Consider the following 144,179-nt stretch of genomic DNA (forward strand, 5'->3'; position numbering starts at 1 on the left):
TGCGGTCACATTTACAAATTCAGGAATTCATTCAACACACTGCATTTCATACAGATATTTATTCTGCAAGAAAAAACTACATTGAAGACTCAAACTCGCGACCGAGGAACTGCCGGGATCAAGGCGCAAACTCGCGACCTTGCGGATATGAGCCGAGCACTCTACCACTGAGCCAGCCATTAAAATATACGCTAAAAAATGTCCATTCCGAAGGCCGACAAATTCCGAATTACGAAAAGTGTCTGGTCCCAAGGCTGTCGGATAAAAGGTTGTGCACCTGTACTAGTTAAGGACTATAACATTGGATTTGGGATATCACAAACTGAAAAGGCCTGTGAATGAAGAAAACCACATGACCAGCAATAAACACTGAGGATCCACTGTACAAAATTTGAGGGCCCATTGGTCATGGTTTCTGAAGCAACTTTATTACCATCCTCCAAGCCAAATGGGACATTGGGAATTGTGCTGGACCACTAACCTTATTATGTCCTCTGTGTTCTCTTGTGACCTAAATGATTTAATTTGGCTTCGTTAAAAATGTTACCAACTGTTTACATGATGAAACATTGGGTGAACCAGCAGTTCATGTCATCACAAATGTCAGGTATCTGGGAACACTTGGTAGGATGGGAAGCACCAATAGCAGGAAATCAACATTTTGGTCAAAGCCCTTTTGGCAGGATCCTTAAACTGAAATCTTATCTCTTTCCACAGATGCTGCCTGGCTGGATGTTTCCAGCACACTCTTGTTTTGTTTCCAATTTCCAGCAGCTGCAGTTTAAAATCTTGGATACAGTTTTGGTGTCTGGGATCACAACAAATAGGCAATGACAGGCTATGGGTGAAGTGTATACCAAAGCAAATAAATGTACCATAACTCCGTTTGGTTTCCAGAAAGCCGCAATGAGCTTCTACTCCATGTTTGAGTCCTAAGACTAGAATGACAGCAAGGATGAGATTCCTACATTGAAAATGTTTGCTTTGCAGTTATACTATTAAGTCAATTAATTAAATGAAAACAAAGCAATATGATGAAAATCAAAAACTGCGTGCTGGAAATCTGGGAAAATAACAAAATGCTGAAAACACACTTAAAGCAGTATCTGGAAAGAAGCAGTTAATTTTTCAGGTCAAAGTTTCTGGTTAGTTCTCAGTATTGAACCATGCAATATGTAAAGGCAACTCAGTCAGATGACGTAGTATGCATCTAGGAGCTCTTAAATGTAGCAGTTCAAGAAGTCCTGCAAAACAGCTTTGAAGGAGATACAGGCAAATGTTGGAAGAACAAATTGTAGTGAACAGAGTGAAAGATTGCTACACTGAATGGAGATGGGTCGGGGACTTAACCAAGTAGTGAAAGCCATTGATGCAAGTAGATATCCCTTTATCTGAAGCGGTCGAGAACAGAAAGTCACTCTTCATCCATCAAAGCATGAAATGATTCGAAGCTGCAGGCTCTGACTATGCCATTGGATGCCAGAGAAGGAAATAGGTGCTGGCATTGAATATGAGATAGCTCTCGAGAGAGAAACTTGGGAATGTTGCTGGTCTGAGTGACAGATTCATATGTTGATTAGCTTATGCTTGTATACAGGCCAGGCTTCTCAGTGCTCCAGAGCCAGAACCAAAGATCTGTCTATTTAGTGCCATCAGACAAGTTTTGGAAGCATTAATCAGACCGAATTAGCAACTGAATTGAGAAAGGAAATCATGTCTGTCTTTTTAAGGAATTAGTACAGGTGTCAGAGGTTATGGGGAAAAGGCAAGAGAATGGGGTTAGAAGGGAGAGATAGATCAGCCATGATTGAATGGCAGAGTAGACTTGATGGACTGAATGTCCTCATTCTACTTCTCTTCCTTATGATCTTAAGAGGACTGCTGAGGGAATTGTGGTTGGTGTGTTAGATATAGAGTCAATAAAATGCCACTTAATAGACATCATGAAGTTGAATTAAAAAGAGTGCTAACAACGTGAATGAAAGTTGGCATATAACAGAAAATAGAGTAATAGCATTTTTGACCCAGAAAGAAATGCATAGTTGAATTCTCTACAGGTCAGCACAAAGGCCATTGTTTTTCTCAGCATACGTTAATAATTCACATCTTGAGTAAACTAGGCATAGTTTATATACTTCTATATACTTCTGAACATTCTAGATAACAGAAAACATGGCAATGTACCGAGCTGCAGGCTGGTTTAGGAACTTACTGGAGGGCATTCTAAAAGACACAATCCATCTGTATTTGGAAATTAAAGGACTGATTAAGGTAGTCAATGCAACTTCGTATATGGACAAAATTTGTGTCTCACCAATTTGTGTGTTTTTGAAGAGGCATTGATGTATGTATGAGAGAAATAAATCACAGGGGTATGTCAATATTTGTAGGGGAAATGGGACATGGGATTGCATTCGTGGAAGATGGTAGGAATTCAATGGATTGAATGACCGCTTTGCATGCCATTATAAGTGTAAGATAATAAAAGGAATGAAATTGCAAGGTGATGGCAAGAGGACAGTTAAATGGGAGTGTTTAAGAATGAACTGCAGATGCTGGAAAATCGAAGGTACACAAAAATGCTGGAGAAACTCAGCGGGTGCAGCAGCATCTATGGAGCAAAGGACATAGGCAACGTTTCAGGCCGAAACCCTTCTTCAGGGGAGTACCTGGATTACTTTTTACATCGAGCAAGTACAGAATCAATGAGCCAAATGACATCCTCCTACACTGTTACCATTCCATAATTCTGCAAAAGGTTCAATATATTGTACCAACAAATGGTAGACACAAAATGCTGGAGTAACTCAGCGGGACAGGCAGCATCACTGGAGAGAAGGAATCAGTCTGAAGAAGGGTCTTGACTCGAAATGTCACCCATTCCTTTTCTCCAGAGATGCTGCTTGTCCTGCTGAGTTACTCCAGCATTTTGTGTCAACCTTTGATTTAAACCAGCATCTGCAGTTCCTTCCTACACATCTTGTGCTGGCAAATGTTGTTAGTTGTGACCTGACTGCCTTCAATAAAGGAGATTTGTTAATAGTTGGACCGCAGGACCTGTTTCCACACTGTATCACTCTATGACTCTATGTTAATAGTCCTGCTGTCATGCGCCTTGGTAAAGGGAATCCCAAAGAGCCAAAGATAACAGAGTTAGTAAAGCAAAAGCAACCTAGCATCAAATTAAGCACCGCTATCAGAAACAACAGTGTTGTTCCTAGCACCGTTCAGTCATTGTAATTAATATCAGGAGACTATAGTCTAAATTGGGAAAATTGTCTCGCACTCCGGTCAAGCATAGTAGTATCTTATAGGTAATGTCTCAGATTCCTCCACCACAATCCCTGGGTACATAATGTCTCAGTGATATGACAGGTTCACACAGGCATTAGTACAGTATTTACGATATGCAGATACACCCCAGCAAGTCCTCAATGTTGACCTCATGAATTTTAGTGGCACTGGTTCGAACCTACTTTCCTCTCACTGCTGAATCAGTGAGTACATCTTACTGGGAGGGGAAAGATTTAAGATGAGAAGGAAAATATTATAGAAGTTACTCCTCAGATTCCTAATAAACCTTTTCCCCTTCAACTTAAACCTATGTCCTCTGGTCCTCGATTCACTTACTCTGGGCAAGAGACTCTGTACATCTACCCAATCTATTCCTCTCATCATTTTACATCTCTCTATAAGATCACCCCTCCATCCCCCTGCGCTCCAAGGAATAGAGTCCAAGCCTAATCAACCTCTCCCTATAGCTCACACCCTCTATTCCTGTGCCCAGAGTAGGGGATCATATTCCAATGTTATCACAAAGCAAACACTCCTTCACACAAAGAGTATGGTGTGTGGACGAGTGTCTTGCCATGTCGTCAGGTACTACCTGCTTTTGTAGAGATAATGGCCAAACACAGGCAGTTGCACTGTTCGATGGGAAGTGGCTGGGTGGCACACTTTGGCATGGGCCGGTTTTCACACTGGTTCTATTTTCCCCTCCACCCTATTAAAAATGTGGGGGGGGGCGGGGGGGCTGCAAGGTTATCTTCGTAAATCTTCTCTGTACCCTTTCCAGCTTGACAACATCTTTCCTATAACATGGTGCCCAGAACTGAACATATTGCTCTAAATGCAGCCTCACCGATGTTTTATACAACTGCAACATGAACTCCCAACTTCTATACTCAATACTGTGACTGATGAAGGCCAATGTGCCAAAAGCCTTTTTGGCCACCTGATCTACCTGCGACTTGACCTTCAAGGAACCATGCACCTGCACTCCTACATCCCTCTGCTCTAAAACACTCCCGAGAGGCCTACCATTTACTGTGTAGGTTCTGCCTATTTTAGACTTCCCAAAATGCAACACCTCACATTTCTCTGTATTAAATTCCATCAACCATTCCTCACCTGGCCAATCGATCAAGATCCTGCCGCAATTTTTCACAACCATCTTCACTCTCTGCAATACCACCTACTTTTGTATCATTTGCAAACTTGCTAATCTTGCCGTGTTTGTTTTCATCCACATCATTGGGGGGGGGGGGGCTGCATTTAGAGTATTGTGTTCAGTTTTGGGCACCATGTCATTGGAAAGATGTTGTCAAGTTGGAAAGGGTGCTGTGAAGATTTACGAGGATGTTGCCAGGACTCGAGGGCCTGAGCTATAGGGAGATGTTGAGCAGCCTAAGACTCTATTGCTTGGAGGGCCGGAGGATGAAGGTTGATTTTATAGAGGTGTATAAAATTATGAGAAAAAGATCAGATAGATGCACATGTTTAAGAAAGAACTGCAGATGCTGGAAAAATCAAAGGTAGACAAAAAAAGCTGGAGAAACTCAGCAGGTGAGGCAGCATCTATGGAGCGAAGGAATAGGTGACTTTCGGGTCGAGACCCTTCTTGATGTGGACTGATGTGGATAGATGCATTGTCTCTTGCCCAGAGTAGGGGAATCAATAACCAGATGACATAGGTTTAAGGTGAGGGGGCAAAAGCTAATAGGAACACGAGAGGTAACGAGGTGTGGAACGAGCTGCCGCAAGAGAGTTGAGGCAGGTATTATCGCAATGTTTAAGAAACATGTAGTCAGGTACTACATGTATAGGACAGGTTTAAAGGGATATGGGCCAAACACAGGCAGGTGGGACTAGTGTAGATGGGAAGTTGGCTGGTGTGGGCAAGTTTGGCCAAAGGGCCATTTTCCACACTGTAAGATTCTATCACCCTATTAAGGTGTGAGGGGAAAGATTAGGGTGAGAGAGGAAAGATTTAAAAGGGTTTGAGGGGCAAATTATTTACACAAAACATGGAAAAACTGTAAGAAAGAGGTAGCTGAGGGTACAATAATGACTTTTAAGAAATTACAGGTACATTAACAGGAAAGTTTGGAGGGGTATGGGCCAGGCACAGGCACGTGAGTCTAGCTAGGATCGGCAATCTGTTAACATGGACAGGTTGGGCCTAAGGTCATGTTTCTATTCCATATAGCTATTGCATTCAATGACTAACAGATGGAAGATGCAGGGACTAGCAGGGCAACAACTATTTCAACCCAAAAGGTCAAACTGTTCATTTCCCTTCACAGATGCTGACTGTGTTCCTCAAGCAGTTTGTTTTTTGTTGTAGTGATAAAGGGCTTGGCTTCGCAACTACCTTATCTTTAGCCAAGTTATTCTGGTGCAAACACAATGCTGTCACCTACACCACAAAGTGGATAATTGGTCAAGAATGTTCTATTCACAAAGCATTACAAATCCAATCTAACAAACTACGAGCCCATCAGTCAATTCTGCATCATCAACAATGAGATGGAAGATGTTGATACCAATGCTTTTAAGTGTGCCTATTCACATCATCAACCTTCAGGCTATGTTCTGGGAAGATCATATGACTCAAGACTTCAACAAAGCCTTTGTCTTTACCTGGACAAATTCCAGGATAAAGGATAGAATGATTACTATTGATATTCAAACAATTTTACAGAGTCAGACATCAACAAGCTTTGTATGGGAAGGAACTGCAGATGCTGGTTTACACTGAGGATGGATACAGGTGCAGATAGAAGATATGTATAGGTGAGGCAGAGGTTCACGTACCTCCACCAACCTCATCTACTGTATCCACTGTTCCAGGTATGGACTCTTCTATATTGGCGAGACCAAGTGTAGACTCGATGAACATTTCACTGAACACCTCCGCTCGGTCGGCCTAGGCCAACGTGATCTCCCGGGTACTCCCACTCCCATTCCCCCTTTAACTCCCCCTCCTATTTCCCCTTTAACACCCCCTCCCATTCCCACACTGACCTTGCTGTCCTCCACTGTCAGAGTGAGACCCAACGCAAATTGGAGGAACATCACCTCATATTTCGCATCAGCAGCTTACAATCCAGCGGTATGAATATTGATTTCTCTAACTTCAAGTAACCGTTGCTTTCCCTCTCTCTGCATCACTGCCCCACCCTAGTTCTCCGACTAGTTTCACTATCCTGATTAATTTTACCGATTGTATGCCTCCTTGTCACCTTCCCCACAGCTAACAATGAATCATTCAACATTTCCTTATCTGTCGTTTTCACACCTTACTGCTCCATATCTCTGGACTCCCTCTCCCCTGACTCTCAGTGTGAAGAAGGACCACGAAACATCACCCATTCCTTCTCTCCAGAGATGCTGCCTGTCCTGCAGATTTACTCCAGCATTTTCAGTCTATCAACAAGCTTTGGTGTATGTGAATCAAGGGGAAAGTGATTATAGTTATCAGAGGTCAATTGTCCCAGAGATCAGTTATCACTGCAGGAGTTCCTTAGAACAGGGTCCTAGGACCAATCATTTTCAGCTGTTCTCTGATCTCCCCTGGCATAATGTTAAGAAATTGAGATATCTATTTGATTATTATTTTCAAATGCAGTGAGATACAGTGAAAAACTTTGTTTTGCAACCTTTTGAGATAAATCACACCATGCATGTAGATTAATCCATGCCATTTATAATCTCCACTACACATATATGCAAGCCACCCATTACATGCTATTACGGTACTACACGGTACTGCATTAACAAGGTCAGCCAGCTCTCAGAAGCCACGCCGAGCTGGATATGAATGGCTGGCAGTTTAAATGTTCTGGATTACTTATGAAATAAAGACTAATCTTTCACTATGTGTGTTGTTGTGGATCATTTACAAACAATACACAAAGACATCAGGTACTGCAAAAAGAGAGAGGAAACAATGCAGAACATGGAGTTACAACTACAGTTAAAGTGCAGATATAAAAAAAAGTGCAAGAGCTGTAACAAAGTGGACTGGGATTTCAGGAATACATCTTGAAAACAAAACGTCTTCAATAATTTTATAATGGGGGAAGAAGCTGTTCTTAAACGTGGTGAGATATGCTTTGAAGCTTTAATATCTTCTGTCTGACAGAAGAGGGGCAAAGATACAAACATCACAGAGCTTGGAAATATACTGCTGTGTCATCTTCGGCCCTCTGACTAATTGCTAGAACTCTGTGCACAATAGCCTGTAGGAGTGCCATGTCCAGAGAAACTGCAGTGGTTCAAAAAAGCATCTCACTACCACCATTACCAATGACAATTATGGGAGGGTGATAAATGCTGGCCTTGCCAGCAACATGCACATCCTATAAATGAATTTTAGAAATAAATGAGGAAAGTATTTACTGTGCTTCCTCATTGCTATGGCACTGATTATATGGAGTCATTTGTTGTTAGTTTCCTCTTCACCTAAGGGGCTCAGGACACTTATCAGCTCATTTCTATTTATGTGTTGCCAGGCAGTGGGATGTTGATTAATGAAAGATGCAATATTTTTTATCTTATGCAATATTTTTCTTTAACCTTGCTCCTGGCATTAAAGAGCTACACGAAAGAGTTTCAATTAGGTTCCACATTCAGAAAATCAGTCAATAGAAAGATATGTTCTATCTCTTTTCCTTTCACAGAAGCATCTAGACAGCAGTTGACAAGATAGTGAAATAAGAGGAATCCCTGGTATAGACCAGTGCTCTACTACCCTGCAAATTCCAGAAAAAGCCTCAAACAAAATGAGCACTAATTCATGAAAACTGAAAGACTGGGGAAGTTGTAAATAAGAAGATGCAACCTGTTTGTCGCATAATTTAAGAATAATTAGTTTGAATCTTGCAGAAATTAGACCACCAAAAACATGTCAATTACTTAGTGGGGCATTATTACAGTGTTATTTTATCATTACAATCCTTCTCCTTGTGTTTTACCATCATCCCCTCAACATAATGGCGACGCAACAAGAAGAACAACCATTTTAGCAGGTCCACTACAGGCATTTACAGTAACTATCATATCCCGTTCCACGACAATACAGAACATAAACCAGCTAATAAAATATGTTCTAAAATGTGGTTTAAAGTGGGAAGCATGACTTCCAATTTTCACACAGCAAGATTCCATTAATAGTGTTATGAAAATGACCACAATATTTGTAATTGCAGTGTTGAGTGATATATATTGTCCAGATCAGAAGGAATAACTCCCTGCTCTTTCCTGACATAATACTACAGGACAGTTTATGTCCACTAGGGAGAACAGGTGGGAGCTTAGTCTAATAGCTCAAGTAAAGAAGGCAGAGTGTGGCTCTACCTAATGATTGCTCAGGTGTCAGGCTAGATTCATTTGCTCAAATTTCTTAAGTTGCTGGAGGAAATCTCCAAAAGACGACTGTTAACATCTGTATGGTTAACATCTCCCCTTATCAGAGACACACCATTTCTCTTATTGAATCAAACGAGACAGGTCGTTAGAGGTATAACCCTTTAATGTTTTCATGTATTGGGGTAGTAGTTTCTAGGCTGCATTGAAAATGGTGCAGTGTTAAGTATGGAAAGTTGGAATGAAATCTTAATCAAATCCGTACATAGTACCTTGTAGTGAGTGTGGTTTGTCTCAAAATCTTGCTTCCCTACAATTACAAATAGGCTGCTGGCAATGTTAAGGTAGATTCTGGGATGCAGTCACACTTGACTCTAGATGGCTAGATGCCAAAGCAGGGCAGGAGATAGGAAGCGGTTGCACTACTATGATGGGACTCCGCTACTAAGAGTGGTGTTACTGCACGACTATAATGGGAGGAGTATTCCTGCACTTCTGGTTCCATGCTTATAGAAGCACAGTGAAACACAGCACAGAAACAGGCCATAGACACAAAATGCTGGAGTAACTCAGCAGGGCAGGCAGTATTTCTGGAAAGATGGAATGGGTGACGTTTCAGGTCGAGACCCTTCTTCAGATTGGGGTTATCCAGACATCACAGAAACAGGCCTTGGTCCACAAGTCCACATCCATTTTTATATCAATCCTATCTCAGTCACTTTATTTTCCAACATTCCCATCAACTGAGAGCATTTCAATCAACCCTGATCCACCCCCACGCCCACCACCAAAATCCATCCATTCATCCACTCACTGGAGGCACTTACAACCACCAACCCACAATTCTTCACATTGCTTACAATAGAGCAAAACTTCAAGTTGGTCGCTGTTTTTGTGATATCCTTTAAGGATAGCTGGTTGTGTTACTCTAAAACTAGAAAATCTAATGGGAATTTACCTGGAGTATAAGCATCACCACCATTTTGATGAAGAATATTTCTTTTATATGCACCTTATAGGAGCAAACGTTATTTTAGAACAATGGCAAAAACGTCTCCAGAGCAACTAAAAACTTTGGATATGTATTAGGCAATGTTTAGGTGTAAGAAATTTGCCCCTCTAACTTTGTGTCTCTGTTTAGCAGGGTCAAATTTCAACATTGTACGAACTAAGCCACTGTGTGTATCTGTTCAATGACATCAAATTTCAACATCATTGTATGTACTAACCTACTGATGTGAACAGAAGTACAGAAAATCACAGATTATTCCTAGAACCATTTTCCGACTGCTATGTGTGCTTCGGCATCTAGATACAATCCTGAGCTGCAGCTAGTAGAACCCAGTCCAGACTGTTGTTGAAATAAAACTAGCCTATCATTGCTTGTCTAAAGGAATGGCTTATATAGAACATAGAAATTAGGTGCAGGAGTAGGCCATTCGGCCCTTCGAGCCTGCACCGCCATTCAATATGATCATGGCTGATCATCCAACTCAGTATCCCGTACCTGCCTTCTCTCCATACCCCCTGATTCCCTTAGCCACAAGGGCCACATCTAACTCCCTCTTAAATATAGCCAATGAACTGGCCTCAACTACCCTCTGTGGCAGACAGTTCCAGAGATTCACCACTCTCTGTGTGAAAAAGGTTCTTCTCATCTCAGTTTTAAAGGATTTCCCCCTTATCCTTAAGCTTTGTCCTGGACTTCCCTAACATCGGGAACATAGGGTATAAATACATTGAACTACTTAGCCACTCAAGTCACCGAGAAAATTTAGAGACAAATTTAGAGAAGGGTCCTGACCCGAAACGTCATTAAAGTATCAATCAATCAATTCTCCAGAGAATCTGCCTGGCCCGCTGAGTTACTCCAGTTCTTTGTGTCTTTTTCATCTGGAACATGCACTTGTTTTTTGCTCATGGATATTTCAAGTTAATGCTTTCTTTTTCCAAAATTCTTCCAATTAGAGATGAGTTGCATCAGCCTCTAGCAATTTATGTGGGAGAAACTACATGATGACGAGTGGTTGGCTTGGTAACCCGGCTGATGTAGGAGCTGAGATGGCCTTTTGCCATGTGACTTGCATCTTTTTATAGACCAGTAATTGGGTTCAATGAGTTGGGATTTAATCTCCTCAAAAAAGCGTGTTGTGTTATTCATGGAGTACCAACACCATCGTGAACATAAATAACAGTGGAAGTAGGAATGTCAGTTGATATTTCAATTCTACATATGATCAAACAGCTCACAGGTAATTACCAATTAGATTCACTGCAACTGGCCTCTTAGGCACATTCGGAAGAGCAGTGTAGGAGATTGATGTTTTGTTTGAATAAACTTACTAGCATCATTCAAAAGAGAAAGCACCTTGTGGTAAAGTTGCTGTTCATACCACCCACTACTCACCTATTTCCCCTTTAAAGGGAGACTCTTCCATCTATCACAAACACCTATAAACTCTGACATGAACTCTGGCAGACATTTTTGGATGAGTGAGGAATTCAACCATTGCAACAGGATGTAAGATGTTGGTGTGAATTCCCAACCTTTGGTGGTATATTTCCCAACCGTTCTGGATGGAAAGCTGCAGCCAGTAGGATATCAGGTGGTGGTCAACAGCAAGCTGGGTGTGTACTAAAATGTCCAACAAGCTCTCACTGGAGGGAAGAAAGCGCTAGGAGTTAGATGGTAATGGGTTACAGTGAACCCTTTCCTTGTGAAAAAGAAAAAACTAAAGAAGGCATATGGTATGCTTGCCTTTATTGCTAGGGGCATTGGATACAAGAGCAAGGAAGTTATGATACAGAGCTATTGGACTTTGCTTAGGCCACATTTGGAGTATTGCATGCAGTTTTGGCCACCTCATTACAGGAAAGATGTGGAGGGTTTAGAGGAGGTTTACCAAAATGCTGTCTTGATTAGCGGGGTTCAGCTACAGAAAGACTTGGATTGTTTTGTCCTGAATGCCAGAGGTTGAGGCGAGACTTGATAGAAGTGTGTAAAATTATGAAAGGCATAGATAAGGTAGACAGTCAGAACCTTTTTCCCAGGATGGAATTGTCCAACACTAGATGTAATAGCTATAGGGTGAGAGGGGGGAAATATAATGATGTGCGGGGGACATTTTCTTACACAGAGGGTGGTGAGAGCCTGGAATGCATTGACTGGGGCGATGTTGATACGATAATGGCGTTTAAGATGCTTTTAGATAGGCACATGGAAGTGCAATAAATATAGCGATATGAATCACTTGCAGGTGGATGAGATCAGTTCAGCTTGGCATCATGTTCATCACAAACATGGTAGACAGAAGGGCTAGTTCCAGTTCTGTACTGTTCTATGCTATATGTAAAACAAAACAAAAATTGTGGCAGGACTTAGACAGTTGCAATATAATCTCACCATTAAACATTTGGTTTGGAACGTAGCAAAATAGGGAGTATTTACACTGGCTTTGCACTCCAAAATGGATTTCCCCTGAATTTGCTCATACCTTTCAGCTTTCAGTCATCTGTCTGATGAGAGCAGCCTAGCACAAATGTAACAGTGGCCAGCAGTCTCACAGCAACAGATATTGCCAGGACTATAAAACCCCAGATGCCTGGACGCGAGTCAGTCACTGGAAGATCATGAGGGAGAGTCCACAACTGTGATTCTAAGCTATGAATCAACTGAAATGTGAGTGCGATGTATTTGGAATAAATGATTTGTTAGCCCTTAGTGACAATGCAATGAGTTGTTTGGCCTGCCCTGCCTGTGCTTGAAACTACAATGCAAAATTGGAAATTAAGTGACAATGCAATGAGTTGTTTGGCCTGCCCTTGAAATGGATTGACTTGACTTGACTTGACTTGAAATGGATTGACAACTTGAAATGGATTTACTTGATTTGAAATGGCTTGACTTGATCCACAACACCCATGCTAGCTCTCCAGAAAGCCCCCACCCCACCCCACTGGCCACCAATATTGGAATTGGTGGAGAGGTGGAATTGGTGGAGAGTTGGGGGACCTGTCCTCCCGTGTGAACCTGGGAACCTGGGTCCCACTTAATCTAGTAGTCAGTTATAAATCCACTGGACATATATTGTTTCTTTGCCATCTCCCTTTTCACCCAGTCCCAGAACTTCTCTTTTATTCTTTCCTCCACTCTGCATTTTCCCCTGAATCTGCAGAAGTTTAAAATCTGTTACGGTTAACTTTCTCCGATTCCGATGAAAAGTCACCAGTTAGCAGCATATGTTGAGATTTCACTGGAAAGACATCGGAGAAATGGCAGTAATTTCCCACCTAAATGCCAGCAACTCTGGGACTGTCGTGATTGCTCATTTCAACAAGAATACCGATACTCGCCTTTTACCTGCTGGCTGTGCTCTTATAGTCAATAGACAATAGGCAATAGGTGCAGGAGAAGGCCATTCGGTCCTTCAAGCCAGCACCTCCATTCACTGTGATCATGGCTGATCATCCACAATCAGTACCCCGTTCCTGCCTTCTCCCCATATTCCTTGACCCCTGTTCTGGTTCCCCCAACATTGGGAACATGTTTCCTGCCACTAGCATGTCAAATTCCTTAATAATCTTATATGTTTCAATAAGATCCCCTCTCATCCTTCTAAATCCCCGTGTATATAAGCCCAGTCGCTCCATTCTTTCAACATATGACAGTCCTGTCAACCCGTGAATTAACCTTGTAAACCTACTCCCTCAATAGCAAGAATGTCCTTACTCAAATTTGGAGACCAAAACTGCACACAATATTCCAGGTCTGACCTCACCAGGGCCCTGTAGAACTGCAGAAGGATCTCTTTACTCCTATGAGTATGTGAAGGCCAACATGCCATTAGCTTTCTTCACTGCCAGTTGTGCCTGCATGCTTACTTTCAGTGACTGATGTACAAGGACACCCAGATCTCATTGTACTTCCCCTTTTCATAACTTGACACTATTCAGATATTAATCTGCCTTCCTGTTCTGGCAATCAAAGTGGATAACCTGACATTTATCCTCATTAAACTGCATCTGCCATGTATCTGCCCACTCACCCAACCTGTCCAAGTCACCTTGCATCCTCATAGCATCCTCCTCACAGTTCACATTGCCACCCAGCTTTGTGTCATCTGCAAATTTGCTAATGTTACTTTTAATCCCTTCATCTAAATCATTAATGTATATTGTAAACAGCTGTGGTCCAGCACCGAGCCTTGTGGTACCTCACTAGTCACTGCATTCTAAGAGGGACCAGTTGTCTTCTTCTTGTGTATGGCGCGCACAGCCTAAAGTTGTAGGACAACTTGTTCTAATTGATCTTATTTTATTGTGCACACCGGGTTGATTGCATTTGTCGAAACAGGGCGGACCATGTGAAGGTTGCAATCTTCCACCCCAAGGGACCTGTTAATCCATACTATTTGTTTCTTATTTGCCAACCAATTTTCTATCCATGTCAGTACCCTACCCCCAATACCATGTGCTCTCATTTTGCCCACTAAACTCCTATGTGGGACCTTATCAAAGGCTTCCTGGAAGACCAGAAACACTACATCCACTGGCTCTCCCTTGTACATTTTCCTAGTTACATCCTCTTGAGACGGGATTTCTCACAAGCATGAGACATCAATACGATGGAAAATCCACCAGAACACTGGTTACAGGTAGCTAATTAAAAGGTCCTTAATTGCTTGCAAGTATCATTAAATGGTTGAATTCATGTTTGTGTTTCTAGATTTTAATCTTTTTGTTTTGCATTGTAAAACTATTTATTTGTTCTTAGGATATTAATAACTAAACCTTTTTAAGAGCTATTGAATGTTAGATGCAAAAAGATATCATCATTTATGAGTCCAGAGGTAAATCCACCAGCTGGCTGCAAAAGTGTTATTATCTTTTATGGGCATGGCCTGGTTTACATGTCTCTCTCCAAACCTCTCACATGATTCTGCTCTGCTGCCAAAGCTCATATTCCTGCTTCCTGCTCTGACAACAAATTCCACCCACAATGCTGTCTGACTTGCTGAGTATTTCCAACATTTTCTGCTTTTACTTCAGGTCTTTAGCAACCACGTCATTTTGCTTCCAGGCAGAGAATGAAGACAATTGGAAAAATAACCTAAAGTAACACAAGGGAATTAAATACATTTACACAACAGGTTGCTAAGGCTGAGAATTTCAAGATGAAATGATGATAGAAACAAATTCAATGAACATTTTGAAAAGGGACTTGAAAAATAAAAGTATTCTGGACTCTGGGGAGTGGGGGAGAATAACAAATTTGATAGTCCAAACATGCTGAGTCATCATGACTTCTATCCTGTTGCACTGTATGCTTCTAGGATTCACCATTTGTAAAGCAATTAAGTTGTACATTCTCAGGAAACCACCTCCCCAGATCATTGTTAAGATAAACCCATTATACAACCACATGAAAAGCAATTTAGCTCATTTCTTGGGTACCCAAGGTAATTACTTTATACCTTTCTCAAGCACTGATCGACAGGAGGAAGTTTGATGTTAAAGAAAGCTTCTGACTAAAAGGAGATTACAACAACCGTGAACAGCACTCAGGGCAAAAGCAATGCATAAAATGTAGAATTATTCAAATGTATTCTAAATTTATATTTAATCTGCCTGGCAAAGTGAGCAAACAATGAGTTGTTCTGGATTAAGATTAAAGTAATTGCTGAGCAGGTGAAAGAGATGGTAATTGTTAGATTTAATATAGTTATAAAAGAGACCAAAGGTAGACCAGGAATCTTTGTTCTTGCTTAAGACTTGTAGAAGTAGGTATGTTGCAAAGCCTACCTGAAGCGTCGCTGAAAATCTGTCCCAGCGATTTTGGCGCCGTTTAGAGGGGGGCGGGTTTAAAACGCAATTTATCACTAGGCTGTTCAAATCAAGGTTTTTCAGCCTAGTTAATTATAACGAAAAATCGCTGGAAGATTCCCTCGCATACAGGGGACAACAGAAGGTAGGCTGGTTATTTTTACATTAAAAAGGGCTTCTTAAGATCCCTTTATAGACAGTTTAAAGTTGCGAGTAGCTAATTTTGGGCCCCATTATATCCTGCAGTATTTTTCTGGGCATTTGAGGGCACAAATCCACCGCAATGTGAACGTTCTAAACCAGCGCGTTCACAGGATCCTACTAGAAAGCTGATTTAAATGGACTTTAATTTACAGCAATTGAACACTAAATTCCTTCCATTTGGCCTATAAATTAATGTAAATGAGACTTAAAAATCATGTTTTATTGTGAATTATTTGTGAATATTATTTGGACACTTAGGCTATTTAAAAATGTTAACCATTATTAAGAAATGGATAGATGTTTAGATCTAGTAATTGAAGTTTGAAATTAGCTACAATTGGGTAACTAACTAATTATATGCTTTAATTTCAGGTCATCCAAGTAAGATTATTTTATATTTGTTTCAGGATGCTTCAATCTATGATAACTGAAAATTTCATTCAGTTCTCTTAATTTTTAAGAAAGTTATGGGCTTTTGACTGTCCACGATCACAGCTTTTTTTGTTATGTCCATAGAAAATCAATAGGGAACAAGATGCTAATTTCCGAGTGTGAAAATGCCCATAACGTTTTAAATACTTGAGATATGAAAGTGAATTAGGTGTCAAATTAAACTTATTTTTATGCTTTATCTGATGGGATAAATTGCAGACTTGATTTTTAAAATCTCAAATTTTTGTAACATTGCTAGTAGAAGCACACAAACATTAACAGATTGACACAAAATGCTGGAGTAACTCAGCAGGACAGGCAGCATCTCTGGAGAGAAGGATCGGGTGACGTTTCGGGTAGAGACCCTTCTTCAGACTGTTGTCAGGGGAGCGGGCAAGACAGAGATAGAATGTAGTCGGAGACAGTAAGACTGGTGGGAGAACTGGGAAAGGGGAGGGCATGGAGAGAGATGGAAAACAAGGGCTGTTTGAAGTTAGAGAAGTCAATATTCATGCTGCTGTGGTGTAAGCTGCCCAAGCGAAATATGAGGTGCTGTTCCTCCAATTTGAGCTGGGCCTCTGACAATCGTGGAGGCCCAGAACAGAAAGGTCAGATTGGGAATGGGAGGGGGAGTTAAAGTGCTTAGGAACAGGGAGATCAGGTAGATTAAGGCAGACTGAGCAGAGGTGTTCAGTGAGCCTGTGCTTGGTCTCGTTGATGTATAGAAGTTGACACCTGGAACAGCGGATACAGTAGATGAGGTTAGAGGAGGTGCAAGTGAACCTCTGCCTCACCGGAAAAGACTGTCGGGTTCCTTGGATAGAGTCGAGTGGGGAGGTAAAGGGACAGGCGTTGCATCTCCTGTGGTTGCAGGGGAAAGTACCTGGGTACGGGGTGGTTTGTGTGGGAAGGGACGAGTTGACCAGGGTGTTACGGAGGGAACAGTCTCTGAGGAAAGCAGAAAGAGGTGTAGATGGGAAGATGTGGCCAATAGTGGGATCCTGTTGGAGATGGCAAATGTGTTGGAGGCATATAATCCTCTTTCCCCAGTGGTAAAGAGGACTTTTGGAGCTGGTGTGATCGAAGGCTTATCTCAGAAAATCATATGGGAGTTTGCTTCTTTCTCCACTAGAAAAATGTCATTTCATGGGATGTCTTGATGTGGTTCAGGCTTTCTGACAGTTCTTCAACGAGGTCAATGCTGAGTGATTCTCTTTCACAGACAAAATGCTCCACAAGGAGCCTCATTGCACCTTTGTTTTGCTGTTGGGTGCGAGAGTTTTGATTAAGGTCAAGAGAGGGAGAAAAAATTTCACCCATTCCTTCTCTCCAGAGATACTGCCAGAAACTAATGTTATTCCAGCATTTTGTGTCAAGGCTTATTTTGTGATAAGGCTTATCAACAATAGCCTTGAAAAGGCTAATTAAAGGTAAATTAGTCAGATCAGTGGAAGGCATTCAAAATGGATATAATGAGGCTCTGGACCACAGAATGAAGCTGGACATATGGGCATCAAGAAATGTGCAAGGAAGTAAACACAAACATAGAAAAGTTGTCTCAGATACCGACTGCTCAGTATTGAAGAAAACACTGAGAATACACAGAGTGATGCAGCTTTCAGAGCTGTTTACTCACAGCGGCAGAGACCCGGATTTGATCCAGGCCTAAAGTGCTGCCTGTGTAGAATTAGTATGTTCTCCCTGTCTGGTTTGTAGGTTAATGGGCTTCTGTAAATGGTCCCCAGTTATCATGGAATGGATGAGAAAATGAGATAACATAGATCGAGGGTGTTCCATGGTCGACATGGTCTTGGTGGCCCAAAGAGTACTGTTTCCATGCTCTAAATCAGACAAAACTAAAGTAACAAAATTAGAAAGACAGAATGCATGAAAAACATTGGCAAGTAAAGCTAATGAAAATTACATGATGTTTAATAAGAAAACAACAAAGGAAAGAGCCGAGCCTGTTAGAGTTCAAATATGCCACCTCTAGTGCAGGTAGAAGTCATGGATATGGTTCTAAGCTAATATTTTAGTTTTGCCTTCATATAAAATGGAAATAATATGGACACCATAGTTAAGGAGGAGAAGAGTGAAGAGTGAGATATGAAAATAGAAAGGAAGGAAACATTAAGGCAATTTTAAAGTAATTAAATCAAAAGGCCCAAATAACACTTATCCCAGGCTGCTAAGAAACGCAAGACAAGTAAAGGTGAAGTTTGTGATTTCCCAATCCAAAGAGCCACAAGAAACTGCAGATGCTGGAATCTTGAGAAAAATACAAAGTGCTGGAGGAACTCAGCAGGCCAGGTAGCTTCTGTGGAGGACATCCCAGATGCTTGTTGAGTTCCTCCAGAACTGTGAGGTTTTTTTTCCAATCCACTCTGGCTATGATTGCAATGTTTGAGAACCGGATGTCTGGTCGCAGGCCACTGTATAAAGACAAAGAAAGGAATTAAACAATTACCAGGTAGTCAGCAGTGGTTAACAGTGGTGGTTGGAAAATAACAGGAAAGAACTTTGAAAAACAATCAAATTCATCAATCAGAAAAAAAAACAGCTAAAGGAAGAAGAGTCTGCACGAATTTGATCAATGAACTTTGCATTCTTTGAGCAAATAACAGGGAGGACTGCAGAGAGTGGTACATTGATGAGGTGTACACAAATTTTAACAAACTATTTGACAACAACCGACTGACAAGATGATCAGAAAACTGAAATGCTAAAGGTTTTCAGGGGAAGTGACAACTCAGATTAAAAATTGAAAATGGCAGGAAGCAAAGGGGGCTGATTGCTGAATATTTTAGTCGTTGGAAGGCATTTTATTTTCAAGTGCTACCCGTGTATCACTTGTATGGAATATTCGTGGAAATGCAGCAAAATGGAGGAATATGGATCATATGTAGGCAGGGTTTATTTTGGCATCATGTTCGGCGCATACATTGAGGACCGAAGGGTCTGTTCCGATGCTGTACTCTTCTATGTAAGTGTTCTGTGTAGGGATACATAATAAATACATAAGTGAACAGCAGCAAAGCTTTGCAATGCTTCATCACGTATCTGAGGATTGCATAACAAACCAATAGTTGGTGAAAAAGAAATGCAGAATACTTTCCTTTATTGGCCAATGCAGAGAGCATAAGGGAGGGAGTGAGGGAGATGTTATAGTACTGCTGATGGTACAAAACATCGGTGAGATCAACCATAGACTAGACAACCATTTTGTAGACCGCCCGTGCTCCATCTACCATGGCCATCTTGAGATTTCAGTTACATGTCATTTCAACTCCCCTCCTCATTCCCGCTCCAACCTGTCTGTCTGCAGCCTTGTTCACTGCCACCGTAAGGCAAACCCAAACAAGAACAACACCTCAATACTTCACTTAGGGGTAAGCTTAAACCCAAAGATAGGCTCTGTCTCCTTTTGTTCACCTTAACCATTCCCTGACTTCTCTTGCTTTATTACCCAGATTTGTTACCCTGCCCTACTTGATTCCATCTGCTCATCACCCACACTCCTATCCACCGAGGTTTCTTTTCCCTTGCGCTAGCCTTCCAATCTCCTCCTCCATCTGCCCATCACAACTCCATTTACCTATTCCATTTATTGCCTTCCAGTCCTGTCTCTGCCCCCATCAGTCTCCATTTACCCAATTGTTTACCTTATCAATTTATATCTATCACTCGCCAAACACAGCCTCAAAACTCCGCCCTCTCCCTCCCCCAATTCTTGTTCCATTTGCCCATCACTCCCCTCCACCCCATCTCACCTGGTTCCATCTATTATCTGCCATCCCCATTCTCTCCCCTCCTCCTCGTCATTTTATTCTCGTTATCTCCAGTCTACCTCACATAAAGGGTCTCGACTCAAAACATAAGCCATCTCTTTGCCTTGACAAATGTGGTTTGACCTGCTCAGTTCCTCCAGCTGTTTCTGTCTGTCACCGTAACTTGTTAAAACTTCAGCTATTGCTACCCAATTCCCCATTACACTAATCATTGTTTTAGAGGAGTATCATTGATGTTTCCAAGGGAATGCTGTTTTGAGTCCTGGGTTTAAAACTGTTCTTGTGACAGTACCTTCTTAATGCAAAAAGGGATCAAATATATGCAATGTTTATTGAGCTAATGTTTAACTTGCTCCATCCATCTCTGTCACGAATGCGTCAAACATTGACAGAAGCAGCCAAGTGCTCGCAACCGTTTTTGGGCTTTGAAACGAGACACCTGATTTTATTTGGTGCATGTTCCAACCTGCAGCTGATGTTTCATTGTAGACTCCTCTTGGATGGAAAATGAATGCTGTTACTTCCACATCTGGAGATACTTCCTCTCTCTTTCTAAAAATGTTTCTATTATTTCCTTTTCACACTGAATAGGTCTATTGGACATCATTGGTCTATGTATATAAATGTGAACCTTCGGACTGGTACATAATGTTTGGTTCCAGGTGCTGCAGACATAGGGTTGCCAACTGTCCAGTATTAGCCGGACATCCCGTATATTGGGCTAAATTGGTTAGTCCCATACGGGACCGTGCTTGTCCTATATTTGACTGCTACTACTCGGGTCGAGGGGACTGTTGGATCGAAGTGCCGCGTCTGGCCCCGCCTCACCCGTCCCAACGATGTTGCAACCCATGGAGTGCAGCTGCAGCGCCTCCCCATTGGCCCCCTTCTGTTGGCAGTCCGGCCAGCTGTCCGACCTTCGGACCTTCGCTTACTGCCGACACCACCACCCCCTCTCCTCATGGCCGATCTTCGGTTCATGAGTTGGATGGGGTGCCGGACATTGCGAGCGACGTCGCTCGCAAAGTCCAGCGCCCGGTCCAAAACTCCTCAGGTGGCCTGCCGCTGGGCTTTGTGTGCAGTCCAGCACCCGGGCCTACTCATCATTCACCCAGCCATGGTTGAGTCGGTCAACAAATTGCCTTATTTTGACCTTTTGGTCCTTAGTGAGAGAAAGTTGGCAACTCTTTGCAGACACCAACCTACATTTTCACCATTGCCATTCCCAGCTTAGATAAAGATAGGCCACACCATTAATGAAGCATCTATGTAGCAGTGTAACAGGGTACCAGTTTTTGTTGTGCATGGCTATTCCAAATTTAATCAATTTTTATCGATGCTTCAGAACCTTTGATCCAGGTTTGGATTGAAACCCAATCAGGGTATTCAATCGACATGGCCCAGACCATCCTGATTTGGAAGTAGGGTCGGGCAGCATCTCTGAAGAAAAGGAACGAGTGCTGTTTTGGGTCAGAACCCTTCTTCAAATGTTTCCAACCCAAAACATTACTTGTTCCTTTTCTCCACAGATGCTGCTTGATCCGTTGAGTTGCTCCAGTACTTTGTGTCTATCTTCAGCATAAATCAGCATCTGCAGTTCTTTCCAACATATTTTAACTTGAAAACAAAGAGGTCCACCGTGAAATGTCTGCTTATGTATCTTGGGGAGGAGGTAGAAGATGTGTTTGGGTGAGGGACGATGAGACTGGAGGCTTTGGAGAGAACGTCTGCGGAACTGCAGTGAACTCAACTTTCAGCCAACTCTTGACCTATTTATTTTTTAAGTAGTCACTTTAAATTTATTCTCTCTCCTTGTCCAGCTCTATCCTGATACCTTTGATGCCCTGCACCATTTGACTACCTAAATTCTCCTGGCCACATCAGACTGATCTTCACCATAGATTTACTGCACTTCCATGCCACAGCAGGATGGTCGTGGAGATCATCAGCAATAAAGCATTTCTTCTCATCCAATGTACCAGTCAATATGTAGGAAGGAACTGCAGTTGCTGATTTAATCTGAAGAGCGAAGAACTGAACTGAAGTCAATAGTCACAATAGTCACAATGCAGTCAGTGCACACTGGACAAACTAAACACAGATTGGATAAGCACTGTTCAGTTCGCAAGAATAACCTCGACCTTTTGTTGGCCTATAATTTTCATTTTCCATCGCACTACCAAATTAACCTTGGCCTCCTAGACTGTTCCAATGAAACAAAAAGCAAGCTCAAGATATGGCACCTAATCTTCCGTCTCAACAAGTCGTATCTCTTGGAACTCAATACTGAATTCAACCATTTCAGGTAACCTGCTATTTGTTTTTCCTTTCGTTTTTCTCGAAGGATGTTGCTGGATATTCCAGTTTGTTCTTTTGATCTTCTCTCTCACTAACAGCTTGTATTTAAAGTAACGGTTACCTTGGCAACTTTGGCATGCATCCAATCACAACATTACCTTTGTTCTCGGTTCCTGCCCCTTCTGGTAACTTAAAATACTTGTTTTCTCTTTTCCAATTCTGAAGAAAGGTCATTGCCCTGAAGCCATTGCACATCTTTCCATAGAATCAAGCATTTTCTAATGATGTTGAGGAAATCTGTCATCAGGGAAACCTGAGCTCTCCAGCAGTCACACCAAACACGCTGATGATAATTGCTACCAACTACTGGCTGATGGCCTCACAAACACTCAGTTCAAGGCGGGACATAATAAAGTCATAGTCATACTGAGTGGAAACAGGCCTTTGGGCCCAACTGGAAGGTTGAGGCGGGACCTCATTGAAACATACAGAATAATGAAAGGCATAGATAGAATGGATGTGGAAATGATGTTTCCACTGGTGGGAGAGTCTAGGACCAGAGGTCATAGCCTCAGAATGAAAGGACGTTATTTTAGAAAGGAGGTGAGGAGGAACTTCTTTAGTCAGAGGATAGTTAATGCGTGGAATTTAGAGCCACAGAGGGGTGGGGAGGCTGTCAGTGGATATCTTTTAAGGCAGAGATAGACAAATTCCTGATTAGAACGGGTGTCAAGGGTTATCGGGAGAAGGCAGAAAAATGGTATTAGGAGGCAGAAATCAGCCATGATTGAATGGCGGAGTAGACTCGATAAACCGAGTGGCCTAATTCTACTCCTATAACTTGTGAACTTACCCACACTGACCAACACATCCCATTTACATTAATCTCATCTGCCTGCATATGGGCCATACCCCTCTAAACCTGTCCTATCCATGTACCTGTCTAATTGTTTCTTAAACGTTGCAATAGTCCATCCCTCAACTACCTCATATGGCAGCTCGTTCCATACACCCATCAGCCTTTGTGTGGAAAAAGAGACCGCTCAGATTCCTATTAAATCTTTCCCCTTTCACCAGTGGTTCTTGATTTGCCAGCTCTGGGCAAAATACTCTGTGCATCTACCTGATCAATTCCTCTCATGATTTTATACACCTCTATAAGATCACACATCCTCCTGTGCTCCATTCAAATGGTTGAATTAAAAGCAGAGAATAAAGAACCAAAGGAGAGTTGATGGGCAGGAGCATATATGTGATAGTAAGTTTCTCTCATTTAATCTCCTCGGTAAGTTGAGGGTGATGGGACATGGTATTACTGTGCCAAAATAGTCTTATTCTGTGTCATAATAAGTAAATAAAATCTCCCATATCTAATTGCCAATTCCATGAGCTTCCAGTGCTAAAATCTGTTATCTCTTAGAACATAGAACACTGAAGCATAGGAATAGGCCCTTCAGCTCACAATATTCATGTAGAACACAAATAACATTAATCTCCTAGGCCTGAAAGTGATTCATATCCCTCAAATCCCTACATATCTATGTGCCTATCTAGAAACCTCTTAAATGAATGATCATATCTCCCTCCACCATAATTCCTGGCAGTGCATTCCAGGCATCCACCACCCTTGGTGTATAAAAACTTGCCCCACATGTAGAGTTATGGAGATGTACCGCATGTCCATGCCAACCAACGTTTGGCCCATATCAATCTAAACCTTTTCTGACCATGTACCTGTCCAAATGTATTTTAAATGTTATAACACCTTCCTCAATTAACTACTCTGGCAGCTCGTTCCATATACCTACCACCCTCATCATGTGTGAAATAGTTACCCCTTGAGTTCCTATCAAATTTTTCTCCTCCCACCTTAAACCTATATCATGGGGTTCTTGATTCCCCTACTCTGGGTACAATACTCTGTGCATGCACCCCATTTATTCTCCCCATGATTTTATACACTTTTATAAAATTATCCCTCAGTCTCATGCACTCTAAGGAATAAAGTCCTATCCTGTCCAACCTTCACCTTGAGCTCAGACCCTTAAGTCATGGCAACATCCTTGTAAATCTTCTCTGCACTCTTTCCTGCTTAACAACATCCTTCCTGTAGTACAGTTTTCAAAACTGAATACAATATGCCAATTCTCTATAATAAGAAACAAATGTTCTATCCAATGGAGCAAATTCTCTATCCAGAATGTTGCGACTTTCTTAAAGCTATGTTCTCCAGTCCTTGATGTTTCCACCCTCGGAAATAGGTTTTGGCTGTCTGCCCTATCAATGCCTCTCATAATTGTATATACTTCTGCCAGGTCCCTCCTCGGCCTCGGATGTTGCGAAGGAAACAATTCAAGTATGTGTAACCTTATAGGAAATATCCTCTAAACCAGACAGCTTTCTGATAAACTTTTTCAGCACCCTCTCCACATCCTTCCTGTAATGGAGTGACCAGAAATTCGTACAACACTCCAAATATGCCCTAACCAAATTTCTAAAAAGCTGCACATGACTTCATTTTATACTTAATGCCCTCTTTATATTGAGCAGGCACTTAAAAGTCAAGAGTTTTCACATGCACTGACAATAGAACAATGAAATTCTTACTTGCAGCAGCATAACAGGTTTGTAACACAATACACTGAGATAATACTGTATATAATAAACAAAAATGTCTGTAAATTACTAATGCCTATGTTAGTGCAACAAAAGGCCTGAACTCCTTAGTGTAACCGAAGACAGTCTATTGGTTAGTGTTGTGTAGTGTTCAAGAACCTAATGGTTGTTCGGAAGCAGCTATTCTTGCACCTGGTGGTCTCAGTTCTCAGGCATTCTTCCCGATGTAGGAGTGAAATGGGAGCCCGACCAAGGTGGTGTAGCTCTTTGATGGTGCAAGCTGTCTTCTTGAGGCAGGTCCTCCTACAGATCCCGACTACGGTGGAAGTTCAGTACCCGTGATGGACCAGGCCAAATCTACCACGTATCAAAACCCAATCTGGGACATCTTGTGGTCATGAAAGGAGAAGTAGAAGGGTCCCAACATGAAACGTCACCTATCCGTGTTCTCCAGAGTTGCTGCCTGGCCCACTGAGTTACTCCAGCACTTGGTGTCCTTTCTTTTTATAAATATTCTCCCTTGCCCTAAGCAGTTGAAAGCCTACAGACCAGGAAGCTGTTTGGGACTTTGATAGAGAAAAAAAAAGTTTGCTTCCAGGATTGAATTTGTATTAAAAAAAAACAGAATGCATCTGTTTCACTAATAAATAGCTCTTTCCCCATGCCCTGCATTTTTTTTCACTTTGATATATATCCAGTTCTCTTTTGGAACAAAGTAAATATTCTTCCTGGGTCCAACAATGAGTACATTGGGTGTGCAGATACACACCCTGCTCCCACACCCACCATCTGGCCATCTAAAGCTTCCCACCAGGTTTGAGTGAATGGGAGGCTGACAGGGTCCATGTAGATGTGTCTCTACACTTAGTGTCTTCACAGAGTTATACTGTGCAGGAGCAGACAGTTTGCTAACCACCTCGGAATCTGTCTGCTAGACCTCCATCAAGGCTAAAATCACCCATGCACGATGACCTACATCGTCCTTATTTATTGTTAGGTTTTCTGCAGGATAGCAGTCTGGCTGAATGAAACCGGTTTCCACACTACACTCTGACAATAAGCATTTGTGTGGCTTGTGATTATTTGTTTACATTAGATACTTCTTTGAGTTCCACTTCAATGACCAGTTCCCTCTTAACTTGGACAATATGTAACAAGACGTCACGGTTGAATACAGAACATTTATCAATGCACTTAAAAATACTGGTACAGGTCCTATGCTGCCAAATGGTTACAGCATTCCTACATACAGAAGACTGGGCCTTCTGCCTGAGCACAGAATGGTAAATGAATCACCTGACTCAACTTTAAAACAAGCAAATAGTGGGAAGTACAGACTGTAGGTTTACAGTAAATAAAAGTTTTGACATTCTCTGAGGCATCAGAAACTGCAAAGACATTTCACCGTACAAGTTTCAATAGTAAACTGGTGGCAGTATCATTTTGGTCCATAGCTCACTCGAGCCAATTAACTATTTTTGAAGTATTGTCTCTGATATATTAAAGAGAACATGGTGGCCACGTTATGCACAGCAAGTTCCAACAGATAATAATCTGGTTAGTCACGGATTAGCTAGAATAGAGTTAGGTAGCGGTAAAAATTGGACACTGGAGGGAATTCCCCTGCCGTCCTTCAAAATAATACTCAGTAATGTTTTACATCCACCATAGAGTGTAGATAGGAACTCCTACAAAGGATGGCACCTCCAACACTGCAGAACTCCCTCGAAAGACAAGAAAGAGTTACATTTATATAATGTCCTTCACAACCTCAGACGCTTTTATAAATAAAGTGTAATTTCAGTAGCTAGGATAGGCTAAAGCAGAGCAGGGAGCATGAAAAGACTGTTGGATTAAATTGCATTTATTTTGATGCTGGAGGCCTGACAAGTAAGGCAGATGAACTAGGGGTGTGGCTAGATGCGTGTGACTGGGGCATTATAGCCATTACAGAAAACCAGCTAAGGGAAGGACTGGACTGGCAGCTCAATGATCCAGGCAAGATAGAAGATCTATACACTGTAAATGGCTCAGTAGTAATCATGTATTGTCTTTCTGCTGAACTAAACAATAAAGTTGGTGGAAAAGAGGAGGGAGAATTGCTTCGCTGATTAAGGAAAACATCGTGGCAGGAGTCCGACAATACATTACTAATTATCATTCAGTGAGGCCATATGGGTGGAGTTGAAAAATAAATGGGGTGATCACCTTGTTCTACGTGTAGGAAGGAACTGCAGACGCAGGTTTAAACCGAAGATAGACAAGGGAATGGGAAATGAGAGATATAGACAGTGATGTAGAGAGATATAGAACAGATGAATAAACGATATGCAAAAAAGTAACTATGATAAAGGAAACAGTACATTGTTAGCTGTTGCTAGGTGAGAACGAGAACCTGGTGTGACTTGGGTGGGAGAGGGATGGTGAGAGAGGGAACGCAAGGGTTACTTGAAGTTAGAGAAATCAATATTCATACCACTGGGCAGTAAGCTACCCAAGTTAAATATGAGATGCTGTTCCTCCAATTTGCGATTAGCCACACTCTGACAATGGAGGAGGCCAAGGACAGAAAGGTCAGTGTTGGAATGGGAAGGGGAATTAAAGTGTTTAACAACCGGGAGATCAAGTAGGTCCTGGCGGACTATGAAGGTGTTCAGCAAAATGATCACCCAGTCTACATTCTGTCTGCACACTGTGTATGGCTCAATTGTAATCATGTATTGTCTTTCCGCTGACTGGTTAGCGCACGGCAAAAGCTTTTCTCTGTACCTCGGTACACATGACAATAAACTAAACTAAACTCAGCTACTATAAGTTCCCAAATAGTCAGCAGGAAATAGAGGAATAAATATGCTGGAAGATTGGAGCCATCTGCAAGACGAATTGGGTTGTCACAGTAAGAGATATCAACTTTCCTAATAAAAATTGGGACTGCCATAATGCCAACGGCTTAGATGAGTTCAGGAAATGTGTCCAGGAAACTTTTGTTAGGTAATATGTAGAGGGCCCAACAAAGGAGAGAGCAAAGCTTGGCTTACTTTTAGGGAATTGGCCAGGGCAAGTGTCTGATGTATCAGTGGATGAGCCTTCTGTCACTCACAACCACTGGTTCCAAGTCAAGTCAAGTCAAGTCAAGTCAAGTCAAGTTTATTGTCACATACGCATACGAGATGTGCAGTGAAATGAAAGTGGCAATGCTCGCGGACTTTTGTGCAAAAGACAAACAACCAAACAAACTATAAACACAATCATAACACACATATTCTTTTACATAATAAATAATGGAAGGAAAAACGTTCAGTAGAGTTAGTCCCTGGTGAGATAGGCGTTTACAGTCCGAATGGCCTCTGGGAAGAAACTCCTTCTCAACCTCTCCGTTCTCACCGTATGGCAACGGAGGCATTTGCCTGACTGTAGCAGCTGGAACAGTCCATTGCAGGGGTGGAAGAGGTCTCTCATAATATTGTTGGCTCTGGAGTTAAAAATTAAAATAAAAAATAAATATGGATAAGAACAGGGCTAGTCAACAACTTAAAATTCTAAATTGCAGTCCAGCCAACTTTGACGGTATTAGTTGATTGTAGTAGAAGAGAGATACAAAATGCTGGAGTAACTCAGTGGGTCAGGCAGCCTCTCTGGAGAAAAGGAATAGGTGACATTTTGGGTCGAGACCTTTTTTCAGTAGGTTGTTTGCAGGTAGAGGTATATCCTGAAAGTGAGATGCTTTTAAAATGTAATAAAGAGTTCAGGAGAAGCATGTTTCTGTTAAAGCGATGGGCAAGGCAAGCAGGAAGGAGAAAGACTGGATGAATAAAAAAATGGAGGCTCTGGTCAGGAAAAAGAAAGAGGTAAGGCAGTTGAGATCAAGTGTATCCCTTAAGGGGTGTAGGGGAATGAGAAGAAGGAAATTGGGTGGGCAAAATGGGGCAGGGGATAGAGAATACAAAGAGATTTTAAGCATGTTAAGTGGAATGGAGTAACTAAGGAAAATCATTCAGAAACCAATGTGTAGCAATGTTACAACATTTTGAGATTTTAAAAATCAAGTCTGCAATTTATCCCATCAGTTAAAGCATAAAAATAAGTTTAATTTGACACCTAATTCACTTTCATATCTTAAGTATTAAAATTGTTATGGCAATTTTTATACTCTGAAATTAGCATCGTGTTCCCTATTGCTTTTTCATTGATTTAACTCAAAAGCTGTGATCGAGGACAGTCAAAAGCCTATAACTTTTTAAAAAATTAAGAGAACTGAATGAAATTTTTAGTTATTGTAGATTGAAGCATTCTGAAACAAATAACAATCTTATTTGGATGACCTGAAATTAAAGCATATAATTAGTTAGTTACCTGATTGAAGCTAATTACAAAATTCAATTACTAGATCTAAACATCTATCCACTTCTTAAGAAAAGGTTAACATTTTTAAATAGCCTAAGTGTCTAAATAACATTCACACAAGAATTCACAATATAACATGCTTTTTAAATCTCATTGTCATGAATTTATAGGCCAAATGGAAGGAATTTAATGTTTAATTCCCGTAAATTAATGGGCATTTCAATCATCTTGCGAGTGGGTTTTTGTGGAACACGATCGATTAAAATGTTGCGGTTGCAGTGAATTTGAACCCCATATCAGCAGGAAAAACACTGCCGGTTCGTATGGGGCCAAAATTACATTTTCGCCAATGAAATTTGGATTAAAGTTATCCTAAGAAGCAAGTTTATATGTATAATAAGCGACTTACCTTATGTTTTGTCCCCTACGTGATATCCGTCCCGTTGTCGGCGTTGACGGCGTTAGAAGTAGCTATTTATTTTACTCCAGGGATTAAATTGTCCCGCGATTTACAAAAAAAACTTCAGAGAATGGAAGTCGGAACGATTTTTCTGCCGCAGCTGAACAGCCTGAGAAAGTTCGACTCCGGCAGGCAGGAGAATACAGCATTTTAATCCCCCCCCCCAAAGGCGCCAAAATCGTGCACAAGGCCAGTGGCAGAACTGCAGCGCCGCTGAAGGTAGAATGTGGTAATCTATGTGGAGCCACAGGATATGAACTCAATTCATATTTTTCCTCTGTATTTATCGTGAAGAAAGGCATGAAGATGAGAGAACTCCTATAAAAATAATGGAGTCTTGAGGACAGTCTGCATCACAGTCGAGGAAGTGTTGGACGTCCTAAGACATATTAAGATAAATCTCCTGTGCTTGACCAAACATATCCAAAGAAGCTGTGGAGTGAGAAGATATTGCAGGAATCCTGACTGGGATACTGTATGTGAATACAGAGACAAAATAAACTGCAGATGCTGTTAAGGGCAAGGGAGAATATTTATAAAGAGAAAGAACACAAAGTACCGAAGTAACTCAGTGGGTCAGGCAGCATCCCTGGAGGACATCGATAGGTGACATTTCAGATCAGGATCTTTCTACAGACTCTGAGGAAACCTATGTGGCTGCAGTAGTGAATCTCAAGAGTCAAGAGTGTTTAATTGTCATATCTTTCGAGAATGGAACAATTAAATTCTTACTTGCAGTAGCATAACAGGACTGTAAACACAATACATAGATAATATATAATAAACAAAAATTCCATAATGCCAATATCAGTGCAAGAAATAACCTAAAGTCTGAAGTGCAACCAAAGAAAGTCAATAGTTCACAGTTGTGGTTTGTGCTGTGTAGTATTCACGGGCCTAATGGCCTAAAGCGTATACTGGCCCTATCCCCGAACTCTATCTATGTTACATTGATGACTGCATTGAAGCTACCTCCTGCACCCATGCAGAATTCATGGACTTCATCCACTTCACCACCAATTTTCATCCTGCACTCAAATTTACTTGGACCATCTCAGGCACCTCCCTCCCCTTTCTTGATCTCACAGTCCCCATTGATGGGCTTTCTTTATGATTGCATCAGAGAACTTGACTCTCTCCCCTACCAATCCGTAAAAGAAGCCAGGCACATGGATCCTCGGATTTTCGTTTTTGAATTCTACAATCAGATCCTTTGTCTTGCTGATGTTGACAGCAAGATTGAATGCAGCCAGACCAACAGTTAAATTTCAATCTTCCTTGATTCATCATTGCCCATTATTTGTCCAACAATGGAGGTATTGTCAGCAAATTTAAAGATAGTGTGGAACTGTGTCTGGCTGAACAGTCATGAGTATAGAGTGAGTAGAGGAGGTGACTGAGCACACAGTCATGAGGTGCTCCTGTGCTGATGGTTATCGAAGAGGGAAAGTTGATGCCAATTCGTATATTTATTATGGTTTGCTGATAAGGAAGCCGAGGATCCGGTTGCATAGCAATGGGCAGAAACCCAGTTCCCTGAGTTTAATCATATTTGGAGGGGATGACGAGATGTAGTTGATGAACGATAACCTGACATGTGTGTTCTAATTGTCCAAGTGGTTCAGTGCAGAATGGAGAGCCAGCAAGATTGCATCCCTCTTGATCTATTGTGGCAGTAGGCAAATTGCAGTGGGTCCAGGTCCTTGCTTGGGTAGGAGTTGATATGTGTCATAACCAACCTCTCAAATAACTTAATCACCATGGACATTAGTGCCACAACTCTCTGCATGAAAAAGTGTTTCCTCGTCTCCGTTCTAAATGGCTTGCCCCTTATTCTTAAACTGTAGTTGTAGATGTCCATGAAGTCTCTAGTCAGATAGCCTGAGCAAGGTTTAAGAACACGGCCAAGTATGCCATCAGGGCAGGACATTTTCCGAGTGTTCATCCTCCTGAAGGATCTTCTGACATTGGGTGAGTGGGAAGATGCATGGCAGATGCAGTTTAATGTGGATAAATGTGAGGTTATGCACTTTGGTAGCAAAAACAGGAAGGCAGATTATTATCTAAATGGTGTCAAGTTGGGAAAAGAGGAAGCACAATGGGATCAGGGGGTCCTTGTTCATCAGCCAATGAAAGTAAGCATGCAGGTACAGCGGGCAGTGAAGAAAGCGAATGGCATGTTGGCCTTCATAACAAGAGGAGTAGAGTATAGGAGCTAAGTTGTCCTTCTGCAGTTGTACAGGGCCTAGTGAGACCATTGTGTGCAGTTTTCGTCTCCAAATTTAAGGAAGGACATTCTTGCTATTAAGGGAGTGCAGCATAGGTTCACAAGGTTAATTCCCGGGATGGAGGGACTGTCATATGCCGAGAGAATGGAGCAGCTAGGTTTGTACACTCTGGAATTTAGAAGGATGAGAAGAGTTCTTATTGAAACATGTAAGATTATTAAGGGTTTGGACACACTAGAGGCAGGAAACATGTTCCCGATGTTGTGGGGAGTCTAGAACCAGGGGCTACAGTTTAAGAATAAGGGGCAAGCCATTTAGAACGGAGACGAGGAAACACTTTTTCACGCAGAGAGTTGTGAGTCTGTTGAATTCTCTGCCTCAGAGGGCAGTGGAGGCCGGTTTTCTAGATACTTTCAAGAGAGAGCTACATTGGGCTCTTGAAGCTAGCGGAGTCAGGGGACATGGGGAGAAGGCAGGAACGGGGTACTGATTGTGGATGATCAGCCATGATCACTCTGAATGGCGGTGCTGGCTCGAAGGGCCGAATAGCCTACTCCAGCACCTATTGTCTAGAGTCTATTGTCTAACACTCCAGCAAAGAGCACCTTGTGGTATTTTAGAAGTTTAAAGATGCAATACAAATGCAATTGGTCATTGTTGATTCACCATTCAGACCATGGAAACACAGTGTTTGTTTGACAGCATTTTGTATTTACATTGTTAAACTGGCTTTTATAACTTGGCAGCAGCTTTGTTGAGCAAAGGGGTTGCAACAAGAAGGCAAATGCAAATTCATGTAAAAGTAAATATTGTTACCTTCCAGACTGTAGGCCTTTTGAAAAATTCTACAATCAATTCTTGTAAAATTAAATTCAAAATGAAAAATTGCATGCATCTCTGAGCCGATGCTTTGACTGTCAAGTCTGGCTTGCTCACATCATCAGAGTCTGTACCTGTACCCAAAAAGCCAAGGAAGACTGGTTTTAATGACTGTCGCATTGATCTCTGTAATCATGAAGACCCTTGAAAGACTTGTGCTGGCCTACCTGAAAAATATCACAAACCCCTGATGGACCCGCTGCAGTTTGCATACCAGGCCAATAGATCAGTGGATGATTCAGTCAACCTAGGCCTGCATTTCATCCTCCAGCACCTAGACCGCCAGGAAAACTATGCAAGGATTTTGTTTGTGGATTTTAGCTCTGCAATCAACATTATTGTGCCAGAACTACGACACTCCAAACTTTCCCAGTTGACTGTGCCTGAACCCCTCTGTAGTGGATCACCAACTTCCTGACAGACAGGAAGTAGCATGTGAGGCTGGGAAAGCACATCTCGGACCAGCTGACTCAGCATAGGAGCACCGCAAGGCTGCGTAATCTCCCCTCTCCTTTACACTCTATACACCAACAACTGTACCTCCACAGACTCCTGTGTCAAGCTTCTCAAGTTTGCGGATGACACAACCCTGATTTCATTGCAACAACCTGGAGCTCAATGCTCTTGTTAACAGTGGAATTGATTGTAGACTTGAGGCGAGTTCCCCCTCCCCCACTCACCATCAACAACACCACAGTCACATCTGTGGAATCTGGAAATGGCTCCTTGGAACCAATCATCGCCAGGGACCTTTAATGGAAGGCCACCATCAACTCCATGGTCAAAAAGGCCCTACAGAGGATGTACTTCCTGTGGCAGCTGAGAAAACACAATCTGCCACAGACAATGATAGTCCAGTTTTATACTGCCATCATAGAGTCTGTCCTCACCTTCTCCATCATGGTCTGGTTTGGCTCAGCCACCAAGCATAACATTCGGAGGCTGCAGGACATCGTTCGATCAGCCGAGAAAGTTGTTGGCTGCAACCTTCCCCCCATCGACGAACTGTACACTGCAAGGGCCAGGAAGTGAGTGGGTTAGATAATCTCTGACCCTGGCCACAAATTCTTTGAAGCACTTCCCTCTGGAACGCGACTCCGGACTGTCAAAGCCGCCACAGCCGGTCATAAAAACAGCTTTTTTTTCCCAGGAGCAGCAGCTCTACTCAACAACCAAAAGTCTGTAGCCTCCTTTTGCTCTGGTATTTTATTTAATTCTTCGCATGTTTAAATTATAATGTTTTATTCTTAATTATTTACAGTATACCATGTTGTTACTTGCGTGCAAAGCACCAAGGCAAATTCCTTGTATGTATACATCTTTGGCTAATAAAATGTATTCAATTCAATTCGTCTACAAAATACTCCAGTCGAGATTCTCTCCTATATTAAAATTATTTCAGCATTAAAGCAAGCAAAGGTACATCTCTCCTGCTCGTTGGCCACCAATTATAATAGCCTTGTCCGCTTCCAGTTGATGGAGACACTATAGTCAGTCAAATAAAATGGGATTTTATTAAAGGGAAAAGCATGGAATCAGGCCCTTCACCCAACCGACTCCACGCTGATCATCAATCACCCTTTCACTCTAGTTTTCGGTTCTCTCACTATCACATCCTCCCCCTACACATTGGGGAAATTTAAAAGAGACTAATTCACTGACAAACACACATATCTTTGGGATGTGGGAGGAAATGCTGCCGGAGTGTGACAGATTATTGATTAGTATTGGTGCCAGGGGTTATGGGGAGAAGGGCAGAAAATATCGGATGCTAGGGAAAGATAGATCAGCCATAACTGAATGGCAGGGTAGACTGGCCTATCCTATAACTTATACACTTATGAACCAATGAAATGGAAACACCAGGAAAAAACCTATGTGATCTCAAGGAGAAAGTGCAAACTCCACGCAGACAGCATTCAAGGTCAGAATCAAACTTAGATCTCTGTCTCTGCGAGGCAGCAGCTCTATCAGCTGTGCCCTTATGCCTAAAAAAGGTCTAAATTCTGCATCAGATTATACATTAGATTCAACTTTATTGTCATTGCACATTTACAGTACAATAAAATGGTTTAACCTTGCAATCATAACATAATAAAATAACAAAACACACACTCAACACAGTTTAACATCCACCATAGTGAGTCCACCAGGCACCTCCTCACTGTGATGGAAGGCAAAAGTCCCAAAGTCCTTGTCTCTTCCCTCCTTGCTCTCCCTCTGCTCTGAGGCGATCCATGCCTCCGATGTTGTGACCCCGCCGGGTGATGGTAAGCAAGTCCCGCGGCTGAATCCGAGCTCCGCAAACGGGCCGGTTCAAACTCCGTGGCCCGGGGCTGTCGAAGCTTATAACCATATAACCATATAACAATTACAGCACGGAAACAGGCCATCTCGGCCCTACAAGTCCGTGCCGAACAAAAATGTTTTTCCCCTTAGTCCCACCTTCCTGCACTCATACCATAACCCTCCATTCCCTTCTCATCCATTTGCCTATCCAATTTATTTTTAAATGATACCAATGAACCTGCCTCCACCACTTCCACTGGAAGCTCATTCCACACCGCTACCACTCTTTGAGTAAAGAAGTTCCCCCTCATATTACCCCTAAACTTCTGTCCCGTAATTCTGAAGTCATGTCCTCTTGTTTGAATCTTCCCTATTCTCAAAGGGAAAAGCTTGTCCACATCAACTCTGTCTATCCCTCTCATCATTTTAAAGACCTCTATCAGGTCCCCCCTTAACCTTCTGCGCTCCAGAGAATAAAGACCTAACTTATTCAACCTATCTCTGTAACTTAGTTGTTGAAACCCAGGCAACATTCTAGTAAATCTCCTCTGTACTCTCTCTATTTTGTTGACATCCTTCCTATAATTGGGCAACCAAAATTGTACACCATACTCCAGATTTGGTCTCACCAATGCCTTGTACAATTTTAACATTACATCCCAGCTTCTATACTCAATGCTCTGATTTATAAAGGCTAGCATACCAAAAGCTTTCTTCACCACCCTATCTATATGAGATTCCACCTTCAAGGAACTATGCACGGTTATACCCAGATCCCTCTGTTCAACTGTATTCTTCAATTCCCTACCATTTACCATGTACGTCCTATTTTGATTTGTCCTGCCAAGGTGTAGCCCCTCACATTTATCAGCATTAAACTCCATCTGCCATCTTTCAGCCCATTTTTCCAAATGGCCTAAATCACTCTGTAGACATTGGAAATCCTCTTCATTATCCACAACACCCTCTATCTTGGTATCATCTGCATACTTACTAATCCAATTTACCACACCTTCATCCAGATCATTGATGTACATGACAAACAACAAAGGACCCAACACAGATCCCTGAGGCACCCCACTAGTCACCTGCCTCCAACCTGACAAACAACCATCCACCATTACCCTCTGGCTTCTCCCATTCAGCCACTGTTGAATCTATCTTGCTACTCCTGCATTTATACCCAACAGTTGAACCTTCTTAACCAACCTTCCATGAGGAACCTTGTCAAAGGCCTTACTAAAGTCCATATAGACAACATCCACTGCTTTACCCTCGTCAATTTCCCTAGTAACCTCTTCAAAAAATTCAAGAAGATTAGTCAAACATGACCTTCCAGGCACAAATCCATGTTGACTGTTCCTAATCAGACCCTGTTTATCTAGATGCTTATATATATTATCTCTAAGTATATTTTCCATTAATTTGCCCACCACTGAAGTCAAATTAACAGGTCTATAATTGCTAGGTTTACTCTTGCCGCCCTCCAGTCCAGCGGACGAAGCTGCTGTCGCGGGAGCCCCAGAAAAACAGGTCACCAACCTGTGACCTGCGAGCTCCCGATGCTATGGTCCACTGGGCCCGCGGCCGAGCCTCTGAAGTTGGGTCGCCGCCGCCGGAACGCTGCCACAGCCACGAAGTCGAGTCGCCGCCGCTTCCGTATACTACCCTTCTCAATGCATAATATTCCAAAGTGCTTTATGGCCTTTGAAATACTTGTGAAATGTTGTTATGTTACAATAGACAAAGCAGTGAAATTACTGGAGAAAATAGGCGAGAACCAAAAGGATTTGTCTGTGTACTCAGAAAATCCGAATTTAAAAAAAATCTTATTATGCCTGTCTGAAATTAATGGATTAAACCTGGTGGAGGATTGAAAAAAACAATATCTGAAGCAGTAGACATAGAAAAAAATAAAAGAAAATAGTCATTGACACAAAGTGCTGGAATACAAAGGAACTGCAGATGCTGGTTTATACCGAAGACAGACACAAAGTGCTGGAGTAACTCAGCAGGTCAGGCAGCATGTCTGCAGAAAAAGAATGGGTGCAATTTCGGGTCAGAACTTCTTCAGACCCGACTAGAAACATCGTCCATCCTTTTTCTCCTGAGATGCTGCCACACAAGAAAACCAGCATTTCAGGCAGCATCTGCGAAGAAAGAAAGAAACAGAATTAACATTTTGGTTCAGAGACTTTTCATGAGAGCTTTTTCTCTCCCCACAGTTGGTTCCCACCAGTTAAGCATTTCTAGTGTTTTATAATTATTTGGTGATGAACTACCCATCTCGCAAACAACAGGTTCTTATCTTTTGAGCCATTGTTTTCTATACAAATACAATTACGGGTTGTATATCTCAGCTGTTCATTGAGAATCTGCAAGGCTAGAGAATTTTCCTCTTAAGATTTTAAAGAAAATGGCTGTGGAAACAAATAGTCTACCCATAAGCTTTCAAAGATATTTCCTTTTGTTTATTATTCCTTTTTATTGTTACAGATTTTTAAATTGCATATGTAACTCCATTATTTTGATAAATGAGAGAAACCAGGAAATAGTCTAATATCCAGTTATGGGGACGTTACAGCAAAGTATAATTGAAATGATTAACAGAGGAACCCGAGTTTATGATGGAGACTTAACAACATTTAGAAAGATTAGATTATGCTTGATGTGCTCATGAACTTTTTGCGGAAGTACAAAAGTAGTAATTAAGTATGTGTAGCCATGGCAGATGTTTGGGGCAAAGACGCAAGATAATTCACACTGTTCCTTCCATATCTAACACAGAAATGAAATCCTTTGAAATGTCATAATCCAAAGTTCACTTTGGTCTCGAACCACTTTTTTTTTTAAACAGACGTAACAATGCCAATGCCTGAAGCATTGTTCTCATATTACCATTTAGATTCGGCAGCTCAACTAATTCCTTTGAAACAGTGAAACAGAAAATAAAGGAGTTAAGTTTTTAGGTTATTGTTTGGATATATTGTCTTTGGTTTCCTCTCCATATCCAGTTGCGGAAGGGGGCGCTGCACTGCTAGCAGCCTCTGCCTGCAGCCTGTCCATTTTTCCCATCTGTTTTATTTTAGTGTGTCTAAACAGTTTGTTTTGGGGATTCTTTAGTTTTCCTATGTGGGGGAGGGTGGTAGGGTAAGGGGGGAACCGTTTCCCAGTCGCTTCCTGAGGAGGATGCGACTATTTCTCCGAGTTGCGTCCTCGCCCCCCTCCTCGCAGCCTACAAACTGGATCGGAGTGGCCTTTCCTACCGGAGGCTGGGGACTGGACCCAAGCTTCGGCAGCGGCGACGCGGCGCTGGATTCATCGCGGAGCGTTGGGCCTGCTGCTCCAACATCGCGGAGCTGTGGTTCTCAGAGCTCCCAACGCAGGCGGCGCTGACTCCAACATCACGGAGTTCCTGGGGCCCTTTGCCGAGGGCTGCCAGAGTGAATTTCCATCTGGCGCGGCCTGAGGACGTCGGGAGCCGTGGACTCTGGTGCAAAGCGGCCAATTCGGAGGTCCAAGCCGCCGAGGATGCCCTCCAGTCCCGACGTCGGAGTTCAAACATCGCGGCGAGTGGGCTGCGGACTGCTCCAGACTGCTCCGGAGGCCTTGACCACGGGTGAACATCAGAGGAAGATGACTGACTGGTGCCTTCCCTCACAGTGGAAAACGTATTGATTCTGCTGTGTGGGGATGTTTTATGTTGGACTCTATTGTGTGTTGTGTTCTTTATTTTATTGTATGGCTGTATGCAAAAACAAATATCAGACCTCGATCTGACAATAAAGTGCCATTGTTTCGTATAAATATAGACAATAGGTGCAAGAGTAGGCTATTCAGCCCTGCGAGCCAGAAACACCATTCACTGTGATCATGGCTGATCATCCACAATCAGTATCCCGTTCCTGCCTTCTCCACATATCCCTTCACTATCTTTAAGAGCTTTATCTAACTCTCTCTTGAATGTATCCCCAGGATTGCTCATGTATAGAGCATTGGTATTATGGCATTAATATCACCATTAAGTGGATTTGTACTTGAGGTTTGTATGATGTAACATTAGAATATGTCTACACAAGTACATCACCGCCCTGAAATCATCGTTACTTTTTTGCATATCTTTCATTCATTGTTCTTTATCTCTCCACATTTCCCTTATGCCTAACCAGTCTGAAGAACGATCTTGACCCAAAATGTTACCCATTCCTTCTCTCCAGAGATGCTGCCTGTCCCGCTGAGTTACTCCAGCTTTTTGTGATCACCCTGAAAATGCTGGCTCTGTTTGAAAATCAATAGATTGTTGTGGAGATTTAACATTTCAGGTCTGGAACCCTTTACCAGAATTGTTCTATTGTGTATAGACACAAAATGCTGGAGCAATTCATCGGGACAGGCTGCAGCTCTGGAGAGAAGGAATGGGTGATGGTTCGGGTCAAGACCATTCAGACTGATGACAGGGAGAGGGAAGTACACAGAGGTCGGGTCGAGACCCCCCCCCCAAACATCACCCATTCCTTCGCTCCAGAGATGCTATGCTGCCTGTCCCGCTGAGTTTCTCCAGTATTTTGTGTCTACCTTTGATTTAAACCAGCATCTGCAGTTATTTCTTACACATTAAAGGATTAGTTGTAGGTTTATTCTGGCCAAAACAATTTTGCATAAACTTCTTCCTCAATCCAAAGGACACATGCAATCACATTTAAAAATACTGGTTTAACCAGGTTTGAGGTTGCCACTGTTGGTTTAGGTTACCAGAGAGATATGAATGATTCATCCGGACATTTTGTTTTTCTGCATCATGTGCTCTATTTATTTATGTACACAACAGACACATAGAAATTAGGAACAGGATTATCAGCCATTGTGGCCAAAATGAAAGGAAGAGGAAAGTCCCAGAAATTGTGCTCAGCACTCATCCTATGAAGGCCAACATGAAGGCATGTTGGCCTTCATAGCAAGAGGATTTGAGTATAGGAGCAGGGAGGTTCTACTGCAGTTGTATAGGGTCTTGGTGAGACCACACCTGGAGTATTGCGTGCAGTTTTGGTCTCCAAATCTGAGGAAGGACATTATTGCCATAGAGGGAGTGCAGAGAAGGTTCACCAGACCGATTCCTGGGATGTCAGGACTGTCTTATGAAGAAAGACTGGATAGACTTGGTTTATACTCTCTAGAGTTTAGGAGATTGAGAGGGGATCTTATAGAAACTTACAAAATTCTTAAGGGGTTGGACAGGCTAGATGCAGGAAGATTGTTTCCGATGTTGGGGAAGTCCAGGACAAGGGGTCACAGCTTAAGGATAAGGGGGAAATCCTTTAAAACCGAGATGAGGAGAACTTTTTTCACACAGAGAGTGGTGAATCTCTGGAACTCTCTGCCACAGAGGGTAGTTGAGGCCAGTTCATTGGCTATATTTAAGAGGGAGTTAGATGTGGCCCTTGTGGCCAAGGGGATCAGAGGGTATGGAGAAAAGGCAGGTACGGGATACTGAGTTGGATGATCAGCCATGATCATATTAAATGGCGGTGCAGGCTCGAAGGGCCGAATGGCCTACTCCTGCACCTAATTTCTATGTTTCTATGTTTCTATCCTGTTGCACTGGGCCATTTGTGCCAATCGGAAGGAAAAAAAAATTCCTGCATCCAGCCTGTCCAATCCTTTAAGAATTGTATATGTTTCTACAAGTTCCCCTCTCATCTTTCCAAATTCTAGTGAATACAAGCCCAGTCGACCCATTCTTTCATCATATGTCAGGACCGCCATTCCGGGAATTAACCTAGTGAACCTAGGCTGCACTCCCTCAACAGCAATAATGTTCTTCCTCAAATTAAGAAAACAAAATTGCACACAATACTCCAGGTGCAGTCTCACCAGGGCCCAATACAGCTACAGTAGGGCCTCCTTGCACCTAAACTCAAATCCTCTTGCAATAAAACATGTCATTAGCTTTTTCACTGCCTGCTGTGCCTGCATTCTTCAAGCTGAAGAAGGGTCTCGACCCGAAACGTCACCCATTCCTTCTCTCCAGAGATGATGCCTGTCCCGCTGAGTTACTCCAGCGTTTTGTGTCTATCTCCGGTTTAAACCAGCATCTGCAGTTCCTTCCTACACATTCCATTGCTAAAAACATGGCTAAAAACACTTTGAATACCTTAGACCTTACTCTGCTGTTCAATAAGCTCCTGGTCGCACCTCAGTGTCAACTCTACTTTTCTGCACATCTTCAACGCCTGGGTGATTCTTCAGTAAGTGTCTACTTTGACGTTTCTGGGAACCCGATTATAAAACTTAAATTTTTGAAACTTTGAATGTTGTTTCACAGATGAACATCTCTACTATGGAAAAAATGTGTTTGGCACAATCATTTAGAGAATTTAATTTATTTTTTCCTCTTCTTTTTCCAGGTGGCCGATTGTATTCAGTCATATCCGTCACATTTTTATGATGAACAGCACTGTAAAATAACTGATTTAAGAATATAAAATCAAATTTTTGTCGCAGTCTTTCAAATTATAGAGTATCTTCCTCAAATAAACCACAAAAAAAAACGTTCTCAGTCTAACGCATTAATTTTAAACCTTCGTAACAGTTTACTGCTGAAAAAAAGTGGTGATTTTCAGCAAGAATGGTAACCGTCACGTAACTTTTCATCAACTTCCTCTAAAGCAATATTAACCAAATGAATAGGCAGAAGCATACTGTTCATTTATCAATTACAATTCATAATTATGGTAATTACTCTTGCGACGGATATGACTTAGCCTGATGGAGATGATCAAGTTTGGGAGTGTCACGTGACAGGGATGACTAAAGGGTGATGTCTACTTTGGTGTCCAGCTACTTTGATGCTGTATATAAGGAAAATCTGTAATTCTATCCCATTTTTTCTTTTTCTATAATGTTAATAAACATAATCTTCATAAATAAAGATTAAACCCTAAATGAATAAAGAGTTTTTTTCATTCCTGATGTTCGATGCCCCATCCCCCCCTGAAAAACCGCATGTCCCGATGGTTACTAGTGAAATTTCAAGTCGGCATATTTATTTAATGGGGGATCTATCTGAAATGAAAATACTTTTAGACGGTAGGTATTAATAATTAAAATATTTATCACCTTTAAAAAAATCCTCTATTCTTGATAGGGCTAGGGCTGGGGCTAGGGCTAGAGTTAGGGAAGAAAACATAGGCTGGAGGAGCTGGAGATGGAGCTAGATGGAGATCAGGGGTTAAGTTGCGGATGTGGCCGTGATGGATACGGTGGCCCAAGCTTTTAGCCCAGCATGGCCTCGCCAGGTCATGCCTGCCCATATCGTTTGGACGAATACATCTCAAAGTACAAATCAAAAATATATTTTTTTCTTAGGGTTCAGCACCGTTTGGAGATGGCGCTGATTAAAGATAATTACCCGTTATGCAGCAAAAAGCAGAGTTTTCACCCGCTTCTCATCCCGCGAATCAGGAGACATTCACATGGTAGGTAGCTTTCGAATTCCGTGGCCATTTGTGGGCAGAAGTTCACGTCAGATTCTATTTATACCCATGTGGGAAGGCTCAACGCAGATGAGTGGCGGAAAATGACTCCAATTGTCGGGACAATACATTTATGAAACGGTAAGATTCTTAAGGGGTTGGACAGGCTAGATGCAGGAAGACTGTTCCCAATGTTAGGGAAGTCCAGGACAAGGGGTCACAGTTTCAGGATAAAGGGGAAATCGTTTTGGACCGAGATGTGAAAAAAAATTTTCACACAGAGAGTGGTGAATCTCTGGAACTCTCTGCCACAGAAGGTAGTTGAGGCCAGTTCATTGGCTATATTTAAGAGTGAGTTAGATGTGGCCCTTGTGGCTAAAGGGATCAGGGGGTATGGAGAGAAGGCAGGTACAGGATACCGAGTTGGATGATCAGCCATGATCATATTGAATGGCCTACTCCTGCACCTATTTTCTATGTTTCTATGTAATACAGGAATTTTTTTAAGGGTGATAAATTTTAATTATTAATACCTACTGTTTAAAAGTATTTTTATTTCAGAAAGATTCCCCATTAAAAAAAATGCTGACTTGAAATTTCACAAGTAACCATCGGGACATGCAATTTTCGCGGGGGGGGGGGGGGGGGGGGGGGGGATCGAACATCTGGAAAACAAATTAATGAATGACACTTTATTCGTTTAGGGTTTAATCATTATTTATGAGGATTATGTTTATTAACAATATAGAAAAATAAGAAATGCGATGGAATTACAGATTTTCCTTATATACAATATCAAAGTAGACAGTTAATGAAGAGCCACCCGTCTACTAAACTATCACTCAGCCCTGAACAAGCATTCTAATCCTCTGGGATAAAAAAACTCCATAAAGTCTCAGCGGTGTGCATGGAGCTTTTTTTCCCTCAGCCCAGTCCAAAATAACCTCACATTTAACATAAGCTCTCAACTCGACATAAGCAATTAAATATACTCTTGACTCTTGACTCTTTCCAGCAAGGGGAAACAACTCAAACATGTTCACAATATTCAATGCACAGTTTGTTTTCCCAATCCAGAGCTAAAAAGAAACAAAAAATGGGGAGAGAATTTATTGGCAAAATTACATACACTGACAAGTAGTTTGAAATGTTAATTTTAAGTTGTACACTAAATTGTTAAAGAAATCAACAATACAATTAAAACCAACATTTTACATATTAATTGGCACGTAATTTAATTGCAGCTATATTTATTTCCCTGAATCCTCGTCACTTTAATGCTTCTTATACTATTGAAGAAATATGGGATTTAAAAAAAAGGGTTAATTGTTTAGGAATGAGTGGGGAAATGGGCCGATAAGGTTTGGCATTTATTTATTTGTTACGGCTTCTTTCTGAATCACATCTCCCTACCGCTTCCCTACCTCCTCCAGGTGATTTATGGCCAAGAATGTCATCCAAGTAGATTGTACATTTTGTTTTTCTATACTAAGATAGAAACATAGAAAATAGGTGCAGGAGAAAGCCAGTCGGCCCTTCAAGCCAGCACCGCCATCCATTGTGATCATGGCTGATCGTCCCCAATCAATAACCCTTGCCTGCCTTCTCCCCATATCCCTTGACTCCACTAGCCCCTAGAGCTTTATCGAACTCTCTCTTAAATCCATCCAGTACTTGGCCTCCACTGCCCTCTTTGGCAGGGAATTCCACAAATTCACAAGTCTCTGGGTGAAAATGTTTTTTTCTCACCTCAGTCTTAAATGGCCTCCCATTTATTCTAATACTGTGGCCCCTGGTTCTGGACTCGCCCAACATTGGGAAAATTTTGCCTGCTTCTACCTTGTCCAGTCCTTTTATAATTTTATATGTTTCTATAAGATACCCCCTCATCCTTCTAAACTACAGTGAATACAAGCCTAGTCTTTTCAATCTTTCCTCATATGACAGTCCCGCCAGTCCAGGGATCAATCACGTGAACCTACACTGCACTGCCTCAATCACAAGGATGTCCTTCCTCAAATTAGGAGACCAAAACTGTACACAATACTCCTGATGTGGTCTCACCAGAGCCCTATACAACTACAGAAGATCTTAGGGTCTTCCTGTGTTGCTGCAGGTCACACTCTGTAGCAGAACAGGACTTTCCTCATCCCGTTCATAATGACAAGACCCCTGTATGAAGCTCAGAGCACACATTTGGCAAATGCCAGTGGGGAAAGGTATGAAAACACTGGAATAAAGAAAGATAGTGGCAGAAGTCCACATTTTGGGAAATTTACACAGATTTCCCACCACATCTCTCGAGCAAGACTTCATTAATGATAGGAATGTCAGAATTTTCAGTCAACATTCAGAGATAGACTGAAAATGCAGCAGTAATTCAGCAGTCAGGCAGCATCCCTGGTGAACATATATAGGCAACGTTTCGGGTTGAAACCGTTCTACAGAGAATAGGTCTATGTATTGCATCACTGAGGTTCGGAGCAAGGTAATTTCAACAAATTGCATTGATAAGCAATGCTCAAAGGGAACAAAAGTTAATGAATTGTGTTATCATAAAAATACTTAGTCATATCTTAATCCAAGTCTGTGTTCCAAAAAATTGCCCAATAGCCATAAGGAAGAAAAGTAGTTTTTTCGTGGAGAGTTGCTTATGTCAATTTTAACCCCTCGCAGCCAAGGGGTGAAATCCAACTAACAATCACCGACTTAATCATTCCGTGCGGCTTAACATGGTAATTGTATTAACTAGCTGAGGTACTAATGATTGATTTAACAGCTTTTTGTTACACATATCCAGAGTTTATAACCAGTTTTACGTTCTATGTGGGTTGAACAGTGGTTAAGTTTTACATCACAAAGACAAAGAATTATCACCTGTCTAATCGCTTAATGGAGCCATGTAATGGCGTAAAGGCGCCTTTTGTCAAAGCAGGGTGCAGTTTGTGACGGAAACCTTTGCAGAATGTTTTAATCAAATACATTGTATAGGAAGCAATGGGGATGGGACTGCAAACAATCTCCATTGTGTTTCTGGAAATATAAAGAAAATGTGAGTATTTTTGTAATACATTTGTAAATCCGAACACAATGGAGCAACGAGGGTCACTGATGTAAATGTAGTCGGATGCAAGTACAGAGTCCCAAGGAAAAAAGTGAGCAGATTGTAAATATTTGGCGGGAGTAGCAATATTTGCCATAGCATCAACATCACATATTTTGTGTAATAACACAATTAAAAGAAACATTCTTCTCATCTTCATTTTCATTGAACTGTAACTTACTGAGTCCTTGTGTACTGGGAAGATTTCAATGAGATGTTATTTTGTGCCTTTGACCCAACTTAAAAGACTGGTAAACGCACCAACAATACAGTGAAATCAAATCATAGCTAGTAAAATCAAACCCCCACAGATTCGAGTCAAAAGTTATACCATCAAATGATATATTGGCTACAATTTATATATCTGAAATATAATATTTCCTTGTGATATGAATATGGAAATTTATATGGACAAAATGATATCACCCGACCTCTCATACCTATGCCTATTGTACAATTTACTGGATATTTAAAATAACTGTATCGTGAGCCAAGTGGGTCTCCATGCAATTTGTAACCGATTGCCTCAAGAATTGATATCCCTTATGAATTCATTTTTCTCCTTCATCAATCCCATGGGATTGAGGTTGGCTTCCTTCTGTTCTAGGTTTTGTGGGTTCCTAGGTTATCTAGTGAAGCTGATGTGGGGAAATGCATTGGTCTTACTAGCCTCCATAGACGAGATGGGGCAAGGCGGACAGGACAGGTAGGTGGGTGCTTTCGGAAATGGTGTGCAACCTCCACTGCTATTGCAGAGCATCAGGGCCAGGCCAAGCTGGCTATCCGTGAGTCACGGCGCCAGGCGGAAGAGGGCTCCCCCCCCTCCCCCCCCAAAACATCACCTATCCAAGATCTCCTGAGATGCTGCTTGACCAGCTGAATTACTTCAGCACTTTGCATCCATTTGTGTATTAACCAGCATTGCAGTTCTTGGTTCCTACTCTTTTTTTTGGGAAGAGGGAACTTGTTTTGGGGGACATGATGTTGGGCATGTGAATAATATACTCTGCCCAATGTGGCTAACTGAGTACACCCAGGAACTAGATACTGGGGATGTTGGCCAGGGGCAAGACACTGATGTTGGTTTGCTTATCCTTCCAGTGAAGTAGGAGAATTTTGTAGAAATCCAGCAGAATGAACCTTATGAACCTTTTGCTCATCCAACATGGAACCAACACATGATGGTCATCCATCAATGCATGTCCCAATCCTTGAAGCTTTGGACGACGTTGACTTGTAGCGTGATTCTTAAAATAAAACTCCCTAATCTGTTTTCCAAAAATTGAGACAAACTGTTCTTCCCGTTTTCAATCCCAAGGTGATAAGGGGTAAAATCCCTTAAGGAAAGTATAAGGAAGACCATCACCTATCTCCAATGGGTTCCCCTCTCATCAAAATGCTTATCTTCATCACAACAAACATAGTTTCATCAGAGAGATAAGCCCAAGATGTCATGGCAAGACATCTAACCAAACCACCATCATCACCCAAGCAAGGGAGCACAAAGATGCCTGTATCGGTCAAGTCATGGCAGGCACCAATATCCAAAGGGCAAACTAATGCCAAGAGATAATATTTTATAAATTATTCTCAGAACACTATATAAAATGTTCCAGTAGTATAAAATAGTAAGATTAAACGAGAACTTACCAGTTTGAAGTTTGATCTGTATTTTATGAGGTGTTACGATGAGGGATTACGTGAAGAACCCGTCCAGCACGCATGCGCGACATACTTCAAAGCAGCGGTGTAGAATCACAGACAGACACAGTAATTGAAATAAATATTTTGGGTAACACCGAACAGAGAGCTTAGTTACCAGTTTGATCTCTATTATTGAGGGTGGGAGCGGAGGTCACGTAATCCATCATCGTAACTCCTCATAAAATACAGATCAAACTTCAAACTGGTAAGTTCTCTTTTAATCTTACAATTTTACTTCGGAGTCACGTGAGTGACTACGTGAAGATTTTAAAGCTCTGTGATTTCAAACCGTGTAACAGTTCATACTTTACTCGCTGCCGAAGTCATTCGAGGGAGGAAGTATGTTATCGTAATCAACCATGAATCTGTTTGTAAAACAAAAATGGTGTTATCAACAATAACAAGACAAAAATGCTCCCCCGGGCTTAAATTATATATTTTTGCAGATTCTAATGTTATTTCTGCAACCGATACAGGTTCTGCCAGCGGCTTGTTACAAAGTTTGGAACGTATACTGCCTAGACCACCCTGCTGTAGCCAGGATGTGGTCCATAGGCACGTCCATCCTCTTAGTCACTGACATGGAAGCTGCCCTGGTGGAATAAGATTTATACACGTTAGTATTTACTCCAGCAACTCCCAGTACCTGCTTGAGCCACTAGATAGTTTAGCTCGTCACCCAACCATGAGGTTTCTTGTGGCTGACCCATAAGGCTTTTTCCTCTCCCTCGGGTATTTCTTATTGTGTCAATGTAGTTCATTAAGTGGGTCATGACACATAACCGTGGTTCAGGTGGGTATGCCCGGAATTCCATGACTGGACCTGATGTTCCTGGTCTGCTCTGTTTGGCCAGCCCCTGAATGGAAAATGTGACACTATCTGGTGTTATCACCATGTTGTCCAATCGCAGTAGATGGAAGAACTGGGTCTTTGTGTTGAGGTAAGGCCGTCAGCATATCCATCTTCAGGGTAGGCTGTTCCAGGGTGAGGGACCTGGCTGGTGATCATCCCCTAAGGTATGTCAGGATCTCACTGACTTCCCAATTTGGGTGTACCTAGTTCTGGGGAATGGGAATTGAATATACCTCTCCTGAATTTGATCACCAATGGGTGGTACCCTTGCCCTGTTGTCGTGGTGTCTGAGTTGAGTAGGCTGACAGAGTACTTCTGGCTATATTGATGGCGCAGTAGCTGAGTCCTTCATTGTGGCGAAAGCCTGCCAGGAACTCCAGTACCAGTTTTGTTGTAGTTGAATGTGTAGTTCCCGAGTTTGAGCAGTTTCTTCCCAGGTATGTTCCCTAGTGGATATGCGACGGAATGCTGTCATCATGTTGATAGTGCTGTCTGATCCAGGCCCAGCAGTGGTCTTCCCAATTCTGTAATCCATGCCCTTTCTTCCTGCAACCTAGTAGTTTATCGTGGCATGGATGGTTTATGCCCGAATTGGGTGGGTTGATAAGCCTAGGCTATTGGGAATCATAGGGTTTTGATGACCATGTCAAGGACCATTGGGAACCATGACTGTGGGTTTAGTCCACTGTATTTTGTGTAGTACCCGACTGATGAGACCGTAGTACCTATTGATGAGGTAGAAAGAAGGGGAGAACATAGAGATTAGATTCCCCCCCACACCTCAATACGCGGAAATGTATCCAAGCCACTGCCTTGAGTTGGTTTCATGCGACATACATTGGTACGTGGCGATTCAATTGGAATATAAGGTAATCGATTTCTGGTGTCCATATTGCTTCGTAATCTCAGCAAATACTTTTGGTTTAAATGTTCGTTTACAGTATTTAGCTCACCTGATAGGTAAGTTACTGATGGGTCAAACATGTTTGACGACATACGGTTACCAATTGTTAAATAAATTGTCACATAATATCGATTTTATTCCGCCCAAGTGGTTTGGTATATGCCACCATTGTGCTGTTGTTAATTTATAAATGAACATGCAAAATGGTGCACTACTGAGCAATATGCTTGCCCAATAGTAAGTAAGTTTTATTTATATAGCACGTTTTAAGTCAACTCGCATTGGCACCAAAGTGCTTTACAAAAATAGATAATGCGTGTACATACCATAGAAAAAGTTTAAGAAATAAAGAAAATGGACAACATAGAGTTCTACACAAACGACACCCCCCATCTCCCCATCCCCCCCCCCCCCCCCCCCCCCCCCCCCCCCCCCCCCCCCCATCCCCCATCATAGCAGAATCAAATTTCCACTGTGGGGAAGGCACCAGAATGTTAAGTCCTCTTCCTCTGAAAACCCCCGAGGTCGGCCCATTTGTGGCCTTGCAGCCAGTCCCGATGAATATACTCAATATTTCTAACTAGGTTTAATGCCCAGTGTCTATAGTGATGACAACTCCAGATTAGTCCATTTGCCACCATATTCTAGGTATGGGATATAGTTTGAACACTAGTATCTCAGCTCATTGGAAAGGTACAATGTTCAGTAGCTGGTAATGCTGCTACTATCCCAATTACTTTTGCCACGTAGTTGATAGGTGGTTAAATGTTACCATAACCGATAGCATTAATGAATACCAGATAGACAATGTTGTGGATGGGGTCAACGTAGATATCTGGAGAATATGACAGAGCCCAGGCTAAAATAAGTTAGTAGCTAATGCAGCTGATATAGCTATTCCAAGGATAGTCTGTCGTTAATATATAGACATGCCATGACGAAATGTTCCTTAAGTGTCAGGGCTGGTTTGAAATTCTGGAATAGCTTCGGCTCATATAAGCCAATTCAATAATAAGTCAACTCAAATCAAGTCAAGTCAAGTTTATTTGTCACATACACATGCGAGATGTGCAGTGAATGAAAAGTGGCAATGCTCGCCATGGTTGCCCCATCCAGGTAAATTGTGGTATATCCGAAATCTTATATAAAAGGGTACTGAATAGTATGCATCTTTAAAGTCGATGTCTACCATAAAGTATCCTTGGAATCCATGGTAGTAGTTACAAATTCCATAAGTGGGTATACCTGGTGAAATACTCAAGTGGTTAATCAATGATGGTGCGACATTCACCATCTTGGGGTTTTTTGGTACCAAAGGCTCATATGAGATTTCTTATGACCCCTGGTATATCTTTCCCAGTAGCTAGACCCTCATGTTTCTTAGTGGGAGGGTAGACCCCTTGGGGTGCAAGCTGAACTGGTGGCAAGAATTAATTCTATTCCCCTTGAATATTTTTTGGTATATAACTACCAGAGGGATAGCTTCCCAACTAGGTGTGATTCCCCCCCCCGTTAGTACAAAGCTTTCACCTTTATGTGGAACCATACTTATCTTCACTGTTGTTTGGCGGTGTGTTCATTTCTTCGGTTTCTGGTTCCTTGTCTGTAGGGATGGTGTGTTGGGGGGGTGGCGCATTTTCCATGGGGCCCGCTCTGGGCCCTGGCCTAAAAGGCTAACGGGATTGGCATGCAGACCCCGAGCATTCACCAGTACCATGACGTAGACGCCCCTGGTGGACGCGTAGAGGTACTACTGTCTGGTTTGGTGTGGTGCTCATTCCAGACCCTGCCCTCTTGAGCCGAATATTTTGGACTCTTCGTCCAATTTATTAGGCTTGGTTTGGTAACTTGCCAGATAGCAGGATCTGTGGTTGTGAGGTCGGCGTCTCACGGTCCTGTGAATTTTATAGGTTGAGGGCAGGTTTGTGACTTCCCTTGAGAAGTTGCGGAGCATACTGTGCACAGTAGGGTCAGGTGTTTTGCCATACTACCCTGCCCTTCTGGAATGAGCATGCGAACATGATAGCCGACGTCAGGGTATCAAATGCAATTTTAAGATATTTGGGTTTTAAAATGCCCTGCTCAATGTATCCCCCAATAATGGTGGGCACTTTGAGTAAATGCAATTTAGGGGAGGCGTGATGAATCCAATGCCTCATGGCTACCTGTCTTGGAGAGGTTTCTTGGAAAAACAGGTAGTGGGCTGGCCGTCAGTGAGACTGAAAGGCCATCTCGCTCATGGTGAAGCTACGTAGCGGCCACACCCAGCAGCTCTTCCTGATCCTGTACCTCAAGCATACTCCCGATGTTGTTCAGCCAGTGACCCCTCTTCTTGACCAGCCCAGCTGGTCGGCATCAATCCCTCGACAAGAGAGATGACCAGTGCTGTAGCACTGGAGCGGGAGTGTTATGCTCCCTTGGCGAGCTTGCCCCTGCTCCTGGGGCAATTCTCGCTGGAGTTTTATACTCCATGACCTTACTCAAGGCTTGGAGAGCAGACACTTGCTCGTTCCATCTTCTGTGTCTGTCTCCAGCCCGAGATTTGCTTGCTGACTTGCTCTGGAGGCTGCCGTGCGGTTTGGGCCGCTATCTGCGGTTCTCGGGCAGTGTGTCTCCTTGTCGGGAGTACGCAGGGATACAGGCCGGTTTTGAATTTGTCTCCAGTCCGCTGCTGTTGGTCAGACAGCTGTTAGCGGACTAGGCACATCGGCGCAATACCCTGCTGTGGACTGCAGCGTGTGCGGTCCCGGTGCCGCCTTTCCCCCCTCCACTGACGGAACGCTCCTTCCCTGGAGTCGAACGGGGGCCGCTTCCCTCTGCTGCTTTGCTCCCCCTGGAGCAACAAACGAGAGCAAAGTCGCGATTTTAAACTGAAGGTAAGTACTTACCTAACGGCCTTCAGGCTTGTAGCGGGAGCGCCTGTACTCCCGCTCGTCGCTGTTGCACTGCGTGAACGCAATGTCGCGCATGCATGCTGGACGAGTTCTTCACGTGACTCCGAAGTAAAATCAGCTGATAAAAGATAATCTTTTTGTCTTTAGAAATGCTGCTCAGCTCTTCATTCAATTTCAAAATGTTCCACTGACAGCATCATTAATAGAACTATCAAGGGCTTGTAAAGTTTTACACAGTCTAAAGTTCTACCTTTCGTCAATCATTTCAGCTATTCTTTCATGCAAAATTCTTTCATGTGACCATAATCATACGTTCCATTATACTTATAAAATTGCAGCACAGTTCGCATTGTGGCAAGGTGAACAATAAACTTGCATCATTGAACATTACGCACCACAAAACCTTACTAACCACTGGCTCAGTAGCTTATCACTTAGTCACTTTGGCAACAGTGTAAAGACACATGATCCACGATTAAGTTGCAAATGTATTTCCAGTAAAAATTTAAAAGCCTAACAGGAAGTAAATTCAAATATTGGCCAAGTTAAAACTACACTGTCATTTCCAACATTAAACTGTTGTGGGACAATGAAACTAAACACCACACAAATCATGTTGAATTCCACGGAAATGTGCACCTTTGCAGTTTAACAAATATTATGGGATCCATGTCGTTGAAAATAATGCCTCAGCCACCTCCATCAGAACTGATCCATACATGGTCTTGTGAAGACCAGAACTGATACATCATGCGTTTGGACAAAGGTTAGTGAGCACTGTTTGGATCACCTCTCTGTTGCACATCTCAATCTCAACTCAGCAGTCTGAGGAAGAGTTCAGACCTGAAATGTAACACATCCTTTTTCTCCAGAGTAGCTGCCTAACCCATTGAGTTACTCCAGCACTTTGTATCTATCTTCACCATAATAACTAAATCAGATTCAGTATAATCATCTCAATACATTGGTAGGAATCGTTGCACAGGAAGGTGTTCAGCTGTGACTGAGCTGTCACTGTCTCCTCCAAACCCAATCCCTAGATCCTCTGGTATTCTTTATTTTGGAATATACCTTTTTAAATAACATGGAAGTCTTTATCACAGTAACCATTTGTGGTAATAACATGCCATAAAAACAAATAAACCACAATGCAGAACCATTCTCCTCTCGTGGGTTTTTGAATTTTCAAGTCTGAATTCAGATCTGTTAGTAAAAACTAAACTTCCATACTTATCTCAAAGTCCCTGCATTTCACTTGCCCCTCCCCCCCCCATTGGTTTCTCTCCCCCCACTCACCATATTGCTGCTTTTAGTTTTGTTGAAATTGTTATTCGTTATGACCACAGCATTCACCTTCCAACTTACTCTCTAACCCACCTCTGACCCAACATTTCCAGAAAACATTCTTCCTCCCACATATTCCCTCTCATTTACCATTTCAGTCAGTCAAATTGCAGTGACCACTCCCTTCCTTCACAACGGATCAATTCACCAAATTGCATATTTATCCAAATATCAAAAATAACTTGAGGGGAACGAATAAACAATCCCGTATATATCAAATTCTTTACTTCATTGCACTTTAATACAATTTGACCTATAAATCAAAACCAAACCAAAGGGTTAATTTTGAGAATGGCATTGCTCATTGGCATTCATATTGAAATGCAACTCTGCCCTGCTGTATAATGAATCTTTAATTAATGAATCTGGAATGCAATGTGAATACCAGACAAGATTGTGAACAGGCCACTAAACCAATCCAGGAAACAATAGTCAATATCCCTTTAAATATTTTCAGATATGATTACATACATTCAACCCACAAGTTGTCCCCTCAAAATCTTTTATCAAATATTAAATGTATTGCTTGGATTTGCTTAGCTCTTGGTTTCCTGATAAATAGTAAGTGAATGCAGTAAACAGACTGCACCTCTCTTTACTCTGTATGCATCAAATCTTAAACTAACATGATTAGTATAACCAATATCAGATTGCACAAGAAACTAGTAGTACGCCACCTGGCTCCTCAAACCTGCCCTGCCGTTCAATCTATCATTGAACCTTTTCAAGTCGGAATGCCGCATTAAGTTAGCTGTAATCTAATAAGGCTGCATCCAAGAAACTTAAATTAGATATACTTCAAAATGTACATTATTTCGTTAAAATAGCCCTCATGACTTACAAATGTTTTAATTGTGGCCGCCAGTCGGGGAGGATTATTTTCTTTGAATCTTCTTTTACTCTTTGGTATTTTAAATAGGTTCATTTTAAGATTAAAATAAAAATAATAAAAGATGAACAAAAACATTAATAAAAATAAAATGATTTGTTCTACAAAATTTGGATTCATTCAAGAGGCCGCAGTTAATGGCCTAGAAGGCTGCATGCACAGGTTCCCCACCCCTGCTCTAGCCTCTCAGTAATTCAGCTAGGTGAATCTCCACAGGCTGCCTGCAACATTCTTAAATTATTTTTTTAGGTTGAAGAGTGCACTGCATTCCAGGTGTGACCTCACCAACGCAATATGCAACGGTGACGTAACTTCCCTATTGTTAAAACTCCCACCCATTTGCAATAAAATACCAAAATGTGTTTGCCTTAACTACTGGTGAAACCTGCATGGTAGCCTTTTGTGATTCATGCATTAGAACATCTTAATCCTTTTGTACTTCATTCAATTGCATTCTCTCTCCACGTAGATAATAATCTGCTATTTGATTCTTAACAGTGCATAACCTCACATTTCCCTGATGCCATTTTATGTTAATGTCAATATAACCTAGTTGATGAATGATACAATTGAATCTGAATATTTAAAAAAACGTACAGTATATTTTCTAGTTGGTATATATGTGCATTATTTTATGTCAGATGCTTGGAATTTATTTGCTCCCTCTGAAATAACCACATAATTATTTTTGACTACATTTTATTTTATAATACAATTAATTGTATGTCTCATTGGCAAGGAATCAAGGTCACGTTCCAGTAAATTACTCAATTAACCTTGCCCAATTCAGCAGCATGACCCTTTGAGCCATTACTCCATTTTCCAAGAGCAAGATCAAGTACTAAACCAAATGTTTTAGTACATATCCAAACAAAAAAACCCATCCCAACTGGAAATCTTACAGAAACAGGAATAAACATTTTTAATATTGTACATGCACACTTTAAGGTTTCAGGATATAAAACAAACTGATAAAGAAGAATTCTATGTAGGAAGGAACAGCAGATGCTGGTTTACACCAAAAGGTAGACACCAATAACTGGAGTGACTCAGCAGGTCAGGCAGCATCTCTGGAGAAAAAGAATGGGTGGAGTTTCGGGTTGAGATGCTGCCTGACCCATTGTTACTCCAGCATTTTGTGTCTATCTTCAAAGAAACATTCTGCATCTTTTTGATTAGTAATGGTCAAAGGTTGCAGGAAGAAGGCAGGAGAATGGGATTGAGAAGGAAATTAACGATGATTGAATGGCGAAGTACACTCGATGGGCCAAATGGCCTAATTCTTCTCCGATAAGTTATAAACGTATCTTTCTTTCCAACAAGAAGGTTGGAGGTTTCCTTCTGAAGACTTGTGTCCTGAAGTAGTTGAATTAAAAACATCAGATAAAACTCAATTATAGTGCAATCAATCTGTTCTTAAGATTTGGTGCGGTAGTAGAGATGGTAGACTGAGGTAGCACACGCGTTGGTTCTCCACTACTCAACCCCAGGCATCTAGAAATTGGGAAGCCAACAGACCATCCACACTGACAAGTTGCAAAAATAGTCAAGTGGAATTGCAGACCAATTCATGCATGGCAGGAGCAGAAATTAGTGGCGTGGTCAGTCCTTTTTTGTGAATGCGTACATAGAAATAGTAACCATCTTATCCCAGAGACAGATGAAAAGACTACAAAATGACACTTACTTTATTTTAATTCAGGAATCATTAAGTATTCATTAGCTTTTCCTAATTGTCCTTGCGGTGGTGGTAGTAAAATAACCACCCTCCTAAACCACTAGTTTTTCAAATGAATGTACCCCACAGTGCTGCTTTGTTGGGAATTCCAGTATTTAAACCCAATGACAATTCAATGAAATGACCAGCAGTATATTTGGAGATGCATAGTCCGATTACATATTTAAACTGCCAAGTACATTTATAAGTCGCGATGGCTTGCAAGGTGGAAGGGAATCTGCAGGTAGTGGCGTTCTCTAATGCTTGCTATCCTTGTCTTTCTTGATGACAGAGATTATGGGATTTGGTGTGTAGGAAAGAACTGCAGATGCTGGTTTACTTCAAAGACAGGCACAAAATGCTGGAGTATCCAGCATTGCTGGATGATCCAGGCAGCATCTCTGGATAGAAGGAATGGGTGATGATACAGATCATGACCCTTCTTCAGACTGAGGCAGGGGAGAGGGAGTTACAGAGATATGGAATTGTAAGAGATCAAAGGAGGTGCAGATCAAGGAAAATGTAGAACAGACCATTGCTTTGGTGATGGAATAGGCATAGCCTAAGTGAGTAACTGTTGTAGATTTTGTAGATGGTCCGTAGCAGCTGCTTTCTATCAGTCATAGAAGAATGATTGATGGGGTATGATCAAGAAAAAAATTAATTTATTTAAAATTGTCACATAAACAGAACTTGATACAATATTATTTGAATTACCTGGATACAAATAAATGCAGGAGAGTAAAAACAGAATCCACGTGGTCACTTAGATTCCACAAAACCTCATTATAGCATGAATTACTGTGGGGCCAATATTCCACCCATTTCATTTGCCTAGCAAACCACCCACTTCCAAAGCATAATTTCTGGCTCAAGACCCTACTCAATAGGAAATCACCATTTAAAAGCATGACTGCAATAGATCCAGTGCAAAAATTTGGTCACGTCGTATTGCAGCTAAACAAAAGATAGTAGGTGTTGCAGACAGACTCACACATTTTTAGGACATTTTACTGATATGTTTAAGTTTTAATCGCTAAAATGTCTGAAACTTACACAGCCAATACCATTAAATTTTACTTGGCATTTTCTGATGTGTAAGACCCACTTTACAGTTAAAATGGTACCCAAGTTCTGTCACTAAACCATGCATCTCGGAAATTTGCTTCATTGGCAGCCCCGTTAATATTGGATTGAGTCAACTTTTTGTTTAAACTCATAACCTGAGTATTTCCACTGAGAGTGTAAGGGAATTTCCCACGATTGAGGGCCTGATATGTATACAAATAACAAGTTCAAGTCTTGAACCGACAAGCTTCAGAATCAAGCAAAAATGACTTTGAGCCAGCATTTTCACACTAAATTGGTTTAGCAGTCTTAACATTTGGATTCACAGTGCTAATTCTTTAATGTCCCTGCAAACAATATGATTGATAACTGTAACCCAACCAATTAAAAAAAGTAACTTGCAAAACACGTGGACATAAATAAGACTTATGGAAAGAATAAAACTATGTATGGAAAACATACAATTGTTTAATTGTTATCATTTGCACTTATGCTTATTTACCATATACTTATTTATGCTTTATTACAATGCTGACCAAATCTAATGAAAGGTTGTATAATACCATGACCTACACATATTTTTTCCTTTATGTTTAGTCCATGCAGTAGCAAAAAATCAAAAGGTTTTGAAGAAATAAGATTGATATATTGAAGGAGGCAGTGTGATTCTCATTGTGCAGATGATTTTACAGTGCAGCATTCACATGTAATCAATTGGATGACCGAAAATACAATGCATTTATTGTTGCCAACAGTTCAGTCCAGGTTTCGAAATCTGGATTACCAAGTTTAAAGAAACAGAACCAGAATGGCAATATGTGCACAAGGATGATGCAAAATGATATTGAGCTTTAGAAATGCAGCACTTCATTGAGGACAATACAGCACAAAGTTTCTGTTCATGGAAAGGATCAACCTTTGCAGTTTTGAATACTTAATCGCAGTTCAGGAGTCAACCGCATTCACAAATGAAGCCTTGATGGTGAATTGAGCAAAACTGAAACCAAACCACTTAGGTTGCAACCTTGTTTTATCAAGTAGATGCAAAACACTAGCTTAATTTGCCTTATATCCAAACACTCTCCCTTTGGTACACAAAAATGCTGGAGAAACTCAGCGGGTGCAGCAGCATCTATGGAGCGAAGGAAATAGGCAACGTTTCGGGCCGAAACCCGCTGAGTTTCTCCAGCATTTTTGTGTACCTTCGATCTTCCAGCATCTGCAGTTCCTTCTTGAACACTCTCCCTTTGGGCTCTTCTAATTATATTTCTGAAACTTTAATTATATTGCATCGTCCACACAGAGCAATCACAAATGTGCAAGGAAAAATTGCCAAAATTATATTAAGAATGATGATTAAAAGTTTTGTAGGTTAGGTACCCTTGTGTTTATACTAATTTCTCCTTAGTCTCATGAAAAGTCAATATCTAAATCTGGCAGATATATTTTGATGCAAGAGTTCCATCAGCCATATTTTCACCCTCACCTCTGTGTCTGAAGAGAATCCATTTTTAGTAACTAAGTTCTGAGAATTGCTATCCTGTTGCTAGTTACTGAAAATGGTGCATACTGCCCATTTCATGTGGTAGGGCCATGATCTAAATAAATCATGCATTAGCAATGATTGCAAACTTAACTTAACTCACTTCTAGGGAGTTAGGACAAGCAATACATCATGGCAATATATTCTTCAGCCACATTTGATTTTGCTCTTAAGCACAAAATATCAATTTATTTTGCATGGAATCATCAATCTTCTGCAAAACAAAAAGCATACATAAAGCAGAGCCTCTGTTATAAATTTCAAAGCTTTTTAAAGATTTGGAATTGTACTAATTTGCAGCCTACTCATCAAATGAACCATTCAAGACTGTGATGGGGAAGACAACTTCGCCACAGCAGTTAAGGTTCCAAACAAATTAGGAAACTCCGAGACTTCAACATAGCTTCGACAGATAACAGAAACCTTTGAGTACTTAAGCAGGCATAATGTATTTGGCAATTTGAAAGCTACAATTCTACAAACTTAAAATTATAGGGAATGACCACAAACTGATTTTAAAGTCAATAGTGTCCAATTATCTTGAGCGTTATTTGTTACCTTGGTAGATTTACACACTTTTTGGAAACCCATCGTTCAGCAACTGTCCAAATAGATCACTCTACAGCAACTGCCACCTCAGGATTGGGACTCACTCAACATAAGTCTGTTTCCACATGTGAAATTTTGTTAGGGGTATATTTTATTTATTTCTCAGTTCCAGCATATTGTCGTAAATGTCACATTATGAATGGAACTGAAAGAAACATTGATGCCACATGAATCATTTGCATTAACCATTTTAACTCAATAGAAGTCGAAACTGTGCAGATCAATACACCTTGTGTGAACTATCCTTCACATTACTATAAAGGATTCTGATTTTTGTGTTTTTGTAGAAAATCTACGGTAAATAGATACTATAAATTGCTTGTCGTTAAATATTTGGTGTTCAAAATCTCACCCATGTTCTGGCCCCACCTCCCATCAACCATTAGCAGCTTTAATGTTGATTGTAAAAACATTTTATTAAAACTAGGATTACTCCTTTATGAACTGAACATTCAAGCCAGTCATTTCATTGATTCTGAAGCAATGAAAGCTTAAACTATATAATTCAATACACAATAACTGTTGACACTGTTCTGGAGCACACAGTAGGTAAACATTAAACACTATAAGGGAAAAAGTACCTGCTTTGATGTTTGAACTAAATGGTTTAAACATTCAGGGAACCCTCAGGAGATTTTCTGTCACACAACAGCAGCAATTATAGTTCCATAGGTACTAATATTTTACTAGTCCTTCATTGATTATATACAATTATAAACAGCATTTATTTATAATAGACAATATAATCTACCCCAGTTCAATAAATGCAAATAAACAAGCTTTTTAAATATTTAGTGTTAGATTGACGTGTCCTTAAATAATTCAGTCCAGCGGGGTAAAAACATTTTTCCTCCTATATCTTACTCCCAATAAACTGACCCCAATCATTTTTTTAAAAAATCATAACATATTAGTACTTTATATATTTGCAGAATTTGAAGATGTGATAATACAATTCTGGGCAACAATTTGTTATGTCGTACATAATACAGCAGGAGATAATTACAGTAGAAACACTTATGATGCAAGAAATATGCTCGCTTGAACTAATCAGTTTTGCCAGATTCAATTATATTTAGCTTGAATAAATCAGGACCCCATTCATAATTTCCTGGATACACCAGTTAATCAAATGATTGGCTTTACTAATATTTCAGAAAATGCAGTTGCAGCATTCATGTAAAATAAATAAATATCAATCCATAATTTATAAAACTAAATCTATAGTAGTACAATTAATCAAGTATTAGCTATTGGTAACTTTGTTTTCTTTACTTGAAGCAGATCTTTTAAAAAAAACATGTAAAACCATGATAATGCGTTAAATATAGTGGTACAAAGTAGTCACGGAAATGATGAGTAAACTCCTCAAATGCCATCCTTAATTCAATTCCACATCTTCCTTTGGAGGTGGTTCAATATATATTGGGATAATTGATGCTGGTTTCTTTGCCCTGGTAAAAAAAAAAATACATTATTTCAAATGTCTACAAAATTTCAATCAGACATTGGGTGAATTTCTTATTTTAAGAGGCTTGATTAATGTTTTACTCCATTTCAATGCAACACAAAGCAATAGCATTTTGCCACAGATCCATCTGCCCTGACCCATCATGCACAATATAATGCAGCTGCATTTAGTTATTCAACATAGTCATTTTTTAAGTAACAGTAACATCCGATCAGAAAATTCTCAAATTAATTTTAATGACATAAAAGAAATGCTAAATCAAAAATGTACTGAATGGAAGAACAATACTTACGAATAAGGAGAGGAAGGTGTACCCACAACAAGCAAGTGGTTCTTCTTTCTGAATAGCCGCCACATGCCCTTGTGGTTACCTCGGACATCTAGGTCCCAGATGTGCAGGCACTACAAAATAGAATCACAGCAATTGTTAGACAATTAGAAAAAATCAATAATAGATAAAATCGTCTACTTTGAAACAACCTTTGAGAGTTGAAACATAGAGATTCAATAACATGTTATTTTCTGTAATTATTATATATTTTTTAACCATTTCTTCGTAGATAGATAAAAAGCAAGAGTGCACGTGACTTTTCACAATCACAGCCTTTGTGTTTGTAAGTGCAGGCAACGTCACAACACAGGCAAATGTAGTGGCTTTCAACAAATGAGATAACCTTTATGATCACATTTAACAAATGCAATAATGTTGTATCATTGATATTAGTTGATGAATAATTGCTTGCTACGTCATTAGAGTTCCATTATATCATGTCTACACGAAGGAGGAAATAACACAGATCCTTTATTAGTGGATTCAGAGATTAGAAAAGAAATTGAGCTAAACTTAAGCAAAACACTAACGAGCTTTATTACTTTAATTTTGGATACAAGAGTTCAGACAGGATGGTAATGTACTGGACAGAGCAAAGAAATACAATAGCAGATTGTATCTGAGATGTGAGACTTCAGATATAGAGGCCCCAGATAAGATACATTCTGTTTTCCTTCAACTAAAATTAAGAGGACATTGGTTGCTGTTGAAACTGATAGTGAATTTTTATTAAAGTGCCATCATAAAGCAGTAAGATTCAGAATAACGGCAACTGGAAAAAGCTGAATGTCAAAACAATGGTGGAAATCAGAAGTAAAATAGGAAAGTGTTGGAAATATTCAGCATGTCAGGCAGCACATGGAAAAAGAGTTTAAAGGTTTATGTGGGTGAGCTTTCATTAGAACTAGCTCAAACATTTCAAACCTTTCCTAATTATAATGATGCAAATTACGACTTGATTGTCATCTCCACACATGCATTTAACCCAGTATTCCCAGCAATTTCTGCTTTTATTATCGCAGAGGCAATTTGAAACATACAATTGGCTACAATAATAAATACACTTACAGGAAGCAAATTCAATGACAAATTTAAAATTATTTGTACAAACTACAGGGTTGTGAGAAAAAGGGAAATTAAGAAAAAAAGGAGCATATCTCTCTGCCCCTCAGGCCTGTCCTGCCATTTAATGTGACTACAACTGATCAGCCTCAATTCCCCAAAGTCTTTTACTTTTTGATCTTTCAAAACTTTTGCTGTTTCCTTTTGCAATCTCGCCTCCAGATTCTCTAGAGTAGACATTTCAAGAATTGAAACTTCTGTATTAAGTTGTTTCTATGCACCTTGGTTTTCAATGATTGCCCACTAACCTTGTTGCCTCATTCAAGATCTCCTATTAATGGAAACATCTCAACATTTGTCCCACCATGGCCCTCAGGATGGTATGTTTCAATAAGATCATCCCCCATTCTTCTAAATGCTAAAAAAACACGGATCTAACTTCTACAGCCAATCATAAGAGAACACACTTTCATCCTTGGAATTACCCGAGTTAAGATATTTTGGACTACATCCAATGCCAGTTTCACACTATCTACCTATCACTCACCAAGCATTGTCCTGCTCCTACATATCATCCACCTTTCCCCTGTAGCCCCCTGACCACAATCAGTCTGAAGAAGGGTCAGCAATTCATGTGTAGGAGGAAAGAACTGCAGATGCTGGGTTAAATCAAAGGTAGACACAAAATGCTGGAGTAACTCAGCAGAACAGGCAGCATCTCTGGAGAGAAGGAATGGGTGACGCTTCGGGTCGAGACCCTTCTTCAGACTGACCTTTCATATTGACCCACTGCAAGTCTCATGGATTAGCTATGCCACGCACAACTTTCATTAAGTCTAATGTTTACCTCACAGGCAATTAGCTGGGCTATCTCATTTGCACTAGTTAAAAATGCCATACCAAGTAACCAGTTCTTTACTCACAGCTTTGCAGGTTACAGCAGTTCTACTAATTAAATGCAATAAGAGTTTCTGCCCGCACCTGCACTTCAATGGAAAAATATCCATAATTCTCTTCTAATCCTGCTACTTTACATTTCAGATATTTTTTCTGTGAAGCAAAAGTTGAATAGAAAGAATCTCTCCATGCCATTCACTTTTATACAGCCTGGTTAAATATTTTGCCTTTTCTCGTCTAAAGAAAACGATAACCACCAAGTTAATAATTCCTCATAACTATTTCTCTCCAGTCCAGGCATCAACCTGCACATCTTCTCATTACTGCTGCCACATAATTCCTACCACACAGTGACTGGAAATATATATACAATTCTTAACTGTGGGCTTAATGCTTCAGAGTTCCCGCATTAATTCCCCTTTCTTATATTCTATTCCTCAGTTAATAAACTACCTATTTAATTGCCTTGTTGACCTGCATACTGTCTTGAAGAATTTATGGAATGTACTTTAATCCATCTGGTCTTCCACACATCATATCTTTCTATTTTATATTCATTAGTGTTATTTGCACCACTTCAACAGATCCTAATGACAGATTCTAATTGCCACCTTTCTTCATCCCTGACCAAATCTCTGATATTTGACTGCACTCTACAGCTTCTTAACAATAATATAAAATTCACACATCTGAAGAAGGGTCCCTAAAGATTGTCTATTCATTTCCTTCCACATATGTTGCTTGGCTTGCTGAGATCTTCCCACAGATCCTTTTAAGGCAATAGACAATACGTGTAGGCCATTTGGCCCTTCAGCCAGCACCGCCATTCAATGTGATCATGGCTGATCATCCACAATCAGTACCACATTCCTGCCTTTTCTCCATATCCCTTAAATCTCTAAGAGCTCTATCTAACTCTCTCTTGAAAGCATCCAGAGAACCAGCCTGGACTTCCCCAACATCCGGAACATGTTTCAATAAGATATCCTCTCATCCTTCTAAACTCCAGAGTGTACAAGCCCAGCCGCTCCATTCTCCCAGCATATGACTGTACCAGCATCCCGGGAATTAACCTTGTAAATCTACGCGGCACTCCCTCAATAGCAACAATGTCCTTCCTCAAATTAGGGGACCAAAACTGCACACAATACTCCAGGTGTGGTCTCGCTAGCGCCATATACAACTGCAGAAAGACCTCTTTGCTCCTATACTCTCCTCTTCTTCTTATAAAGGCCAACATGCCATTCGTTTTCTTCACTGCCTGCTGGACCTACGTGCTTACTTTCATTGACTGATGTGCAAGGACCCCCAGATCCCGTTGTACTTTCCCTTTTCCCAACTTGACACTATTTAGATAAATAATCTGCCTTCCTGTTTTTGCTACCAAAGTGGATAACCTCACATTTATCCTCAAAAAAGTTTCCCTTCGTAAATCCATGCTGACTCGGAACGATCCTGTTACTGCTATCCAAATGTGCCGCTATTTCAACTTTTATAATTGACTCCAGCATCTTCCCCACCACCGATGTCAGGCTAACTGGTCTATAATTCCCCGTTTTCTCTCTCCCGCCTTTCTTAAAAAGTGGGATAACATTAGCTACCCTCCAATCCACAGGAACTGATCCTGAATCTATAGAACATTGGGAAATTATCATCAATGCATCCACGATTTCAAGAGTCACTTCCTTAAGTACCCTGGGATGCAGACCATCAGGGCCTGGGGATTTATCAGCCTTCAGTCCCATCAGTCTACCCAACACCTATTGTGGATTTCCTTCAGTTCCTCTGTCACCACAGTTCCTCTGTCACCACAGGTCCTCTGGCCACTAGTACATCAGGAAGATTGTTTGCGTCCTCCTTAATGAAGATGGATCCAAAATTACCTGTTCAACCTATCTACCATTTCCTTGTTCTCCATAATAAGTTCACCTTTTTCAGTCTTCAAGGGTCCAACTTTGGACTTAACTAATTGTTTTCCTCTTCACATACCTAAAGAAGCCATTTACCATCCTCCTTTAGATTCTTGGCTAGCTTACCTTCATGCCTCATCTTTTCTCCCCGTATTGCCTTTTTAGTTATCTTCTGTTGCTCTTTAAACATTACCCAATCTTGCTTCCTGCACATCTTTGCTATGTTGTACTTCATCTCTTTTATTTTTATACTGTCCCAGACGTCCCTTGTCAGCCATGGTCACCCCTTACTCCCCTTAGAATCTTCCTACCTTTGGAATGAACTGATCCTGCACCTTCTGTATTATTCCCAGAAATACCTGCCATTGTTCTTCCACTGTTATCCCTGCTAGGATATCTTTCCAGTCAACTTTGGCCAGCTCCTCCCTCATAGCTCCATAGCCCCCTTTATTCAACTGTAACACTGACACCTCTGATTTACCCTTCTCCCTCTCCAATTGTAGATTAAACTTGACCATGGTAGCTTGAAGTGGTAAATGGCTCACCACTTATTCTTAAACTATGACCTCTGGTTCTGGACTCCACCAACATTGGGAACATGTTTCCTACCTCTAGCATGTCCAAACCCTTAATAATCTTACATGTTTCAATAAGATACTCTCTCATCCTTCTAAATTCCAGAGTATACAAGCCCAGCCGCTCCAATCTCTCAGCATATGACAGTCCCGCCATCCCGGGAATTAACCTTGCGAACATAAGCTGCACTCCCTCAATAGCAACAATGTCTTTCCTCAAGTTTGGAGGCCAAAACTGCACACAATACTTCAAGTGTGGTCTCACTGCAGGAGGACCTCTTTGTTGCTATACTCAACTCCTCTTGTTATGAAGACCAACATGCCTGCAGTACCTGCATGCTTACTTTCAGTGACTGATGAACAAAGATCCCAGATCCCGCTGTACTTTCCCTTTTCCCAACTTGACACCATTTAGATAATAATCTGCCTTCCTGTTTTTGCCACCAAAGTGGATAACCTCATATTTATCCACATTAAACTGCATCTGCCATGCATTTGCCCACTCACCCAACCTGTCCACGTCACCCTGCATCCTCATGGCATCCTCCTCGCAGTTCACACTGCCACCCAGCTTTGTGTCATCTGCAAAATTGCTAATATTACTTTAATCCCTTCATCCAAATCATTAATATATATTGTAAATAGCTGCGGTCCCAACACCGAGCCTTGCAGTACCCCCCTAGTCACTGCCTGCCATTCTGAACGGAACCCGTTAATTCCTACCCTTTGTTTCCTGTCTGCCAAACAAATTGCCAAGAATCTTGAGCATTTGCAGCCTCTGTGTCTCCAATATTACAGCCAATTGTGGTATTGTCCGGAAACTTCTTACTCATTCCTCTAATATTCTTGATTCACATTCCTATCAACATAATACTCTTAATATTTTTAATTATTAGGTTCCTCGCAGGCTTATCATTCCTTACTCATTCCTTCAACCATCATGCCTTAGATGGTTGCCTGACAATCCATCTGCTGCATAGCAACAGAATGTGGGGTTTTCCCTACTTTATTGCAGATATGCAGTGCCCACTCATTCTAATTTTGAAATAATTTTCCATGCCTCTCCTCAAGTCACTTCTTGAAGGCACAACCCAGATGAGGAAAGTCTTTCTTACCTTTGCTAACTGTGTCCATGTTGTAAAATCAGCTTCCTGGTCCATTCGAATATACATGAGATAGATTTTTCCTTCAGTGTCTGGAATGAAACTATCTTCACAAGGGTTTTTGGTATGGTCTAGAACCTTGGCCTCACTGTAGGGAACACAACCAATATTAGCAATTCAAAAGGTTTACAAAAACAGAGTTTGCAGTTTAATTTTTATTTAATCAACAATTGCACAATTGATAATGTAGTTTAACCAAGACATGATTAAACAATCACTGATTATTGAATATAATGGTACAATAGTGAGAAAATTATTTCCTGGCATGGAATGCTTGAAATAAATAAACCTACAAGAATACAGCTTGTTTTAGTCAACTGGAAATATGTGAGATGGCAAGCTTTATTTTTCAATAAAACAACTACTTTACCTTAGCAGTTTGTGAATTTCTTTCTCGTAAGCATCCTTTTTCAAACTGTAAAAGATGTTAAGTTTGAGCCTGTGAGCATGCAAAGTCATTTACCAACCAATTAAAACAAAGTGGCTTTGAGCTGAAGAATCATTAGCATTAAATGTTCTAACTACAAGAGATCCTGAATTAATTTGTGGTTCTAAAATTGCTGAGCAAAATTAGTTATATAAAGCACACACGTCAACATGGGAAATAATATGTGGTGAAAGCCAAGGAACAGATTAAAGTATCAGATACCTATCTATATTTTTAAGCTGCACATTTGGAACTGTGTTGAGCTTGTGTTTCTTGAAATAGGCTTCCTTCAAAACAAAAATAAAGAGAATTAATTAAAATCAATGGACAACAACAAAAATTCCACTCATTATTCAGTTTAAAATTACACCCCAAATACCCTTTAATCAGCTACTGTCAAAGGTACTGTTGACTGCACAAGATCCAACTAGAAAAATCATTGCACACATCAGCTGCTCCGTACTAGTGACTAATTATTAAGCAACTAGCCTGATCACCCCTAAACAATTCTATCACAGCAGCATTATATTAATATAATTGTCTATTACTCACATGAAAATAGCCATTCATATTGAGTCCAACAATGCCAAAGTGGTAAGATCTGGACACATCTGGGATAATACACTCCCGACCTTTTCTTTGCTCAGGCATTCTCACCCACATGTCCCAGTCCCAGAGCTGTGGAGAAATCAGGACATAAAATCAATAGTCTTAATCTACAAAAAAAGCTAGTTTTATATTTACATCCCAAACAATACATGGGCAGCACGGTAGCTTAGCGCCAGAGACCAGGGTTTGATCCTGACTATGGGTGCTGTCTATATGGAGTTTGTACGTTCTCCCCATGACCGCGTGGGTTTTCTCCACGATTTTCGGTTTCCTCCCACACTCCAAAGACATTCAGATTTATAGGCGAATTGGCTTGGTATAATGTAAAAATTGTCCCTAATGTGTGTAGGATAGTGTCAATGTGCAAGGATCACTGGTCGATGCGGACTCGGTAGGCCGAAGGGCCTGTTTCAAGGTTAGTTTATTGGCATATGTACCAATTAAGGTCCAGTGAGATTCGAATTACCACACATCCATACTAAAAAAAAAAGCAACAAGACACACAATTACATAAAAGTTAACATAAACATCCACCACAGCAGATTCCCCACATTCTTCACTGTGATGGAAGGCAATAAGGTCCAATCTTCTTCCCTCTTTATTCTCCCGGAGTCGGGGCTGTCGAACCATCCGCAGTTGGGGCGATCGAAGCTCACACAGCCGCCGGTCGAAGCTCTCGTGTCGGGGCGATTGAACCTCCTGTGTCGGGCGATCGAAACTGCTGCGGCTTGGAGTCCCCGATGTCGGTCTCTAACCAGAGACCACGGGCTACGAGATGAAGTCCCACAGGCTCCCATGGTTTTAGCCCCACAAACGACCCCCGACAGAGACCGCGAACTCCGTGATGGTAAGTCAGTAGACTCCCGCAATGGAACTCCCGGTCGATCTCCAGCAAGCCGCTAATTCCACGATATTAGGCCCCAGTGGGGACGGAGATACGGTACGGAAAAAAAAAGCAATATCACATCTCCGTCGAGGTAACAGATTAAAAAAAGTTCATGCTCCCCCCCCCACCCACATAAAACAAGCTAAAGAATGCTAAAAACATATATTTAACACATACAAAACAGACACAAAAAGGAAAAGACAGCCAAACTGTTGGCGAGGCAGCCATTGATGGCACCATCCGGTGGATGATCTCTAAACTAAATAAAACATCCGAGGTAGAGAATGTACTACTCCCGACATTAGCTTTCAATCAAAAGTAATATATTATGTACAATAAAGGTGCATTAACCAAGATAAACTTTTAATTTTGGTTGGCAAATACAACATGAATTTGTTCCGCAGAAGTGCAACACATCAAGAAATATGAAAGATTTTTTCTTCAAGGTGCATGTGAAATAAATATCAAAGTGTACAATGTTTAATGCAATTAAAAGTTCACTTAGCATGGAAAAAGTGCAGCTAATTGTAAAAAATAAATTTAATTGTAAAAAAAAAAAAATGTAATCTGATATTACAACAAGTAATGCTTTTCAAGATCAAGATTCAAGATCAAGATTCAAGATTCAAGATTCAATTTAATTGTCATTTGGACCCCTTGAGGTCCAAACGAAATGCCGTTTCTGCAGCCATACATTACAAACATAGACCCAAGACACAACATAATTTACATAAACATCCATCACATCGCTGTGATGGAAGGCCAAAAAAACTTCTCTCCACTGCACTCTCCCCCCCCCGATGTCAGAGTCAAAGTCAAAGCCCCCGGCTGGCGATGGCGATTGTCCCGCGGCCATTAAAGCCACGCCGGGTGGTGCGAGGTCTAACACCAAGACCCGGTGTGCGAGTCCCCGGCGTGCGCTCGCAGAGTCCCGCGGCCATTCCAAGCCGCGCGGGGCGGTGATGTCAGGCCCCGCTCCAGGAACTCTTCAACCCCGCAACTCGGGCGGGAGAAGTCGCCGTTGCAGGAGCCCTAAAAAGCGGTCTCCCTCCAGGGACCCGCGGGCTCCCGGTGTCGCCGTCCGCCAGACCCGCAGTTGCAGCCTCCGAATCTCCGGAGGTCGGGCCGCAGCAGCAGCAGCGCTCCACCACTGCTCCACCCGCTCCGGACTCGGCCAGCCCCGCGACGGTGAGGTGAGTCGTCGGCACCAGAGTCCCCGGTCTTCTCCTGTTGGAGGCCGCTCCACGTTGCAGCCCCAACGACAACGGAGACCCGACAAAGAAAAGGTCGGGTCTCCCGTGTAGGGAGAGATTTAAAAGTTACCCCCTCCCCCCCCCCCACCCCCCCACACACACACACACAAAAAATGACAAAAATAATAAAAACGCGGACGGGCTGTAGAGGCCGCTGCTGACGAGAGTCGCGCCACCTACTGAACTTTTGTTCTTTTATTTGATTTTAGGACACTTGTTTTCTCATATTGTGTCAGTCCTTGTGACAATGCTCTCACAATAATATTAGATAGGAATATCTCACTATGTAGCCAGTGATAATGAGAAATGCCCAAATTTGGATGGCATTATTTGGAAGTGATGGACAACCATACAAGGCTCCTGTTCTCGTGTCCAGTTGTACATATTGTAGGGGAATAATGTTGATAACCTTTGCAGATGAATGGAGGATCCTATCAGGTGAACCAATTATCAGAGCAGGTAAGACGTGTAGGAAAGAACTGCAGATGCTGGTTTAAATCGAAGGTGGACATAAAATGCTGGAGTAACTCAGCGGGTCAGGCAGCATCTCTGTTTTATGGCTTAGCACAATTCCCATGGTCAACCACTCATAATTACACTCAAATGGTCAAGAATTTGCACTGACTCTTTCAATTTAGCAGCAGTAAATATTACACCACATTCCAGATCACATTTGGTTATTCAAAACTTAGGGTTCTTGATAGGTTATTGTGGTTTCTTTTAATTATTTTTTTGCTGTGCAATGCAAAAGAATTAGTCCAAAGTAAGTGGGAAAATAGCTGGACACTCAACCAAAGTATATTGTCTGTTGAGGACAGAAAATCTATTCAATGGTTTATTCTCCCAGGAGCTTCCATTTTCAGGAAAACCTATTAAATAATTGAAGCATTTTTTACAGCATTTACATTTTTCCCTGCAACGAATTGCAAAGAGAGGGAATAGCAGAAGTTCTTCAGTTTATTACACTAATACATGCAAAATGATCATTAACAAAACATGGAAATGGTTGTTAGAACAATGCACAGACAGCCACATTGAATTTATGGACTAAGGATTAAACCAACCTTACCTTTTCGGGTGTTGGCCACTTTGGCTCCAGTTCATCTTTATAAAGGCTCTTCTTTAGAACCCAGCCAAGCCCTGGCATACTTTCCACTCGATAGAGCAGAGCAATGTCCTCTGCTGTGTGCTCATAACCCTAAGGTTTACAAAATGTAATTGAAATACTATTTGGTCTGATAACAGCAATCAGCATTGAATGATATTTTGGAGCAGCAAGCAAAACCACCGTCCAGTGAGAACTTTCATGCATCAAAATACTTTAAAAGTACAGCACAGAAAATGGCTCTTCAGCAAAAAATGCCCATGCTGAACATGATGCCAAGGTTAAATAAATCTCATCTGCCTACAAGTGATCCATAATCCTCCATTCACATATCCATGTACCTGTCTAAAAGCCTTTTAAATGGCACTATAGTATAGGCCTCTACCCACCAACCCTGCAGAGCAATCCAGGCATCCACTACTTTCTTTGTAAGAAAATCCTACCCGGCACATCTCTATACCTATAAAAGTCTCATCTTGCATGGATGTGTGTGCGCTTGTATGCATGTGTCATTCTACCTTAGTCAAAACGCCATACGCTAGCGCAGAAATTTTCAGATTATTAATCACATTAACCCCCTCGACAAAATAAACTGCTTCTTGCATTGGGGGAACAGGTGAGTGGTGGAATATTGCTTTGGGGGAGCAGACCCAACGGGTCTGCACTTGGTCTAGTCTCCTTAAATTTATCTCCACTCATCTTAAAGCTGCATCCTCCAGTCCTTGACCCTGGAAAAAGAGGTTGTGACCATCTACCCCATCTATGCCCCTCAATTTTACATTTCATGCTATATTTCACACGTTACAGCGTTTTAAAAATAGTCACCACACGTGGGGGGGGAAAACGGCCACCAAGGGGGAGTGGGCGGCCACCAGTTTCCATTGACGTCAGGGAGAGGGCCACATTTAATTTAACGTACCGCTTTTATCGACCTGGGCTTCTACCCACGACGCATCGGGACCGCGGCAGCGAAGGAGACATCGAGGCGGCAACAGTGAGGCCTCATGACGATGGGCGAGGATATTTGCCACATCTACACTCCCTCGCTCGCTCGCGCTCCCTCTCTACCTTCTCCCCACTCTCTATCCCCACCCTATCTACCCTCACTCCCACCCTCTCTACCCACTCCCCCCCCTCACTCACTACCCTCCCTCCACCCCCCCCTCCCTCCCTCCCCCCTCCCTCTACCCTCCCCTCCCCCTCTCTACCCTCTCTCTACCCCCTCCCTCTCCACCCCCCTCCCCTCCACCCCACTCCCCCTCCCTGTACCCCCCTCCCCCTCTCTAGGGATCTCTAGAAGAAGAGGGCCTCGCCATCTCCCCCTCCACCTTCCCTCCCCCCCACTCTATCCCCTCCTTCTCTCTCTACCCCCTCCCTCTCTGCTCCCCAAGGATTGTGTTGGGGGAACGGGTGAGTGGTGGAATATTGCTTTGGGGGAGCTGACCCAACGGGTCTGCACTTGGTCTAGTCTCCTTAAAATTTTCTCCACTCATCTTAAAGCTGCATCCTCCAGTCCTTGACCCTGGAAAAAGAGGTTGTGTCCATTTACCCCATCTATGCCCCTCAATTTTATACATATCTATCTGGTCTCCCCTCGGGCTCTGACACTCGAGAAAACAATCTAAGTTCATCACATGTCTTCTTTATCACTCTATGTACTTACATTGCCTCTTTCAGGGAGCTATGAACTAGGACCCCAAGATCCCTTTGGACATCAATGCTGTTAAGGATCCTGCCGTTAACTGTACACTTTCCCCTTACATTCAGCCTCCAAAACACTTGCTTGATTTATACTGCCTGTACTATTTCTAGTTTGACAGCACCCTTATTTGCCCACAACTTCTTTATGTGGTGTTATCTGCAAACTTATTCACCAATACATCTTCATTTGGGTCCAAGTCTTTTACATATATTACAAACAAAGGTCCCCACCCAAACCTTTGGTCACAGACTTCTTATCAGAATAACACACTTCCACCATAACTTGTCTTCAATGTGTAAACCCATTCTAAATCCAAACAACAAAGTCACCGTGAATCTATCCATCTTAATCCTCCAGATCAGCCTACCATGGGGAATTTAATAAAATGCCTCACTAAAATCCACGTAGACAACATCTACTGCCCTACCCCCATTGACGCCCTTTATCACTTCCTGAAAAAACGTAATCAAGTTCATAAGACATGACCCGCTGTGGCAAAGCCATGCTGACTGTCCCTAATTAGCCCATTCTGTTCCGAATGCTTGTAAATCCTTTTCTCCAATACCTTCCCAATCATTGGTGCAAGGCTCACTGGCCTTTAATTTCCTAGATTATCTCTAATTCCTTTCTTAAGCAAAGAAACAACATTGGCTGCTCTCCTGTCCTCCAGGACCTTGCCTGCAGCTAGAGAGGTTACATAAATCTTCACCAAGACCCCTGCAATCTCCTATGTTGATTCTCACAATAATCTAAAGATATGGCAACCTTCTCCAATTACGGTGGCAAAAAACTCAATTATTTCAAACTTAAATTCAATATAGTCATTTAGAAGGACAACATTTCCAATAGCAAACTCATCAATTCCTATCTATAGCAACTTGATGATGCACAATCTGCACTATAGTCTGCATGCTGTTATCGAGCAACTAAACCATCCCACCAACAACTAAAGAACAGTCCTGAGCTATATCTACCTCAATGGATACCCTCAAACTATCTTTAATCAGACATCTTGCACTAAACATTATTCACATTATTCCCGTTATCATATATCTGTATACTCTGGGTGCCTCGATTGTAACTATGTATTGTCTTTCTGTTGACTGGTTATCACACAAAAGCTTTTCACTGTACCTCGGTACACACATTAAAAAAACAACTCGTGCTCAATAATTGTTCGGCAGTCCCAATACCAACAGTTGAAGCAGAGTACAACACACAGATATGGCTAAATAGCTAATTTAGCTATCACAACCAAAAATACATTTCTAGGCAACATGACAACAAACTAAACGCAAAGTCTCAATTCATACACGCAAACGATCTAGTTAAGAAATAACTCAACCAGATGCAGTTTAACAATGTCTTACCTGATCATTCCAAGCAGATATGCAATATAAACTTTCATCCTCTTCAAGTAAATGGATTGTTTGGCTGAGAAAACTGGAAGAAAACAGATTTCAAAGTACATGATAATTACGAGGACCCCCGCATTTGACCAGATCCAGCAGCAAATATATAAAAACCGATATAACTAGAAAGACATAGACTGGGAATTCAAATTTTCAGGAGAATAATCATTGGCTAGGGTTGCAATGTTTCATCAATTTGGTGTTCAGCATTCAAGTTTTGAACCATTTTATAGGCATTTAAAGTTCAAACAAAACACTAAATATATTAAAAATATTAATATATCACAATGCTTAGTTTGGTGATGTTTTCCATTCGAAATAGAAACACAAATTTGCTCTTTGCACTCACCTGAAAAAGTCCACCGAGATATCCAAGTCTTCCTCAAGTACCACGGTAAACTTTGCATCCTAAATATAGATCATCCAAGAATAAAAACTGTAATTTTAAGCAATTAATTATCTTAATGCAAATATCTAAATATGGTATTTTAACCATTGCAAAGTAAAAGACATGTAAACTAGTAATCCCATCCAGGTCCGACATGGTCGAAAACAGAAAAAGTTGGAAACATTCAGCAGATCAGGCAGCATCTGTGGAATGAGTTAACATTTCAGGTTATGGACCAGAAGGTCTGCCTAGCCTGTTGAGCATTTCCAGCAATATCTGTTTTTATTTCTTATTTTTCATAGTCTTTTTATTTACAAAAGATTATCTACTTGTTAATCAGAAATCAAGCCAGATCAGGACACTGGAAAAATATACAATCAATCAATTATCTCCACATGAGTGGAACACACTCAATTCAGTGTCCACCTGGAGAGATGGTAGACACTATAGCACATCAGACAGTGGGATGAAAGCTAAATGCTAGGTAGGTGAGAAATTATGACTTAAAGGATCTTTTTTTTTTTTATCATTCCACAATAATGTGTTATTATCACAAAAATAATGTACAGGGCCAAGTATCAACCCGGTTGTAGAACCCATGCTCCAGAACCAGCCGCAGTGCTAGCACAGTTTCAACTGGTATAGGATGATTTCACGAAAGGTCACTGGATCATAGATCCTCACCCACGTGACCGCAAAATCCAACTGGGGTACAAACGTCACTTCCAGTACATGTTATTGATGCTGAAAACGCATACTTTCAAACCTGTTAAAAACCGCGAAAACGGCCCGTTTTTGAGCTGTAAATAACTGCCAGTCGGAGTGACCGCGAGGCACAGCTATCTTACTTTAGAGTCCAGAAGATAAAGAAAAACAAAGGTAAAGACAAGAGAGCGCTGAAGGGAAAATGACAGCGGAAGTTGTTGGCCGTGCAGATATAAAGATCGAAAATATCTGGAATTATCGCGTTTGCTCACTGCATTTCATTCAGAATTAAGGGACAGAAGTTTAGGGGTAATATGAGGGGGGACTTCTTTACTCAGAGAGTGGTAGCGGTGTGGAATGAGCTTCCAGTGGAAGTGGTGGAGGCAGGTTCATTGGTATCATTTAAAAATAAATTGGATAGGCATATGGATGAGAAGGGAATGGAGGGTTATGGTATGAGTGCAGGCAGGTGGGACTAAGGGGAAAAAAAACATTTGTTCGGCACGGACTTGTAGGGCCGAGATGGCCTGTTTCCGTGCTGTAATTGTTATATGGTTATATGGTTCATCAAAACTAAGGCATTATTGATGTTTTGATGAAATGCAGTGAGCAAACGCGATAATTCCCGATATTTTCGATCTTTATATCTGCACGGCCAACAACTTCCGCTGTTATTTTCCCTTCAGCGCTCTCTTGTCTTTACCTTTGTTTTTCTTTATCATCTGGATTCTAAAGTAAGATAGCTGTGCCTCGCGGTCACCCCGACTGGCACAGTTATTTACAGCTCAAAATCGGGCCGTTTTCGCGGTTTTTAACAGGTTTGAAAGTACGCGTTTTCAGCATCAATAACATGTACTGGAAGTGACGTTTGTACCCCAGTTGGATTTTGCGGTCACGTGGGTGAGGATCTATGATCCAGTGACCTTTCATGAAATCACCCTATAAACTAAGAAAACTGCCCGGGAATGGCCTGTCAAGATAAATCTGGACAAATTTTACATTGCTTACTACCAGCTTGTCAGTGAGGTATAGGAAGATTGGAGGATGGCTAATGTTTTTATTTAATTATTATTAAAGAAGGGCTGCAGGAACAAGTCATGGAACTACAAATGAGTGATCATGTCTCACAAATTTAATCAAGTTTCTTTGACAGGAAACCAAGAGGATAAAACAAGGGCATGGGGGTGGACATTCTCAATGTGGATTTTAGTAAGGTCTCTGTCAAATTCCCACCTGGTAGGCTGGTCCATGTAAGAATACATGGGATCCAGGGCAAGATAGTACATTGGACTTGGTTTGGTGGTGGGAGGCAGAGGGTAGTAATGGAGGGTTGCTTTTCTGATTAGAGACCTGTAACCAGGGGTGTGTCGCAGAATCGTGCTGGGTATTACATTGCTCATCAAATTAATTTATGATTTGTAAGAGAATGTGAATGACATAGTCCATAAATGTGCAGATGATATTACAATTGGTGGTATGGTGGAACGTGAACAAGGATGTCCAACATTACAACAGCATCAAGATCAACTGAAAGAGTGGGCAAGGGAATGGCTGATGAAATTTAACTCGGACAACTGTGAAGTGATACATTTTGGGAAGTTAAACCAGGACAGGACATACACAGTGAATGGCAGGGCCATTTGAGTGCTTTTGATCCTCGACAAATACTGGTACAAATACTTTAAAAAACAATTTACTGCAGATGCTGGACCCTGGAGCAAAATAAAAACAAACTGTTGGAGAAACTCAACAGGTCAAGTGGCAGGGAGGCAAAGAATTGTCAACATTTCGGCAATTAGGATGATGCAAGGTTTTAACCGGAAAAGTCAGCCACTCTTCCCTCGCCACAGCTGCTGCTCAACCAACTGAGTTCCTCCAGGAGTTGGGATGTCATGTTACAATTGCACAAATCATTAGTTACGCCACACTTGGAGTATTACGTGCAGCTCTGGTTGCCACTCTTGAGGAAAGATGTGACTAAGCCCTAGAGGGTGCACAAAAGATCCACAAGAATGTTGCCGTAATTGGAAGTCTTGAGTTGTAAAGAGCAAATCATAGGCTGCTTTCCCTGAAGTAAAGGGGTGCTATAAAATGATGAGAGGTACAGATAGTCAGTCTTTACCCCAGGATAGGAGAGTCTAAAACTAAAGTGCATAAGCTAAAGGTGAGAGAGGAAACATTTAAAAGGGACACGAGGGATGTTTCCCTCACCTTGGCAGAGTGGAACAAGTTGCCAGATGAAATGATGGGATGCAAGTATAATTATAAGAAGATTTAAAAGATGGATAGGTAAGGTTTAGAGTGAGTGGGATTATCATAGGCTCCTTGGTCAGCAAAGATTTGGCCTTCTCCTCCACTATTATTAACAGCCTATTACCCACATTGAAATCAATGAGATAGTGATCCAACCTTGCACAGGATTTGAGAGGCAACTCTCCAGAAATGTGAACAAGATGGAACTTCACAATGGAGTCCAGTGGTAGAGAAAACTTCTGCATTAAAAGAATCTCATGCAGGTCTCGTAACTTACCGGGTGCAAATTGAATGTAGCTGTCAAACTGGCTTTGTAGTGCTATGGAATAAAAAAAGTTACAAAAGAAATGCAAGATCTAAATACATGTAGGCAAATGGTATAACATCAGATAAAGACTACCCTGTTTATAGATATCGTTGAAAACTAAGGACAGACTCTGAATGTAGTTACTTTACAACAGCAGTTTGTTTGTAAATGTTTTGACCCACACAAACATTAAAATGAAAATGTCCTTTGTCATCACCATCATATACAAACTAGATACTAACACATTATTTCTGTGCTTTGAACTATTAAGTCAGGAAACACAGAATTCTAACTGAACTGCTAGTAGAGGCTGAAAGTAGTAAAATTCACAAGGTAAGCAGATTACTGCAACATGAAACTGATACCTGTGAGACACGAGCATTTTTAATGCTAATAGGAGTGTGCTGAACACCTTTCAGGCCAAAGAGTTCCACCACATCCATCGGCTCCTGATGAAAGGGGAAAGAAACATTGTATATTAAAGAATGGATTTACTTGAAATTATTTTTATTTTACTTTTAAATCTGTGGAAAACACTTATTCTAGCACATTATGACTAATCCTATTTAAATACCAGAAACTATTCCTGAAGTGCAAAGGATATTGTTCATAAGTATTAAGAGCAGAATTAGGCCATTCAGCCCATTGAGTCCACTCCGCCATTCAATCATGGCTGATCGACCCTTCCCTCAACCCCATTCTCCTGCCTTCTCCCCAGAAACTATGCCCCCCCCCCCCCTCCCCCTACCAATCAGGTACTTGTCAATCTCCAGTTTAAAAATACCCAAAGACTTGGCCTCTGCAGCCATCTATGGCAATGAATTCCACAGATTTACAACCCTTTGGCTGAAGAAATTCCTCCTCATCTCCTTTCTAAAGGAATGTATTTTTATTCTGAGGCTGTGCTCTCTTATCCTAGACTCTCCCATTAGTGGAAACATCCTCTCCACATCCACTCTATCCAGGCCTTTCATTATACGGGAAATTTCTATGAGATCCCCCCCCATCATTCTAAACTCCAGCAAGTACAGGCCCAGAGCCGTCAAATGTTAGTCATATGTTTGGGCACCTTTGTTTGAATATTGAAATATTGAACCCTGGGTCTGGCTTTGGAGGCTATATCATACCCGATGGTGAAAGAGCAAACACTTATAACCAGAACATTTTCAGTTATTCACACTTCTAGGATGAGCACAGTAGGAATCTAATTAGATTTCTAATGTGACATCTCAAATGATAATAGTTTTTATTCTGATTTGCACATGAGTATTAGTATTCATCTCCAAGTCACAAACTACTTTCAATGTAGTTAAATTTATCTCTGGTCATACATTCAGGGGGAAGAAATAACTAATTTGGAATTTATTATATTTTCTGAGGATTTGATTTATGTACAGCATAATGAAGAACACTGGTAAATCTCACCTCATAGTAACCATCAATGAAGACAATGATCTTCTCTGGATTTACACCTTGTGCAGACAGTAATGAACGCAACATCCTGCAGAAAAGGAAAGCCACATTGAAAACAAACTTTAATCGTGTTGCTTCCATCATCATTTATGTTAAAGTATTGGACAAAAATGGCGAGGTGAATTTATTTTAGACCTACTAAATTTACAGTACAAAGACTGCCAGTCTAGCCGGTCTTGTGGCTGAAGCAATCCAAAAATTAGCTTCTGCCATTCTGTGCCCATACCCCACAATCCTCCTCAACTTCCAGTGCCACACTATTTTCCATTCATGGACTTATTTGGCATGGCAAAGCAAAGCAAACTGCAAGAATTATGCAAAAAGACATTCATAGCCCATTTCAGTGACATTTTAAAATTGATGAGCTTCTCATCCGAGGTGGATTCTGCCTCACCACCCCACGTCATCTCAGTAAAACTTCACCATTATCCAATCCCCGAGCAATTTGCCCTTTGTCCTCTCGAATTCACATACGAGTTTTCGCTAACCTTTCAGTCAAATGCTCTTCAATGTGAGGAACAAAATTAATCACTCTATTCTTAACAATCGGAAATCTCTGAACCTGTCGTTAGCCAGGTAGCCAAAGAGCAGGATTATGGATGCTACCTGTACACAAGATAGGATCATTGAATTCAAAATTATAGCCTTAATGTAGCAGCCGAGAGTAAAATGAGGATATGCTGAAAGTACTCAAATTAACATTAACAAAATTCCATCATTTGTACAAAGTCCATATAAACAAACCAATCTCACCTGTAAAGGTAGTTAGGCCTGTTACCTGCTATCACTGCCACTGGGACATCATAAACTTTGTTATCCTTTAACTGTAAAAATAAACACATTGTGCGTTATCCTGTTGGTGGAGAAGGATAAATGGCTGAAGGACTCGACCCGAAACATCACCTATTCCTTTTCTCTAGAGCTGCTGCCTTACCCGCTGAGTTATTTTGTGTCTATTTTCAACATTTTAAATGTGTGGTTCTTTAGATTATAATAAAATTCAAATTTCCCTTAACTACAAATCATTACATCAAAACAGCATTCTTTGTTTGTTTCTTCAAAAATAAAACCAGTCTACATTGGCATCCTTCATGCACTCCTTGTAGCTGACCAGCTACTTGGACCATTTCCATGTTAACCTGACCCTGTTTGTAGAATGTTCAACTATGCCATCAAAGGTATTCCCATTTTTCAGCCTTCAGAGAAAGCATTTAACCTCCAATTTGTTCAACAGAGAGCAATCTGACCATGATGCCAATGTAGCGGCACACATATCGAAAGTCTTTAACAAAGCCTACAACATGCCATCCAACTATTTTGCAACAATTGTTTTAAAACAAGTGCTGAGCAAGAACTTCAAGGATACAGGCAGGGGCAACAGAGCACCCATTTTATAAAATCTAATTTTTAACCCCATCACCCCCATATTTATTTTTCTAAAACTATGATTAGTCCCTACTGTAATATTTTATAATGGGGAAAAGAGTATGGGAATTTGGTTCATGATTTATAATGGGGAGAAGAGTATGGGAATTTGGTTCATGATTCATGCCTACAATTCTCTATGATATATTGTTCAGCTGTGGGAGATATCATTAAAACCATAAAAAGAAATCAGAAGGTAAAAGACCAAATGCATCCTTAGGCCTTGTAGAAACTGACGGAAGAAATTGCAGAAACAGTAGAAACAAGGAATTGCGGATGCTGAAGATAGACACAAAGTGCTGGAGTAACTCAGCGGGTCAGGCAGCATCTCTGGAGAAAAAGGATGGGTGACATTTCAAACATTTAACTTAAAATTAGAGGGCACATGCTTAAGGCAAGAAGGGAAATATTTAAGAGGGACTTAAGGAGTAACGTTTCCACTCAGAGGGTAGTCCCTATCTGGAATAGAAAGCTTCAGAAGCAAATACAATTACAATTTTTATATATAGGGACCCAGGGGGATACCATCCTAATGCAGGTAAGCGGGACTAACTCAGAATGCCAACTAAGTCTGCATGGACAAGTTGTGTCGAAGCAGTATAGCTAGCATTATTTCCATGCTGTATAACTCTATGACTCCAAGTCATTTTGACGATTCACCAGTCATACACAGCGTCTCATGAGCACTTTTCTCCCTTGTTTTCAGATTAATTTATTTCTCAAAGTTGAAAATCCATAAGCAAAATAATTAGGTGATACACATTGGTGGGAATGTTCTGGAGCACTGAATGGAACCAATGGCAGGAATGGTACACATACTCAACTGAAAATCAAGATTGACAGTTAAGAATTTATTTATTTTTTAATCACTAAACAGTATAATAAATTGACTTCACATTGCCATCACTGCTATCTTGTCAAGTCCATTATAACAGATGAGCCACTTGAAATCAATTGATTGAAAATACTGAAAGCACCGTGATAAAACAGTTCACAGGGGGAAAAAAAAGAAACTCACAGGTTCGGGGTTAAATTCAATAGGTGCTGGATCCTTACAGCTGCAGATGCTCCCATATCCTTCCACCTTGCTGCAAAACGTCTTCCTCCTCCGATTGGCATCCGTGTCTGCCCAATGGCACTCGGCATCTGGACCAGAAATGCAAATGTTTAGCAGATACTTTTGTGGCTTCTCACGAATAAATAGTTTGGATAATTTCTCATTTAATTTCAACCACATACACCTAACCAAGTAGGGGTCATTTAATGTCCAAGTGCAGCTGTAGAATATCTTAAAACGTCTTCTAATAGTAAATGATTTTAAGTTTCATGTTCATCTTTTCTAGGAACAGAAATGGGCCTCAGAGGATCTAAAACTAGAGGGCACATGCTTATGGTGAGGGGGGAAAGATTTGAGCAAGACCTCAGGGTAACTTTTTCACTCAAGGGTCTAGGCTATAGGGAGAGGTTGAGCAGTCTAGGACTTTATTCCTTGGAGGACAGGGTTGATCTTACAGAGGTATATAAAATCACGAGGAATTATCTTATAGAGGTATATAAAATCATGAGGGGAATAGATATTGTGATGCACATATCATTTTTCCTCGGGGTAAGGGAATCAAGAATTTTAAGGCATAGGTTTAAGGCAAGTGGGGAAAGATTTAACAGGAACTTGAAAGAGTACTTGAAAGATGGGGGATATATGGAACCAGCTGGCTTTGAAAGTAGCTGAGGCAGGTTAAGATTTAAAAAGACATTTGGTCAGCTACATGGATAGGAATTGTTTAGAGAGATATAGGCCAATGAAGGCAAATGGAACAAGCATTGATGGGGCATCTTAGTTGGTCATTGGATGAGTGGGACCAAAGGGCTTGTTTCCATGCTGCATGGCTCTATTAACAACTTGACGATAAAACAAGATTGAACTCAACCTAGCTTAGACATCAGCTAAGATGGTACATGGCTTGTCAGTATGGTGTCTCAATTAGTTTCATTTGTCCAAAATATGACAGTCATACTTGCAGCTTCACCACACATTTATTTAAATTTGCATAAAGATAGTGTTTAATGAGAATAGAAGTTGCAGATAATATGCTTCAGCGCTTACATTAAATTGCATAACATTTAAAAAGGATAGGAGATACTAAAATGTCACCTTCAGTTGAGGTTAGCTGAACTTCGGTCTTCAATAAAACTGGATCACCCCAAGTGGCCAAGGCAGGAGATTTTGAATGTTTTTCACCATACACTTGACCTGAAAATAAAACTGAAGAGTCAGATTTCAGATAAATTACACCTTAACATCCGTCTTTATTGTACTTGTTAACTGCCAAAATATGGAAAGCTCCCACATCTCTATTATTAACAAGTCATGGAAAAGGATGAACCAGGTTGTTTCTAATTCCTCGCACAGGGCAGCGGTATTACAATATCTTACCACCTTAAAAGAAAATATCATCTATTTTACCATGTTTGATTCTTCAAGCAAAACAATTGAAATGGGCTTACATTGTATTCACATACTAGTATGTATACACTATACCTGCTTTCTTTACCACAAAAGTCCACATGTCTCGCCAACTGAGTGATGAAGCAATTTGACTACCGAGGCTTTTAAGCAGATTTTTGGCAGAGTCTTTCAGATGGAAAGATCCCTCATCCTGAACAGTAAAATAAAAGAGAAAACAGGGGGATGCAAGTTCATCCAAGTAGTGGCAAAGTACAATGGCAAGTAAAGGTATCTTAAATTTGTAAAAACTTATGAAAACATACATTATTTGGATATAATCTACTGCAACACAGGATGTTTAAGGCATAGTCTATATTAAATGCCAAATCCAGTACAATTTCAGAGGGAAGAAGTAGAAAATGCAAGTCTACCCACTAATGTCATTGTGACTTTAGTTACTTAATCTTTCAACTGATCTCAAGAAAGCAATATATGAAACCAGACGCAACAATTTTCCATTGTTTTTTATTCTACCAAGAACCAAGTTATGTATGGAAAATGAGCATACTCGATTTTAAATGCAAAATCTGTTGAGGTATAATTTTCTTTTTCCTCATTTTCACCTCCCGAACAGTTTCCCCAGAAGCTTATTATAGAATCTAGGCCAATTGCTTATTGCATAAACCTATACACAGTCTTATCCTCCAAAAATGTTGCCTGACCTGTTGAGTATTATTGGGCTTGTAATGTGACCCTTCATGCAACCTGCCAAAAAAAAAAAAAAAAAAAAAAAAAAATTTTCCCTTCCTGCCAAACTTGAATTTAAACACAAGCAAAGGCAATGATGTTCTTGAACTGCATTGCCCTACAGATATTTATCAGTTCTTTCTATACCCAATAATTTGGATTTAACTGCTTGGATGTTTAATATCCAATTGTCCGACATAAAAGCAAAGACACTGAATGTTAAACCAAGCATTAAAGCGGGGGTCGGCAACCTTGTTCTGTATAGGGGCCGGGATGCATGTCTGTGAGCGGATGGCAGGCTACATCTATCACGTGCACACATGGATCCCGCCCCAGATGGCAGGCAATCAAATCGCATGTTCACAGAAGGTAGACAAAAAATACTGGAGAAACTCAGCGGGTGAGGCAGCCTCATGCAATCCTTGCATGTCTCACCCGCTGAGTTTCTCCAGCATTTTTGTCTACATTCGATTTTTCCAGCATCTGCAGTTCTTTCTTAAACCTGTTCACAGAAGGTGCGCGCGCGGCCATGCGGGCAGCTTTATGCAGGGTGCGGTACAGCCAGAGCTCGGCTGTGCTTGGGGCGGGCGCTTGACGGGCCGGATGAATATGGGAAACAAAATTTGTCTGTGGGCGGGATGATTTCGGCCCGGGGGCCATAGGTTGCCAACCCCTGCATTAAAGGAATCTGTGGGAATATGTAAACAAAATTTAAAAAACAAGTACAAACTTCAATCACAATTATACTAAAGTTCCATAATCATGGTGCCCGATTCAAACTGATAAATGAAGTTTAAGTTTCTCTGAGTCTGCACAGATCATGTTATATTATCGTGTAGCTCCCTCTGCTGGATATCCTTGTCTGCAGAACATAGATAATGCTAATTCCAAGCCAGATAGTCCCAGATCTGTTCAATGCAACAGAGGGGTAGGAATACACTGGATGTCAGATGATAGCACATCCTGCTCTGTCACCAAATTTAGCACCAAGTCATGAGGTAAAGCTCAGGAGAGATGTGGGTGTGGAAGCATTCACATTTATCCCTTCACTTTACACCTGTCACATCATTCTGTAATGAAAAGGTAATTTGTTTTCATTTGATCCAACAGCACAAGCTGCTGCAGAAGAGCAGATAGTGTTACTGACTCACAATTAAAGCTACGCAAGTTTGATCCTGACCTGGCTGCTGTCCATGAGGAGTTTGCATAACTGCTTGGGTTGCTTATGGGTTCTCCAGTGCACTCCCACATCCCAAAGGAATGCCAAAGTTGTTACGCACACGAGAATAGCTTGCAGGGTGGGGGATATGGATTGATGGGATAGCTCTGTCAGCCAGTTTAGGCTTGATGGATCAAATAGCCTCCCGTCATGAGAAAATGAGAGTATAAATTAGGTACAAATTGAAATGTATTATTAATGTCATTAATTATATATTTTAAGAGTGTCCAATTTTGTATCAGAGTCATATACAGCACGGAAATAGGCTTTTTGGCCCAACTTGTCCATATCAATCAAGATAACCTATCTAAGCTGGTCACTTTTGCCTGCATATGGCCCATATCCCTCTAAACTGTTCCTATCCATATACATTCAACCTTTTAAATGCTGTTATTTAAATCTATTTTAATTTGTTTTTTAATGTCTTTGATTATCATGTATTTAGAAATAATCAAAGAGGCCCTACAGCATGAGCTACCAAATGGCTTCTGGACTGGTCTGGAACCAAGATCTCGGTGTCCACCATCTGAGACTTGGTCACCACCGAGATCCATTCATTGTCCAACCATGAGAGTCATAATAGTTGGGGCCGGTATTGCTTGGAGTTTAGAAGATGGAGGGGTGACTTTAAACATAAAAGATCCTAAGGGGGCTTTGCAGGGTAGATGTTTGTAAGTTTTCACTGGTGGGAGTCCCGAATGCGTGGACATGACTTCAAGATTATGGACTAGTCATTTAAAACCAAAGTACACACAAGTATTTTCTCATGTGGGGTGATGAATCTCTAATTCTCTGCCCCGGCCGGTGCTGGAAGCATTTAAAGTAGAGACGGATAAATATTTGATCAATCGGGGGACAGAGGGGGAATGGGGAAATGGCACAGAAGAGGCCAGCATAGACCAGCCTCTATGACCTATTCATGCCACTGGTTCCTGTGTATTCCCCAGCTTGCACTACAGCCATGACAGTCAGATCCGCAGACCAATTTATCATGGAAGGCTATAAAAGATCAATGCAGCAGTAAGGAGAGCTGGGTGGCTGTTGCTGAACAGGAGGCATGGCTCAAAATGCTGGATATTAGCCGAAACTCTAATTTTGAAAAAAATGAGCACATTAACCTCAAGTTTCTCTGGCTGAAAAACTGATGGCAAGTAGAAAATGAGCTTAGAGAAGTAGAATTCGTTACTAATGCAGACAGCCATTCTTCTCCAACAAGAATAGATTCATCACAATAACATCCCAGAAGTAGGGACCAGTAATTCAATTAGAAGTTGGACTTCCCTTCCAAACAAAATCAAAATGCAAAAGCCAAACATACAAAAGGTTCTAGTCTCCCAAATGTATCTCTGGAGAAAGACTATACTGACCTTGATAGTGAACAGAAGGATTCTCCCACGAGACACCATATTCAAGAACAGGATCATAGCTTCATCTTCATGGGGTGAGTAAGTATCAAACACTCGTTTGGCCATTACGTGGCCCTGTTTAAAGCAACAAACATTTGTCATCGTTCGTATCCTTAGTAACCACTGAAAAGCTGCTTCTTAATATTTCAAAGACAGCAAGACAAAATGATTGCTACAACTATTACTACCCACTTTTCACATAACAGCAATTAAGGAGTTTCATAGTACAGGTGCACAACCTTTTATCTGAAAGCCTTGGGACCAGACACTTGTCGGATTTCGGACATTTTCGGATTTCCGAATGGAAGATTTTTAGCGTAGATTAGGAAGGTAGCGCGGGCGGTTTGAAAAGTCTGGAGCGGCTGCCTCCTCCCCGGAGACCGGGGAATCATTGCATAAATTAGTTAGTTTGGAGGGATTTTATGGGGTGGTGGTGGGGTGTGAAGGGGGAAACTTTAATTCTTAGTCCCCTACCTGGTCAGAGAGGCGGGGAGCGGTCAATGCCTTACCGGGTCGCCGTGCAGTAAGCTCCACAGCGCTGTGGCCGCCAACTCCCAGCTGGGGCTGCGGGCGGCGCCGGTTGTAGCTCCGGCCCCGGCAACTCGACCCCTGGCTGCGAGGCGCTCCAAATCCAGCGCCGCCCGCGGCCGGACGCCCGCAGTCCCAGCTCCGCGAACGTTGGGAGAAGGCGGCCTCAGCGCCCTGGAGCTTACCGCACACAGCGACTCGGTAAGGCATTGCCCGCTTCCCGCTGGTATCCCAGCGCTGCGACGCCGCCGACTCCTAACATTCGCGGAGCTGGGACGGCGGGCGTCCGGCCGCGGGCGGCGCTGGATTTGGAGCGCCTCGCAGCCAGAGGTCGAGTTGCCGGGGTCGGAGCTACAACCGGCGCCGCCCGCAGCCCCAGCTGGGAGTTGGCGGCCACAGCGCTGCGGAGCTTACTGCACGGCGACTCAGTAAGGCATTGACCGCTCCCCGCCTCTCCGACCAGGTAGGGGACTAAGAATTAAAGTTTACCCCTTTAACCCCCCTCCCTTTCACATAAAAGCCCTCCAAACTAACTGACTAACATTTAAGCAATGATTTACAGATGTTCAAGTGTCTCCCCGGTCTCCGGGGAGGAGGCAGCCGCGACAATAGTACAGACCTGGGTTGACCGTGGGTCGTTTCGGTCAAGTTTGGCGCCAAACGCGAGCTTTGGTGTGCAGACGACATCCTGGGGAAAAATGGCCGGTTTTCGGAGTTTTTCGGTTTCCGGAACACCGGATAAAAGGTTGTGCACCTGTAGTCTGAAGAAGGGCCCCCAATGCGAAACAGCACTCATCCACATCCTCCAGAGATGCTGCCTGACCCGATGAATTACTCCAGCACTTTGTATTTCATTCGTGAAAGGTAAGGAGCCTTCAGCCTTTTTGTATAATACTTTAAACTATTTATTTCCCAACTTCTTATATGATATTTCAGTAGCGTGGGCAAAATAATATTTAGTCTCATAAACAAACTTAGAATTCTAACATGAAAACAATAGGCTGACTTACTCATACTCAGAATCTTTAGAACCAATCCCATCCCCAATTTCTACATTATAAACCTTGGGAATGTCATGCCCCAACAACACCACCAGAGGGAGAGACACAATGGCATTGAGATGGAGTCCATAACAGTGACTCCAGACCCAGCAAAGTATGTTTCCTTGATGCCACTGACTTTAGTTCTTTAACGTTTCACAGTCAATAGTCACATTGAAGTCAAAGGCAATAATTCTCATCGAACCTGTGGAAAACCTTTGGTACATGTTTTAACAGATCATCAATCAGCACCTTCCATTACTTTGATGACTGCTGAAATTAGACAAATCTGTGCTGTAACTACCAAGACTGAATTTATCCTGCTCTTCATACCTGGGCAACATTCCAGTCAAGACCATCTCAGTAGACCACCGCACACTACCAACCTAATTTACAGCTAAAAAACAGGATTCCATGTGCTGATGAATATGATGTGGTCTAGATTGCAGTCCAGTTGGATGGCAACCGAGGCTGCACAAGATTTGACCCGTCTACCCAATACACCCAGCACAAATAATTAATGCAATCACCAGTATACTGTTCAATGTGCAAGGACCATAAGCTATACTAAAACATGTGTACATCATTTGTATAGAAGTATAGAAGCAAATTGGCATCTGTAATGTGAAGCAAAAAGTAGTGTGGAGTCAAGTTTGTATCAGTAATCAAGGGATATGGGGAGAAAGCAGGATTGTGGATGATCAGCCATGATCACATTGAATGGCTGTGCATGCTTGAAGGGCCGGATGGTCTACTCCTGCACCTATTTTCTATATGATAATTATCTTGACTATAGTTCCTCACTGAACAATTACCGGAAACAGTCATTTTTAATTATTTAATTTTAAACATACCTACAGCTCTATAATTTACATTATCCCAGCAAAATGAAAAAGTCCAAGCCATACTTGCAGTTTATTTGATACGGCTGAAGAAAAATATGTTTTTAATTAATATGCATTGCTTAAGATATCTGAAAAAATAATATCATATTCAATCCATCATCTGCAAAACCAAATGTAAATTGTAGGTTTGTGGGAAGTTTCAGTGCTCATGTGCCTGACTACTTACGGAAGCTTGATTCAGAACAATAACATGTATTCCTCGACTCTGCTCTTTGACTTCATCTTCAAGAACCTACAAGGCAGAATGAAAGTATATTAGGTGCAGCTTTTAGTAACCATTGCTTAACTGACCATGGAATGAAGACATTCCAGCATCTGCGTGAACACGAATGTTTGCTCTTTGTACTGACTCCATGCAAACACTTGCCAATATTTCCCACTGATTTGGCATTTTAATAATTGGATTAAAAACTTTTTTCAGGGAAAGTGCATATTTTACTTCAAAATAAAATATTTAACTTATTGCATAAAACAGATAATCACAAGGAATAAATGCAAGTTTTATTATAAAACTTCACATATTCAACCAAATGCTGGTTCCATAGCTGAATTTAAGATAATAGATACACCAAACTGCTGCCTGCGATTGTTCAAATCCCTCCCTCTGCATACTTATTGCTGCCATGCTAAAATCAAGATAGAAAGGAGATTATCTAAGGAAATGTGCTAAATCAATGATTATAACTTATTTCTGGACAAAACTGTAGAGTATATAATGGTAACTGTAACTTTAAGAATTAAACCAGAAATAGAGTGTGCAAACCAGTCATCAAAATAAATTTATAAAATTATTTTATTTTCTAAGGGGAGAGCAGTGTAGTGTACATAATGGAAACTGTAACTTTAAGAACCAAGTACTAGAATGGTATGGTGTGCCATGTGATATATTCATCATCTTATCAGTCTTGTGAATATGTGTGAGTATGTGCAGTGTACTTTTGTAAAATAAAGAAGACCCACACTGGCAACAGCATAGACTGAAAACCTGTGCTTTGTTTCTATCTACATGCTAAAGCCATAATATCTTACAAAGACCAATACAACAGCATTGTTTGTCTCTACAAAAGCAGAACACCAACAGTGCCCTCCACAATGTTTGGGACAAAGACCCATCATTTATTTATTTGTCTCTGTACTCCACAATTTGAGATTTGTAATAGAGAAAAAAAAAATCACATGCGGTTAAAGTGCACATTGTCAGATTTTATTAAAGGGTATTTTCATACATTTTATTAAACAGTATTTTTATACATTTTGGTTTCACCATGTAGAAATTACAGCTGTGTTTATACATAGTTCCCCATTTCAGGGCACCCTAATGTTTGGAACACATCGCTTCACGAGTGTTTGTAATTGCTCAGGTGTGTTTAATTGCTTCCTTAATGCAGGTATAAAAGAGCTCTCAGTACTAAGTATTTCCTCCAGTCTTTCCATCGCCTTTGGAAACTTTTATTACTGTTTATCAACATGAGGACCAAAGTTGTGCCAATGAAAGTCAAAGAAGCCATTATGTGAGAAACAAGAATAAAACAGTTACAGACATCAGCCAACCTGATTGTTTGGATCATCATTAAGAAGAAAGAGGGCACTGGTGAGCTTACTAATTGCAAAGGGACTGGCAGGCCAAGGAAGACCTCCACAGCGGATGACAGAAGAATCTCTCTATAATAAAGAAAAATCCCCAAACACCTGCCCGACAGATCAGAAACACTCTTTAGGTGTGGATTTGTCAATGACCACATTCCGCAGAAGACTTCATGAACAATAATACAGAGGCAAGATGCAAGATGCAAACCACTGGTTAGCCGCGAAAATAGGATGGCCAGGTTACAATTTGTCAAGAAGTACTTAAAAGAGCAACCACAGTTCTGGAAAATGGTCTTGTGGACAGATGAGATGAAGATTAACATATCAGAGTGATTGCAAGAGCAAAGTATGGAGGAGAGAATGAACTGCCCAAGATCCAAAGCATACCACCTCATCTGGGTGGGGGTGTTATGGCTTGGGCATGTATGGATGCTGAAGGTACTGGCTCACTTATCTTCATTGATGATACAACTGCAGATGGTAGTAGCATAATGAATTCCGAAGTGTACAGACACATCCTATCTGCTCAACTTCAAACAAATGCCTCAAAACTCATTGGCCGGCGGTTTATTCTACAGCAAGACAATGATCCCAAACATACTGCTAAGGCAACAAAGGAGTTTTTCAAAGTAAAAAAAATGGTCAGTTCTTGAGTGGCCAAGTCAATCATCCGATCCGAACCCAATTGAGCATGCCTTTTATATGCTAGAGAGAAAACTGAAGGGGACTAGCCCCCAAAACAAGCATAAAGTAAAGATGGCTGCAATACAGGCCTGGCAGAGCATCATCAGAGAAGACACCCAGCAACTGGAGATGTCCATGAATCGCAGATTTCAAGCAGTCATTGCATGCAAAGGATATGCAACAAAATACTAAACATGACTACTTTCATTTACATTACAATGCTGTATCCCAAACATTATTGTGCCCTGAAATAGGGGGACTATGTATAAAAGGTAGACACAAAATGCTGGAGTAACTCAGCGGGTGAGACAGCATCTCTGGAAAAAGAAATGGGTGATGTTGAGTCGAGACCCTTCTTCAGACTATGTATAAACACTGCTGTAATTTCTACATTGTGAAACCAAAATGTATAAAAATGGCCTTCTTAAAATGTGACAATGTGCACTTTAACCACATGTGATTTTTTCTATTACAAATGTCAAATTGTGGAGTACAGAGGTAAATAATTAAATGATGGGTCTTTGTCCCAAACATTATGGAGGGTACTGTACCAACTAGGAGTTCAGATAATTAAATTCAAGTGTATAGCTGGAGAGGATGGTATATTAAATGGACCTTGAGTATTTTGTTAGTATAAACCAGTACTTTCCAGCATTTGTAACAATATCAGATCAGGTAACACGGTGCAATATAGTCACGCACCATTGCCTAACTCTAATTAACTTGGCAACTGAAGATCTGATTTTATGCCTGTTCCTAACTACCCACCCATCAGGTCTGCAATAATGTAGACGCCAAACAAATGGACCTTTTTAAAAAAAATATTTCCGAGTGTGGTCCCAACCCGAGAAAGCGATCATCCACTTCTCTTCAGTTGCTGCCTGACTCATTGAGTTCCTCAAGAAGTTTATTGCAAACAATATTCCCACATCATTTCAGCAAAGTTGTTGCACAGTTGCTTAACCATGTCAGAGAAGACAGAATAGGACATTAGGTTCCAAGAAGGGCAGAGGGAAGGAAGAGGGGGAGAAAAAAGCTTCCATGGTTCTTCACCATGGTCATAAAAATGCACATGGCAGCCTACTGCCAGGACGGCCAGAGTTTCAATTGCCTGCTAACCCAATGTCAGAGCTCATAGGAATAATAGATAGAAACAAGGAACTCCAGCCGATGATTTACACGTTTCCATGCTGTATCTCAAAATTAAACTCAATGGATCAGGCTTCTTCTTCTTCTTTCGTGTGGCGTGCGCAGCCTAAAGTTGTTGGACAACTTGTTCTATTTGATCTTCCATTTGTGCACGTTGAGTTGATTGCACTAGTCGAAATAGGGCGGACCACGTGAAGGTTGCAATCTTCCACCCCAATGGATCAGCGGCACCAAACAACACGGATAGGTGACATTTCAGGTTGGGACCCTTCTTCAGACTGTAGAACAATCCCAACCCGAAATGTCGCCAATCCTGAGATGCTGCCTGACCCAGAGTTACTCCAGCACTTCTGTCCTTTTATGAATAATAGATGGCTAGTTGGAGGGCAATGAACCCCCACTAATTGAAAATAAGTCTGAAACTTCAAGAAAATTAATATTTAAAAAAAATTAAAAATCCAGAACTTATAGCCACAAGGCCACACATAAAATCCACCCTTCCAAAGTTGCAAGGACACAATCATAAAAATGTGAATAAAACAAATGTATTTCCTGTTGTGTAAAATTAAAGACACTGCATAACTATCAGAGGCAGATACTGTGAACTCAACTACTCTTTGGCCCGGCTTATTATTGCTATAATCTATCCTGCATTGACAGAAAGCTACTCATCAACCCAGACTGGGTGATCAAACCTGCCGACAAGGGAGGTGCCGTGGTAGTCTGGCACGCTGATCTCTACAAATCTGAGACCAGTCGGCAACTCTGACACCTACTCCTACTTATCCTTGGGCCATGACCCCACAGAGGAGCACCAGGCTATTATCTCAAACACTATCACTGGCTTCATCACTTCCAGCTCCCTTCCCTCCCAAGCCTCCAACCTCATTGTTCCCCATCCCCGCACGGCTCGATTTTACCTTCTCCCCAAAATCCACAAACCCGACTGCCCTGGCAGACCCATTTTTTGTTTGTTCGTGTCCCACCAAACTTATTTCCAAATACCTCGACTCCATCCTATCCCCCATGGTTAGATCCCTTCCTTCCTATGTCCAAGACACCTCATACGCTCTTCGTCTCCTGCATGACTTTCATTTTCCAGGCCCCCATTCCCTCATCTTCCCTAGTCACTCTACACCTCCATCCCCCACAAGGAGGGTCTTAAAACCCTCAGTTTCTTCCTCGACCGCAGAACCAAACAATTCCCATCTACCGATACTCTCCTCCGCCTAGTGGAGCTGGTCCTTACCCTGAACAACGTTTCCTTTGAAGGTACACAAAAAAGCTGGAGAAACTCAGCAGGTGCAGCAGCATCTATGGAGCAGAAGAAGGGTTTTGGCCCGAAACGTTGCCTATTTCCTTCGCTCCATAGATGCTGCTGCACCCGCTGAGTTTCTCCAGCTTTTTTGTGTACCTTCGATTTTCCAGCATCTGCAGTTCCTTCTTAAAAACTTTTCCTTTGACTCCTTCCTTTTCTTCCAAATCCAAGGAGTAGCTATAGGCACGTGCATGGGCCCCAGCAATGCCTGCCTCTTTGTAGGGTATGTCAAACAATCCTTGCAAATGGCGTACCGTGGCCCTATCCCCGAACTCTTCCTCTGCTACATCGACGACTGCATTGGTGCTACCTCCTGCACCATTGCAGATCTCACTGGCTTCATCCATTTCACCACTACCTTCCATCCGGCACTCAAATTCACCTGGACAATTTCAGGCATCTACCGACTGTTTCTAGACCTCACTATCTCCATCGCAGGTAACAGACTACTGACCAACATCCACTATAAACCCACTGACTCCCATGGCTATCTGGACTACACTTCTTCCCACCCTGCTTCCTGCAAGGACTCTATCCCCTACTCCTAATTCCTCCGTCTACGCCGCATCTGCACCCAGGATGAGGTGTTCCAAACTCGGGCATCGGAGATGTCCTCATTCTTTAGGGAACGGGGGTTCCCCTCTTCGACGATAGATGAGGCTCTCACCAGGGTCTCTTCTATACCCCGTAGCTCTGCTCCCACTCACCATCCCCCACTCTTAACAAGGGCAGAGTCCCCCTTGTCCTCACCTTCCACCCTACCAACCGTCACATACAGCAGATAATCCTCCCACATTGTCGCCACCTGCAACGGGATTCCACCACTGGCCACATCTTCCCATTTCCTCCCCTTTCGGCTTTCCGCAGAGATTGCTCCCTCCGTAACTCCCTGGTAAATTTGTCCCTTCCCACCCAAACCGCCCCCTCCCCTGGTACATTCCCTTGCAACCACAGGAAATGCTACACTTGTCACTTTACCTCTCCCCTTGATCTTTCCAGGTGCGGCAGAGGTTCACCTGCACCTTCTCCAACCTCATCTATTGCATCCGCTGCTCTAGGTGTCAGCTGCTCTACATTGGTGAGACCAAGCGGAGGCTTGGCGATCGCATCACCCATCACCTTCGCTCAGTTCACAATAACCAACCTGATCTCCAAGTGGCTCAGCACTTCAACTCCCCCTCCCATTCCGAAACCGACCTTTCTGGCCTGGGCCTCCTCCATGGCCAGAGTGAGTCCCACCATAAATCGGAGGAGCTGCACATCATAGTTTACACCCCAGCGGTATGAACATTGACTTCTCCAATTTCAGGTAGTCCTTGCTTTCTCCCTCTTTCCCCTCCCCTTCCCAGCTCTACCACAGCCCACTGTCTCCGCCTCTTCCTTTCTTCTTCCCGCCACCACCACATCAGTCTGGAGAAGTGCCTCGACCCGAAACGTTACCTATTCCTTCGGTCCATAGATGCTGCCTCACCCGCTGAGTTTCTCCAGCATTTTTATCTACCTTCGATTTTTCCAGCATCTGCAGTTCCTTATTAAACATCTTTTAATTGTTCCTTTATGTGCTGATTTCCACCAAGGGCTACTAGATTGGATTAGTTCCTCAGTGCAAATATCGCCAGCAATTTGTTCTGGCCCAACCATGTAGATGTCACGGCCAAGAAACCAATCTATGCTTCCATTTCCTCAGAAGACTAAGGAAATTTGGCATGTCTCTAATTACTCTTACCAATTTCCAAAGATACATCATAGAAAGCTTCTGTCAGGATGCATTACAACTTGGTTTGGCAACTACTCTGCCCAACATGGCAAAAAATTGCAGCCAGTTGTGAATATAGCATAGCCCATCGCACACATCAGCCTCCCCCACCAACTACTCCATCAACAATTCATGCTACCTCAAAAAAGCAGCCAACATACAAAAGGGCTGCTTACACCCTGGCCATTCCCTTACTGTTGAATGGACCTCTCGTAAGCCATTACGAGGTGTTCCCAATGTTCCCGATGTTGGGGGAGTCCAGAACCAGGGGCCACAGTTTAAGAATATTAAGAATAAGCCATTTAGAACGGGGATGAGGAAACACTTTTTCACAGAGAATTGTGAGTCTTGTGGAACTCTCTGCCTCAGAGGGCGGTGGAGGCCGGTTCTCTGGATACTTTCTAGAGAGAGCTAGATGGGGCTCTTGAAGATAGTGGAGTCCGGGGTTTTGGGGAGAAGGCAGGAACGGGGTACTGATTGTGGGTGATCAGCCACGATTGCATTAAATGTCGGTGCTGGCTTGAAGGGCCGAACGGCCTACTCCTGCACCTATTGTCTATTGTCCTGGTCTGCCAATCTACCTCGTTGCAACACTCACACTTTTATAAAATACGAGACCAAGTGCAGACCCGTTGGGTCTGTTCCCCCAACGCAGCCGTTCCCTACCCGTTGCCCCCACGGGAGTCGTGGTCCTCCAACTCAAGCCGTTCCCGAACATAAGACTCCAGCAGTCAGCAGTGCGGCTGTTTTTAAATGGCGTCTTTGAGGCGAGAGGCGGGCGCCAGCAGCCGTTATGGTCACTGGACAGCAGGGGGGGGGGGAGAAGGATTTTATTAAAAAATGTGTACATAAAGACGACGAAATTTAATGAGTGGATACTTGGAATGAAAAGTGAAATCTCTACCGAAATGGAAAAAATCTCGGCGTTTCTGGGTCTGGTGTAGGCGTAGCAACTAATCAAAGACTGGCACCCACAAGTCAAGCAGAAACACACACACACACACACACACACACACACACAGCCAGCCAGCCCACAGAGTTTTAATATTATATAGATAGATATAGATGTACTTATTCTGCAGCAGTAACACTATTCTGCACTCAGTATATGTTTCCATTTGCACTGTGTACTTGCATATGGTCCAATTGTACTCATGTATAGTGTGATTTTCCTGGATAGTACACAAAACAAGCTTTTTCACTGTATCAATAACAAACCATTGCCAATGTTAGAACCAATATTAGATTATGACAAATTAATTGAAATTAAATACAGGGAAGGCACTTACTGTGGTTCCATCAACAGCAACATAGACTTTCGACCTGCTGGAATATACTTCAATGTCCAGAACCTTCCGGCCATGTGAAGGCCTACGAGCAGTTTCCATGTTAGGCATTGCATCATCTGCCCCAAAAACAACACAAATCTGTGAAAACCCGTGGAGCCATGCTGATAAACAAGGGAGCTGGAAGAACTGAGTTATACTAAACAGGGGCAAAGATGTCAAAAGATGTTCACACTCAGCTAGCAAAAGTTGCTGGTAGTATCTACTACCCATCCATAGCAAGTAAATTATGCTGTGAAACTAGGCAGTCCTATGCACCAAAGATAGACACAACCAGCTGGAGTAATTCAGTGGGGCAGGCGGCTGGAGAAGGAATGGGTGACATTTTGGGTCGAGATCCTAAAACATCACCCATTCCTTCTCTCCAGAGATGCTGCCTGTGCCGCTGAGTTACTCCAGCTTTTTGTGTCTATCTTCGGTTTAAACTAGCATCTGCAGTTCCTTCCTACACATTCTATGCACCAGATGTCCAGTGGGTCATTTGGTGTCACAGCTGAGAGGAAGAGATTATTGGATAAAGGTAATTGAGGGATATGGAGATAAATAAATGGAGTGGTGGAGGTATTGCCACAATTAATATTATAATTATATATTTGAAGGACCAAGTGGCTCTGCTCTGCTATATTTTATGGATCTACAAATTGTTGAACTTAAATTTGAAAGCAAACCATACTGAACCCCAAAGGAAATCATTTCTAATGATTTCCATATACAAAAGCAATGACTTAAAGCAGCAATCTCAAATATTTGATCAAAGGATCAAGTGTAACCCTTGCCAAGTTCTATCCCTGCTGCTAATTTAAAATTCCAAAACAGGATTCAAAATGGCCACTGATCAGTTTCATCGAAAAATGTTTAGCAATTTGATTGATATTTAAGCAAACTTTCTGTATAAACCAGGACCATCTAATTTGCACTGTACATTAGAGCTCAAAGAAAAATAAGCTTTAGAGACTGCTCTCTCAATATTCAAAAAGCTACATTTTACCTTCATCGCGGTTGAAAAAACTAACATCACACAATGTGGTATCCCCGACATAGATTGACAACATACTAGAGCAGTTAACAAAAAATAAAATAAAAATAGCGTACATTTCTTTGCAAAAGCTTACCATAGTTTTCTTCTAGTTCTTCCTCATTTGCTGCTCTTCTTGTACCCAAAATAAGTTTGATGTTGACAATTATGGTCACAAGTAAAAACAGGAGTGCACCAGTCTGGAAGACAGAAACATATTTGATCAATCTTGTATTGACAAAAACATCAGAAAACAAACAAATGTCCTAACATTAGCTCAAACAGATCAATAGGGAGATATTATTTCACAAAATAAATCAAAGCAAACATATTTCATAGGTTGCAAAGCAAAAACACATGTAAATGGCTTGACATTAAACTACATACCCATGTTTTACAATTAATCTACCCACCTTTGTTACATTTAACGCAATTAATGTTTGAAATCAATGCAAGGCTGATTTCAGATAACAAAATGTATACAAATTTCACCCTCAGTTCACTCACTATAGCTTCACTGCTTGATGGCACTGCAAGCTTAAATAACTGCGACAATATGTACTGAACTAAAACATTTCAGGAGGGTTTCTGCTTATCAGACATCCAAAACTACCAAAATCAAATAGAATTTAAGAGAGTAAGAGCACACAGTGATATTATAGGTAAATCAGCTTGCATCGTGATAATAGAAAATATTAAAAACTTGCCTGCTACAAATGTGCAGGCAAGATCAGCCAACTGATCACCTCCAGATATGTCTCCCTCTCCAGGTTTCAAGGCCATGGCATCAAAGGCTGATGGGCCAAGTACTGGACGGTGGCATTAATATAGATGGTGTAGATGACATATGCATGTGACCCTTAATATAGTTACCTCATCACTGCTAACCACTCCCCATATCACAAGTATAATTACAACCTCCCCACCCACATATCGCTCTCTAGTTTCCTTGACAGACCACGTACAGCCAGTGCTCTCTGTAATGCCACAGTATGAATGTAATAAATAAGTAAAGTCACAGTGTGTCGATAACACTTCTTTACATGGTGTCACTCTTACCCCTTGCGCCTCGTGTTTATCGGGTTTTTTTTTTTTTTTTAATTTAATTTTGCCCCAGTTGTCCGTTACCCCCACCTTGTTTCCTCGTTATGGCCAATTCTTGCCGCAAACCCGATGTGCTCGTTTTCGATGCAGGCATTGCCCATCGATGGGATGTCTTTAAACGTGACTTCGACCACTATGTCACAATCGCTCATCCTGCCGCTACTCCAGCTGTCCAAGCATCTCTACTCCTTAACCTGGCTGGTCCTGATGCCCTGGCTCGGTCAGACTTCTTCGTCTACGATGTGGGTGAATCTGTTCGGGACCCGGTATGTTTATTGGCTAAGTTTACCGCGATTTGCGACATTCCAACTAATTGCATTTTAGAACGTTTCAAACTGTTCGGGCGGCGTCAGCGCCCTGGTGAATCTGCTGAGAACTATGTTGCTGCGCTGCGACACCTGGCCAGACGGTGCCGCCTTGTGACGCTGACCCCCGAGGAGCTGACCAGGGACCTTCTGGTTTACGGTATCCGCGATGAAAAGCTAAGGACTGAACTTTTGCGCAAGCCCGACCTGTCTTTCAACGAGGCTATGCACGCCTGCCGTTTAGCTGAAGCCGTCGCTACAGCAGTGCCACCGGCTGATCAGGACATTAACTTTGCCGGCGTTACCCCCCCTCAACAGAACCCTACCCCGCCACGACCCCCGAGTCCGTCACTGCTCCCGGGGGACGTTCCCAGCAAAGGTGCCCCAATTGTAACTTTGCCACTCATCAGTACAATGTATGCCCTGCTTTGGGCAAAACGTGCAATTACTGCAAGAAACTCAACCATTTTTCTGCTGCCTGCCGTTCCCGTGGGAAGCCACCTGCTGCTCCATGGCGTATGTTAAACAACTTGGAGCAAACTGATAGCAAGCTCGGTTCCCAGTACCATCTCGACGATTTCCCTGTATCTGAATCTGGGTCCTCTCGGGGAGACCAGCATTTTTTCTGTGTTGGATGCACCTGCAGTGATAACAGACCCTTCAGTTCATGTACGGGTGAATAAATCGACCTTCACCACCAAGTTAGATACCGGAGCTGTTGCGAATGTTATGTCAACAATCCTCTTCAAAAAGATTAGGACTAATGCGCAAGTTACTTCTGATCGCTCCACTTTGCATGCATACGGGGGAGGGGTGCTTGTTCCTGTGGGAAAGGCAACTCTGCGCTGCAAGATATTGGACACCTCTCGGCCCCTCACTTTCTATCTTCTCGATTCCAACTGCATTACCCTGTTGGGCAACCAAGCATGCCAGGACCTGGGCCTGGTCTCTTTCCACCGTGACATCCACAAGGTGCAAGCCCTAATGTACCCATTGGCTGAATATCCTGACCGCTTTGATGACGAGCTGGGCAAGCTGCCCTACAACTACAAGATTGTCGTCGACCGCAAGGTCGTGCCAGTGGTCCGTGCGCCACACCGTGTCTCCTTCTCCATGAGGGACAAAGTAGAATCGACGCTGCACAGCATGGTAAAAATGGGCAACCTAAAGGCGGTCAGCGAACCCACCAAGTGGGTCTCCACCATGGTTGTTGCCGCGAAAAAGGACAAAAGCAAAATACGCATTTGCATCAACCCCAAAGACCTAAACCTTGCCATCAAACGCCCGCACTGCCCCATGAGAACAGTAGAGGATGTCGCTGCACAGGTTGGTCCGGCCACAATCTTTTCTGTCCTCGATGCCAAGAGCTCCTTCTGGCAGATACCGCTTGACGAGCATTCCTCCAGCCTGACAACTTTCAGCACCCCCTTCGGCAGATTTAAGTTCCTCCGAATGCCATTCAGAATCAACTGCCAGCGAGGTGTTCCAACGGACAATGGAAGAACTGTTTGCCGGTCTACCGTGTGCCATCATCGTTGAAGACATCCTGGTCTACGGTAAGGATGCCGCTGAGCACGATTTCAACCTCCGCCAAGTCCTAGACCAGGCCCGGAAGATCAACTTGAAACTCAATCCCAAGAAGTGCCGATTCCGCGTCCCCGAGGTCACATATGTTGGACATGTATTCACAGCCTCAGGGCTGAAACCCGACCCACAGAAAACGACTGCCATCTCCGAGATGTCATCACCCACTGATGTGCCCAGCCTGCAACGTTTCCTGGGCATGGTAAACTATCTGGGGAAGTGAATTCCCGACCTCAGCGAGCTGAGTGCACCCCTGAGGGATTTGATAAAGAGCTTGGTTCCCTCAACACCAAAAAGCTTTCGACATCCTTAAGTCCAAGCTGATCAGTACCCCCACACTTAAATTTTTTGACCTGCAACATCCCATTATTATCATCACCTGTGACGCCTCTCAGTTTGGGCTCGGTGCCGCTTGTCTGCAGCTCCATGACGGCCTGCAACTGCCAGTCTCCTACGCGTCACTTTCAAAGTCGTTTTCCGGAAAGGCAAAGACATGTTCGTGGCCGACACGCTATCCCGCGCCCCGCTAACATCCACCGATCGCCACCCCTATGCTCTGACCTGATGGTGCTCATGTCAATATTGTCCCGCAGATGAAGTCCCTGTCAAGCACACTGCCCGATGATCTGCCCTCGCAAGCTTTGCTGCCATCATCCAGCAGGGCTGGCCCGACTGTCGTTCCGTTCTGCCGGCTGGCGCCGTGCCCAACTTCCTGGTCCGTGATGAGCCCGTACTCCACGACGGCGTGATTGTGAAAGGACACAAGGTAGTAGTGCCTGTTGCTCTGCACGACCACTATTTCCAAGCCGCTCATAACGGTCATCCTGGGGCCGTAGCCACCTTGTCTCACGCCCAGAGCCAGTTCTACTGGCCTGGTATGGCTCAATACATCCGGGAAAGGGTCTCTTCATGTTCCACCTGCAACAGCCTCGCCCCCCACCAGCAACGACAGCCGCTTCTGCAGCAGGCTACACCCGAACTGCCCTGGATGGCGGTTGCCACTGACATTTTCGAGTGGCGAGGCAAACACTTCCTGGTACTAGTCGACTCCTACTCCAACTGGTTCGAGGTTGACCAGCTGCATTCCTTCACCTCTTCGGCCGTTGTCGAAAAGCTGCACCGCCATTTCTCTACCTTTGGCACCCCGGCCAGCCTGCAGTCGGACAACGACAGCCAATTCACGAGCTCCGAGTTTCGGGCTTTCGCAACCAGCTGGAACTTCACCCACTACACCAGCAGCCCTGAGTACCCGCAAAGCAACAGTCTGGCCGAGCGCGCCGTTCGCAGTGCAAAGAACTTACTGGAACAATGTTGTTTGTCTAACTCTGATTTCTTTCTAGCCCTCCTCAACCTTCGCAACATATCCCGTGACCCTGCCATGGGCTCCCCTGCTCAGCGGCTCATGTCTTGCACTACCAGACCTGAGCTCACTCGTCTCCTCTGTCCTCAAGCCCGCTGCTGTTCAGGAGCGCATCGCCTTTAAGCGCGATGTTCAGAAACGCTCCCATGACAAGTCCTGCCGCCTCCTGCCGCGCCTTTTCCCCGGTCAAGTTGTCCGCATGCAGACCCCCACCAGTCACTCCCGGCTCGCTACCGTAGTCGCCACTACTGGGTCGCCTCGGTCCTATCTCGTCGACCATGCAGGAACCATCTACCGCCGGTCCCGCCAACATCTGCGGCTTGTCAACGAGCCGCGACCACCACCAGCAGATCCTTTTGCTCCCCCACTGAAATTTCAGCCTCCAGGCGATGCTCAGCCCATCGCTCCTCGCATGCCACAGTCTCTACCCTCACAGCTCTATCCGTCCGCTCCTCCTCCGGTTCACCCTCCCTCACCTGCCCGCGCGCAGTCCTCTGCGTGTCCCGCATCCCCTCATGCACTTCTGCCCTTGTCTTCTCCGTCCCCGCCCGGCTCACCTGTTCCAGTGCAGCCGTCTGCACCTGCCGCCGTACTGCCTCCACTTGTTCCTGGAGGGAGGGGAGATGGCGAGATGCGAACCCGGTCGGGACGTGTTGTCAAGCCGCCTGTCCGCTATGGCGATTTTGCTTAACCATTTCTACTCATTTGATTGTCAGCGCATGAGACGTGGTCGCCCTGTCACTACTTTGTTTGTCTTTCGTTTCCAAGGGGAAGGATGTAGATGACATATGCATGTGACCCTTAATATAGTTACCTCATCACTACTAACCACTCCCCATATCACAAGTATAATTACAACCTCCCCACCCACATATCGCTCTCTAGTTTCCGTGACAGACCACGTACAGCCAGTGCTCTCTGTAATGCCACAGTATGAATGTAATAAAGAAGTAAAGTCACAGTGTGTCGATAACACTTCTTTACAGATGGGTATTTAATGGTTGCAATGGACATGTAACTCTGTAAAGTCACTGGTCAACCATGTAGCTGTAAAGGTATTCCAAACTCAGCTACAAGAGTAAAATTAACTTTCAAGTGAAATGGGGCTGTGGAACCCAACATGAAATAAGGATACATGGCTTTTCCCTTCCCAGTCTTGCACAGGAACACCGAGGCCAGGCTAATCATGGACTATAGGTCGGCATTCAACATCATCATCCCCTCCAAATTCATCAGCAAGCTCCCAGGGCTTCTGTACCTCCCTTCATACCTGGATCATTGACTTCTGCACCGGCAGCCCTCAATCAGGGCAAATTGGTGACAACATCTCTTCCTGACTGTGATGAAGCCGAATTTTAGTTAAAATATAAGAAGATATCAAATTGGCTTCTGGGCTAGCTTACAGCTTATATTTAGTCTCAAATTAGGCTTGTCTCAGGTTGCGGTGTGTGAGATAATAGATACTATAACATTGTCTCCCAAGTGAGGAGGTGACAGAGAGGAAAAGAGAAAGAGCTGAGTCATCTCTTTGAAGTAAGATGCCGTAAACCAAGTGTCCCATGTTTATGAGGGAGGAGGTGACAGCGAGGAAGAGAGGAACCAGGGGAGTAGAAAGATAAAATATCGTAAACCAAATGGCCAATGTTTTTAAATATATCTTGTACCATGTGACAAAATGGCTTTGATGTGATGCATTCTGAAGAAACCTTTTCCTGTACCTCTGACCATGACTAATGTCTGTGGAATGTGCTAAGGTGACAAAGAAACACTATAAAATGCGATGTAATTCTGTTGTTCAGGGAAGTGGACTGAGGACGGTCAAGTGTCTACATTGGTCACTTGACTGGAGTTCTCCCTCCCTTCCATCGGCCGATAATAAGTAAAGTTTTGAACTGGTCTGCCAAACAGTTTGTGTGGTGTCTGTTCATTAAGAAGCGAACCTGTTTAATAGTTATAAAAGTAACTTTTTCAACTGACCAGCAACACAGGCCCACCACAAAGTTGCGTGCTTATCCCCCTGCTCTACTCTCGTTACACCCATGTCCGTGTGAGCTTGGCAAAGCGCAGCTCCAATGCCGCTTAGAAATTCATCAATGACACCACTGTGGTTAGCTGAATCATAGATAGTGATGAGTTGGTATACGAGAGAGAACATCTGGTTGCATGATGCCACACAACAGCCTCTCATTCAACATCAACAAGACCAAGGAATTAATTGTTGACTTCAGAAAGGGAAAATTGGGAGATCAAATGCCAGTTTCCATTGGTGAATTGGGAGTAGGAAGTTTTTAATTCCTGGGCCCAGCACATAAATTAATCACATATGTGGCGTGCCAATCCATCTACTTTCTTTGAAGTTCAAAAAGATTTGGCTTGTCACTGAATAATCTGACAAAGTTCTACAGTTGTACTGCAAAAAGTACACTGATGGTGTGTACAATGGCCCAGTACAGCAATCCCAAAACACATGGACACAAGAGGCGGCAGAGGACGGTGGACTTTGTCATGTCTATCACGGGCACAATTCTTCACAACAGCCAAAGCATCTTCACAAGGCACATCCTTAAGGAGATGGCATTTATCATCAAGGATCCCCATCATCTGGTCAAGGGCCTTTTTCCTCACTGCTAATGTCAGGCAGGAGATACTGAAACCCCACGCCACCAGGTTCAGGAACAGCTGTTTTCCTACACTATCAGTTTCTTGAACTGATCCACACAACTCTAATCCTACCTTGGCAACAGAACACGACATACCACCTCTTGCACTACCATGGGCTTGTTTTTACAATTTTTACTTTGCACCAATGTCTTGCTTTTTTGCAAGATTGTGCTTTTCACAGGCTTGCAGAATTTCTTTATGTTATTGTATAGTTGTCTGAGCCTCCTCCTCATTGCTCCTCCCCTATCCCTTGCTTCCCCCCTCTCCAATTCCTCCCCTCTGCTCCACCTCCGCCTCAGCCCCATTCTCCTCCCCGCCAGGTCGCCGTGCTTTATCTCGGGGCCGGTTGGATCCCGGACTAGGGCCTCCCTCACCTGGCACAGCCTCCTGACCGACCGCTGCCCCCTCAGCCTGTACTTCCAGGCGATGAACCAGCTCCTGTGCCGCCGCGGGACGAACGGCTTGGCCCGAGGGTTCGGCTTCCACTCGTCCATCGGAGGCGAGCTGCTGCTCCTGCTGCCGTCCGCTGCGGCCTTTAGTCGCCACCATAGATGACCATCCCGGGGACCAGGCGACTCCCCGATCCGGATTCCAGCTGCAGGCCCGGGCCTGGACCCCTGCTACCAGCCCACCCCGCCCATTCACTTCCGGGTCCTGGCCGGGAATAGACCGTCCCCACCAAACATCCTATAGCGGGGCTCCTCTAGTATCTGTGGTCTCCACGGCCACCATCCTCTGCTGCCGACCGGGCCTTTGGTAACCAGGCAACAGGCTTTAATTATGTGCGGGGAGGAACTGCAGATGATGGTTTACACCGACGATAGATACAAAATTGCGGAGTAACTGAGCTGGACAGGCAGCGTCTCTCTCTGGAGAGAAGGAATGGGTGACGTTCCGAGTCGAGACCCTTCTTCAGGTTGAAAGTCAGGGGAGAGGGTGTTTAGAGACATGGAAGGGTGAGGTGTGAAAACATTCCAATCATCCTTTCTTTCTCCCTCTCGTCGTCCCTCCCCCATCCTAGTTTTCCGACTAGTTTCACTGCCATTCTGACTAAATTTTACTGATCGTATGCCGTACGAAGGAACTGCAGATGCTGGTTTAAACCGAAGATAAACACAAAATGCTGGAGTAACTCAGCGGGCAGCATCTCTGGAGAGAAGGAATGGGAGACTTTTCCAGTAGAGACCCTTCCTTACTTACTTTTTATTACAGACTCAAGGTCCAGATAAAAGACAACAGACATTACATAGAATACATTGCATACAAAAGCATAATAAATTACGTACAAAAGAACAGTAAATTACTTACAAAAGCATAATAAATTACATACAAAAGCACAATACATGGTTTAAGATCAAGAATTTAAAAAATCAGAGTCCAACAACGAGACAACAATACCAATGTCTCCACAGCGAAGGCCTAGGCAGACTGAGCAGAGGTGTTTGGCAAAGCATTCCAAGCCTGAGCATTTCTGTTATACATGCATGTTTGTGGCTTTGCAATTGATTGTTAAATAGTATATGGATTGGATTTTCTCCTGCTATGAACTTTATCCAAAATATTTAGCATTAACATTATTTTTCCTCCTGGAAGTTGGGAGGTCATGTAGCAATTGTATAACACTTGGTGAGATCACATTTAGATTATTGTGTTCAGTTCTGGGCACTGTTATAGGAAAGATGTTGTCAAGATGGAAAGGGTGCAGAGAAGATTTACGAAGATGTTGCCAGGACTCGAGGGCTAGAACTATAGGGAGAATTTGAAATGGCTATGACTCTATTTCTTGGAGCGCAGGAGGATGAGCTTATAGAGATGTACAAAATAATGAGAGGAATAGATTGGGTAGACACGGAGTCTCTTGCCCAGAGTAGGGGAATCGAGAACCGGAGGACATAGGTTTAAGGTGAGAGGGGAAAGATTTAATAGGAACCTGAGGGATAACTTTTTCACACAAAGGATGGTGAGTGTATGAAAAAAACTACCGGAGGAGGCTACCCTGGCAACGTTTAAGAAACATTTAGGCAGGTACACGGATAGGACAGGTTTAGAGGGATATGGGCCAAACGCAGGCAGGTGGGACCAGTGCAGATGGGGCATGTTGGTCGGTGTGGGCAAGTTGGGCCGTAGGGCCTGTTTCCACGCTGTAAGACTCTATGAATCTATCCAAGTTCTTGCTCTAGATCTTCTTATCGAGTCCACATCACAAGATTAGAAATTATTCAGCCAGAGCTGAACACACTTCTCGGCATCTGCATACAATGGCGTATTGCGCTTCTTGTGTGCTCTAGATTATAGAACATAGCACTGGAACGGGCCCTTTAGCCCACAATGTTATGTACCAAACATGTGGTCTACCTGAACTGATCTCATCTGCCTGCAGGTTATTGATCTCCCTCCAAGCTTCTTAAACGCCATCGTTGTTTCAGCCTCCACCACCACCCCGGAAATTCGTCTAAGGCCCTACCACCCTGTGTGAAAAACCCGCCCCACATCATCCAGCACCATTCACCACAACTTCCCACACAAACATACGTCCACTTTCCTTTTGCCTTTTTTCAGATTATCTTCTTACCCCAAATATTCATGATATTTTGGCGACAAAATGCATTTCAGACAAATTGTATTTGCACAAGAGTACTTTTGACACGGAGAAGCTAGTGTGTCCAACTAGTGTCATTTTTACTTTTTTAGGATAGAACACGTTCCTTGCAACCTAGCATTTTGGATTCAAGAATAAGTAACTTAATGTTAGATTGGGAAGTGGCTGACATTTACTGGCCATTTATTATCAAAATTGAAAATATGATGTGATGCCACTTTAAATGCTGCAGTCCATGTGTGGAAGTTGCTCTTACATTACTAGCAGGTGAGATGAAACATGCATTTCTATAGTACCCTTCATGGTCTTCGGTAAAGATAAATCAATTTAAAGCTAATGAACTTCTGTAGTAATGTAAGAAACAAAAGTGAATACAAAGAGTTATAAGATATTGACAGGAATAATGAAGGACATGCGTTATATTTCCAAGTCAAGATGATGTGTGACTTTGAAAGGGAATTTGTAGCAGATTATCCTCCAACATAATCACTATCCCATTTGGGCTGATGTAGCTCATGAAATCACTGTATATAGTTGTAATGCGTCTTGTAAATGATACACACTGGTTCACCAATTGCAGATGGACTAAATGGATCTGGTGTTAGGTAGGGCATAAATAAAGTGATACACATGAAGGTAGAAAGCTTACTGACTTTTGTCAGATTAGTGGAAAGTATTCTGTACAGTCTTGATATGTCATGTAAGTGGTAGAATGGTTTGGGAAGGAATTCATTGCTGCAGAAAGCTAATGCTTTGCCCGATTCTCATAGACATAATATTTATGTGGCTGGGCTAATTACATTACTAGTCAATGGAAAGATCAGGGTGTTGATGATGCTATTGATATTAAATATCATGGAGTTGAGGTAGTGGTTAAACCTTCTTCTGCTGGGAATAATATTTATATCGTGAGAATGCTCCTTGCCTAAATATTGTCAAGGTTTTGCTGTGAAAAAAGGATCAGGCAGCATCCTTGGAGAACAGTAAATACAGTAGGTGATGTTTTGGGAGTACATGCCTATTAATAACACTGTAAACAACATCCAAAAATGCTTGGGAGAACATTTTCTCCAGAGATAGACACAAAAAGTTGGAGTAACTCAGCGGGACAGGCAGCATCTCTGGAGAGAAGGAATGGGTGACTTTTCGGGTCGAGACTCCATCTGAAGAAGGGTTTTGACCTAGCTTTTTTGGGCTATGGTTGAAACCAGCATCTGCAGTTCCTTGCATCTACATCTTACATTACTCTGTTGATGATTGAGAATAGACCAATGATATGGTAACTGACAATTGGATTCTTCCTTTTTATGAACTTGGACAAATTTCAACTTTCTCCAGTAGATGTCAGCATTGTAGCTGTCCTTGGCTAGCTTGGCTTGAAGTCTAACATTCTAGAGCAGAATCCCTTGCTATTCCATTCAGGATATTGTGTTGCCCAGTAGTCTTCAGCAAAATTTGTCAGCATATGTAAAAACATATACAAATAAAATAGAGCAATATATTACACAGCACATTGTGCTTCTAAAGTGAATATTTGTGGGTTTGCAGACAGTTTGGCCATTCTCAATGAATATTATATTCATAATAAATATTATACACATAATATCTCTGAGATCGAGCCACTGAAACATAAAGAGCAGGAAGTGTTTTCTGGATTGTTTGCTCTAGTTCCTGGCATCAACCCCATGGTGAGATGTGGTATTAAAGCAATAGTTTACAGAGTAAGGTGAACCGTTAGAAAGAGACCAAAGAGAAAGGTTGTTGAATGGACTGTGAATGTTAAGTTAGTTAGTCAGTCTCACATCGGTAGTGGGGAAACTGCTAGAGTCAGTTATTAAAGATGGGATAGCAGCACATTTGGAAAGTGGTGAAATCATTGGACAAAGTCAGCATGGATTTATGAAAGGTAAATCATGTCTGACGAATCTTATAGAATTTTTCAAGGATGTAACTAGTAGAGTGGATAAGGGAGAACCAGTGAATTTGTTATATCTGGACTTTCAGAAGGCTTTCGACAAGGTCCCACATAAGAGATTAGTATACAAACTTAAAGCACACGGTATTGGGGGTTCAGTATTGATGTGGATCGAGAACTGGCTGGCAGACAGGAAGCAAAGAGTAGGAGTAAACGGGTCCTTTTCACAATGGCAGGCAGTGACTAGTGGGGTACCGCAAGGCTCAGTGCTAGGAACCCAGCTATTTACAATATATATTAATGATTTGGACGAGGGAATTGAATGCAACATCTCCAAGTTTGCGGATGACACGAAGCTGGGGGGCAGTGTTAGCTGTGAGGAGGATGCTAGGAGGCTGCAAGGTGACTTGGATAGGCTGGATGAGTGGGAAAATGCATGGCAGATGCAGTATAATGTGGATAAATGTGAGGTTATCCACTTTGGTGGCAAAAACAGGAAAGTAGACTATTATCTGAATGGTGGCCGATTAGGAAAAGGGGAGATGCAACGAGACCTGGGTCTCATGGTACACCAGTCATTGAAAGTAGGCATGCAGGTGCAGCAGGCAGTGAAGAAAGCGAATGGTATGTTAGCTGGCATAGTAAATGGATTTGAGTATAGGAGCAGGGGGGGTTCTACTGCAGTTGTACAGGGTCTTGGTAAGACCACACCTGGAGTATTGCGTACAGTTTTGGTCTCCTAATCTGAGGAAAGACATTCTTGCCATAGAGGGAGTACAGAGAAGGTTCACCAGACTGCTTCCTGTGATGTCAGAACTTTCATATGAAGAAAGACTGGATAGACTCGGCTTGTACTCGCTAGAAGTTAGAAGATTGAGGGGGGATCTTATAAAAACTTACAAAATTCTTAAGGGGTTGGAAAGGCTAGATGCAGGAAGATTGTTCCCGATGTTGGGGAAGTCCAGAACAAGGGGTCACAGTTTAAGGATAAGGGGGAAATCTTTTAGGACCGAGATGAAGAAAACTTTTTTTCACACAGAGAGTGGCGAATCTCTGGAATTCTCTGCCACAGAAGGTAGTTGAGGCCAGTTCATTGGCTATATTTAAGAGGGAGTTAGATGTGGCCCTTGTGGCTAAAGGGATCAGGGGGTATGGAGAGAAGGCAGGTACAGGATACTGAGTTGGATGATCAGCCATGATCATATTGAATGGCGGTGCAGGCTCGAAGGGCCAAATGGCCTACTCCTTCACCTATTTTCTATGTTTCTATGTTAACAAATGCACCATGGAGAAGGAGGCAATCCAAAAGGGGAAGGAGGGGAGAGGAACTTCATATGAACCATATCATATATGGTCTACAGAAAGTAATATGTTCTCCATATGCACATATGGTAAAAATGAAGGAATTATTTCTGCTGATTGGAGTGTCCAGCATGAGGGAAATAGCCTAAAATGTATAGATTGGCCTTTAAAAAGTGGAAAGTAGGAAACAGTTCTCCATTCAAAGGGCAGTGGAAGTTTGGTATTCTTTCACAACAATTAACGACAGGCACATTGTTATTTTTAAAACTGAGATTAAAAGATTTTTGTTAACATAATAAATGCTATGGGCAAAGGTAGATGGTGTTTTTATCCATGGGCTGTGGGCATTGCTGTAAGGCCCAGGATTTATTGATTGCAAACAATCAACATTGGGAACATCACTTTTACTTGGAGTCCTAATTCATGTTGGGATGGACAAGTATGGATCAAGAACTCTCGTGAATGCAATGTAAATAACTATGGAAATAAGTCAAAAATAGTTTCCTTATTGCATTTATTGTTGTGACGCAGGTTGGCACAGCTATAGTCCAGAGAACGGAAATGTAGATTAACCCTTGGAGCAACAGGGATGATATGAAGAAGTATCTTCTTCTATGAGAATCTAGAATTAGATGTAACTATTTAAAAATAAATAATCACTGAATAAGAATAGAAAAATTACCCTGTAACCCTGCATCTTATTCCTATCACACCCATTTAAATCTTCTGTCACTTACCTGCATCAGGACTTACTTACAGTAGCCAATTAACCTCCCTGTGCTTCTTTGAAAATGGAAGGAAATTGGAGTGGGAAACCCACATGGTCACAAGATGAATGTGTAAGCTTGGCACAGAGAGCATCAGGTAACTGTATCAGTGAACGGTTACCTTTGAAAGAAAGGAAGGCAATGTGAAGTTACAGTCTGATCAGCCACAATGGCAGACAAGCCTCAAATGCCACAATACTCATTCCAGTATATTGTATAATTCTAACCTATTGATCTTAATCACTTAAACACTTTGTCAGAAATGTGAAGGTCAAATTACTGTGGGCCTTTTTCTAAACACCTGCAATCCCTTCATCATATGATCTGAGATAAGAAATGTTAAATACTAACAGTTCCAATACCACAGCAGGTACTAGGCAATACAGCTCATGTGATTACTAACAGCACTTGGGTGAATAATTATCAAAGTTTGGATTTGTTTATAATTGTCACATGTACCAAGGTACAGGGAAAAGCTTTGTTTTGCGTGCTATCCAATCAATTCAGATACTACTATACATAAATACAATCAAGCCAAACTCAACTACAAGAGCAAAGGGAAAGATGAAAAGTGCAGAACATAGTTCTCAACATTGTAGCACATCTTCTTCTTCTTGCGTATGGCGTGCACAGCCCAAAGTTGTAGGACAACTTGTTCTACTTGATCTTATTTGATTGTGCATGCCAGGTTGATTGCATTCGTCGAAACAGGGCGGACCATGTGAAAGTTGCAATCTCCAACCCCATTATAGCGCATCAGTCCCAGAAACAAAGTCCAATGTCCGCAATGCGGTAGAGGTGAAATGAACAGTACCGTAGCTTATGGAAGGACTGTTCAGAAGTGTGATAACAGCAGAAAAAGCTGTTCCTGAGTCTGGTGGTGCATGCTTTCAGGCTTCTGTATCTCCTGCCTAATGTGAGGAGGGGGAAGAAGGAATGACGAGTGGGGAAAAAAGTCATTAATTATGTTGGTTGCTTCCCACGGCAGCCTGCGTTGTAGATGGAGTCAATGGTGGAGAGTCTGGTGTGTGATGTACTGGGCTACATCCACAACTCTAAGAAAGATTGCTGCCACTAGATGGCAACAAGTAAATACTATTATCAGAACACAACCATACCTTTGCAATTTATGTTAGACTAAATATCTTGTGATAGTTTCATCTATATAACTATTATCCATGGCGTATGGCAGGGCAGAGTTGCAAATTCAGGAGAAAAAGAGTGTAGATTGAGAATTAAGGTCATAATATGCGTACATTTTATCTGATTAACCTTGGGCAAATTATGTTTTCAGTTGTTAATTAATTAAGACCATTTCTGATTCTTTATTTCATTGATTCCATCAGCTCTTCCTGCTTTACTTGCATCTAACTCTTTCTCATATGTGATACGCACATAGCTGTGCCTCTTTTTTACATCAGAGGGATTAATATTATTTTGGAGACGTACCCATACAATTACTGCAAACAAAAAAAATGCCAAGAATTAATGATCAAAGCAAGACCTTATGTGAACAATATGGTGCCAGTGCCCATCTTTAATAAACACAGGTGTGAGGTGACTGGAAATAAAAATAATGACATTTAACTCTTTAGAGGTGCTGGTAAGCCGTATCAGTACGTGCGATTACAAAAAAGCACAGTCCGTGGCTATCCTTCAACATTGTTTGGGGACCTGGGGATATGGTGATAATAATGGTGCAGTTGAATGGTTTTTCAGCTCTTGAAAATCACCAACTAAGGATGCAAGAAGCACAAGGAAATGCTGTTATTCCAAAATCTCAAATTTTTAGATTCCAATAGACCCTGTAATCAGATAATTACATTCAGTATTCTCAGTGAAGCTGGCAATCAACATTGAGTCAATAGAAAAGCGGAATAAAAAAACTTGCATATATCTAACGTCGCTAACAGTAAAATCCCCAAAGGCATGGCAAAGAGGCATTGGCAAACAAAATTGGGCACAAACTACATAAGGAGATATTAAGGTAGATGAACAATGATTTGTTCAAAGAGTTTGGTTTTTGAGAGAGAGCTTAAAAAACGAAGGAAATGCCAGAGCTTGGGCCCTTGGCAGCTGAAAGCATGAGTGCTGATTGTGGAATAATTAATGCAGTGATAATCAAATGATCATGTCACAAAGGATATCATAAGGCACAGATTTCACAAAGGAGTGTGGAATAAACTCAGGTATAGTGAGTTACGAGGCTCTGATTTGGATTTTAAAACAAGCATTTAAGCATTTGAAACTGGGGCACTGTTAAACTTGGGGTCAATGAGGCTCAGCGAACACATGGATCATATGAATGGGAACTAGTGAGGGACAAGGATAACAGATGTTTTAGACAATAGACAATAGGTGCAGGAGTAGGCCATTTGGCCCTTTGAGCCAGCACCGCCATTCAATGTGATCATGGCTGATCATCTCCAATCTGTACCCCGTTCCTGCCTTCTCCCCATATCTCCTGACTCTACTATTTTTAAGAGCCCTATCAAGTTCTCTCTTGCAGAGGCAGAGAATTTCACAGACTCACCACTGTGAGAAAAAGTGTTTCCTCTTCTCTGTTCTAAATGGCTTACTCCTTATTCTTAAAATTTTGATCATCCTTTTGAAGGTGGAAGGCAGGGAGCACTAGAATAATCAAGGTTAGAAGTAAAAAGACATGGATAAGATTTGGAGCAACAGATACACGGCGACAAAGGAAGTGACGGATGTAGGTACTCTTGGAGTCACATATGATGCCAAAATTGCAAATTGAGTTAGCCTTAAATATTGTCAGGAAAGAGATGAAATTGGTGGCCATCTGGTGGATTTTATATCAAGGATCAGTTTAATACCTTCCCAATGTTTTGTTGGCAGAAATGTCTGCTCTTTCAGTCACAGATGTCAACCAAGTAGTCTGACAAATTGGAAGGTTTGTGAGAGATAGTATAAGGTACATCAACATTTATTCATCTTACATGAAGATGTCATCCGAATTTTATTGGTTACCGAGGGATTATCCACAGTCACACAACAGCTAATAACTGCTATGCTATCCAGTCAAACAACTCTGTGTATGTGCCATGACGCAAATTAGCAAATCTTGACAATTGAACAACATGCTCTTCTGATATCATTCACCTTTTACATCGCTTATAACCATTTGAACCAGTGAGGACATTTGTTGGAAGAAAGAAGACAAATGAGTGAATGATTCAGAAAAGAAAAAGTACAATTTGATTTAATAGATATTTTGCAAAAGAATTCATATAAGTGCTATGAAATCCTATTGCTTTTTCTCAGGGTAACCAATTTGTTCGGAAAGATATAGGTTATTAGTATATAAGTTATAATGTTATTTGATCCGCACTCCATACCAGTTGGTGGCGGTAATGCACTAAAAAGTTGTTTGCCAACCGCCAAAAACATAGAAGAAGAAGATGGAGGACATTTGTTATCCAGTTGACTTTGAGTTAGGCATTTAGCATGAATTTGTGCCCAGCTGGATGGGATAATGTGGTAACTTTATTCAATCATTCAGTTGAAGTTGGATACTGCTGTTCATTTCATCCAAGCAAAGGGTGTGACAAAATATTTGAACCCTTCTGTGGTAATGAATTATGACAGTGTGTATTGCTCAAAAGTGCCTGGAGTCATTCTTAGTCATAATCTCACAATTCATAAACATTTAACAACATCTGCAACCTCAATAAACTTCAATCATGAGGAGGATTGAAGTAATCCACAAATTAGCTGGAACCAGCTGAAATGGAGGTGCTTGCAATTTGGCCCCAGGATCTGATATTTGCAAAAAAAATGGGCAAGAAAATACACAATGGATGGATATGCAGTTCTGTTTTCAAAAATATCTTTATTCATAATATATACAGTAAATAAATCCTTGTTCTTTGTACCATTAGTTCAATACATTGTCTTACAATATGTCAATGTCTCGTGTTTTCTACTTGAACAATGCATCTGTACAGCATTCAAAAGATGGTAACACAAACCCAGCCCCTCAGCATCCAGAGGTAGCATGATTGAGATGGTACACATCATGACAAGCTTTAACCAACACTGTCAGTTTGAGACTCAGCCCTTGCACAGAACTGTCATGAGTTCATAAGAAGGAATGTGACAGTAAGCCAAGTAGCCCATCAGTGAAGACCACCAAATACTCCTGCCGAGAAGCTCTTCATCTCTCCCTGCAACTGATTAACACCAAAGATCTCAAAACATTAAAAGTCTCACCTATTGACACATGGCAGAAAATATAGGAATGCTGTGGGGCCTTGATCATGTATTCAACAGTCCAATGAGATGCTTCATCATATTAAATCAAAAGGGAGTCACTGTGAGCACTTCATATGTACCTGACACCATGTCTGATTAAAAACAAGATTAAGGATAGCTAATCTGAATCATAGCTATGCAACCAACGTCATGCAAACCGTGTGTAGAAAGGAACTGCAGATGCTGGTTTCTACCGAAGATAGACACAAAGTGCTGGAGTAACCCAGCATCTCTGGGCAAAATGGATGGGTGATGTTTCAGGTCGGAACCCTTCAGACTATAGACCATGTAAACCATTTTTTATTTATAAACAGCTGGTGTAGACCCAAGCGATTATTGAATGGTGACCAGCTTGGATGACGATGTTTAATATCTCCTTCCAAGCTCACTTACATAGCAAATGGAAGCATTCAGATTTTTGTGAGACAGTTACTCACACATTAAGAACAATATTCCACTCGCTTTCTCTAGTTTAGAGAAACAGCATGGAAACAGGCTCTTCAGCCCACCAAGTCCAGGCCAACCATCAATTAACCATTAACACTAATTCCATGTTATCCCATTTATCATCCACTCAAGCTCGCATGCCTTTAGGATGTGGGAGGAAACTGGAGCACCCAGATGAAACCCACGCGGTCACAGGGAGAATGTGCAAACTCCACGCAGACAGCATTCAAGGTCAGGATCAAATTCATGTCTCTGGCGCTGTGAGGCAACAGCTCTACTAACTGTGCCACTGTGCCGCTCACTATCCTCAGAAATTGTTTCCCTTGTTTAGAATCAGATGAACAAAATTGTAACTGTTCAATTAAAGTTAACCTGAGCACAATTTAATTTGTCTGAATTTGCCCAATTAGTTTCATTTATTTTAGAGATACAGCCCGGGACAGGCCCTTTGGCCCATCAAGTCTGCCGACCATCGATCCCCGTACAATAGTTATGCATCTGTTATGCATTTTTTTTGGGGGCAACCATACTTTGCTCTAGGCCCGCAAGACAGTGTCAAACGCTTTAGTAAGATTGACAAAGAACAGAACACTCACAAAGCTTGTAAATTTAATACCAATCAGGTCAGAAAATATACTATGAACCAACTTGTGTTAGAATAAAACAAGTTAATGGAAAATAATGCATCAGGTTTCACATCAGAGGTTTGGATCAATATGTTGCAAATCATGAAATGTTGGCTTTAAATGTGTACATAGAGGAAGCTTGAGTTATATAGTCAGATAGTACACCATTGCTTCTACAACAATGAGTGCCCCATCAATCAGCTTGACTGTAATTGTAATGAAGAAGGATGGGACACTGTACATTATGTTTCCTGTTTTCTCTAACAAGGCTACAGGGCAAGAACATTATCCTTTACCACTACTGAAACCATGGGCCCATATGATGCTACAATCTTCACCATTCTAAACATCTGGACCAAGTTTTTGCCTGTGAGATTCAATGACCAGTTGTCATATCTCATAACATAGTCATGGTTTGAAATAACATTTTCAGAAGCAGATGCAATGTGCAGTCAGTCAGTGCAAGACGTTTCCCAGTAAAAGATGCATAATGGGATTGTGGATCTGTTTCTGGTAGCTGGTTTTGAAGACCTATTTGAAGTAATGATTAAAGACCAGGATAACCATCTAAGTGTGTCCATTTGTATAAATTGTAATAGTTTTTCATCGCAAAATCTCTTGTGACCTCTTCTTCAAGATTATAATATCAGAGGACAGGAATGCTGATAGCTGCTGTTTTGAATCATTGCAGTGCCAGTTTTCAAATTCCCTTCAGAGTAATTCTAAGTCCTTCTGCATTAAATCTCTGAGCAGTTTGATATGCTTGACACTCATGATGCTTAATCAGATATTGAGCAAATCCATGCAATTGCTGGTTTATTGCCAGGTTGTGCATCTTTTAGCACTTCTAAAAATTCTTTAACTTAGCTCAATCTACACCAGATCATCTTTCCATGGCAAAATGTTCAGTAAAAGACCTTCTTGCTCACATATTTATTTTCTTTGTTTCCTTTGTTTTCTCTCTTGTGTGTTACATTAAGAAAACGGTGAGTGTGGTGACTTTTTGATGCTTAAATAAAATGTTGGCCTCTTTTGGAATAGGCGAGGCTGCCTGCACTTTATAACATTTTCATTACATTCAGAACTCTTTTGAGTGGGGTCTTTCAGTTACATGCCTTCTTGTTCACAAGGGTTGTTATAATGTCCATTCTGGGAAGAAGAGCAGCAGCCATAGGAAACTGAGCTAACAGAGCAGATTGTATTCTGTATATAGTATTTGCAACAGAGATATGAGCCTGAGCCAACATGCTGCGTTTTTGAAATGCACAAGGAGTTGATGCTTCCACAGAGAGACAATAATGGTTTGTCACCTCCTGCAACTGAATCTCATGCTCAGCCTGTTGCAATCAAAGTCATCGCAGCCATATCTGTACTGGGTTCTCTTCATGGAAAGCAAACATCCAGATTTGCTAACTGCTCTGAAGGGAAGGGAAGATCATTTTATCAACATTAACCAATAACCAATCTTATTGAAACATATAAGATTATTAAGGGTTTGGACACGCTAGAGGCAGGAAACATGTTCCCGATGTTGGGGGAATCCAGAACCAGGGGCCACAGTTTAAGAATAAGGGGTAAGCCATTTAGAACGGAGATGAGGAAACACTTTTTCACACAGATAGTTGTGAATCTGTGAAATTCTCTGCCTCAGAGGGCGAAGGAGGTCAGTTCTCTAAATACTTTCAAGAGAGAGCTAGATAGGGCTCTTAAAGATAGCGGAGTCAGGGGATATGGGGAGAAGGCAGGAACAGGGTACTGATTGTGGATGAACAGCCATGATCACATTGAATGTTGGTGCTGGCTTGAGGGGCAGAATGGCCTACTCCTGCACCTATTGTCTATTGTCTGCCTCATTGGAGACCCTCAGATTATGTCTGATCGGACTTTACTGGGGTTGCACTAAACGTTATTCACATTATTCCCTTTATCATTCCCTTTATCTGTACGCTGTGGATAGCTTGAATGTAATCACATATTGTTTTTCTGCTGACTGGTTAGCACATGACAAAAGCTTTTCACTTTACCTCGGTACACATGACAATAAATTAAACTTCTCATTTGATGAGGGTGTAACTACTCATCTTTAAGTTGAGGCAGAATTCCTTTCTCTTTGTGAATTCCATTCCTCCCAAGTCCCTTGGAAGATGCAGAAGTGTTTGTGGTATAGAGAGAGGCCAGGCTGATGAGAATGTACTCAGGTACCAGTAGTACCCTCTGACGAGAATATTCGGGCAAATGCACCTCTCCCTGCATTAAACTGAGGAGCAGTGCCTAGAGGGGCTGTGATTTCCGATGGAAGCTGTCACTAAGTAATAACACATGCTGCAAATTGATTTACAGCCCACCATCACTTGGGCCTGTTAAGTAAATGACTGACCTTAACACGCATGCTATGGGGTCATTCTAGGTTCTCACTGGGGACATCTGTAACATTAGATAAACAGCTGTGCACAGATGCATTAAGAAAGTCAGGCAAGCATTTTTCTCCAGAGCTGGCAATTCATCTTCCCCACTCCAAAGGGACATCTGGTAATATACCAAGGCTCTGCAATTTCATAAAGTGACAGAATTCCCTATCCTCCAAGGATTCAAGGTTATAATTGTGTGGCCATAAGTACTCTTTCAATCATAGCAGACCAGTTCAAGCATTAGAAATATCTAAAAGAGAGGCCATCACTCCCTAAATGTTCAGTTCCCATCATTAGGCAAGCAAATGGTTATTTTTCTGGGAGTGGCCATTATGGCAAATTTAAACATGCCTGAGTGCGATCACAGGTTACTACTGATTTTGCACTATAACATTTGGACTGGCCAAGTTTCACAGTCACGTTGACAACATGCTAAAAAAAGAGCTCAGAACTTCAAAGCATTTTCTGTAATTTTGGCTAACCGCATATAGTTGTCAATCATAGCAAAATCCATAAGTTAGAGGAAGAAAGAAAATGAGTTTTAAATTGAAGCTTATCCTTCCTTCAAGGCATCCCATTGTTATGTTGGTGAATCCAAGAGCCAATTTGTGTTCTCAAGTAGTGAATAAATGACAGCGTCATCTGGGTTTTTTTTTTGCAGGTGTTGATTGAGGAATAATGGCCATAAGCAGGGTGGATCACTCACACATTTTGTACTTTCACCAACTGCAACAATGTCACTGAAAAATCAGACTGAGGGAAGAAAATCCTGATTCAAGCACCAAGGGTATAGCAGGTGAGGCATCCTATTTTGGGAAGTTATTCACATAGAAGTGAATATGCAGAGTACTATCCGTCTCCCTCCCTTGCTCCTGCCCAATGCTCTCCATTCTTTCTCTTCCCCTTTCCTTCCTGTTTCATTTCCCTCCCCTCTCTCGGCCCATCTGGGCCCATTTACCTCCTCCCTAAACTCCTGTATGACTTTGAGCTGTGAACTGTCATGACTCCCCAGGCATTGTAGAATTATACTGTTGCCCCATAGCTTCCACAGTATAAAAAGTGATGCAATGTACACAACACCATGTAGTGTCCCAAAGCATTTCAAAGAACCAAAATCACTTGAAAATAGATACAGAGTGAACAAAGGAAAAATCAGGACCGTTAACTGAAAGATTGGATAAAGAGATGAGTTGTAAGGAATGTCTTAAACGAAAGGGGAAAGAGAAGAAATGAAGAGCATTGAGCAGGAAAATATAAACACCCAGAGCAGTTAAGGCATTAAACTCAAAGTGCGAATGAAGAAGACAGCAAAATGTAAAATCAAATCTTTTACACCATGCAGTGACGGTGCTGTGAGCAAATCTACAAAAGTAAAGTTCAACGTCTATTTGAAAGATGATTGTTGTTTGCTTCTTCTTCTTCTTGTGTATTGCGTGCACAGCCTAAAGTTATCGGGCAACTCGTTCTATTTGATCTGGAAACTGGAAACCTGGTGGAAACTCGTGCGGTCACAGGGAGAATGTGCAAACTCTGCGCGGGGAGCATCTGAGGTCAGGATCGAACCTATGTCTCTGGCATTGTGAGGCTCTACCGACTGTGCCACAGTGCTGCCCAGTTAAGTGGAGTAGGCACTGAGGCAATGTCAAGATAATTTCTGGACAATGGAATATTCATGTACGTATTAAAATAACTGACATTGTCTATTGGTTAGATATTAATAAGGTAAAAACCTTTCCTGGAATAAGTGTCACAATCAGACATGTTCTTCTGCATCTTTGAGAGCAACCTCGTTGTACAGTAATGGGTAGTATTTAATTACTAGAGTGGGCCTTGATTCAGATGTAGCCTGTAATGATCCAATGACATAGAAATTCCAGGTTATTGTTTATTGTGAATGATGCACAAATCCACAAATGTCCAGGTTGATGGTCTGAAAGAACCTCTCCAATGGCTTCCAGGGCAAAGCATTAATGAGAAACCTTTAACATTCAACTACACAAAAACAGAAGAAAATAGGAGCAGAAGGTAACCTGGCCTCTTAAGCCTGCCCTGCCATTCAATGTGATCGTGGCCAAAAGCCAAAGCTGTTTTTTCTATGCTAGTTCATAGCCCTCAATTTCCTGATCTTTCACAATTGTATACATTTCTCTGGGGTAGAGCATTCCAGAGATTCAAGGTTTCAAGGTCAGTTTATTGTCACATGTACCAATTAAGGTACAGTGAAATTTGAGTTACCATACAGCCATACTAAGTGAAAAGCAACAAGACACACAACCACATAAAAGTTAACATAAACATCCATCACAGTGGATTCCACATTCCTCACTGTGATGGAAGGCAATAAAATTCAATCTTTTTCCTCTAATTCTCCCGTGGTCGGGGCAGTCAAACCATCCACAGTCGGGGCGATTAAAGCCCCTGCAGCAAATGATCGAAGCCCCGGTCGGGGTGATCGAAACTCCCACGTCGGGGGGGGTTGAAACTCTCTCCGCGGCATGGAGCTCCCGAATCGGCCTCTTCTTACCAGAGACCGCGGGCTTCACTATGTTAAAGTCCACAGGCCCTGCGGTTGGAGCTTCAATCCCCGGCAAAGGGATCGCAAGCTCCACGATATAAAAGTCCCGCAGACTCCCGCGGCTTGGAGCGCCCGTCAGTCTCCATGAAAGGCCACCAACTCCACGATGGTAGGCCACAGTCCGGACAGAGATTAGATACAGAAAATAAATCACACCTTCATCGAGGTAAGATTTTTTTTAAAGTTTCTCCCAACTCTCCCCTCCACCCCCCACATACAAAGGAATACTAATACATACTTTTTAACACATACTAAAAATAACAAAATGAAGAAAGGACAGACAAACTGTTGGCAAGGCAGCCACTGCTGGTGGCGCAACCCAGTTTTTGAGATTCACCACTCTCTGATAATCCTGTGCAGCTCAGTTTTAAATGACCTGCTCTTTATCTATATTACTAAAACTCTGTTCTTGACCGGTTTTGGCCATCTGTGCTGCGATTTCCGAGAGAACGCCGCCACCTACGGCCGTCATTTTTGGCCACCTCGCTCAGAGCCCCCCTCCGCCATGTGTGTGCCGAGGATCTTTCCCGTTGATGAAATATGACAGAGATATTAATGATTTTACAAAATTCCCCATTCTCTCTGCTGCCCCTGCTGGCGGCAGGGGGGAGGGACTATAAAACCAGGAAGTGGTGTGCCTCAATCAGTGTCTGCAAGCTGGAGGAAGGCAGAGGGTCACGTTTCTCTGAGCTGTGAATAAAACTGAACAAATGTCCACACAACTATGAGTAAGTACCCTTAATGTGGTTTGAAAGTGAAAATATGGTTAAAGTAAAAAAGCACTGCCTGCAAATGGTTGTTTGGGTTGAAATAAAAAGGCACTCTCTCTCCCCTCCTCCTCTCTCTCTCCCCTCCTCCCTCCTCTCCCCCCTCTCCACCACTCTCATCTCTCCCCCCTCTCCTCTCTCCCCCTCCTCCTCCCCCCCCTCTCTCTCCCCCCTCTTTTTCTCCCCCCTCCTCCACTCCACTCCATCCCCCTCCTCCACTGTCCCTCCCCTAAACCCCCCCCCCCTCCCACACACCCCTACTACCCCTTCCCTCCATCCCCCCCCCCTGCTCCCCACCTCTCCCCGTCCCCCCTCACCTCACCCCCCCCTCTCAGCACACCCTCTCTCCCGCCCTCCCCCCCCCTTCTCCTCCCCCCTCTCCCCCCCCTCCTCCCCCTCTCCCCCTTCCCCTCCTCCCTCTCCCCCCCCCTCCCCCCCCCCCTCTCTCTCTCCCCCCCTCCTCCCCTCCATCCCCTCCCCCCCCTCCCTCCACCCTCCCCTCCACCCCCTCCCCTCCACACCCCCTACCCTCTTCCCTCCACCCTCCCCCCTCCCTCCCCCTCCTTGCTCCCCACCTCTCCCCCTCACCCCCCTCAGCACCCCCTCTCTCTCCCCCTCACTCTCACCCTCTCTCCTCCCCCCCCTCACCCACCCACCCTTCCTCTTCTCTCCACCCCCCTCTGCCTCTTGCCCCTCTCTCTGTGTTTCTGTCTTTCTCTCTGTCTCTGCCCCTTCTCTCTCTGCCCTCACTCTCATCCACCCCCCCCCCCTAGATGTGACTGCACGTTGGGGTCTATGCATCAGTAGATACGGTGGTTATGGGGTAAAAGGAGCAAATTAATAATATTAATATTATATCAAGGGGGGTAATTAGCGTGAGTGCGGGGGGGGATAGTTAGTGTGTGTGACGCTGCATGCAGCCTCCCCCCCCACAACCGCACGTTGGGGGAACAGACCCAACGGGTCTGCACTTGGTCTAGTTTATCTTAAACATAAATCTGCTTGTTTGAGACATCTCAACATCTGTCATCTGGTGCCCTGAAATGGGGGGACTATGTATAAACACTGCTGTAAATTCTACATGGTGAAACCAAAATGTATAAAAATTGCCTTTATTAAAATCTGACAATGTGCACTTTAACCACATGTGATTGTTTTCTATTAAAAATCTCAGATTGTGGAGTACAGATGCAAATAAATCAATGATGGGTCTTTGTCCCAAACATTATGGAGGGCACTGTATATCTTTCTAAAAGATGATCGTTCTTATTTTTCTAAACTCCAAAGAACACAGATCCAACTTCATTAGCCACTCGTGATAAGACAATCCACTCATTCCAGGAATTAGCTTAGTGTATCATTTTTGGACCACATTTAATGCTTGCATATATGTTCTTAAATAGGGGAACTCAGAATATGTATAGTCCTCCAGATGTATCTTCATCAATACCCTGTACAAATCTAAAATTGCTTCTCTATTTCTGAACTTTAAATGCCTTGCACTAAAGGCCAAAATGCCATTTGCCTTCCTAACTGTTTGCTGCAATTGTATACTAACGTTTTTGTGATTTATGCACAAGAACACGCAGATCTCTTTGTACTGAACCCATTAGCAAACTCTCCACACTTATTTCATAGACTGCCTTTGGCTCTTATCAATGTGCATGACCTGATACTTCATAGATGAAACTTTTCATACATATATTAAAAGCAAATGGGTAATTAGGCAAAAGGTAGGATAAAGGAATGTATGCATCAGATGATGCAGGCAGGGTACTAAACAAATATTTTGCAACTATGTTCACCAAGGAGAAGGACAAGGAGGATAGTGAGATCAGTGTGGGAATACTAATGTGAGATCAGGAAGGAAATGCTATTGGGTCTCTCGAAAAACATTAAGGTGGATAAATCCCCAGAGTCTGATGAGATCTATACCAGGTTATTGAGAGGAAAGATTGCTGAGGACTTGAGAAGATTTTTTTGTATCCTTTTAGCCACAGGCAAATTCCCGGAGGACTGGGAAGTAGTCAATATTGTTCCTTTTTTAAACAGGGAAAGTAAAGATAATCAAGGAAATTAGAGACCTCAAAGCCTCATGTCAGTGGCTGGAAAAACAATGGAGAAAGTTCTTCACGATAGGATTTACTCGCATTTGGAAGAGAATGGAATTAGTTAAGGGCAGGTAAAATGGCTTTTTCTGCCATGTCTGTCATGGTGTGTCGGAAGGAACTGCAGATGCTGGTATAAGCCGAAGATAGACACAAAATGCTGGGGTAACTCAGCGGGACAGGCAGCATCGCAGCATCCCATTCCTTCTCTCCAGAGATGCTGCCTCTCCCGTTGAGTTACACCAGAATTTTGTTATGTCTGTCATGGACATGTCTTAAGAAAGTGATTACATTTTTTAAGGAGGTGAAGAAGGTGATCGTTGAGAATTGGGCTTTGGATGATGTCAACCTGGATTATAGTAGGCATTCTTCATGGTAGGTTAATACAGAAAATTAAGATGCATGGGATCCATGGTGACTTGGTGGTTTGGATTCAAAACTGGTTTACCTAAAGAAGACCCACTTAGCAGTGGAAGGCTGTTATTCTGGTTATAAGTCAACGGTGGTGTTCCACAGGTATCTGTGTTTGGACCTCTGTTGTTAGTGACTTGGATATTTATTTTAGTTTATGGTTACATGTCACATATAGGTACAGTGAAAAGCTTTTGTTGTGTGCTAACCAGTTAACAGAAAGACTATACATGATTACAATCAAGTAATCCACAGTGTACAGATACATGATAATGGGAATAACATTTAGTGCCAGATAAAGTCCTGTAAAGTCCGAATAAAAATAGTCCATGCATCTCCAGTGAGGCAGATAATAGCTCAGGGCTGCTCTCTAGTTGTTGATAGGAGGTTCAGTTACCTGATAGCAGCTGGGAAGAAACTGTCCCTGAAACTGGTGGACTCTGATAGTCGCAATCTTTATATATCCTACACAGCCCAATACTTTGGTACTAGAGTACTAAATTAATAAAAATAGGTTTGCATGTCTACATATAAAATAAAATTACTAAAAGGAGAGATTGGGAAAAATTTCCTATTGAAATCATTGCGCAATGCTATGAAATATTTTTGGGGTAGGCTGATGAAGGCAGCTACATTTAACCTAACCAACGTACAGTGAAATATGAAAATGAGCGACCTTATTTGGCAGTTAAGTTTAGATCCAAAATCTGATAATTTAACAACAATATACCTACACGACATTAATGCAAAATAATCCATTTGCAAGAATGTATTTAACCTTTAATGGGATAGTAACTACAGTCGCAGAGATTATTTTAATCTGCTGGTATTTAACTGAATGTGTCTCCTGTACAAATTCCTATGGTGTTTTTAATTTGGAGACGTGTTCGCAAACCACATGTACACAAATTAAACAGCCTAGTTAAATTTGGGATATAAATCCTTTTCATGAAATGGTTGTATTCATAATCACGGCCTTTTGGCTAATTTACAGTTCTCACAAGCCGGAACATGACAAGGCTCCTCACACCGTGCTACAACCTGTTTCCAAATACATTTATTCTAATATTTAAAAAATACAAAAATATTTATAAATATTTTCAGAGTAAGAACATCTTTAGAAATAACGCAGGCTTAAAACAGAGGGTATCTGTACTTGTGCCAGGAAATGAGACTAAATTTTTGCAGTTCCACATACTTTCAGACGTAAACACAAAGAGACTCAGAACAGTTTGAGATGGAGGGATCTAGAGTCAAGCATCACCCTTCCCCCATCCCCACAAATATTCAATGCTCATTCATTAAAATTGTTCGCTGAATGAGATAAACAAACAATGTATAGAAATTGTAGTACTTTTATTTAGCTTTGAATGTGGGGATAAGGTCAACTGTGTTATAATATTATATGCCATAACATGGGATCTAGTCAGCTACGGCAGGAAATGCAACCGCAAACAAAAGATTCCCCTCTCGAAGCAGGACAATGTCAAAGCCACACCATAATTTCTCACAGATGGACAGATGCCAACAACAACAACATTGGTCATGAAATTGTTTTTCAATTAATATCTTAAAGAAGGGAACAGAGGTAGCAACATGAAGTGGTTTAAAGAGGAAATCCTAAATCCTGAAACCTAGGGTCCAGAATTGATCCTAGAGTTGACCTAAGGTCATGATGTAGGACCACAATGTTGAAGAGATTTAGAAGAATTCTTAGCTATTATACAGTGACAGTTCCAGTGTCCTAATTGAATTGAATAAGTTTTATTAGCCAAGTATGTATATATACAAGGAATTTGCCTTGGTGCTTTGCTCACAAGTAACAACACGCTATACAGTAAGCAATTAAGAATAAAACCTTAGAATTTAAACGTGCGAAGAATGAAATTAAATACCAGAGCAAAAGGAGGCTACAGACTTTTGGCTGTTGAGTAGAGCTATTGCTCGCGGGAAAAAGCTGTTTTTATGTCTGGCTGTAGCGGCTTTGACAGACCGGAGTCGCCTTCCAGAGGGAAGTGCTTCAAAGAGTTTGTGGCCAGGGTGAGAGGGGTCAGAGGTGATCTTACCCGCTTGCTTCCTGGCCCATGCAGTGTGCATTTCGTCAATGGGGGGAAGGTTGTAGCCAACAACCTTCTCGGCTTATCGAACGATGCGCTGCACCCTCCGGATGTTATGCTTGGTGGCTGAGCCAAACCAGACCATGATGGAGAAGGTGAGGACAGAATCTATGACGGCAGTATAAAACTGGACCATCATTGTCTGTGGCAGATTGTGTTTTCTCAGCTGCCACAGGAAGTACATCTGTTGGGCCTTTTTGACCGTGGAGTTGATGGTAGCCCCCTATTTAAGGTCCCTGGAAATTATGGTTCCAAGGAACTTAAATGACTCCATAAATGTGACTGTGGTGTTGTTGATGGTGAGTGGGAGGAGGGGAGGGGAAGCTCCACTGTCCACTGTCTTCAGAGCATTGAGCTCCAGGTTGTTGCGATGGCAACAGGATGACAGCTGTGTCACTTCCTGTCTGTAGGCAGATTCCTCACCATCCTGGATCAGTCCAATCAAGGTTGTGTCGTCTGCAAACTTGAAAAGCTTGACAGAGGATTCTGTGGAGGTGTGTTCGTTGGTGTAGAGAGAGTAAAGGAGAGGGGAGAGTACGCAGCTCCTATACTGAGGGTCAGCGGGTCCAAGATGTGCTTTCCCAGCCTCGCATACTGCTTCCTGTCTGTTAGGAAGTTGGTGATACACTGACAGAGGGGTTCGGGCACAGTCAGCTAGGAGAGTTTGGAGTGTAGTAACTCTGGCACAATGGTGTTAAATGCAGAGTTAAAATCCACAAACAAAATCCTTGCATTGGTCCCCTGGCGGTCTAGATGCTGGAGGATGAAGTGCAGGCCTAGGTTGACTGTCATCCACTGATCTATTGGCCCAGTATGTAAACTGCAGGGGGTTTGTGATATTTTTCAGGTGGCCCAGCACATGTCTTTCAAGGGTTTTCATGATTACAGAGGTCAGTATGACAGGCCTGTAGTCATTAAGACTAGTAATCCTTAGCTTTTTGGGTACAGGAACAATAGTGGAGACTTTGAAACAGGCAGGGACAGTGCAGGTTTGTAGGGATTGGTTGAAAATGTCTGTGTAGACGGGTGCCAGTTGTTCGGCACAGAGCGCAAGGGTAGAGGGGGAAACATTGTCCAGTCCTAGAAATTTCCGGCTTTCTGTCTCCTGAATAACTTCTCAACCTGCTCAATTTCTATTGTTAGTGATGGAGAAGTTGCCAGACTTATGTTGCGCAAGGAGGGGGTGGGTAGTGGATGAGGGCCCAGTCTTTGCAGACTGGAGTCAGGCTGTATGTGGGTGTGAAGTGGTGATTGCAGAGGGGTGGGTGGGGAAGGGCCCAGTCCTTTGCAGACTTGAGTCAGGCTGTAAGTAGGTGTGATGTGGGAGGGAGTAGTGGGTTATGTTTCTGTCTATCGAACCTGCAGTCAAGCTCACTCAGGTCGTTGGTCAGCTCACAATTGGGGAGGGGATATAGTATTCTTTGTGGAATAAATTGCTCACATTGTGCATTGTTAAACTGTGCTTGTTAATGAGAACTTGTCCCATTTAAACAGGGAGATGACTTTAATCTCACCTCCTAGAGCAAGATTGCAATCATGGCTCCAGAGATGACACTATGACACCTTATTCTGCTGTACTGCACCACCCATTCCTAACAATGAATCTTTTGTCTTTTGTTATTTATGTGGCTCCAGAATGATGGTAAATTTGTCATTTCCCACATATAATAACAGATCAGTAAAAATTGATAGGAAGGACAGTATTTAGCTGCAGAGCACAAGTTCTTTTGTTCTATCTGACTGAGCCTGATCCTCTTGCAGAACTTGCTTTACAGGTAAGGTTGTGAAATACGTTTGTCTCCCTTTATTTTGATTCACCAGGATAGGACGGGACAATTAAACCAATTAACTGTTCATCAATGTAGTCATTCATTTTATTTTTTTTTCATTTTTTTCCAAATTGAGAAATGCATCTCGGTTCTAAAGGATTTCCCCTCTATCCTTAAGCTGTAACCCCTTGTCCTGGACTTCCCCAATATCGGGAACAATCTTCCTGCATCTAGCCTGTCCATTCCCTTAAGAATTTTGTAAGTTTCTATAAGATCCCCCCTCAATCTCCTAAATTCTAGCGCGTACAATCCGAGTATCCAGTCTTTCTTCATAAGAAAGTCCTGACATCCCAGGAATCAGTCTGGTGAACCTTCTCTGCACTCCCTCTATGGCAATAATGTCCTTCCTCAGATTTGGAGACCAAAACTGTACGCAATACTCCAGGTGTGGTCTCACCAAGACCCTGTACAACTGCAGCAGAACCTCACTGCTCCTATGATCAAATCCTTTTGCTATGAATGCCAACATACCATTCGCTTTCTTTACTGCCTGCTGCATCTGCATCAATGACTAGTGTACCATGGCACCCAGGTCTCGTTGCATCTCCCCTTTTCCTAATCGGCCATCATTTAGATAATAGTCAGCTTTCCTGTTTTTGCCACCAAAGTGGATAACCTCACATTTATCCACATTATACTGCATCTGCCATGCATTTTCCCACTCACCCAGCCTATCCAAGTCACCTTGCAGCCTCCAAGCGTCCTCCTCACAGCTAACACTGCCCCCAGCTTCGTGTCATCCGCAAACTTGGAGATGTTGCATTCAATTTCCTCATCCAAATCATTAATATATATTGTAAATAGCTGGGGTCCCAGCACTGAGCCTTGCGGTACCCCACTAGTCACTGCCTGCCATTCTGAAAAGGACCCGTTTACTCCTACTCTTTGCTTCCTGTTTGCCAACCAGTTCTCTATCCACATCAATACTGAACCCCCAATACAGTGTGCTTTAAGTTTGTATACTAATCTCTTATATGGGACCTTGTCGAAAGCCTTCTGAAAGTCCAGATATAACACATCCACTGGTTCTCCCCTATCCACTCTACTAGTTACATCCTCGAAAAATTCTATAAGACTCGTCAGACATGATTTACCTTTCATAAATCCATGCTGACTTTGTCCAATGATTTCACGACTTTCCAAATGTGCTGCTATCCCATCTTTAATAACTGACTCTAGCAGTTTCCCCACTACCGATGTTAGACTAACTGGTCTATTCCCCGTTTTCTCACTCCCTCCCTTTTTAAAAAGTGGAGTTACATTAGCTACCCTCCAATCCTCAGGAACTACTACAGAATCTAAAGAGTTTTGAAAAATTATCACTAATGCATCCACTATTTCTGGATCTACTTCCTTAAGTACTTTGGGATGTAGCCTATCTGGCCCTGGGGATTTATCGGCAAAGGACACAAAGGACATTTATTATCACATACACCAATTGGTGCAGTGAAATTTGACTTGCCATGCAGCACACAGATAAAGATAAGACACAACATTAAAGAATTTAACAATAAACATAAAAACATCCCCCCACAATGGTTCCCACTGTGAGGGAAGGTACAAAGTCCAGTCCCCATCCCCATGTCCACCCATAGTCGGGCCTATTGAGGCCTCCGCAGTCGCCGCTACGGGGGCTAATGTTACAGGCCCTTCTTCACCGGGTGATGGTGCTCCGGCGTCGGGAGAACCCTCTCAGTGGCTTGGGATGCCTGGAATGGCCGCTTCCTTACCAGAGACCGCGGCTTCCGAAGCCAACAGGCCACGCTGGATGGAGCTCCACCACTGGTGATCTCGGCAAGAGATCCCAAACTCCCGATGTTAAAGTCACGCCGCCGCCCGCAGCTGGCCGCTCCACAGACCCGCAGCTCCGCGATGTCCATCGGCTGTCTTCAGCTCACCGGAGTTCCAGCGCGGCGACCCAGGCAAGGCATCGCCCGCTCCACTCTGCGATAGCGCTCCAGCGCTGCGCCGCTGAAGCCGAGGTTCAGGAAACGCCGCTCCAGGCCCGCTGGTAGGCCGGGAGGACGGGTCGATGGTGCAGCCCGGAGAAAAGCAGCCTCCCCGACCAGGTAGGGACCAGGAAAAACAGTTTCCCCCTTATCTCCCCCCCCCCCCCCCCCCCCACATAAAAAAAAGGCTAGAATTCCGAAAACAAAAACTCTTTTGTTTGGGGATAGAAGTGGGAAGTGCAGGGTTGGAGATCTATCAGATTGAAGGCAGATGAAGGACGATCTCCTGATGTATCAGATATTATATGAGAAGGTGGCCGGATGTCTCTGGGTGGGGTCAAGGTCCAAGGTGAGATATAAAGAGGTGTCAGATGCACGAGAGATTGTGGATTCTGGAAACCGTAGCAAAACAAATGAGACGAACTACTAAAAGAACACAATGGGTCAGGCAGCATCTGCAGGAGGAAATGAACAGTTGACATTTTGTGTTGAGACCCTTCATCTCATTTTGTTACTCCCCCCCTACTCTATCAGCCTAAATGAAGATAGACTCAAAATGCTGGAGTAACTTAGTGGGTCAGGCAGCATTTCCGTAGAAAAGGAATAGGTGACGTTTCGGTCGAGACCCTTCTTCAGAATCAAGATGAAGGGTTTCATCTTTCTCTACTTTTTTTTGCTATAGATTCCAGCATCCACAATCTCTTGTGCCTCGTTTGAATTTTATATTCAGTTTGAGGGAGAGAAGAATTGGTCCAAGATAATACTTTAACAAGGGCAAATATAAAGCACGAAAGCAGAACTCGTTAATGTGAATTGGTAAATTGAGTTAAGGGATCTGTCTGCTGAGATGCAGTCACAGACATTCAGGGGAACTTTAAATGTTCACCAAATTCCAACAAGAAAAAAAACTCCAAGATGACCTGCATCTGTGGTTAATTAAAATAGTTAAAGATAGTATCAGTGAACCATATAATTGTGCAAAGACAGCAGGATAGATGATTGGATAGAATATAAAGAATACCAAAGAATTAGAAAAATAATAATAAGGAAAGGAAAAAAAAGATACAGGATAAAATTAGACAGTAAAATAAAACAAATAGTAAGGTTTACTGTTCTTATTTTGTACAAGAGTAAACAAATGGTGCTTTAATCCTCTATGAGAATGGAGAATTAATGCTGAATAACAATGAAATAGTAGATTAGGAATACGGAATAGTTGGATAGGCTATTATTATATCTACAATTTAGAAGAGTGTGAAAGGTCTTGATCGAAGCATTTGACAGGGTTTTGACAGGGTCCTGTCTGAGAGAATGGTTCCTCTTAGAGAATCTAGATTTAGGTTGTCATTTAAAAATAAGTGGTTGCCCATTTTACTACGAGTTTGCTTTCTCTCAGATGGTCATAAGTCTTTCAAACGTTCCTCATCGAAAGCAGTGGGAGCAAAGTCTTTGAAAATATCAAGGGCGGAGGTAGATAAATGCTTGATAAACAAAGGGTAAAGGTTATTGTGGGTAGACAGTGATGTAGAGCTCAGGTTACAATCAGGTCGGCCATTATTTTATTAAATGGTGGAGGAAGTTTAAAGGCTAAGTGGTCTACTCCACCGCATAATTACCATACATCATATTGAGATCACTGCACTTAAAATTTATTTCAAAAGCAAATGACTTGCAACGCACAAGTTTCAGAAAGCAGCTTGATGAGTTCAGAAATAGGGGGAAATATTGAACATTTACAGAGCATAAATAGCTTAATAACAAGCAAAGGGATAGTTTCTGGGGTCAGAATTTTTTGTCAACTGTCAGCTGCCCACATACCACTGACAAACACCTGGATGGTCAAACCCAACACAAAAGACAAAATTCTGGTTAAATGTGGCTGATGTGAATTGTTTGGATGTGAATTCAGTCCACAGGTCCAATCCCCAGTTTCCCAAGCAACAAGCTTGCGGCAGCTGGTCTTCACCAATGGTTCCGCGTTCAAGTCCTAACCAGGCCTGTGTCTGCTTAAATGGATACACACAGCGAATGTGATAAAATCACAGAGCCCTCATTCCCCATGGTCGCACTGAACTTGTGTATTCATGTATTATCACGGGATTAGTAGATTCTCCGTGGATTGTCACCTTGTCATTTGGAGAAGCTTGTATCGACCTGAGATCCTGAGAGCGATGCCGTCTGGAGCAATGCTCCAGGTAGGGCCACCCATGGTGGTAAGGTCAAAGGGGAGGTCTCTGACAAAGAGCAATCCAACCAAGACCTCAATGGTTGAACAAGCGGAGGACGATGGCTGACCTTAGTGGAGCCTCACAACGGCTGGGAAGACGGATGAAGGCTGCAGCAGAAAAGGGTCGCCGGTCGTCTTGGACTCCATGCCTGACCCACATCTGTCAAGGACCGTGTGGGGTAGCTGTCTGGGCACTAGTCTCCCCTTGTTAAATAAAGTCACGCACAGGCGTCCTCCTTCCAGGGAATAGCACCCTGGAGACACCCATGGTCAGCCACGACCGAAAGGGGCCTAAGAAGTAGAACCAGATCTTGTGCCCATAAACTCTCTCCAATTATTAACTATGCCTTTGGCTTTGCGTTAATAAAGAGCAAACCACTCTCCCATGAACAAGGAGGAAGTACGATGAAGCAAGTTACATTCACTCTTATTAACCAGTTAAAATATAATTGACAAAGACCTTATCTCAACCTAATTTCTGGCCGAGAATGTTCAATTGCAGGGTCAGTTTGAAAGCTGTATTTAAAGGGCAAAAATACCAAAAGGCCAAGGTTTAACACTCAGGCTTTAGAATATTAATTCAAAGATCACTATCCTCTTCATCTTTCAATAGAAGGTATTTATAATGAATTGCTTGCTTTTCATGCCATTTACCACATTCAATAATGCACAGTAAGTGCAGGTTAAGTAATCAGTTTTGCTGACAACTGGCATTAAATTAAATGATGTATAATTGGATGGACAGTCTGCCAGAAGTACCCTACTTATCCCGATTAAGAGTCTGACCTCTAGACACGAATTAGTTCCAAAAGCAATATCAGTCACTGTCCGAAAGCTGATGCAACTGGAGCAGCCTCTGGATTTAGTAGTAAAAAAACAATACTTTCTAAAATGTTACAATTGTTGGGAAAATATATGAACTAGTGATTATTGTGCCTTAAACTACATGTTAAGAAGTCTTCGCTTTTCCTGCTTAGTCTCTTCAGTTTCATACTGTGGAGGCAGGTTCTCTGGATGCTTTCAAGAGAGAGCTAGATAGGGCTCTTAAAAATAGCAGAGTCAGGGGATATGGGGAGAAGGCAGGAATGGGGTACTGATTGGGGATGATCAGCCATGATCACATTAAATGGCGGTGCTGGCTTGAAGGGCCAAATGGCCTTCTCCTGCACCTATTGTCTATATACATTGCTGGAGTCTCCCAGCGCAGTACGGCCTCATGTGAGAGGTTGAGGGCTCACACTAAAACAATTTCAGGGCTGTTCATGGAGGAGACAGCATAGGCATCACGTAAATAGAATTTACTCCAATGCAGCTAAAATAAAACTGGGTCGATCATACCGCAGGTTTCTTTTGTGTACTTCCAAATTGCTAATTTGGTGCACTGATGAGATAAAGAAGAGGGATCAGGCACTCTATTCATTTGATATTATTCACGGGTTGAAGAGAGGAAGGAAAAACAAATAGCAGGTAATTAATTGGAAAGGAAATTATCTTGAGAGGAGTTATAATCACAGAGTTTCAGCAAGTGGAGTGGGCCTAAGTGTGGACTTGCTGTTAATATATTTTCAGCTCAAATGTCAATTTGTCAGCGAATGACAGTGTGAAAGTGACGCCTGTACTTGCTGACTCGTGCTTGGTCTCAATTTGGCAGTCTTTCATGCTATAATATCTCTTGTGGCTTCATATCAATTTTTGGTTGATAATGCCCCAATGAAATGCCGTAAAATATTTTACAGTCCCACGATTTCTATTGAAATGCAAATTGTTGTGCAGAGAACATGAACCTTGGCTGATTCTATTCTATGTTGAATGCATCTGACTATTTGTGTAGGAAGGAACTGCAAATGCTGGTTTATACCGAAGTTAGACACAAAATGCTGGAATAACTCAGCGAGTCGGGCAGCATCTCTCGAGAAATAGGTGACGTTTTGGGTTGTGACCCTTCCATAGACTGAGATTCAGGGAAGAGGGAAACTAGAAATATAAATAGGTACAAAGAACAAAAGAGTGAAAAGTATGAAAAGAACAAATCAAGGCCAGCATGGATGATCAAGGAAAAGTGGAGCCCACAATGATCCATTGTTGGCTGTGGAAGAGGTGATAATGCGGGGGCACATCCGTCCCTTTGTACATCAACACCTCCCAGTCCAACAACATTCAAATAAAAAACAGCTTTTCTGTTTTTTTAAACCAAAGTGAATAACTTCACATGTCTCACATTATATTGGATCTGCCAAGTTTTGTTTGATTGCCTCGAAGTGCCTTTGCATCTCTCTCGCATTTCAAAATCCTACCCAGTTTATTGGTGTCAGCAAATTTCACAAAATTCCAACAGATCTGTCAAGCATGATTTCCCTTCCAAAAGTCCTTGTCGACTTTGGGTAACCCCTTTGATATTTTCCAAGTGTCCTGTAATATCCTCTTTCATAATAGCCTCCAGTATTTTCCACAGTACCACAGTGAGGTTGGCTGGTTTGTAATTTCTTGTTTTCTCTCTCCAGCCTTTTTAAACAGTGGGACAATGTTCACCGCCCTCTTCTGCAGGAACTGGTCTATTTTGTATCGGATTCTGGAAGATTTCCACCCCTGCCCAAGTAAGGACCTGGACCCACCACAATTTACCTACCGCCACAACAGACCAATAGCAGATGTGATCTCACTGGCTCCACACTCTGCACTGGGCCACTTGGACAATAAGAATGCATACGTCAGGATGTTGTTCATCGACTACAGTTAGGGGTTCAATGGCATCATCCACTTTGAACGTCATCAAACTTGGGGATCTGGGTCTCTGTAGCTGGGTCTCTGTTCCTCACTGTGCAATTGGATCCTCTACTTCCTCCTAGGCAGACTTCAATCTGTACAAATTGGCAATAACCCTTCCATCTCAATGATCATCAATTCAAGGCTGTGTGATCAGTCCCCTGCTCTGTGCTTTCTGTACTCATGACTGCGTAGCAGACACAAGTCCAACGCCATTTTTAATTTCATAGACGATACCACCGTTGTTGAACAAATGACAGGTAACCATGAATCAGAGTAAAGGAGGTAGATTCATAATATGATTGAATGATGCCAGAACAACAATCTTGCTCTTAGCGTTAGTATGACCAAGGAATTGATTGTTGACAATAGAAGGGAAAAGACACGGATCCAAATACCTGCCTCCATTGATGGGATGGTGGTGGAGAGGGTCGACAGCTTCATGTTCCTGGGCATGCTTACCTCCGAAGATCTGTCCTGGGCCCAGCACTTTGATGCAATCACAAGGAAAGCTCATCCACTCCTCTACTTGCTCAGAAGATTGAGGAGATTCTGAATGTTGATGAATGCTCGCTTGAACTTCCACAGGTATATGGTACAGAACATACTGACTGCTTGCATCAAGGCCTGGTTTGGTAACTCGAGCATGCTAGAAAGTAGAAGGTTGCAGAAGATAGTAGACATTGCCCAGTCCATCATGGGTATTGATCTGCCCACCATCAAAGATGTTCTACGGGAGGAGCTGCCTCAAAAATACAGCTAATATCAAACACCAACACTACCCTGGCCATGGTCCCATACGCTCTCATCTGACTACTACATCGGTTAGGAGATATGAGAGCCTGACAACCATACCTAGAGGTTCAAGAACAGGTTTTTCCCAGCAACTATCTGGCTCTTGAACCATGCTGCACAACCTTGACAACAACCCTACCTCAGCAACGATCTACTCTGAACTTTGGGTTTGGTTGCATTGCATATTTGATTTTGCGCTATTATGATCTGGTTACCTATTATGAATGATCATTAATTTATTGGATTATTGATTAAGGTATGTTTATTTTTTTTATAGTGTCGCATTTATAGGCCTTATAGCTGCAGCAAATAAAAATGTCATTGTTATATTCCCAGTACATATGACAATGAAACACTCCTTACTCCTGATTCACATGTATGCAGATAAGGTGGAAATGGAATGAGCAAAAATTAGAACCTGAATTTTTTGTTTTCTGTGTTTCACACAGAAGGGAGCAATTTGCTTAATCTAAAGGTGTGTCGGAGAAGGACAGTTTTTGATGTTGTCTATGAAAATGAAGTTTACTTGATAACTGCACAAATATGAGGGAAAAACAAATCAAGAAAGTGAATAATGTAAAAGAGTCAAGTCAAGAGAGTTTTATTGTCATGTGTCCCAGATAGGACAATGAAATTCTTACTTGCTGCAGCACAACAGAATATTACATAATACAAAACGGAAGATAAAAATTCAATGTATCTATAGACCATAGACCATATATACACAATAAACAAGCAGATATAGTATAATAATAATAATAATAATAGTAATAATAATAATAATCTGTTATTGTGCAGAGCTTATTTGATGTTGTGTTTAATAGCCTGATGGTTGTGGGGAAGGAGCTGTTCCTGAACCTGGATGTTCCAGACTTCAAGCTCCTGTACCTTCTTCCCGATGTAAACGGTGAGATGAGTGTGTGACCAGGATGGTGTGGGTCTTTGATGATGATGGCAGCCTTTTTGAGGCAGCGACTGCGATAGAAAATCTCTTGCCCTTCAATGTTTCCAGTTGTTCCTCAGAGGAAAAATTAATACTTTGGTTGTGGGTGATATGTTTTTTTTAAAGAGAAAATGAGTTTCATTAATATGAGAAACACATTATAATATAAACAAATATTGTTCTCTGTTGTTGTCAGTAGTGATTTCTAGTTTGCAATGTCCGGCTGACATAAGGAGAAGGGGTTCCTGGTCAAGATCACAGTTGGGAAGAAACAACAGGCTGATAGGGAAAGCAAGATAATGGAGAAGACCATAGAATGTTGGCAGTGGATGGAATTGAATAGCTTCCTCCTGGCAAAGAAAAGAACAGAAGATAGACACAAAAAGCTGGAGCAACAGCGGGACAAGCTGCATCTCGGGAGAGAAGGAATGGGTGACCCATTCCTTCTCTCTAGAGATGCTGCCTGTCCCGCTGAGTTACACCAGCATTTTGTGTCTATCTTCGATTTAAACCAGCATCTGCAGTTCATTCCCCCACCAAGAAAAGAACAGAGCAGGTTCAGCTGGGATTAGCATAAAAAAACATATAATTATAGCTGGGCAAGAACTGTTTATTTAAAAATAGTTGTCAGGCGTATTGCATATAGGTGCGTGTGGACATATTGTTTTTCAACTGACTCACCTCAAACTGTAATGTGAGGCCGACATTGCTTTGCGCTCAGACTAATCCATTAAAACTCTTTCATCAGTCCTTCTGTGACAATGTATCTATGTCCTATTGACTTCAGTAGAATATGTCCAGTCGTTATTGGTTCAGCCATACTGATAAACAAAATATAAAATCAGTCATGGGATGTGTACCAGCTTATTTTTGTTCTTGCAGAAACAATTTTGAATTTCCGACATTGTTCAGAATTAGAACAAAACAATCACCTTGGCAGAGTTTCAATTCTGCAAGTGTAAAAAGTCTTAAATGGCACACATGCTTTGAAATCTGGAACAATGTATGAATAATATTTGGTGAATGCTCTTTGTATTGTTGGTGACAGTCACATCAGTTCAGTATCAGAAAAATATTTGAAGTGTTGTTCTTGAGCTGTGCATAAAAGAGCAAATGGATATTGTGCTGTAAAGACGTCAGTCCACATTTGTTTATTATTCAATAATAAAATGATTGATGTTTGTTGCAAGACAGGTCTTGAAACAGTAATAACGAAAATTGCTCTTTCAATAGAATCCAGATGTTCTATAGGGAGATCTGGCATATCTGACATCTAGCTTGTCTTTGCCAAAAATGAATGGTTAACATTTGAACACAAAACACCAAAACAGAAGTAAAAATAGGTAATCACAAATGGACATGCTTGCATTGAGTCCACATATACTGTAGATACCAATGTACTAGGAATTTCAGTGATATTAAAGTGTCCCACTTTCACGACCTAATTCATGACCTATTTTACTCGTGGTTTTTTCATCATGCTAGAAAAATGCCCCGACCTACTTGATGCCACGAGTACCTACGACTAGTATCACGGCCTGCTACGACCTACCTACGACCTACCTACAACCTCCTACAACCTCGTGACGACCATGCTATGAGTATAAGTCAAGGGCAAACTCGGCAGATGTTGTGAATTAGGTCGTGAAAGTGGGACAGGCCCTTTACTAGGATCACGTAACAATTGTTTTGCTTTTAAATTCAATCTCTTAATCCGGTGTCAGAGGTTATGGGGAGAAGGCAGGAGAATGGGGTTAGGAGGGAAAGATAGTTCAGCCATGATTGAATGGCAGACTTGATGGGCCGAATGGCCTAATTCTACTCCTATCACTTATGATCTTAAGATATGAATAAAAAGAGAATGTAAAGCTAGAGAGGATACTCTCAATGTAAAGTATGTTGTCGCTCAAACATTGAGAATGTTACAAATTCAAACAAGTCTTCAAACACTGCTTATTATTTTTATTATGGACAATTTTGTTTTCTACCATTGATTTTCCCCAACTTCAGAACTACTTGCTTGATTTTCCTGTATAATTCTGAGTCATCTTAAAGAGACCCAGGTGTGATGAAGGTGTGGTGATCTTAGAGAAGATGTTCCACTTTCTGCATGTGCATAGTATGCATAGTAAATGTATATGCATTGGAGTGTGAAGGCAAAGGTACTGGTCACGGTTGAGGAATAAAACAGAGCAGTGGATGTGTTTGTGCTACATATGATCTTTCTTCCACCCTACTACATTTCACATTTGCTTCAAGGAAGTGTTTTCTAATAAAATTGGATATTGAGACGCATCAGCTGATACTTCAGTCTGAACCAAAAGGTTAATTAAGGGGTTGGGGTTAAGGCAGTCTTAAGTGAGCGAATGGCAGTGAAAAGCAATTCCAATAGATCTCCTAGTTGGAGCGATTGAACTACGGTACAAGTAAATAGTCTGATTTGGAAAACGCATTGATTTCAGAGGGTTGTAGGGCCCCGGTAGGTTTCATGGGAAAGGAAAGGTGATGCCATTTTGAAATTGTGCATTCCAGTCTGCCTTATATAACATGTGCCCTTGAACTGGTACTCTGGGATCTAATTTCAGAAAAGCTTCCATAGAAATTATTTTGCTCTCACAAGGTATTGACTGTAGGTTATCTTACAGTAGATACAACAAAGGGACAGCAACCTTCTGAACTGGATCAGGTCGACTACATTTTGTCCAGCTGCTTGTATATGAGATCAATAAGCATGGATTCCAAATGGTGGCATTGCACAAAGCACCAATGAATCTTATGATCAGCAGTGTTGCAATTTTCTCTTGCACTAATTGCAGCACCCAACTACTTGGTATCAGCAAACTGCAATGATTTGCCCCTGGTATCTGCAGTGAACAATGCAGATGATACAAGCATTTGCTGTTTTCTTTATTGTCCCACCCACGATGCCAGGAATGCTCAGAAGTATTTAGAGTCTTATAGAAAATAATGTTCTTAAACTAGAAAGGTACAAGCATGTGTTAAAATAACATACATTAACACCACAACGTTCATTCACATCCCACATATTGCATGTTACTGCGCTGCCTTGACAGCCCCCATTCTCCAGAACTCATTTAACATGTCAACTCAATGTAATGTTCTTAAAAGTAAATTTGAGATGAGAAGTAACTTCCCTGGAGGCCTCCGCCCAATTTAAGACAACTACATTCCATGTTATTGAATCTCACCATGGCAACTCCTCCTGACAGTGCCTGGGGTTCAGAGTGTGGTGTCACAGTGATTTATATCACCTTCTGCAGAACTGAGGTCGACCTCAGCATAATATTCTTTGACTGAAAATGTAACCAGAGTATCAGCAACACACAGCCTTGTGTGATGCTTGCTGGTTGCTGAAAGTAATGGTCTGGACTATGCTTGACCCCTTGCCTCCTGCTGGGTTCCACTCTATCAGTAACTGTACTAATCTTTTACAGCCATGCAGTTTACATCAGCAGCCAAGTCTGACTGCTGTGGCCCTCTTGCATTGTAGAATGATCCACGTTTAACTGGATACATTTATTATAAACATTAATATTAAGCAAAATAAAGAAACAACGAAACAAATCACTTGCCTTTTCAATCCAGGTGAAACAATCCAACCTCAGTTACTTGGTTGATAATTAAGTGCCTCACAAACAGTAACCCTGTTACATTTTCTATTTGTTCTCCTGTTCACCAAAAGACAGTGAGAGGATTACACTGTGGAAACAGAATTTGGCGGGGATTCTTTCAAAGACTATCTATTTTTATCTTGTTAGGATTTCAGCTTTGACGAGGGTTTCCCTTTGTGTCAGCTGTGAAGGTTTGGATGTGCACCATTACCCAAGCAATGTCAGATATACTGTACAATGATTAGGTGTGCAGTGTATGTTAGACAGTGCTGGAAATGCAGATCAGTTTGTGTGCAGTTGGATACACAGTACTGTTAACTCAGTGTAGACTCTGAAGTGTAACCTGTGCAACACAAGCTATTCTGGGTCAAATTCGCAAAATGGTGGGTGCAATGTCAGATGTGTGATGCTGCCAGCACTATGCAGACTGTGCAGCACAGGATTTTCATTGTCGAATATAAACTATAGCATTTGCAGTGTTAGATGTGAGGTATAATCTGTGTAGTCAAAGTCATCAAGCATGACAAACTATTTCTCTTTTGTAAAGCCAAGTTGACTCTGCTTGGTGGTATTACAATTTTCTAGAGATTCAATACATAAAAAATTACAGAAATACCCCATTAGGCAAGGCTACAACAGCAATGTAAAAACAGAAAATGCTGGGAACAATCAGTAGGTCCAGCAGTATCCGTGGAAAGAGAAACTGAGTTAACATTACAGATCGGCAACATATCAGATTACAGTGTAGGAAGGAACTACAGTGCTGGTTTAAACCAAAGACAGACACAAAATGCTGGAGTAACTCAGCGGGCCAGGCAGCATCTCTGGACAATAGACCTTAGACAATAGGTGCAAGTGTAGGCCATTCGGCTCTTTGAGCCAGCACCGCCATTCACTGTGATCATGGCTGATCATCCACAATCAGTACCCCATTCCTGCCTTCTCACCATATCCCCTGTGCCATCTTTAAGAGCTCTTTCTAACTTTCTCTTGAAAACATCCAGAGAATTGGCCTCCACTGCCTTCTGAGGCAGAGAATTCACAGATTCACAACCCTCTGTGTGAAAAAGGTTTTCCTCATCTCTGTTCTAAATGGCTTACCCCTTATTCTTAAACTGTGGCCCATGGTTCTGGACTCCCCCAACATCGGGAACATGTTTCCTGCCTCCAGCTGGTCCAATCTCTTAATAATCTCATATATTTCAATGATTCCCTCTCATCCTTCTAAATTCCAGAGTATACAAGCTCAGCCGTTCCATTCTATCAACCTATGACGGTCCCGCCATCCCAGGAATTAACCTCGTGAACCTATTCTGCACTCCCTCAATCGCAAGAATGTCCTTCCTCAAATTTGGAGACCAAAACTGCACACAATACTCCAGTTGTGGTCTCACTAGGGCCCTGTACAACTGCAGAAGGACCTCTTTGCTCCTATACTCAACTCCTCTTGTTATAAAGGCCAACATGCCATTCGCTTTCTTCACTGCCTGCTGTACCTGCATGCTTACTTTCAGTTGGGTCTCAACCCGAAACATCACCTATTCCTTTTCTCCAGAGATGCTGTCTGACCCGCTGAGTTACCACAGTTTTTTGTGTCTATCAGATTGCTGTAGTCTACTGTAGTCAAGGACCATGCATTTTATACAGCACATATACATATAGAAAATTATGCAAGTGATGTGATTCATGCATTATACACCGATGGCCATAACAAAGTGTATATCCAACAGTCTCCATGCATAAAGTAGAAACAAGGAACTGCAGATGCTGGTTTACAAAACAAAATGACCCAAAGTGCTGGAGTAACTCCGTGGGTCAGACAACCTCTCTGGAGAATGTGAATAGGTGATATTTTGGGTTAGGACCTGCTTTGCATATGCACGTCACACACATGCAGGAAACTATTCATGTTTATTGGATGTACACAAAGCCTGCAATGAAGTCCAATTAAGTTTAAGATAATATTACATTGCGTAGTGCATTAAAATATATTCTAACAATGCGAACATTGATCTTACTTGAAACAAAGTTCATGTTTTCTTGGGTAAAACTAGCAACTTAAAAAGTAAAGAAACAATAATCATAGCTTGACCCCAAAAATCATACTTAACTCTCTGTAGTTTCAGGTTGAGTTTGACAGTAAATTAAGTTACCAAATTATCCAATACCGTCCTACAGTTCCAGCCTCCGGGGCTCCGAGGTTTGCATTACTTCCCACTAACTGGAAGTAGTAAAAGCTCACATTTGGACCAGGGCGTGGGTTGAATTCAAGCATTACATCCAATATTTAATTCATCCTTGTTGAATAAAAATACAGTTCGGTTTGCATTTTGCTCCCAATATTCCATCAATCTAAATAAATGACTGAAAAAATATACTGAGATCATCATTCTTTAGATGCCGCCTCAGAATGCCAGAAGTTTTTTTTCTGAAAAGGAAAATAAAAGAGTCATTTCATGGTGGTTTCCTCTCCCCAGGACTGGATAAGAGGGTAGTTCAAGGCCACTGGAGAGTGGGAAGCATTATTTACAGCCTGACAAATTTTACGACACAGGATTTACCATAATAAATGTGGACTTTCGAATTTATATAAGTAAAAAATATGCTTTAAATAATGTGTAGTTATGACCTCCAATAAGGTTGTTAGTTGTGCCCCGATGATCATATAAGACATTCTGAAACAAAAGACTGTGGGTTCTGACACTTGTGCATAAAATACGGATGCCACTATAGTCTAATGCAGGCTGCCAACTCTTACGCTTTGAGCGTGACACTCACGCATTTCAGCCAATTCTCATGCCCTCACGCTGAAGACAGAATTCTCACGCTGACAGGCTGTCTTCAGTCCCTGCACAGCAACAATCCTATAGCGGAGCTAAAGGGTCTTTGCTGCACAGTTTGTCTCTTTGCGCCACATGACAGCGATCTGCACGGATTGGGGAAGCGTGTCGGTCCCGGGCAGCGGGTGTCAGCGCTTTTGTGCACCGTCTGCGAGCGCTGCGCTTCCGGCTGCCGCGGCAACCTCGCTCCCTCCCTCCCTCCCTCCCTCCTGCCCTTCAACTCACACGGCAGCGCCAGTGCCGCCAATCCACGCTACACCG

The 144,179-nt window shown here is 42.1% G+C and overlaps 1 protein-coding gene across 1 annotated transcript; it reads right to left on the bottom strand.

The window, feature by feature from the left end:
* Positions 1-57,678: 57,678 nt before the first annotated feature.
* pomgnt1 (protein O-linked mannose N-acetylglucosaminyltransferase 1 (beta 1,2-)) lies at positions 57,679-105,305 on the bottom strand. The gene is made up of 21 exons (XM_055641712.1): positions 104,998-105,305; positions 97,707-97,809; positions 96,538-96,653; positions 88,921-88,986; positions 86,243-86,356; positions 83,003-83,120; positions 82,616-82,714; positions 81,482-81,609; positions 79,792-79,862; positions 78,991-79,066; positions 77,931-78,014; positions 77,536-77,577; positions 74,262-74,320; positions 73,871-73,943; positions 70,763-70,891; positions 67,498-67,623; positions 67,168-67,232; positions 66,889-66,933; positions 66,471-66,606; positions 60,873-60,982; positions 57,679-60,563 (listed from the first exon to the last, which is right to left on the bottom strand). The coding sequence occupies exons 1-21, from the start codon at positions 105,115-105,117 to the stop codon at positions 60,491-60,493; spliced, it is 1,953 nt and encodes a 650-aa protein (XP_055497687.1). The 5' UTR covers positions 105,118-105,305; the 3' UTR covers positions 57,679-60,490.
* Positions 105,306-144,179: the final 38,874 nt, after the last annotated feature.

This window comes from Leucoraja erinacea, chromosome 10 (assembly GCF_028641065.1).
Source record: "Leucoraja erinacea ecotype New England chromosome 10, Leri_hhj_1, whole genome shotgun sequence".
NCBI lineage: Eukaryota > Metazoa > Chordata > Chondrichthyes > Rajiformes > Rajidae > Leucoraja > Leucoraja erinaceus.

Excerpts from the sequence above, each read along its gene's own strand:
- pomgnt1 (XM_055641712.1), bottom strand. The coding sequence starts at position 105,117 with ATGGACGAGTGGAAGCCGAACCCTCGGGCCAAGCCGTTCGTCCCGCGG. Across the intron at positions 66,607-66,888 it reads GAAATTCACAAACTGCTAAG|TGAGGCCAAGGTTCTAGACC; the intron begins GTAAAGTAGTTG and ends TGTTCCCTACAG. Across the intron at positions 60,564-60,872 it reads ACACCTTCCTCTCCTTATTC|GGCAAAGAAACCAGCATCAA; the intron begins GTAAGTATTGTT and ends TTTTTTTACCAG.